A 142852-nucleotide genomic window follows, 5' to 3' on the forward strand; every position below is an offset into this window, starting at 1 on the left:
ATCCCCCGCAGCCGTTCAGAGATTTTCAAGTGTCCGTGCAACCTTTTCTTGCAATGCTTCAACTTATTCCACCGTAGCACAGCTGTTGTTGAACATACATAATGACTATCATACTTGGAAGTGTAGCTTTCAAAGACAGGATTTGTGTTTTGTTTCAGGCAAAACACTGAGTCACTGTGGTTGGCGATGATGACCTACATATGAGATGTAGGCATTTTCACAAGCGAAGGATCAAGGTGGAATAAAAAGAGCTTTAATGTACAATATACCACTTGTTATTTTCACAAACACTGTTGCTATGGCTGCAGGCAAATTCAATTGAAGGTAGCAACACCAATTAAAATAATGAAACTGAGAGAAATGACAATTTGCATGAATGATGAATGGTAGCAGCAAATTTGCTCTCTCTCATTGTGTGTGTGTGTGTATGTGTGTGTGTGTGTAGTTGAAGGAGAATGACGAAACTGTTGCTTTTCATTATTTTTGTAAAACAGTGCCAGTGTCAATAAACTAGAATATGATTTCAATTCAAATTTTAATTTGTGCACAGAATCATGAGTTTTCTTTAAAGTTTTTTACACAAAGCTTCATTTTTAACTTTCTCTTTCCAAAAACAATTAATGGCTTATCTCTTTTTTTTTGTTTGTTTGTTTTTGCTGTCTAGTCTGAATGACTTGTTGAAGAGAAATTTTGTGATATACTTTCCCATACGTGACAGACCATCATTCATTTGTGATAATTCATTCTATAGGGAGCAACGTTATTACATAACACTTGTATTGAGTTATCAAGTAACGAGAGTGAGGTGACTGTGAGGCTGTGGGTTACTTAGACACGCAGGTCTGTTGTGCTAAACACTTATGTTCACATGCTCACAGTGGGATGTGAGGTTTTGCATGGACCAATTCAAATTTTGACCTGACGATGTCACTGGATCCGAAAAGTATGTCTGGTTCAAGAATGTCTACAGTTTTTTCACACAAACAACGTCCAGCTCTCACTTTCTTTAGATGAGATTCTGAATAAAAAATCTTTGATGATTGATTAAAAGATGAATTCCACTTTGTTAACATTCAGTGAATTCTTGGTACTTCCTTTATTTTAATCTTAAGCTGCTAAGCTACATTGCATGTCACGCTGATCACGGGCTGTGCCATTAATAGCATCATTGCTACGTTTCTACAGTATCTGCGTCGCATGAACACAGAGTTCTTTTGAATTTGTGCTTCGCAGAAAAGAGAAGGCTGTTTACTCTGAAGTCACTGAAGTCGTTGACCTTTTGACCTTTAACAATGAGTTGGATTGAGCCACTTAAACCTTCCTGTGTGATCGGAGACAAAGATGAATGAAAAGACAAAATATTGGGTGCAAACACCCACTGACACATGTTCCCAAACACTCTATTATAAACCAATATACACACAAATGTAAATGTGTCCTGTGATACAGTTATGAATTTTGTTTAGTTGAGTTGTGTGGTGAATTTGCAGTTGCACATGAATAAACCATCCATCCATTATCCTGGTGCTGAAACCAGCAGTTATTCGGCAGGTCACCAGTCTATCACAGGGCTGATACATAGACAGACAACCATTCACACTTACATCCACACCCATGGCGATTTAGAGTCACCAGTTAACCTAACTGCATGTCTTTGGATGGTGGTAGGAAGTCGGAGTGATGCTCCACACCGGAAGGCAGACGGCCGATTCAGAATGAATCAGCACACAGATACATGCTCTTACACTCAAGCAAAATTAGGAGGAGGTTAATTTAGGATTTTTATTTTCTCTATGCAAATCATTTTCTGGGAACAAGATATTTTTGTCAAAACAAGTCAAGCACAAATATTCTGCCGAGCGATTGAGATAAACATCTGAGCGTGAGCACGGAGGCAGAGTGGAAGTCAATCACCGTAAAATCGCTCCGTTTCCTCTTACATGCCTGTTTAGACAACATGACCTCCTGCATTACATCATGTTGCTGCATCAATAAAACGCGAGAAATGCGAAGAGGAAACAGTTCCAGTGGATGTTCTGTGTTATTGTTTTGCCGTGGCTCTGAACTTTTCACAATCCTGCAAAAATATACACAGTCAGTTATGGGTGGGTGTATAAGTCTACACCATTGTTTCCATGCTTAGAAACATGTTTCCATATTGATGAATCACAACATTTCTGTCTCTCTCTCTCACACACACACACATACACACACTTGTTTAGATAATCCTTTGGGCCAACTGTGTGAATAAGGGAGATTTCTGTTGTGTTCGTCTGCAGTTTTACACAATGAAGCAATGGCTCTATCTCATTCAGGATTACAGCTCATAAATCGGGCCTCTCCAGGAATGTTGTTTTAGCTTCGCTGCATTTATTTCCCCCAGTTTTCAGGGCACCTGGCATTATTCTTTGTGTTGTAAGGGCTTTAAGATTCCAGGGTCCTGAACTTTGTACCCGATGGTGTTTTTTTGTAACTTGAGTGAGTTATGTGATTAGGAAATTTTTAACACATCCTAATGTTGCCCTGATTATAAACCACCCAGGACAAGATTGGACACTCATGCTGAAAATTTGGACGAGGAAAGTTGTTAAAAGTCATGTTCTTGTAACTCGTGGTACAGACAGATGAGAGACAATTACCTGAAAGATCTTAGTATGCAAGTAAATGAACAAAATAGTTATATCATGAGCCATAAATTAAACTTTGTCTGTATAATATCTGTCAGGATGCTTTACAGATGCACACATAATGCAAATATCACGAGTTTCCATGAAGAACAACATCAGTACACGCCAGATTTGGATAAACTTGCTTCTTGACATGACATGGCTTCATTTGCTCTCTCCTGACAGACAGAGTGGACCTGTCTTGTTGACCATTTACAGGCTTCGGTGTTCATTGCACTACATGCACTTAAAATATTCTGTCTGAGGAAGCGTGTCAAACGTTTGAGTGGGCTTTTCTTTTCTTTATCTCTGTAATTTAATGTCCACATTGAACCAATAATGTAAATGGTCTTCTTTGTCTCATCTCAACATCTAAAACAACCCCATTAAACTGATAAATGTTGCTTTTCAGTGCATCATCGCCGCCAGTACAAAGACAAGGGGGGAAAAAGGAGGGGATTTTTGTCTGTTGCCAGGGTAATACTGAATCTGTCTTTATCTATGAAGGCAATTAGAGAAGATGGGCTCCTACACATCAGATATCATTCCAGTATGATGCCATGATCACCTGCAGTGGCTTACTCACCTGTTGATACGGTATTAGCCAGATTTTTTTTTTTGTTAGTCTCACTCCAGCACCAAAAGGTTAAAAGTAAAAAATGATTACTCTGGTGGTTTTACAAACCTCTCTGAGATCAGCCAGCTCTACCTGTCAGTTAATGTACACATTTGTTATGTAACTGTGATCTCATATGAACCGATGCTATAAAAATAAATCGCTACGTGTCAAAATATTCGTGTGTTTTATGTTCATGTGTTGCAACAGTCCTATAAGGCTCCTTTCTCTCTGTTCGACTAAACATATAGGCAGTCTGAATATTGCAACACATTTGTTGGACTACACCTACAGTATATAACTCACACACAGTGTTATATAATTTTACAATTTATGAATCTTGCGAAATAAATGAACAAATGTATGAATTCCACAGTTGGCTAACTCTGAAGGAATTCATAAATAAGGTATAGTGAGAAATTTCAGGACGAACATGTATCTCTGGTGTATAAAAATACACTAGTCTTTAATTTTGACCTTGTTCTGTGAATCATGAATATTTGGCATCTAACAGGCAGCTTGTGTGGACTAAAAGGGACAGAGCTACACCTTAAAATGAGCAAACGTGACAGTAATTTCACTTTATTTAACACTTACTTTTATTAGCAGTCAGACACAGGGGAATAAATAGCCCTGGTCAACACAAACAAGTCAATGTGTGTTTCTGTGGAAAAGGAGCGCAATAAACCTGAAACCGTGCACATGGTTCACATGATTATTTCAGTTTCAACCAGATGAAATTGCCCTGAACTGAGCCCTTGTACCCCTTTCTCTGGGGAAGCCCTTTTTTTAGCAAGTGATGAGTGATGTTTGGTCAGTGTGTTTGTTAATCGCGCACCCTCAAACCCAAGAGTGCTTTGCTGAAGGCTCGAGGTCTCCCATGCTGGACCGCTGAAAATGACCACTGGCCTCGACGCCGGGGCCCCAAAATATAGACAACACAACACATACCTTGTTACTGTGGTGGCATACTGAAAGTGGACTCAGCATGTTGTGCTGTGACGTGCCGCAGCACAGCCTGGTAGTCTTCGCCCTCAGACCAGAGTAAATAAGCACGAGCAGCTACACAAACACATTGGCTGGGCCAGGGAAAGCCCACGCACAACCCGCTACTAAAGGAGAGCGTCTAAGTATAGAGGGCTTGTTGGAGCCGATGTTGCAACATTGCTTTTAGAGGGAGTTGTTTCCAGGTTTATTTAGAAATGAGTAAGTACTGTCTAGCAAATAAATCTTGAATTTAAAGACCAGTGCTGTCTGCAATATAAAATCAAATCACATGTACTCTTATTATTGTAATTCTACACTGTATACTTTATTTTTTACCGATAATATACATGTTTCAGCACTATGATCTTCCAAAAAACTACTTCTGAGTAGTTTTATAAACAAGCAGTTTATTACCTCCTTGTAAAATGTGTATTTGAATCAAGTCATAATCATTTCCTTTGACATTTTATCTGTTCTATCCACCAGTTATGAAATTCAGAAAGAATCAACTTGTTCATTTTATAACTTTGTACCAACACGTATGTTGAGTTGTTTTCCATCTCCTCCTTCTTATCGTTGCATTAAACTGTTTTTGTCAGGCAGACCTTGTGAGCTGGGCACCCAGACATTATGCAACTCGGCAATTCAATGATTAGTCAGTCATGTCAGGAGAATAATATGGGAACGCTATTTCAAACTCACTGTTTACCCATATTATAATTAAATAAACTATGGCTGGGTGTATTCCCTTTCTCATACAGATAAACAGTTTTGTAAGAGCAATAAAACATCAGTAAATTAGGACGGACAGAATGGGAAGATAACCTGCTGGTTGGTTATGAAGATGAAGTAGAGAAGTAAGACTTTCATTCTTAGACTGTCTGTTGAAATACCATTGAGCACCACACTAAACCAAACCAAAAATGGAACCAGAGAATGTGCAGTATAAAATTTTTTTAGATAGAAACCCACAGTTTTACTTGATTTAATAAAAAAGAACAACAAAATAAATAAAAAGAAGAATAAAAATGATCAGATAATCATTAAAACAGTACAGTAAGAGTAAAATAGCATAAGAATGTTTTTAATTTTTACTTAGCGGATATTTACGCCTTAAGTAGACAGAATAGAGTTGACGGGAAATGAAAGGAGAGATACAACAAACGTCCCAGCTGAATGACTGCAGGCGAATTTCAAAGAAGGATTACAGGGACTTTAACCCTAAAGCCTCCAAAATGCCAAGACATCCCATTGTGAAAAATGGTTAAATCCAGAACTAATCTAAACAGACTAAAGCTAAACCGACATGAAAACATTCAATTTTTGTCCGAAATAATTAAAAAAGGACAATTTCCTCACCATGACATCACTCAAACATAGGACATGGTGACTAATTTCTTTGTATTTATATCATGTGTTGATCATGTGTTGATCTTATGATAAACTGTCCTGCAGATGAGCACAACCCTTTGATTGCCTGGTGCAATAGCCTGTAGTCATCGGTTCGTAGCTAATGAGTCACTATCAGGGTATAAAGTCATTATTGCAGTGTGGAGAAAAACCAGGTAAACAAGTTACTTTCGTATCTAAAATTGCTGAAGTAAATGTGGTTTACTGTTTAAAAGTATTTCCTCTTATCCACTGATTTTGGTGATGGTCACAAGTCAAAAATCATTTAGACCTTTGTGAGTCAGTCACCTTGATGTTACATGAAAGCTGGTCAGGTCACGTATGAGTCATTATGATTACATGAAATAAGGTGTGAACTGTGAAATCATCTGGGCAGTGCGATACAGTGGCTTTACAATCACATGATAAGTTTGTTTCACTGGACCCATAAAGAGCAGCACAGTCATCTTTCCTTAATCTTCCAAAGGTGGACATGAGGTGAAATTTTAAATAAAGAAATTCAGTTAAAGGGAGTGTGCTGTTTATACAGCTTCTGGAGCAAGTCAGACTAGATCTGTAGATATATACCAAGGAACTGGAGATCACAGCTGTTTCTCAAGAACAAATGTGCTTTCCAGAAGCATATTTTTGATAGTTATGTCATTCAGATTGGCATCTTAGTGATAAAACATACACAGGAGCGACACTTCAACTTGAGAGAAATGTAGTTAGAAATGTTACAAATTTCCAAAATAAAGGCAAGTTCTATTGTAATTGATGATTGAATACTTGTGCTTTACCCTTAGGGGTCACCATAGTCAGGGGCCACATGTATCAAGCATTTCCTGCTTCCTGGACATGACTGGATATGCACACTGGCCATGAGCCAGATGCTAAAGTGATGTATTGGAAATTCTCCCTAAGTTTCTAGCTGGTTTGAGATGACAAGTGTTTGCTGAACCACTGTTCACGTTGCAATATTACTGGTTGGAAATTACACTGGCAGGTTAAATCGAGAATTTAATTAGCTCAGTGATCAAATGTTCGTTTTCGTGTTGTTCAAACTGTCTTCACACTAAAAGTGCTGAATGTGCAGGTGCTTTATTTGACTTGACTTACAGCGTGTATGTAAACCTTTTAGAATTTTGCGGGTTTCTGCATTAATTTGCCTTATAACGTTATCCTAAGTCAAGTGTATTCGCAAATATAATGTGCTTAGTGAGAACAACCTTAGAAATCTCACAGTGTTAGTGGGACAAGGACAATGACTGAAAACACCAAGGCAAGTCCACAAGAGAATGGCTTCAGAAAAAGAAAATCAACCTTTTGTCCAAGTCAGAGCCCAGACCTCAACCCAGCAGAGGTGCTAGGAAGCGACTTTGAGAGAGCCACACACACGAGACTTTCATAAGCTATAACAGTGCTAAGGCAGTTTTTCCAGGAAGAATGGGTTAAAATTCTTCCTGAACAATGTGCAGATCTGATCCACAGGTACAGGACGTGCCTGGTTGAGTTTATTACTGCCGGGAGGGTTCACATACTTTTTCCACTAGCACTATGAGTTTTTTTTAGTTGTTCTCTAAAAAGACATGAATTTTTTGTGTTATGATTTCAGGAGTATTATATTTGTTAAAACTCTTGACTTAGATGATGATCAGATCACATTTTATGACAAATTAATGCAAAAAACCATGACATTGCTTTTTCTTGCCACTATATGTTGTAAAGTACAACTTTTCAACTTGAAAAAAAAAGAAAACTAAACATAATGTACAAACGTGATTTCAAGTCAGAGTTTAGTAAGGGCTGATTAATGCTTCCTGTGGAAAGTGGCATAAAACCCTGCATTTATGTAACCACAATTCACTTGTTGCATACTTCCAGATTTTTGTAACTTAGTGTTGCACTAGTGTTGTTGGTAATTGGCTCATGACTTCACATTGTAAAGTCTATGTGTGACCAGGTGGGGAGGCTACAGGTGATCTTACCACCTAGGTCTACACAAATAAGCTTGACATAAGACAGAGGCATGGCTTCCTATATACCACATAGGAGTGGGTGTGCACTACCAGGTTAGCAATTGTGACATCTTTAAGTGAGAATTGTTCCACTAATGATTGACCGATTCTGAATGCAAATGTCATGCAGTCTGTCAAGAAAGTGATCCAAAAGCATCAGTTGAGTTTCATCACTTCTATTATTTTACTATGATTAATTTCACAGACAACCTGTACCTAGAACCTATTCATAACAAATGCATTCATGACTGTCATTCTCTTTATACCGCCGTGAAGGCTGCGTCTCAATAAGATACAAGTTCTGAGGTTTCCCGTAGATGAATGATTCATTCAAAAACAACTCCTTCATGAGTCACTTAATTTGAGTCGCTGCTGGTTCTGACTCCACTTGTAGCCTGTTGCATGAACGTTTCTGCCTTTAATCCATGACAGAAACTGAATTTTGCAACAAAGGGCAGTTAAAAATAGTTATGCCTCCAAAAATCTACGGCAGTTTCTGTCAACCAAATTTAAAAGAGCCATATTTTTCATATCATGACTAGTAAAGGTAGATGTGGAGAATTTCTTTTTTACTTTGATCAATTTTCCAATATTTAATTGTATTTACATTTCATTATGTTGAGTTATTGTAAACTGAAAAAAAAAACTTTCACAACTGTGATTGTGCGACCTTCTGATTTTATTTTTACCTTAATAGAAATTATTACAATTTAAAGGCAAGTAAGAAACTAAGAGTAATTAATATTGGGAAGGGCGCCTTTGATTTACTTGCAGGGGCTTGATCACCCTCTACATGCACCTCATGGCAGCAGAAAATATGTTTGTATGTTAAATACTATTTGTGAGATAATTTGGATATGCACCAACCCACTTTATAGGTGTTTTCTGTACTACAGTACCACTGGGACAGTGGTAATGTAGTTAGAATTTAAAACATGTATAATTAATTTATTTTTCATGTCAACTCTTTATTTATTTACTTATATTATACTTCACGTATTTATTTTTCTCTCTAACGTATTCCTTCGTTGGTTTCGTTTTAATATACAAGTTCCGCAAATAAAAATAAATTTTAAAATTATTGAGAGTGTAAACAGCTTCACAGAGTCCATAAACTTTAATGAAAATAAAAAAAAAAGTTTTATTTATTTATTGGCGATAGCAGAAACTAGTTTGACCTCCATACCCAGCATGCACTTCGCTCTTGCCATCTTGTAGAGTGGTTGAAGAGCGGCAGCAGGAGCTAGCTGCCCGTTAGCTTCCTGCCGCTGTGGTAAAGTGGTTGTCTGTCAGCTAGCTGCTAGCAGCAGCTGCCAGGACTGAGCTGTCCACACGTCGAGAGCTATACCTTCACCCACTTTTGAGATTTTTTCGCTGGATTATATTTTCTGTTTGAAACCCCCATGGACTTGTTTCCATTAGGATGTCTCACATGCTGAGAAAACTAGCTAACATCTGCTAACGTAGCTAGTCGGCGAGAGATTCAGACTCTGCTGAGAGGGGAGATTGGGTTGAGGAACACGGGCCCACCTCAGACTAAAGTGCCGGTGGCAGCTGCTGAACAAGAACTTTGACAAGGGCCTGTTTGAAACTCCGCTGCCGGGACATAAAGAAGGCCGACCGGGTGTTGGAGAGGTCGGAGGAGGAGCGCAGTAGTCACCCGTGTGCTGTTTCTGTGGGTCTGGCCTCAGTTGTGACACTTTTCACCGATAAGAGAGAGGAAGAGGAACGGTATGGAAATGTCCTGTGACGGTACGCGTCTGTGTCACATCCCTCAGCTGTGAATTACTTCGCAAGACACTAGTCCAACCCTTGCTTTCATCTGGGAGCAGACAGACTTGACGCAGGCAGTCAACATGTCGAAAATGCCCTCTAAGAAGAAAAGTTGTTTCCAGATCACGAGTGTAACGCAGGCTCAGGTGGCGGCCAGCAGCATCACCGACGACACCGAGAGCCTGGATGATCCGGACGAGTCCCGGACAGAGGACGTGTCGTCGGAAATCTTTGACGGTTCTCGAGCCGACCAGGGGGTGTGTGACAGGAGTTCGTCCGAGGAAACCCTAAACAACGTAGGCGAGCCGCAGGAGAGCCACCCGCCTGCCACGGGTCCTGTCAATGGGGGGCTATCGTATAAAGGTATAGGCACTGCTCATGTCTCCCCACATAGTTTAGGAGGAAGTGTGCCTGTGCCAGCTACAGCTCAACCCTTTGTTCCAACCTCAGTCATCAGTACGGTCTCTGCTGCCACTGTCTCTCCCAGTGTGGGCCACACAGCTCCTGCTAGCACTAGCTGCAGCTCCCGTTTCAGGGTCATTAAACTTGACCATGGGACTGGAGAGCCCTTCAGACGGGGCAGGTGGACATGCAACGAGTTCTATGACAAAGATTCAGATTCAAGTGTAAATCGGACTGTGGATAGCATAAAGCCAACTGTGAACCTTGATCACAGTATAGACCGGGACAGTGGGCTAGGGGCCACTAGTAACTCTGTGGTCACTAGCAGTGCTTTTTCTGCTCATGTTTTGGAGAACCCCACGGATAGCAGCTTCTCTTTGGGTCATCCTGCACACCCCCATCCAGATTCTCTGCAGCCCGGTTACAGCTTGGCTCCTCAGATAGGGAGCGGAGCAAGTGCCTTCCAGCCCACAGGGTATGCATCTACAGTGTCACAGCAACCACAACAGGTTGTGCCACCTGTTGCTCCCCAGACCTTCCTCTCTAACAGCCTCAATGGTGTGCACCACGGTGCCATACAGCAGAAGTCTCACATTATGCCTCCTGCATCACAGCCCCAGCAGTTTGCCTACTCTACTCATAACGCTGGCCTTCCAGCTGGCCAGCCGGACTTTTGTCAACAGCACTTTGGCTCAAGCACTCAGAACCTTCCCATGACGTCCCTCCCTGTGGGGCCTGCAGCCAGCCAGGTACCCTCGCCTATAATCACCCCTGCTGGTCCAGGGCTGGGTGCTGATGCAGCATCAGCAGGAGGCCTCCTGCTACAAGTGGGCAATACACCAGGTATGGTGGTTCCTATCCTTCCAGGAAGTGGCCAACAGCAGCCTGTCAGCCAGCCTCAGCCTTCAGGAGGGTTAGGCATTGCCCCTGCACCTTCCGTCACCACCACTTCGCACAGTGGTATCCCGAATGTGCCTGCCTCAGTGCCCAGTATCACCAACAACCCTCCAGGTGTGCCAGGTCAGGCACCTGGCACAGGAGGACTTGTCCAGCCCCAAGGAGCCCATGGAGGAATGACAGGCCTTCCCTCTGGCTTCAGCAACCAAGCAGAAGATAGTAGGCAGAAGTCTGATGCCCTACCTCAGCTCAGCGCCGGTGTGGTGCCACGGAAAGATAGTGTAAAGCCTTTCTTTGGCGAAGGACTCAACCTGCCCACCCCTGCAGTTAACACCCTGCTTGACATCCAAATTAGTGTGGATATGGATGAGGACAGGTAAGAGGATATAGTGGGGGGGAAAAAAGGCTTATCAGAAATGATTCAACTTTTATCAATATTTAATGCTTCTTTTTGGCTGTTGCCAGTCAGTAATGAGATTTTTCTGGGAAAAATATTACCTCCCTCTTTGAGGACCTTTAACATTTTTACTGTGAGCATTCAGATCTTTTTTTTTTTGCTACTGCCAAAAGTAAGTGAGCAATGAATAGAAGGGTTTGGTTTTACTTAAGGATCAATAGAACAAACCACTCAAATTTCTTAGTACTGTTTTTAACTGTAAAATTGTAGATTAGGAGGAAGGAGGGATTAGGGGAGCAGTGAGCCAGTGGGAATTGACAGGAGGAATTTTCTGTCTTTGTCATTAATAGGCTACCCACAAAATGCTGGATAGTAACTTGCCTTTTTAGACCCACAGCCGCCTCCTTCATGCCTTCATTCAACCATACAGACTGTTTGGTTTTAGGGGGCGTCAGCAAGCATTTGGATAAGTTACAACACACACAGTAGCTGTGTTTTGTAGCTGAGAAGGGGATAATTCCCCAAACGTAGGCGTAGGATGGATGGTTTTTATTCTCCTGTCTGTGAGAGAGGTTTTGCAAACTAGCCTCTGGCTCCCAACTTTAAACCTTGTAAATACCAATTCTTTATGTGGCCATGGTTCTCTTATAATGTACACACCGTAGCTATTTTTAGGGTCTGCTGGATGGCCCTTACAGAGCTTCAGCCAAAGTGTTGCCACTCTTTACCTTTCTAAGCAAGCAGAGGAGAGTTGGTTGTCTGAGCCAAGAATGACCTAGATGGGAGCTGAAGCACACACACACACACACACACACACACACACACACACACACACACACACACAGTCTGTCCTGTATTTATTTTCAGTGTTTATCATTGTACTGTGTTCTGTTCTTCAGTGATTATTATGAATGGTGCAGCCAAAGGAGGTGTGTATTTTTAGGAGCTGAATCCTGATTTTTATTACTTTGTCAACTAATCATTGTTTATCAAGAGATTTCATCCCAGTAGCCACACATGGGTTGATACTTTGCAGAGGTCAGAACCCTTAAATGTTGCCCATTATTTTATCAAAGGAACAGCCGATATCGGTTTCCAATTCATTTTTGTGTGCATTTGTGAGAAAGAGTGACATCAGTGGCTGTCTGTGTATCTATGGTGATGCTGGCAGCAGGACAGGATGTGTCAGAGAGGTGGAGAGGACAGACAGGCACATACACACACCTACATCACATACACACACCTACATCACATACACACACCCGTGGCTATGATATCAGGCATGTAAGCCTCTGTGTCTGTGACATAGTCTGAATCAGCAGGACAATGTCTGCCTTCTGCTCTAGCCCTTGTTAAACCTGTCCATGGTGACACATCAGCTTAACCCTGTGTTGACTCGTTGCAGGTATGTGAGAGGTTTAAGCTCCTTCTTCTTGTATTCTGATCACTTATGCTTTACAGTGTGGTTGCTGCTGCCTTTTCACTTCAAGTGTTTCTTAAAATGCAAACTAGCACAAACCTTGATTAAGAGAGAATAAGTAATATGTCTTGTAATCTCATTAAATCATTTTATATTGTTAATACTAATGTGAAGCACAAAGGGAAATTTACAGTCAGATAGTCATTTTTAACTATAATCAGTTGTAATTTAAAGGCCTGTAACATTTTTATATTTTATTTAGTTTTTTTATCGCTGAGAGGAACAAGTATTCATACCACACACCCCAATAAAACGTCACACAGATTTTCAAACTTTCCCCTTGTATCAGAGGTGCATTGTTCTGTGCCTAGTTGAGGTTGTTTCATTGTTTGGTTCTGTTTTGAATTAGAGTGCATCACAAAAGTGGAACAAAGCTTTGTGGGGGTGGAGTTGTTAGATGAGAATGATTTCCCCTCAGCTTGGAATGGTTAGTGTCTCCTCTCAGCGCGCCGCATCACGGCCAAATAAAGTGATGAAGCTGCCCCTGGGACAAATTGGTTTCCTTCAATAGCTGCATTTAGTCTTTAACTCAGTTACTTCTCCCAGGACAGACCACCCATCCCTCTGTTGTACTGTCTCAATTAGGAATGTTAATTATTAATCATTGATTACATTTTCTCAAGCAGAAGAACAGTGGTGGCTTTATTATACAGTATGAGAAATACAGTCTGCAATTCTGTTTGCTATTCACTGTTCTATTTTTTAAAGAAGTGTAAATAATGAACAACTCTGAACCAAAGAATAGTTGATTGCTGATCAGTGTACATCCCAAATGCCTAGCCATTTCATTTTGATTTTGATTGATCAGTAATTCTGCCATTTTGATATCAGCACAAATAACACTGAGCACCATCTCCAAACTGCAGTCCAGTCGTGAGGTCGGGCATCGCTTAAGAAGTGAAAGCCCTGTGTAATAAGGGTGGATGTTGGTGGATTGTTGCAGTGAGGTACAATAGATAATCATTTACCTGAGTTAATTTGTGTGGTGGTAAGAATAACCCTTTTGCACCAAACCTTTCACTAGACACTCTCGCCTTCATTTAACGCTTCCCCTGCTGGTTTCTCCTGCGTACGCAACACCTCCTCTTTTTTTTCAGTAACTAAGTCTTACTGGTAACTGAATCCTGTCCTGGGCTAAAAATATTAGTCTGCTCCAGAAGAAGCCTCCAAAATGACATGACACATTTTAATATTATAATATTTTATAGTAATATTTATTTAATATAATATATTTGAATAATTTATAATACAGTTTTGGGCTATGGACGTGTGGAATGAGCAGGTAGTAGGAGATGTACATGCTCGAATGAAGGTTATCGTTCTCAGTGGGTGTATGAACCTGACATCATCTAGTCGCAGGCATGGCTTTATAAACTGTCATTTGTTTCTGCCGGATGAAAAGACTGCCACTCATATTAGCAAACAAGTCGATGAACTTGGACCAACAAAAGGAAAGTAAACCAGAAGCCAAATTCACAAACCTCCACGACTTGTCTGATAGCCAATATATGATGTAAATGTGGCATTGTGGAAACTCAAATATGCACAAGATTGATGTCTCCTCACACATATTGAATGTCACATAAAGTTGTTATCTGATTGTGAGATTTATGAAAGGTCAACTGCAGAGCGAGAGTGAGTTTGGCTCCGTGGAAATTGTGAGTTGTCCACCTCTAGCTGAGGTGAATTTTTCACTCTGCATTTGTGAAAACACCGGTCCAGATCATGGAAATATTTGCTGCTGTTGGTTGTTTAAAAGCCAGTTATTACATATCAGTATGTTATAGCTGGACTGACTTGCACTTGAGTAGGAGCTAAGCAGGCCTCTCAGTGGTGATTATAACTCTTCTCAGCTGACTGTGTTGTCACAACAGTATTGTTTGTTTTAGTCAGTCAAGCAATAGTGGATGGCTTTTTTGTGTATATTGTTCTAAGTAATTCTTGTTTTCTGTGACATATCTACATTCTCAATAGAGCAGGGACACATTGACCTAATATATAGGCTGATAATAAGAATATCTACACATATACACCTGTCAAAGGCTAAATTGAACATTTGACGCCTATTAAGCTAATCATATATTTTATATTTTAGTATTTAAATGTTTACATGCCTCTTATAATAAATGTGTATGTATCATCTTCTTCTTATTTGAACTTATTCTGCACACGGAGAAGAGTTATGACGCTAAAGGGAGAGCAAATAGTCCGCTACTAACATGACGATTAACAGAGAAGTATTTATTTATTAATTTTTTGCATTTGTTACACACATGGTTCGGGGACATTAAAAATCATACTCTACATGTTTGCATGCTCAGTACTTGGACCGCAGCACCTCCATGTAATGCCTTGGCAGTTTGACAGCTTAACACAAAGAGGTAGGGAGTGAGGACAGCATGGGGTGTGTGGGGAGTGTGTATGAGTTGGGGGTGGTAGTTTGGTTACTGCAGTGCCTGGAAACAAGGCGGCAGCTTATTTTCCACAGATAGCTGACCTGTCTGAACTTCCAGGGGACACATTCCAGGAACCTTGAATGACCATGATTGTCAGACTCTCTGGGCTGCAGCCTGAGCAGACGAGTCCACACCAGCTCTGTTTTTGGGGATGGACAACTGGCCTGCCTCCTGTCTGTTTCCCTCTAATGTGTCTGCTCTGCCTCTTGTTTTTTTGTGTATCCCTAATTGACCTGTTAATACACTCCCCATCTCTGCTTCTCAACTGCTGATGCATTATTTAGTTTCACATTCACTTTATTGTATTTTCTGGTTTAATTAACCAAGGGAACTGTGCTGTCATCAGAAGTCTCAGTTTATACATCTCTCGTCTTTGCTTTTAAATGGGGGTGGAAGTTTGGACGTTGAGCAATAATCAAAATTTAATAGTATAATAACTGACCAGTGTTGGCTTTTAATGATGTCCCCTGGAGCTGCTCTCACAGTGCTCATTAATGGGTTCATCTAATTTGGTCCTGTTTCCAAAGATAATAATCCTTTCATACACAGAGACAGAGAACAAATAATCTCCTTTTGCAATGATACAGTGAATGTAGTTTGATTTTTAAGACATTGCGAGTTACATTTTTCCCTTTTTATAAAAAGCAAAAGATCTAAGAAGGCCAGCGGTGTGAGGCAAAGTGGTTGAATATGTTAGCATAACAGGACCCACCCTGTTATCTCAGCAAGATGTGGTCAGGGGATCACTTCCAATTAGAGTGGACTTGCCAAAGCAAGTAAACAACCACGCTCCTGGCGGCCTATCATAACTAACTCATTTTGTGCTGGAAACACGGCCATTCAATCGGCCGCAGACTATGTTGCAGGCTGTTCCAGGAATGAGGACAGTGTGTGCAAATTGTTGGTGTTTGTTGTCTTTTCCAAAATGGTGTCTTTCCAGTGGTCCCGCTATATTAAATATGCCTCGACTCATGTTGAAGAGCTCTGTGTCCCAGGAGAAAACCTGTTGAAAGATCCTTTTCACCAGCTTTTACTCAAAATAATAGGATATGTGGAGCTAAAGATTTTTGTCATGTTCCAGTATATGTGTCAACTTTGGCTGGAGATATTAAGTTTGCAGTTAGAGCCTGTGCGATATTGTATCATCCATGATATATTGTGAGAATTTTCTTGATGATAAGAATTCATAATTTTGTCAGTATCATGAAATTGACAACATAGATTTGTAATAATCTTTTACTGTTGTCATCTTGTCACTTGCTAACAAAAATATTGTAAAATATTGTGATATAGTTTTAAGCCTGGGTTGCCCGCTCCTATTTGTAGTTAATTCATTGCTGTTGAGGACAGAAATATGCAAATTTGTGTTCCGTCTGTGTTTTCATCTTGACTTTTCCTACAGTGATGAATAACCGACTCAGCTACAATTCGATTGATGCAGTCAATTATTAGACTGATGGAATATTTTTTTGAATTGTTTGGTTTGGGCTGTAGGGTCAGAAGAACAAGCAATCTGAACTTGTCAAGGTAATTGTAAAAGGCAAAACATCAGATTAATCACCACTTCAAAACCCATATTAATAAGATTTTATTTCTTAACTTCACCCAATAGAAGCACCTGTAGCCTGCAGCTCTGTAGCTTCCCTAACTAGCTCACTCTGGCTGCTTGTTGAGACACTGACTTATAGTTACTGCTGTTTCTGAAATTGCAGAATGGTGCACACCATGGAGTATGAGCTGTTAAAGGACTCAAGGTAATTTTGTGCCCAGTGACACTTTCAGCATAAGGAAGTAAAAACTCATTCACTGACTGATTGGTCCAAACTGAGTTCAAACTTACTGTCAGTGTTATTTTAAAGTGTGTTTCTACGTATCTTCTTGATAGCTTTAGAGATTCCTTTTAAGTCATCTCACGTATTTCGAATTTACTCATCTTTCACCCTGTTGCTTTACAGGAAAGTCAGATATTCTGGCACAAAATTAGGGAAGTGAGAAAAAGACAAAATCAAAATCTATTTATAAAACTTTATCTTTTTAAATGTCAGATGCTACAGATTCTGGACACATTAGGAAGGACAGGCCATATATCAGTTTATCGTTTTTGTTGCCTCTTTCTACAACTTATTCTAAAAACTCTAATGATAAGATGTAATAAATTGTGTGCAGAGATGAAAAGATACTGCTCAGTAAGTAAAACTAAATAGGGAAGGGGAAGAAGAAAGTAGAAAAAGAAAGTACATGTAAGTTACTAATGCAGTAGTTAGGTGATTCAGCAGTTCTGGGACAACGTGTTTCTCTATATTAAGGCTTTTTAAAGCTCAGATCAAAGCTTAGTCTTCAGACCCTATTAATGTGTGTAGGACCATCTATAACAAGTTGGCAGAGTGACAACACTAAACTTTACCTCTAATCTGCAAGTTGTTGCTATGAAAATGTCGAGCTGTGTGATGCAGTTAGTCTCCCAGAGGGGAAGGTAAGGGTTGAACGACGGGTTTCAGTGCCTAGGGCTCCCCGCAGTTTAAGATGTCTGAATAGTGAGTAATGAGGATGTGTGGAAAGCATGGCAGGCAGCTGCATTTGAGTCATCCATCCTCTCTCTGTGCGCTTGCCTGCTTTCAATGGGTGTCGTCGACTGATCTGGATGACTGGTGCCTGTTCTTTATTCCTGTGTATGTTGTTGTTGTTGTTGTTGTTGTTGTTGTTGTTGTTGTTTTGTGAAAGTGTGGGTTTGGGTGAGAGGATTGACGAGAGGCTCAAAGTTGAAGTAAGAGCAAATTTGAGATTTTAAGGGGTGCTTATGTTTCCCTTCCTCTCTTTGTCCACACAGTGAGTCAAATCACTGCTAGGCTGAAATGGATGTGTTGAGGCTGATTTGGTCTGGCCTTTGTGGCAAAGATTTAAATCAATTCAGTCATATTTAATTTTACTTTTTGTGCACATATATGCTCATATGATTTTTATATAATCAAATAAATACCACAATACTGTTGAAACAGTGAATTTATAATAAATTTGTTACTAGTATCGTGTATCTTCTTGTAGATTTATATTCTTACAAAAAGAGTCCTTCTTGTCAGGTTGTGTCGATTCAACAATGGGTAAACTCTTGAGTGAAAGTTCTCAGCTGCAAGCCCAACCTGCTGTAAAGGCCAATTAAGGTCCTTTCTGTTCTCTAAGTTAATATTCAGTCGTACAAAGAAGAAAGCTTTCTTCCTCTCTTCAGCTGAGAAGAGCACAGGTTTTGTAAGAACCTCAGTTTCCTGCTATGCTTTGATGTTTGCTTTTTATATTCTGTCAAATGCTTCCTCTGTCATCTTCTTCCTCTTCTTCTTCTCAAGTCGGCTTTGTCTCAAGTGTCTCCTCCCGTCAGCATTGAACCACTTTCTACCTCACACCTCCTCCGATGTCTTACAATGAGCAGGCTTTTGCAAGGAAGCGGACGTGAGTCATTGTGGCTGAGTTGACTGATAGCGTTTTATTCACTCATTTGAAGCACCGGTGTAGAACAGATGACACTTTGGCTAATCACAGAATCAGGTTTGATTTGTCATAAGTTTCCAAACGTGCCCTCAGTTTAACCGAGTGAGACCATCCAGATGATATAATTTATCTCCAAGCTTGCAACATGTAACTTTCTGTAATTACGTGATTATGTATAAGTGTTTGTAAATACTGCTCTTTATAAGAATTTGCAGTTTAATTGAACTTGCTGCACTTTGCTGCTGTGAATCAGACAGCACTTTAATTTTAAGAGTAAGACAAAAGACAAAACTCAAATGAAGCTCTTTAACTGGTTGCCTTCACATCGTGAGTCTTTTTTTAGACTTATAAGAAACAGTTAACCAACATGAGCTATGCTGACCTTCTGGTCAGCACAGTGTGGTGACGCGTTCATGCTGAATTTTCACACTGTACTGTCTCCCTGTTCTTCATCTGTGTCAGCCTCGAAATTTAACATTAAGCTCTTTACCCGTCTTCTTATCTATCTTGCAGCTGAGAAAAGTAACATGTTACTGGAACTGGTCTACTTGTTGTTTGATCCATGATTATAGGTTCTTACCAAAAGCATGTGTTCTGAATGTGTAGCAGCCATCTTTTTTATTTCTACATTTAGTGCAGTTGTTTTTTTTTCTTCTGCTGCCTTTGCCACCCCTAGAACGAGGTCAGCCCAAAAACTCCATAGCAGACAATGGAAAATATTCTGCCACCACTTCCTGTGCTGTCAATGAGTTAACCTCAGCTGATGAATAGCAGCTGAAACCAGGAAGGGCAGTGCATTGACATTTTATCACAGAACCAGGATTGCAACAAACATGTTTGACAGTGGCACAATCCCACAATTTTCATGGGTGTGAGAGGCCTCCAGAGACACTAAAATATAGGTTTTATTTGTTTGGATGGCCCTCTGTAGTCAGCTGTAATTAGTTTTACCCACCACTATCTGCATGTAGTTAACTACACCCAACCAAAACTGCTTTTAAACAAGCTGATCTTTAGTGCCACCAGTGGCCAAAAACTGCACGGTAACACTTAAACAGCCTGTCACTCTCCCACTCTTTTAATAAATGGTTCTGCTTTTGCTACTGTGCTTTTTTTAGCAAATTTGGCATTTATAGTATTGGATTTTTGCATTTGCTCAAGTAAACCCTTGCATATAATATATATATATTTTTTTTCACATTTTAGTTTTGCACATTAAGTGAAAGATAAAACTACATTGTCTATGACAAAAAAACATGTAATTTAACCTTTACTCAAACATAAGATGACATTTTTGTATTTATAACAGATGTTCTATAATATATTCTTAGATTGCAATGAATGGAATGATTATTTTCTTATTTTTTAAGACCTCTAAAAGATACCGTGACACTTTAAGTCTGAGGTGTACAAGCTCTTCTGCACGACAACATAAGTGTCATGCTATCCCTGCTTTCGTTCACAATGTTGGTCTCCAACAGTGTATTGACTGCTGTGGACAACTCATACAGGCTGTTTTAGAAGAAGAAAACAACTACCTTTCTGTATTAAAACTTGAGTTTTGGTATGTAAACTGTATGTTGTTCCAAGCTTTTACACTTACATTGGTCCTCTTTCTATCAGTGTATGTTGGTGGGAGGTGGAGAGGAAAGCTGTTGGGTTTCTGTGGGAGTTCTCTCCAATCAGTGAGTCAATCTCGAATAAGAGTTTCGAAAATCAAGAGTCATACACCGGGCCCATACGGCACCCCGTGCTGGATACAATAACATAATTGAGATATGTAGGGCATTTTGCCCCCCCCTACAGTAAGCATGAATCAGCCCTTAAACTTCAGGTTCATGGGAAATCTTTAGATCGAGGAAAGTTTAACTTGGGGCAGTCCATGTAATGCCACAAGACACACCCAGTGTATGGTATGTACAAGGAGGTGGTTGTGATTTGTCACAGGAATCTGCTGGTGCTTCGTCTGCATGGAGATATGAATGTTTGAGCATCCAGCAGTACAACAGTTAGAAGGTCCTCTGATCAAAGCCAGAGTTTGAAGATGAACAGTTGCAGTGATAGTTATATGGTTCCTTTAGGGCCGTGTATAATAACTGGAAGAGTGAATGGCACTATGTGCATAAAAATCATAATAAACCCATGGCTGTTTCACTCTGGGTTTACTAACAAGTGTCATACTGTTTATTTTATTTTGCTATGGAATCTGCTAAGTTATAAGTTTGTTAAAACTGAATGTTAGCTGGGATCAAGACAGCAGGGATTTTAAACACTGGAAATAACAGAACGGTACATTTTTCTGACTAGCTTTACTGTCCAGATCTACATGTTCTGCATAGCTCTTCAGTCATACCATGTGCCTGCTTGACCCCAGGAAAACTCGCTGGATAGTGTCAGGCCAGTGTTGTTACAAAGCAGCTGACAAGCCTGTACAGACACAGACCTAACAACCAGTATGGCAGAGTTCACTGGGCCAGTGTCGTGCTTCTGAAACCACTTCTACACTTTATTTAAAAGGGTCCGTCAATGAATGAATTAGCTTTGCTAAGTGTAATTGAGCAGATAGGGTGGCTCTGTAGGTTAAGGCTGATGCTGTCAGCTGCCACCCAGCTCAGTGAGCCGCCCCACATCCTGAATTATACTGACTCATCAGTGCTCATGTTAACAATTATGTGTAACCAGAAATTATCACCCTCTGCTTAGGAGAATGCTTATATTAGTGTGACATACTTTCACTCATCTTTCTCTGGCTTTACATTTTGACTTTAACATCCATAAAGCTTGAGCTCTGATGTTATCAAATTTTTGTTAGTTCACAAACTTCTGAAGCCCTCCTACCTGTCCTACGTGCTTTAGCTTCCTATATGAGAATGGGCGAGGTTGTGTTTTGTGTTTTTAGTGGTGGTTAGCTGCACAGCTGGGACTTTGCCTTATGACTGCAGGCTTGGGCCCATGCAGAGGTTCACATCCCTGTTTTCCACTGAGCCTTTTCCTGTCTCTCCCACGGCATCTCCTAATCACTGCATTATGAGAGGAACAACTTCAACTGCAGGGTCATGTCTCATCCCACAGGCCAGTTTATTCAGCCTCCCTCTGAATCAGGAATCAGAAAACTCAGCAAATTGAACTTGCGTGATATGAATAGGAAGTGAGTTTTGTGTACATGACGTGATGATTATGTAAGACGTACAGTGTACTGGCACATCTGGAGGTGCATAAGATTTCCTCAATTCTGTGTGCATGCCGGAACATCTGAAGGCTTGTTGCAGGATAATAAACTTCAGAAAAACAGTTGCCATGACTCAACTTTAAGACTTAAACGCTACTGTTTGCTTTTGTGTTTTTCTGTGTGACAGAATAGTGCTCATGTCTGTTCTCCCTTTGTCTTTTAGTTATTTTAAGGAGAGAAGATGGAACTTTTGTGCGTTAGCTTAAAGCAGCAGTGTTCCTCAAATGACCTGCGGGAGCATGTGTTCATTCAGGCCCATGTAGCAGCCTTTACTCAGGCAGCTTAAGGATTGAAAGGGGTTTACAGGCAAAATCTCACTAGAGACTCTATCCTTCACCTTGTATGTTGTCTCATGATTGTTAACCTGTCAGAGCACAGGGATGTTTATGGGCTTTCTTGTTTTTATAAGGGCCTGTTCCACAACACGGAGTTGGAACATTATCAAACCCTTAAGCTTACATCACGGTAGTAATATTACATGTAATAGATGGTATTTTAGTGTTTGAATAACTACTTTTGTTCTTCGAACACTATTATCACTTATCAAGTTATGTAATATCTTAAATCTTGGATACTGCAGCACATAGCCCTGAGTTAACAGGTGCTCTAACAATGATAAAGGGTTACAACACAAAGTACTTTTTTTATTGACAGAGGTTCTGGCTGCTAAATCCCTTGTCAAGCACATGTCATGAGAGCAGGGAATGGCCTCTCTGATCTGACAGTGTGTGTCACTTAGCTTCAGGCAGCTCACCCAATGTGAGACCCACTTTTAGACTCTTTTTGCAGGATGTTTACTCAGATTGTAACGTACCATAGCACACTGTTTGACAGTGCTTTAATCCAAATTATCTCACAGTACAATGACATTTATGATCTGTGTCATTAATGTCATAAACAAATACCTTTTCTAAGCAGTGTTTGTGCTCATTTTGTCTTACAAAACATCTGTCCAGCATGTATTTAAAATAAAAAAGAAGATAAAAAAAATTTTTATCTGTGGTTTAATAGGTTTACTATGATAAACGTAATGTTTATTTAACTGGCTCAACACAACCAGCTGGCTGCTCAATTATGGAGAAATCATAATCAGGATTATTTTGTTCAACATTGGGATCATGCTTATTTAACACGATTAGTTGCTGGCAGCATTCTGCTTTTAAATTTTTTTTTAAATAACTAAAAATATATTTAAAAAAATCACTTCCCTTCTGCTCAAGAGCTTCAGGATCTAATGCAAACCATAAATGGTGACATGCGTGAGAAAAACATGTGACTTCTTTAAAATTCAGTAAAGTATTTTAAACATGAGTGGACATGCTAACATACCTTTATTCACCAACACCACAACAAACACAGCAAGGCTAGTAGACCAGCTCTGTGATGGCTGTGGAAAGTTAATTTAAATGACATCTCTGCACCTCATTGTGTGACAGGTGCATTAGAAAGAAGAGTTTAGTTGTTACTGTAAAAGGCAAAGGATGTGATTGAATATTTTAACCTCTTACCTCAGGCTGCATTATGCACTGGAATTATTGATATGACCCTATGGTTTCATCATCAGTCCTGTGTGTTTAACTAAAAATGTTAACATTTCTACATCCATCCTATGTTTCTTTCTGCAGGAGATGGGGTAGGTGGAGTGGGGTTATTCTTTCTTGTCTTCCTTCATTTCTAATTACTCACTCAACTCCTCTTTACATACAGTACATCTGCCTGTCTCTGCTTTGACTGATGAACTCATCATACATACATATCTCCCCCTGTCCCTATAAAAAAAGGTATTTTGGCTTGTTTAGAGAGCCAAGCTCACAGCTGCTTTGTTGGAGTATGTTGTTTGTTAGCTCTTTAAACTTGCAGTGTCTAAATACCTCACCACTGCATGAGGAAACTCGACAGTTTGAGCTGCTGTTCAGTGGGGTGTGGCAGAAATAAATCTGTCATGGGCTCAGATATGGAATCTCTGTCATAAATCACTCACGACAGTCAACCAGTACAGTAGTGGATGGTTAACCTCACTTTTCTAGTTGCGTAAATGAATTCTTTTCTACTGCCTGCTTTTGTTTTTCTGCCCCCCGGGGTGTTGTATATTGTGAAACTGTCCAGTTTACAGTTTTGTAGGCCCATTTTCTTTTATTGCCTGACAAACCTCCTCTACAAAGTTTTACATTTAGAGTGCAGACAACAGGGTGACTGACATGAACACAAACCATCCAGCAGAAGCATTCACTTCGGTGAAGAATCGGCATATACTGTAACTGTCCAGCTGTTAACTTGCCCTGTTAACATCCCTGACGGGATGGCTGTTGCCCCCACCCCCAGACACACCAGCAAGATCAGATGGAATCGAGATGATCCAGATTGTCTTTTGCCTTGTTCTTGCTGAACTCTGTCAGAGCATATTTGCATAAAGTTGAGCTTTTTTCAGCTTTTGTCTGTCATGTTACTGGGGTTCTTTTGTCTCTGTCTTGCTCAGCAGGTTGAGGTTGTTAGAGTCACTATGCCTGGTTTCTATTGACAATGAATGGTAGCTCATTGGGCCAGGTATTTGTCTCTGTAAATACCCCTTTAGGTTTTCTGACCTGTTTTTTACTGGTATATCCAGGATTGGGATTTGAAGTTTATATTATAAATTAAATATTTGATGTCACTAATAATTGTGGTCACTGTGTCAGGGAAAGTACCTGTCTAAAGGTCACTCTCTACTCAACTCTACTACAAATACATCTGGCCAATTATAAAAGTCATTGTTCTTGTCACATCTTTCATGAAAACTGTTTACAGAAACATTATGTTATGGTTGATATTAAATGTTTCAAATTTAAATAGGAGTAAAACTTGGAAAAATGGATCCATAATAAATTAGGTCTTGCCATGTCGTGCAATTTCTGAATAAGGCACTCTGGGATGTATCATCATTTCCTCTGACCCTGTCAGTGTGGTTCAGGTTCTTCCTCTATTCTTTCATTAACTCCTCTCTCTCTCCCTCTCTTAGAATATACAATATGTTCTCTTCCTTTTCTCATGTTTCTCCTGTCTCTGTTTCCTCCTCCATTAAAATGCAGGAACCCATCTACTGCTTTCTACCAGGCTTTCCGGCCTAGCAGATTACAGGGGTCAAAGCCGCTCAACGATAGGTATGGACTTTGGGCTGTGTTTGTGTGTGCATGTATGGCCTGGACTGGCTGGCTAAACCGGACTGTGCACCACTTATAACCCAGCGCACCTTACAAAAACTGTCAATTTTAACTTGTCATTTAGGCGTTAAAGTATAACATGGGTGAGGCCTTGTCATCAGTTTTATGAACAGTCTTGTTTTCTCATCAGTCTCATTTTGTTTTGTATTCAAGTATCTGTTTGAAAGTTAAAATAAGATGCCATCAACTATATTAATATTAGATTGACCTGGGTAGAAGCATAACAAAAATCTTACCTAATAAAAATTTTTATTACTATTAAAATGATTTAAATAGTAAGCAAATAAAATAGAAGCTAGGATATAATGCCGGGAGGGTAGTAACATCTTTATTGTTGCATTCAAAAATTTGAATGAATCATTATTCCACTGCTCTGGCAGACCTTTTATTTTTATAAAAGAAAAATGGCGTTAGGAGTCTAACTTCAAAATTGAAAATACCTTGCCAAGCTGTGCATTTCAGGCGCTGCAAGTGTGGAGTGCATGGAAAAAGCATGGCACTGCAGGAAGTGCCTGTGTGCTTCTTGTGACACTGTGATTTGGCAGGGTTTCAGGGCCTAGCAACTCTTAGAATCTCTATGTTCTGTCAGTCACAAGGATCCAGTGCTCTTCTTACTGTAGTTTTATCACTACAAACAGGCACACGTTGTGTTATGTTATGTAATATTCCCATCATTAGTATTTATAAAACACATTGTTTTAGTAAAAACAGAAGTCTTTGCAAATTATTATAATAAATAAATAATTATTCCATTATTATTAAGTTTAAAAATTCTTGCACATACTCTTTAGGTGCAGTTTCAGCTCCAGATTATCTAGCCTAAGTATCTGTAAGTTTCATTTTGGCAATCTTTCTTCAGGTCTCTTTATTCCGTGTTGGTGTTTGTTGTTTTGTTGGTTAGTTGTTAATTGGTTTAGGTCTGGGCTTCGGCCGAACAAGCTAGAAACTTCTCTTGAAACTGCTCTTGTATTGTCCTGACTGTATGCCTTGGGCTGTTGTCATGATAAATGTGAACAGTTAAACCAGTGTCAGGCATTGTTAATCATACACATATTTGCAAATCTGATTAGTCTGCTAAGATGCACCCCCATATCATGACGCTGCCCCCACCATCTCTACTAGAAAAACTTGACCTGATAGATTGACAGTCTTCTTTGTTGAGGAACTTATGTAGATCTGATCAAAACCCTTCTTTCCCAGTCACAGAATTTGGCAGGATGAACAACTCTACAAGGAGTTGGTTTTATAACCTTGACCTCTCCTAGGCAGCGCTGGAAATTTCCTCGTTCGTTGTATTTATTTTACTGGATTTCATTTTTACATACAGAGTGAACTGATAGCTTTATAAACAAAATTCTGTGCTACCTGGCAATTTTTGTTCTTCAAACAAATTTTACAGCGCAGTAAGGTGTACAAAAAGAGGAGCTGTGTAAATACTTTTCGAAGTGACCGTATTTGTTGTCGGGAGTGTGTTTATGACACAGAATGGACTGCACAGTTTGGGAGGAATGCTTCGTTAGGTGTTTTCATAATCTAATAGAACATCAAAACATGTGAGTACCTGTCAGTTAGCGTCATTGGTATAGGAATATGAATGCGTGGTGGTTTTGACTTTGAAATTAAATATGTCCGTGGTTTCCATTAGTCACGGCCACTTTCTGTTCCCATGTACTGTCTTATTGAGGCTGTTTCACACTGTGTCGTAATTATTTAATTGCCTACCAACATACTCTCAGTAAACAAAGGTGGCAGTGCGATTTTCATTCAAGTCCTTTATGTTGAATGTCTGGTTAGATCATCATTTCCGAAATATCTGAGCAAAGAGCTCCAAGGCAAGAGCTACCAGTTTGGTGTTCTTTAAAAAATGTAAATCAATTGGATTTGGATTTTTTCAGAATCTGCCGAATGTGAGGACAGTGGGACAGTTTATGCTGTTTACCTTCACTCAGATGCCTTATTTTACAACAGTATTATTGATTAACAAATGCCTTTTTGGCCCAAGGTTGATCCTGGGACAAAACTGGTCTCTCAAAAGTAACTAAACGCTACTCTAAGGGAAGGATTTAATGCTAATGCACTTTTTATTTGTTGCATTGTTACTGTGGTTTATGTTGATGCACACAATGGAGTTTATTATTAACAATTGTTATTGGTGTGTTGAAATGAAAGGAATGAGTTATATTGAGCATTCATTAAAATTAATTGTTGTATAGTTAGTGACATTTGTTACAAATTGTTGAACTATAAGACTCCAGAGTTTCTGTAATTTGCCGACCATTAGATGTACCAAAGCTCAAATGGCCATTTTCTTTAATGTAAGCTGCTCCAGAAGAGATGGGGATGTTTATATTAAACAACAGTAGCAGTTGAGCATGTGTCATTGCGGTGGGCAATAGATTCAGCACTTCTGTTTGTTCCTTATCCAGCTCTTTGCCTCTAGGATATACAGTATTACAGTACAGCTTTATTCAAAACCTTTCAACTAACTGCAGGTAAACCCTAGGGAGCCGCCTCATTCATTTTCTTTTGTCCTGAGCCAGCTGTCTTGCAAGGTTGGGCTTGTTGGAAGTAAACTGGATTGCTCACAAACAGTTGGAGGGCATAAAGGAGCATTCCTGAAAGTGATTGCTGTGTGAAAAATGTAAAACTTGAGCTGGGCAGCGTGCCCCTACATCACTTGAGCTTGTTGCATAACTAGCCATGATATTTTGTGAAGTTTCTACTACACTGTGGTCATCAAAACATGCTTGCATGTCTAACTTTGTAATGCCACATTTGATGAAACTCTATGGGCTTACATAGGGATAGAAATGAGACCTTGTGAAACAATGGTCTAAATGAATTTCAAAACAAGGGGCTGTATGTTATCTTTTGTAAACAAGTGACAAGACTGCATGAGCAGTCCAAGTTTGTGGATGTGTAGAGGGTATAGATAAAAAATATTATACCACAAGGCACTCAAATGTGTAACTTTTGAGTGCCACACACTTTAAGTTTTCTACTTTGAGTTTGTACTCAAATGTTCACAGAGCAATTTGTTTCTCTTTTTCTTTCTGTAACTTTGCCTTGGATGAAATTTGATACTATTACAATTTTTTGGTACACATTCAGAATTCATTCAAGGTTAACAAAATGTTTTTGCAAACCTTTTTTTGGCCTCATACACAGAACACTTTGTCTTTCAACTCCAGCAAGAGATAAATTTATTTTAGCCTAACTCAATTACAGGTTACACTCATGAGCATTACCCAGCATTACTAAACATTTCAGGATAGTGATGGGTCGATCTGCTGACTTGACTCTTTGTGATGCCGAGATTTCCCCAAATAAAGCAGCAGCAGTACTTTTATTACCCTCAATCCACAATGGTAAACTTCATGATTATGAACAATAAAAAAAAAAAGATTTATATTCAAACTGACCACACCTGATTAGTGGCCCCACACTCAGCCTGTGAGAGTTATTTGATCCAGACTAGGTATTTGGCCACTGTTTATGACATAGAAACAAACATTTCATTATTGGAGAGAGGAGGAAAGTCTAACGTGGGAAAGTTGCAGTTTCACTCTTAATGTTCCGATAGGTAGGAACTGTGCATTAAAACCACCTTTTCTGTTTTGTTTGGGATTTTTAGAAATCTTTTTTCTCATTCCCCAATGAAATTCTGCATCTTTTAGTCGGCCCAAGTTTGACATCTGCTAAAACTTGGATTTTCACCAAATACTCATTTTTCCTGGCTTTGACTCAATTGGAGTCACCCTGCCTTCATACAAATAAAAAACCACACACACAAAAAACATTTTGTAATTGCTAACAGGCTGCAGGGAATGTACTCAAAGGTCCAATTCAATTTCAGGGTCTTTCTTAAAAGCACACGAGTATACAATTTTGAATGGATTACTTAGTAGTTGTACAGGAGACCCCCACTCCTCATTCCCCTCAGCCAAATCACTAACTGCTTTGATGGACATGACACAACTTAACTATGTGTAGGACAACAAGCATTTTTGTAATGCAGGGAGAGGTTGATGCATCATTGACTTTATAACCACCAAAGATTTTAACCACTTCTGGGACCTTAAGTATCAAACACTGTACGTTATGATGGCAACATTTACACCAACTTGATGTTTTATAACTTTGCTGACTTAATTATCCAGGAAAAGTCTGCTGAGCACACATTTACCCTTTTCAGCATTGTCTTCATCGCTCTCATATAAGGCATTCACACCTGTGAAATGTCTGATATAACCACAGTCTCCTGCTGTTACCATTAAACAGCCCCTCTGGACCAACAGAGGATCGAATGACATATATATGGTTTCCCGTACAGTAGTTGATGATGGAGAGTAGCAAATTATGCATTCTACCTCCAACTCACTTGGAGCTGCAGCTAGCAATTAGACTTGGTTAGGTGGTTGGTTATGGTTATGTCTGTAAAATGTTATTATATTGTCCCATAGTTTAATAATGTCTTTGTAGATGCAGAAAACCCAAAAATGTTAAGCTTATTACCAGTCAACCAGTTATTTAAATGTTTTCTGTGAGTTGACTAATTGTCGAAGCTCTAAACTCAATGTTCTCTTGTGGTGCAGAGATTCAAACAGTTGATCTTCTGGCCAAAAACCACACAAACAGTGAAGTAATGATTGAAGCTTAAACTTTGCAAGAGTGAAGCCACTGTGAAAAGCAATGACAGGTTAGGTCCACTGTTTCTGCAGCATACTGCTTAATGACATTAAGCTGACCCAAACCATGCACTTCAGAGAGGAAGCACAAATGAGGCTAAGTCCTTGATCTCATGATAAATGCTCTGCTCAATACAGAGGCTCGTTAACAAAGAGGTGCCAGGATTTCCCCATTAAAGTCTCAGGAGTAACACTATTACTTGTAACACATTCCAGTCAAGGGGTTTTATGCCATCACACACACAGATATACAGTGGTAGGCAGAATCTTGATCGCTTCTCCTGAATCTGCATTTCTGCTGTGTTGTACTGCATATAGAGTAATTTAAATTACTCCGACCGGACACTTGTTTTCTGTCATATCCAAAAAGCTAGTATTAAACAGCTCTGTGCTTCAGTGTCCATTTGAATAAAATAATTTCTCATAGGCTCTTGCCTGGCTGATTCTCCAACTCAAAGGATATTTGCACAAAGTTGAGCCTCTCAACTTTTCCCTGTAGCATAGCTGAGGGCTTTTTGAGTCTCAAGCTCTGAGGGAGGTGCGGGCCTGCAAAGCTGGGTGTCATTTACAGTGAATTGCAGCTGTCTCTGTCCTAGCATTTTGAATCCATACGTAAGAATGGCCCAGTAATCTATGTCTAGCCAAACAAGTGGCACAGGCCACTGATATTAAGGTATATGTTTGGTGTTGAATATCTGGTTTGTTGAACCATTTTGGCAGTGATTACCTAAGACTGCAGGGACCTCTGCCCTGGATCCCCTGCTGTGTTTGCACATGGCGTCTGATGGTTACCTTACAGTGTGGCTCTTTAACATCATTTATGTGTCTCAGCAACCATTAACAAACATCTGCCACCAGTTATTTTAGCCTCTGGACAGGCTAAAATACCGCAGTCTTTCATAATCCATTTAAATTAAGAGTAATGATTAAAGCTCATCTGCTCTTCATAATTCAGATCTTACTGCATCTCTTAATATATTAAACCCTTAAGGGCCTCGATTCGTTCTCATGCTCCCTGTTGTCCGGTTTAGCCACCGAAGATGTTTGCTAGATGTGTCAGTGTCCAAGTGGAGGACAAACATTTGCATTTCAAGCATGTTACACAAAATGAGGCGTTGTTTGTGCATGAGGGTGCGAGTGGGACAGTACCTTTGGTCTGTTTACAAGGAAGCTTGGTGACAGCCGACACACCTACTCATGACTCTGATTTAATTCTAGAAAAATAAAACCATGTCCAGACAAGAAGTCCCTGACGTCTGTTTTGTTTTGTTTGGTCTCCATTGTCTTGGGTCCTATGTAGACGGCACGTCGCTACAATATAGCATCTGAAAAATCCACCACATATAAACCTTTTGACAGCATTGTGTTGTTGTTGTTGTTGTTGTTAGAAGCTTTATATTGCAATAGGACCAGAAGCAGTTAGTCCAGATTTTTTGCTTTGTGGCTATTAGTGTTCAATATGCAAATTTTCAAACCCTTTATTGGGAATTTAAAGTATGCATCACCAGGTACCACCTTTTCTGTGTAACTTGTTTCTTCCTGGTAATATTTGGGTTTCAGGTTACTCATTTTGATTATGACTAACATGTTGGTCATCATACACCTGCTGTACTGGTGAAAAATGAAATCGTTACGGAGAAAAGTAATGCTGCAGAAAAGGATGTTTGCTTATTGTATAGTCTTTCAAAGCATGTAGATTTGTCTCTTATAGTATAAACAATTGACAATGTTACTGCCACATGAGCCTCAGTTTTCACAAAATAATCTTAGTAATTTCCATGTCACAATTAATGTTTTTCTTGGTCAAACTGCATATTATTTAATGTTTGTTTATGTCATCTGGAAAGTAAACGAGAGATTAGGTAATAATAAAAATATTAATCTGGAGCCCTGGAAATGTGTAAAAGGGAAACCATCAGACTGAATGTTTTTCTTTTAAAGGGCAGATTTCTGTGGAAAACTGATCTAATTTGTCTAACGAGACAGGCAAACATGAGAGGCGCACGTCCCCTGTAGAGAAAAATACTGGTCTCTTAGTTGAGCAGAGTGTTGAGGGGGCCGATTTGCTTGGTTGCTGGGTCATGCAGTAAGTGAAATAGAGAAGCTGCTTTCAGTACAGTCTTTAAAACATGTTGCTTTTCTGTGTTCATTTACAGCAGCTTGTTGACTCTGCAGAATAGGTTAGTGGTGATACTGAAAGTTTTGCCTCTGTTAAAAGGCATGAGAAAACGAGCGAATATTTAGAAGTCCCAGGAATACTACTGATAATATTCCTGTGACTTCTGAGTGATTTTGTCTCACGAGTTGTGAAAATGGAAGCTTCTAGTGGATTTCTGTTGTAACAATGAATTCATTGTCATCACTGGGGGGAAAGCATGACCAAACTTTTCTGGCCTGAAGCTGATTTGTAGGTTTTCTCCCTGAACCGGGCCCTTTGCTGACCTCCTCTGGTGCAGCAGCAGAACTGCATCTTTAACGCAGACAATGAGGGCAAAAAAAGAAAGGGGCAGCCGTGAGCGCACTCTCTTGTTACAGCCCCCACCCTACAGCTATATACAAGGGGGGGTTGTCACTGGAAAGCTGTGGTTTAATTTATTCAGCTGCCCCCCCCACCCACAGTGAGTGTTTGTATGCTTTGGGGTGGAGACGTGTGCCGATGCATCTGTGCCCTAATGAATTTCTGACGCTATAACACATCATGTGATTAACGCAGAGAGATGGGGAAGACCACACTTTGTCATCCACATGTGTCTCATATGATGCAGAGCTGCACATAAAGTCAGACTCAGTAGTTGATCTAATTTCTGATGAGTAACTGTGAGCAGGTTTGAGCTTGGTGTCAAACAGTTGGATTGCTGGTGGAGAAGCTCGCTGTAGCTGCTGTCAAGTCGTTGTTGTTACTAAACTGTTTTGACATATTCCTCGCTGAGGAACTTGACTTTGTTGATGTCCCAGCATGATGGTGACTCTGACACAGATGTCTGGGTTTGGAGGCGCTGGCCTTAAGTCCGGGGGTGTCCTGAGCTGGAATGTGCTGCCTTGTGGTCCTGCAGGCTTTGTTGGGGGTGGCGAGTGCATGTGTGCGCTGCTGCAGTCTGCAGGAAAGGCCAGTGTTGAGGTTAACACAGCAAGTGGTCCTTATATAAACCACCACATGTCTTTCTCCTTGAAGAAAATGTACAGTATGCTTTGTTTGCCTTGGATACCAAATGGCAACAAGTGAGTCTGAGCTTTTTTTGGTCTCCTTATCTCTTCTAACTCCTTCAGACCGGATGTCTCAGTCACTCAGGATAATTTGATCCAACCTGCATATCTCTTGTTTTTTGTTATTGATAAAAACACAATCCACTCTGATCGTGTGGACATTCCTCTCTTTTATTGTCCCCGATGTGTAAATGCACCGTGCAAAAGGAGGAATGTTATCTGCTGGTGTCGTTTGCCAGCCTTCCAGATGACACACTTCACTGCTGTCATTGCATCTGTCACGCTGTACATCACTTTCAACCTACAGATGCAGAACGATAATGAACCATCTTTAGAATTCAGAAAAATGTGGCATTTACAAATTCCTACATAGCCGCTCTTGTTTTGTTCTTTGCAACGCCCCAGGAAAGACGAGTGTAGAAATGTGGAAGACAGCGTTATGGATCTGATGACCTGCGAGGCACAAGAATTCAGTGTGATGTGCCACAGCGCTTCATTGGGTTATTAGTCTCAGTGTCAATAATAAAAACAGCATTCTTTGTTCGACTCTGGCCACTGTACAATCCATGCAACAATTAATCAGCTTTTCACACTTCTTTTAAATGTCATCGACTCAGATTTAATATTTTAGCTGAAGTTTCTTTTTCCCCAATGCTGTCGTCATAGAATAATCACATTGAAACAGCCGTGAACAGTCACCGTGTGGAGAAACTTGATTAAAAACACTTTTTATCTGTGAAACATGTGGCGGAGACAAACTTTGAAGCGGCTAAATAGTTGAAATAGTTGGAAAATAAGACTTTGCCAACTCAGGATCTTACACTTAATGGTAGAGGACATGAAAGGGGACATTAAGACCTCTTTGTCAGCACATGCAAAGCCACTGCCTCCTCTCTGACTGGCAGTATATTGTAACTGTAGCAGCGTCTTCTTCCCAGCAGCTAATGAATATTGAAGCAGAGGGAGGAGGGATGACTCTGAACTCCATCTCCTCCCCCTTTTTTTTTTCTCTTCACCATGTGACGAGCGGGGTTTTAAGACACGCTCGGATCCAACTCAAACAAACGAAGCATTCGCGTTTGGACGCACAGTGAAGTGGTGTATCGGGAAAACTTTGGAGACGCTTTAGAGAAACTCTGAACATGCGCTGCAAGATGAGCTACAGTCTGCCCTGCTCGCCGGGAACCTCACCGTCCTATTCAGGACGGATGATGCCTTACAGGTCGAGATGCGTCAGGTAATTGACTTCAATATACGGCACCGACTCTCTTTTAATGACGGATTAATTGGCTCTCACCTGTCGTGTGTGTGTGTGTTCTGATTTTCTTTGTATCGTCCTTCATATCTGCGCTTCTGCTTCTGTGTCCTTTAGGATCTTATTTTAATTTATGTATTTTTACCTGATCCCAATCTGGATGATCAAACTTTACTGAAAACTTGTGGCACCAACAGCTTCCACTCATGTGCTCCTTTATATAGATTTAAAGCATTTAGCTCTCAGTTATGTGCAGCTGCCTGTTTCATGTCATGTTGGATCTGCTCAGTGACCATTTGCTGTCGCTCTGCTCCGCAAGTATCTGGCCATCAGCTGTTTTGTAGGTCGCACTATTCTCCCTGGCTGTGGTACAGAAGCATATTTTTTTCCTCAGTGTGGCATGTGTTTCATGTGTGTTTGTAGTATGTTTACCCTGAGTTGACCATAACGCGGTCTACGTGCGCCCCAGCACGCACAAGTCAACGCATGGATGTAGCGCGGCTCCATATGGAGCGCCATGTGATGCTGGGACAGAGAGGTGATGCACACATCTCACCTTTTAATACAGTTTAAAGAACTGTTGTTACTGAACATTGTCTGCTGTATTTAAGGTTTATTTACTTTGCAGCAGTATTTCACTTCTCTAACATGTATGTATTTAACATGTGTCGACCCCAGAGAGCGTTTTCTCCATTTTAATGCCCTTCAATCCTGTTTTTCTCCCTCAATCGACTTTATATCATTTCAGATTTTTAAATCTAAACATTATTAGGGGCTGTCTGCACATTCTGTTCCCCCGTATGCCTCAGCACCGTGTCAGAGCGCCTTCTAGCGGCTTGAAAACGCATTGGTCCTCTTTTCTTGTTTGTTTTTTTGTTTGGTGTTTTTTTTTTTTTTTTTTTTTCCGCATCCACGTCCGAGCAGGGTGGTGATTGTGCAAGAGCGCGTTTCTGGAGAATAACGTTATCTGTTGAGAAGGATAAACACGATTTGTTTTTCATTCCCTGAGATTAAATCCCGAAAGCTGCCATCGTTTAGCTGTGTGCGGATCCACAGAGTAAGTTGACCACCGTGCTTTGTGTTTTGTGTCTCTGAGGCAGGAGGAGGGCGAACGACGAGATGTTGCGCTCCTCTAATGTCATTTCTTTTAACAGAATGGGGGCCACACATGAAACATTCGCCTCACAGGGAACAGCCATTTACCTGATACTGTTAACTGATCGCTGTCTGTGTGTTCACGGTGTGGCTCCGTGCATACAGTAGATACAAGCTGATAACGTCGGTATTTCAACAATCTCTGCTGTCTTTTGTTGACTCTGCTCTTTTTGCATCTTGGTTAAAGTGTTTTAAAATAACTTCAGATTGTATTGTACATTATTATTTAGAGTTGGACATCTGGTTGTGACTGAAGAAAGACATGGGACTTTATTTTGCAGCTCATTGTTGCTGCCACTCCCAACCTTATCACATAAGCAATTTAAATGGAGACCTCCTTCTTCTAGCACAGGTGGGACTGTTTGTTGAATGCTGCAACAATGTCCGTGTTTGATTTGGGTTGATTTTTAACATTCAGATATTTTTTTTTTTTTGGCTTAATGTAGTCGTTTCTGTGCAGCAAATGAAGTTGTAACAGAGTAAAAGGAGAAACTGGTGCTGATGTTTTTATTTATTTTAAAGGCCTGGTCACAGTGGAGTGTTTATCTTGAGACTCTTCCTACTATGATTTTCCTGTAATTCTCTAGTATTGCAGCTGCCATAGTCTGACTTTTGTGCAACATCTAATTTTTAATTACACGGCTTTCTGTTTCTGTAGGCTGTTGATCTGGTACACTTGATTTTGTGTGGGGGTTTTTTTGTTGTTGTTGTTTTGTATTGATCTGTATGTGTTTTTGGAAAAAGATTTAATCTCAAATCTTTTTTTATCCTGTTCTCTGGAGACAGGTTACATGGTAATCGGCACATCACAAAGTAACCCTGGGGTTATTTTTTACTTGAGAAATGCCAGAGAAATCTCTTAGATCATGTTTGGCACTTTGAGGATGAGACTTGGCAGCTAGTGAACGTGAAGGAATGTGATATTAGTCTGAAACATGTGGTAACTCTCTCTCTCTCTCTCTCTTTGTCTCTACAGTGCATCTGGTGCCAGCGTCGTCGCCATCGATAACAAAATTGAGCAGGCAATGGTGAGTTTTCAATATTTGTAATAGTTACAACAAATGAGGTTAGGGTTAGGTGACACACATTCCTCTCCTTTTCCCTATGCTAGTAATTTGCCTTGAGCAGGCCTCTGTGAGGGGAAAAAAAATAACATCAGAAATTCTGAAACTTGCCCACGCAGTTTGACAGGTCACGTCTTGAAAATGCAGTTGCCAAATCTCAACATCAGTGATGCCTCAGTTGTTAAGATAAAGCCTAAAATAGATCTCACAATACCAGTGTAAGCTCTGAGATGCCATTTGTCCTTTTTGTTTTTATTAACATTTAGTCTGGGTTTTTCTGAAAGTATTTATGGTAATTTTTTATCTTGAATGTGTGCCATTCTGTGTGCTAATTTTAGTCTTCTCTATCAGGACTTGGTGAAGAGCCATCTGATGTATGCTGTTCGCGAGGAGGTGGAGGTGTTGAAGGAGCAGATCAAGGAGCTGTATGAGAGAAACTCAGTATTGGAGCGTGAGAACGCTGTGCTGAAGTCACTTGCCAACTCGGAGCAGCTCAACCAGCTGTCCTCTCAGCTGAACCAGGGCAGCAGCACATCGCCGCCGCTGCTGCTACAGCAAAACCCGCTCGTCACTAACAGCACCTCTTTGAGTCACCACGAGGGGGGTCAGAACATCCCTCATCAGCCCAACATGAGCTCAGCGTGATCCCCCTTCCCCCTAAACACACGTTCAAACAAACACCTCCCACAGACAGGAGTGGTAGATCCTGTTAGAAAAGACAGCAACTACTACCGTCCCCTTAGCTCCATAAAGCAAAAGGCTCGGCTCTGCATTCAGTATGCTCCATTTGAGGAAACCAACCGTGACGTCTTTGTTTACCACCAAGAGCCATGCTTCAGTGTGTGCATGCTGCCGACACCGGGCCTTCACATCATTAAGACATTTACCACCCCTGGAAAAGTCTTATTCTGGGCCTGCGTATGGCTGCAGGAGGAGGGGCAGAGGTGCCAGTGCACATCATAAAACTGCATGTTGTTCTTGTGCAGGAGATGGGGTCAAAGAGCACAGAGAGCTTGATTTGTTGGGGCAACAAATGCTGGAAGAGGGTGGTGCAACCCTGTGAGGGGCTGTTGTGGTGACACGGGCCCTGTGAAACATCCAGCAAAGATTGTCCTCCCAACTAACCCCCCACCCCACATCACTCCAGGGCTGGAGGAGGCTAGAGAGCTGAGGGAGAAGTGGGGAAGAGGACTCGTCCTCCCCGAGCAGAGGAGGACGCCAGCGGGCGCCACGACTTGAGTGGAGTGGATCAAGAGCCTTGGCTTGTTATATGCTGCAACAAAAGCTTGTGTTGTTTTCTCAGAGCCACCATACTTTGACATGAATCATAATACTTTTTCATTAGTTCAGTTTTAGTATTTGCATTTATTTATTTCAGGGCTGCTATTTTCATAATGTAAATGAACAATGTAATGGAGATACCTATTAAAAAGAAAAAAAACTTCTCTTTGGTTTTTTGGTATTTTAGAATCTATCAGGTATTAAATTTGGTAGTCTCTTGCAACAAGTAGAGCTCAATAAGTAGGCAATAAGTTCCATAATTGAAAGATTTCTTCTCATGAAATAGTGCTAACACTAAAGCCAAGCTTACATTAGGTGAAATCAAGGTTGAATGTATATTTTGTAAAGTATTAAGAGAGAGGAGGGTTTGTACAGAGCACCTGTTAAGATATGAAATATGTGATGGGATGTTTTGAAAAAGAAGACTATTAACTTTTTGTAGACTCTTTGTCAAAAACAAACAAAAAAACATAGCAATGAATTTGGGGTTTTGGTTGGGGTATGAAAAGCTGTGAAAATTGTTCGACCTACTTTATAACCAAAGACGCAAAGCTGTGTAAGTCATTTTTTTTTCCACCCCCTATTTTTTTAAATGCACACTTATTTTTTTTTTTCTCCCTCCTTCCCTGTATTTTTGTTGCTGTTTTTGCATGTTCTGCATGATCTATAATCAAACCACTTTATTACCCCATGTTTTATCCGGCACTCTTATTTTTCTGTCAAGTCTGTGAATGAATTGCGAGAGGATTTGTGAAAGAGAAAGGGAACAATTGTCAGAGGGGTGGAGTACGTAGTTGAGAGTAAAAATAGAAAAAAAAGAATGGAAATGCTTTGGTGTCGGATGGAGGGAAGGGCCTTGTGCACTAATCAGAAAAGGAGCCTTTTTTTTTTGTGTTTTTTTTTTTTTTTTAATGCAGAGATAATGTTTTGTTACATTGTGGTTAATAAATTAATAAATGCAGCATTTAGATTTCAACTGTAGTATTTCAACACTTTGCTTACAAATTAGACAACGTCCGCAAAAGAGAACAATGGAAACTATTAAACATTTCTCACTCTAAAGCTGGAACCCAGTTGATCTCTGTATGAAGCATATAGTGGGATGTCACATCTGTGTTCACGTTATTTGTGCCTCCTGTGCCGTCGTCTGCCGTCTACAGGCGATCTAGTTTCTTTCTCTGTGGCTTACAACCAAACCAACATGCTTGGTAATTGTACAATCAGTCATCTTTCTACAGAATCGACCCTGTAAATTCCTTTTTTTTTTCCCGTTTGTTTGCAAATGGGCTTTTTTTTTTTGTTGTTTTCCTGTTTTTCTTTCATTTGAAGGAGACGCTGTGTACATGCCAAGTGTACTGTATGAAAGTGATCACTGAGCCTTGGAGAAAATATCTTAACAATGCCCTTGTAATGTGCTGTTCAAACTATTTTAGTTTTCAGTCAAGAATAAATTACAGTTTTATTAAAAGGATATTTTATGTGTTTTTATTCCTCTGGGCCTTTGTCTCAAGCTACTTTTACAGCATATATTATAAAGTGTCACTAAGAAAACCTACTGGTCACTTAACGCACGCACACACACACACACACAGTAACAAATACAAAAACAAGTTATCAATCTGCTTCAGTACACTTTTGCAGAGTGCAGATATTTTTATCCGTCATAATAGGAAAGGCACAGTTGTTAGTAATAACATTAAAGGTGTCTCTGGTCTGTTAGTGTTCCAGTAAACCATGACAGTGAGCTAACGTGCACAACGCTGTGGTGCTGATGCTTAGAAATGGAATTCAGTTCCCATTAAAATAACATTTGCAATAAGTTTAATTTTGGGACTTTTACTTTGAAAATATAGTCTGTCATCTTTACTAATTAAAATGTTCATAATGGCAATGAGATGAGAAAAATTCTATGGTAGTGTTATTTCATCTATTCGTTTTCAGGACTCTAGCCAATTCTGACATCACAATATCACAACCACAAGGAAATAAAATCCCCTTCACAGAATCTCAGCGCTAATCTGGGGCAGTTTATTTTTCCAACAGGGAAGTGAGTGCTTCCTGTGTGTTCAGGTGAGGGTTACATAAAGGAAAACATTTTCTTTCTGAAGAAAGAGGGAAAGACGACACCTGCACCTCTTGACTTATGTGTGACGTTATCCTTAGTCACTCATCACCTACCTGTCCTTCCAGACATAAATAAACATAAACATACCTTTGCAGAAAGGCGGTGACTTTGAAAGCAACTCTGGCACGTAACTCGACATCATCCCAAAACTAAAGTCCACAAACAGCTGATGTGATTTCACAACCGAAAGACCCCGACTTTAAATATAACTTTCATTTTCAGTGTTTAAGTAAATATTTGTACTTATTTCCTCTCTTTTCTTCTCTTTCATGAATCTATTCAATCTGTGGGAAATATCTTAGTCTTATGTGTAATTTAGAGTCACAAACGAGCAGTTTCTAAACCAACCTTCAAATAGTCAAATTACTTTATCTTTAGCTTTCTTTTACGGACCAGTTGTAATTTTTTGAGCATTGTTTATGAAACACTTTTCTACTGTTTGGTGCCTAAATCTTTGACACCGTGTCCCTCGTGTCTGTTGCTGTGTAATGTTCCTGTTCTTTCCTCTTTCCTGGTACAGACTGACTCAGTGCAGGGTTTTGTAAAGACTACGACACGTTTGTCACGCCAAACCCTGAACTGTTATGCTTTCTTTTCAGCTACAATAATAGGTGAACTTCACATATTCAAACCGGGTTTGGTCTGCAGGGTGCACTGGACTGCTGCTCTCTGTGTTCACAGGTGCCACCATGTGAATCCAGTTTCCCTGTTAGAGTTTTACAAAGTTAAATGTAATTTGATCAACACTCATTTAGGTCCAATGAAGGATGTACTTGCTCTTCTGGCTCATTTTCAGCTCAGAATCTGGACAGACTTCTGGATGACCTTATATATTGATTACATTTTTGCTTTTGTTTTTTTATCTAAAAAAATCTCTTTAAATACTTTTTCTCTCAGGTCAACTTTACACTCCCTTCTTGGCAATGTCGACACTCTGTGCTATCCAATGAGACTTCAGAAACTGTGACACTTGTTGACAGATGTTGTATGACTTGAATTCGTCCTGTAGGCCAAATAAAGGAGTTTATTTTCGTCCGCATGCATTTCTCTGTGTTACATTTGCTACCTGCTACTTGCTGCATGACTACTAAACCTTGACATTTTGCAGCATGTTTTTACATTTTTTGGCGAATGGGCACATTTAGTTTTTTTTAAATCAATATTCTGTCTGCTCCTTGAACGTACAACACAATAAAGGCAAACTACAAAAACAATGTTAGGCTCCAACTGGCACCCTGCTACAAACCTAAAAACTGGATTTGCTGGCTTTGCGTCACTGCGCAAGACCTTCCTGTCACCTACTTTCCACTCATCATATGTGTTCATGTTGCAGCATGTTGCAGCTCTGACTCACAGTGGCTCACACAAAGCTGTGGTACGAATGAGGAGTGTTTTTCACGTCACTGTGAGCAAATACAGTTCAGTCTATGCAAATCCGTGAATGAAGGAAGAAATTATTTCCCTTCCCTTTAACTTGACTGTCAACTTGTCTTGACTTGTCATGACTCGGGACACGTATTTTAATGTGTGTCAGAGGTCACGGCATATTGTGCTTTTGCAGATGTGTAAAGTAACTAAGAAGGTTTATTAAACTGCTGTAGTTTTTTTGGTGCTTTACTTGAGGTACTAGTACATTATTGCTACACTATGTTATACATTTTAAGGAGATTTGCTAACGTTATATAAATTAAAATCAATGTACAGACACCCCAGTACTTGTAGAAAAGTTATTTTACATTGTAATATTACTACTTTAAATAATCTGAATACGTCCTTCACCATTGGTATTTTGAGATTTGGATTAAAAGGATCATTTTTAATTTATGTGTTGGTACTCTGTTGGTAAATGTATCATGACTTGCTCCAGTCAAACTGAATTGAATTTAAACTTATTTCTACAGAACTAGCTGTACCTAATGGTTTTATTTGTTTGTTTATTTTTATCAGAGACTGTATTTTTGTAGGTAAGATTCCTAGATGCCTCTGTAATTTACATATTGCCAGAGAGTAAGGAAATGAGATCAGACTTCCCCTACAAATGTTTTGTCGTAATAAGTGTGCAGTCCTATTGTCTCAGCATCACCTAACACTACCAAAGAATCTCAAGTTTCATACTACAAGGGAAGGAAGTCTTATGTAAACCCAATGGAGGTTGGGAGGAACTGCCCATATGTGTGTGTGTGTGTTACGCAAGGACAGTTACTCACCACTCAGTCATCCACAGCCACACCTTCCACTTTAAGTGAGCCGGGATCTGGACTCTGCGGACTCTGCACTGCCATCAAGTGATAAAACTCATTCTTGGTACTTCCTGAACATTGAAATAAGTCACTCTGGGAGGCTGCACTGCCATCGTGTGGGTGTGAAGTTAACTTCCAAGGTGCAGCAGACAGTCAGGAGTTCTTTATGTCTTGGTAATGTCCCCAAATGAATTCAATTACGTTTCAGTGTAATATATTTAAATGATACCTCATGCAAGACTTGCAATAAAGTTTGATCAGTTTACATTGTTGAATTACTTAAGTAAAGGACCACAGTGCACACATGGATTATAAATTCAGGGGACAGTGTGAGTTGCAATCCCAATTTCTAGCAGCAGGTGGAGGCGTTGACAATAATTCATTAAGTGATAGTGGACATTTACAAAAGCGTAGTTTAAACCAAAAATAGTTTAAACCAAATCGCATTAACAGTAGTGTATGCACCCTAAAACACAAATAAAACATGCAGTCAAAAACAGAGCAGGGAAAATAATTGTGCTTTCTTTTTAAATTAGAAGAGGACAGCGGCTGATGTGGGGATCAGGGGGCCGAGCAGAGGACGACACCTCCGCCCACTAGCTGCTGATCATACATCATGCGGCCTCCACTGTTTTGGTTCACAGCTCGGACAGGCAGGGCAGAGATGGCGGACGACTGGAAGTCCGGGTAACTCTTTCATGCTACTGTGCTACTGCAAACTGTACGGAAGAAGACAGGAGGAGATATCGGGGAAGCTGGCATCTTTGTACGGAGCCCTCTTCCTCCGGGAAGACATGGAGATCACGGCGGAGGGAGAGGCGGAGGAGCGCAGGTGAGGGAAAGCCGGGGATGGGCTCATTAGCCAGATAGCTGCTTGGCTAAACTGACCGTGGTTACATAACCGGCGATATTGGAAACTGTGTTAATGAGAAATCAAACGATACATTATCCAAGACGACAAATGCTGACATCTGGAGTTGCAGCTCCTTCAATTTGAGACACTGACATGATGTCAGCAGTGGATAACTTAGGCTTGTATAACCTAGCTAGCTGCAGTGCTAGGCTAGGCTAGGCTAGGCTAGGTTAAGTTGATATGTCAAGGTTTCACTGCTTGGAGCAGGCAGCATTATATTTGACTTTAACTTAAAATATGCAAAATGTGACAACCAATGTTTGATGGACGTTTTGCAGCATTATATATCTAGCAATTGTCCTTATTACAAACAGTCATGAAATCGAGTAGCTATTTATTTACTGCTAGCTAGCTAATCATTAGCGAGGCTAAGTGCTAACAGCTAGCTAGCTGTCAATTCATGTTGACAGTTTCAACGTTGGCTGTCGCTGGTTGTGTGCAATTATTAAAAACGTTAATTAAAAGACTGCAACGCTAGCAAACAATAATTAGCGCATTACTTGATTATTTTGTAAACTTTATTTGAGAAGGGTTATGCTGCACAAGTTCACTTAGACTGGAGTTTTCGCACAGATTTCATGTCATTATAAGAGAAAACTAAGGGATGAGGGGAAATACCAGTTATCAGAGAAATGACAACAGTAGTAGAAGTATTCCTTCTTTAAGTAGTACTAATACAGCTGTGTAAAAGCACACACAACAGTCTTGCATTTGACTTTAGAGAAATACAATTTAGCATTAGCATTATCAACTACGTGTGTTAGTATTAGAAGTATTACAAGTAAAAGTCCAGGTTTTGCAGAAAAGCACTCCTTGTGAAGAATATGTAGTAATAAACAACAATAATACTGCAGTTTAAAGTCTTTTCCAACAAACGGTGTGAAGTTTAGGGGGTTAAGACAAGTGGCAAAAGTTAAATTGTGTTGAAAATATTAGTTCTTTTTGGAAGTAAATGTTGTTTAAACAGGTGTTTTGTTAAAAATGTCAGAGTTTTTACTTGCTGTTGGCTTTTAATGTTCTCCTCTCTGTCTGCTCCCTGCTCTGTATGTGGAGGAGCTCTGCTCCACCCGCAGCCCAACAGAGAGAGACCCAGAGGAGAAGCTGCAACATCCAAACTATTTTCTGATTTGCTAAACTACTTAGCTGGTCTCAAGTAGCTAAAAAATATCTCAGGGCCCTACAAATTGGGAACAAGGATCCGTGACCTCAGACTGACTCACTTCATCAAAAATATTTTTCACATTCCCGCACAAAGTTTTGCTCACATAGATGAGTGATATGCTCAAAATGCAGAGCCCTGTAAAGGTCAGATAGTTTGTCCGTCTCATGCTTTTCTTAGAAACACGCCTTCGTTTGTCTATCTGTAGTTGTGAGGATGCACGCCTGTTGTTGCGTAAATGCATTACACTATGTGGAGCATGTTCTCTGACATTCGTCCTTATACTATCTGTGCATGATGTGATTTGATTAGTTAGTTCGCCAGCTGAACTCGTGATGGTGCTGGTCAGCAGAGCTACTTTATTTAAAAAAAAAAGAAAAAGGACTTGTGTTCGTAAATGTGCTATTCATAGTATCCACTGTCTCATGGTTTTTCATAACATGGGTTTTCATAAATATGTAACTCGGATTTTAACTGACCTTTGGGAAGATCTGCAGTAGACAAAATTTTATTTTGTGAATTGTAGATCAGTTTGTTGATAAACAGCTGGTTATTGGAACTTGCCTGCCAAGTGCACTTTATTAACATATTTTAGGGCTCACTATTGCCTTACAATGCACACCAAATGATAGAGAACAAAGTTTGGCCAGTTAAATTATGCACCCAAGCGTTAGAGTTACTTTTATCCGACTAACAATTGTTTATGCTGCTGTTGCAGTTATGGGACCAGTTTTGAAAGCTTTCAGTTTGACTGCTGACTTAAGAAGAAAAAATGGGAAGTCTTGGATATATAACTTTATAGCTATGACCTGACATTTCTTGTAGCAACAGCTTTCCATAGATGTTTCCTAAAAATAAGATTTGACTTCCTGTATCTGCACATCTTTAGTGCACAACTTCTAGCTATGACAAGTCCATGTCAACCGTTATTTGTGGCCAGAACACCCAGTTGGTCACTGTGTTCTTAGTCATGTTACTGCAACTAAACTGCTGACTACTCAGTTTTTATTACTGGGAAAAACTGTAGTTGATGGGAGTAATTCATAGCACTGATAACAACACCACTTCTTTACCTCATTCCTCATTCTTAAACTTCCTGACTCTTTTCTTCCTGTTCTCCTTCCAGGAGGGAGCACTGGAAGCTTTTATCCAGTCTGAAGACCACAGTGGAGGGTCTTGTGTCCACCAACAACCCCAATGTGTGGTCACGCTATGGTGGCCTGGAGCGGCTCCACAAGGACATGAACAACATTCTTAGTCATGGGCTAAAGAATGAGCAGGTCAGGAGCTCTGAATGACACAGCTGTTGATTTTGTGGTTATTTGTTTTATGTGCAGTCTGTTAACAGACAAGATTATTAACTACAGTTCCTGCAGATTAGCAGGTCAAAGTTTTGCATTTGGGAAACTTTGACCTGGGAATTTGCGTGGCTGGCCAATAGAAATCACTCTGTCTTAATGCTCATGGATGTCACTGAGACATGCTGTGCACAATGACATGTTTAGTAGAAAAACACACTCAGACAGACTGCCATATTGGTCTACTATGTATTTATTGGTGGATGTAAATGTGTTGAATTAAAGTGGCTCTTACTGCACCCATGGAATCTTTGTCAGTGTCAGTGTCAGTGTCAATGACAATGTAAGAGTACGTTTCTGAAATACCTAGGCAATTGTATGTCAGGCTATTGTTACCTATTCTTGCTATTAGTTCACCTACCTCTAATTGATTGTTGTGTTTTTTGAAGTTAGCAACTGGGTCACTCTAATGGCTTATTTTGTATTGTAGGTGTACTACAAACAGAGAGACTACTGGCCGTATGTGTGGGGTGTCCGCTACATCTGCCCTCACCTTGCCTCACATGTTGAACAGGTATGGTCAGTGCCAGCCATAAGCATAGTGATATGTCCATATGTTTAGTCTGCACACAAATCTTCATTTTGACTCTTTGTTTCCTGAGATGGATGACTGAAAAACAGGGCTGCAATGCTTCTGTGTAGATGTAGTGTTTGCCAGAAATATTGTAATTGCATTGATACATTTTCAGTGCATTCAAATCACAACAAAAATCATATCCTTGCATTTGACGTAGTAAGGTCAGGTCTTTAGAGAATTATATAGAAAACCCATCAAACCCCCCTTGAGTAGCATTGGCAAAAGTGGCGATGGAAAAACTCCTTTGTAACAATAGGTAGCTAAAACACTAGTGTGAGTGTAGAAGCACAGTTACGGAAGATAAAGAAACAAGTTGATGGCAGGGGGGAAAGCTCAGCTCAGACTCAAAATAAAAGTCTTAAAGGTAGAGAGCGTGTCTGCCTACCAAAGCTTGAACTGGTTCCACAGGGCGGAAACTTGATAGCTGCCTCCCATTCTACACAGTCAGTCACTGTTTAGAAAAGTGTGTCAACAATTGGGGCATGATTAAGAACAGATTATTTTCAGATGGAGAGTTTGAACAGTGATAAATACAATTTCAGTATAAAGTATAATCAGAAATGTTACATCACTGATGTTGCTGCTAACCATAAAGGGAAGGTGAGCCACTTGTAATGCTGACTGTGATGAATAGTCAATTGTAGTTACGACATAAACATCTGGCCTTGGTTGTTCAGGTTTTTTCACAGTAGTTTTATCTGTTTCCTACTTATAAGTGATCTTCCTGCTTGCTTTGCTGGGACAACATAAACCTTTCAGGTTCCACATTTGTTCTAAAAGACAGATGGCATAATTTAGTTCAATATATTCACACACACACACACACACACACACACACACACACACTAATCCACATTTAACTGGAGCACTGTGTACTACTTAAGTTGTTAGATGATGGTGCAAAACAAAAAAGCTTCTGAGAGTCTGTAGAACATAAACAGTAGTTCTGGTGTTTGCCTGAAAATATACCTCCAGTGAGGTTACTACCCTTCCTGGATCACCCAGTCTCCTCTGTCAAGTGTTAACAGAAGTAGTTGGAATTTAATGACCTTCATTATGCCCTCCACTACTGACCAGCAGGGCTTACTGCTCCCCCCATGATGTAATCATCACGTGATTCATTGTTGATTCCTTGTTCTAACCGCTGTGAGGAGGCTGTTTGTTGTTGTTTCAGTTTGCACCATCAAACCTGTAACAAAGTCTGTGACTGCAGCTAACCACAGAGGCTAGTGTATTGTCTCACCATGGGCTAGCATTATTACATAAATTATACATACATTATTCATTATAATACCTCAGAATACTATTACATACACACAGGAAATACTGTCAATAAATACATGATATTAAATACTAGGAATAAACGGTTATAAGAAATGACTGGTTAATCTATTTCTTTCTCCTTGTGTCTGGTTTTAGTTTAGTCACCTGGAACCTGTACGGAGCCATGGGGTGCAAAGTGGTGGTGAAAGCTACAAGGCCGAGCGCTGGCTGCTTCATAGCTTACAAGTTCACATGCTGTCTGCTCAACTCCAACCTTTGCTCCGGCATATGGGACATACTCATAAATATTACAATGGTGAGTGGTCCAATTTAATACATATGAAAGAAAATGCTTTGAAGTGTGACCAACAATAAAAAGCAGCCTTTTGTCCATTCCTGTCTTGTAGCTCCTAAGGTAAACACCTGTACTCTATGAATGAAATTTGATTTGTCTTGACTTGTCAGTCCATGACCTGAACTAAAATTTTCTCTTCTCTTTTACTTTCTTTTCTTTGTTTCTTCTCTTACTTCCCGCTTGTTATCTCTTCCCCTTTTATATGTTTATATCTTCTTGACTCCTCCTCTCTTTTTCTCTCTTTGTCTCTGCTGTCTCTGTCTATCAGATGATGCCTTTCTGTTGAGCGAGCCCCATGTCATCGCCATGTTTCAGTGCCTAGAAGCTGTGGAGCAGAATAACCCTAAACTGCTGGCCCAAGTAGACACTCTTGGGGTGAGTATTTTTGAAGTGATTCAAATGTTGGATATGGGCTTCAGTAATGTCTGTGTAATTTATTTTTATCTTGTGTGTATATATATATATATTTTTGTTTGATGATGAGTTGTTAAACTACCTTGTAAGATAATTAATTGTATGATACACTCCATTTGAGAAAGGTTACTTTAAAGTTATGATATGATTTAAGGAGGAGAACTGGAACAAGGCTTTAAATTTTGTTTGTCCTGTCCTCTTTTTTCCCTTTGTAGCTGTCTCCTCTAAAGGGCCCTCCATGTTTGGGCCTTTTGAAGAGCCAGAGCCTGTGTGTGTTGCCAGGGGCCGGTGGGGGCTGGATGAAAGCTGACTCAGACTCCAGAGGAGAATCTTTAAACCGCAGGCTCACCACTTCAAACTACTCCCTGCGAGAAGCAGTCACCACCAGCCACAACTCTGGAAACACTAAGGGAGTTGGATCCCAAAACAGCAACAGCACAAGTGAGTAAGGCTGAAGGGTGATGACTGTACATTTAGAGTGGGGATGATGTGGGTTTGATTAATTTGAATCAGCTAAATGCTTTAAAGATCCATCCCTGCCCATTATAGTTTTCATAAGGCCAAAAAACTGTATACTGTATGCACTGCTAATAGGTGACCCGTCTTTTCAAGATAATAACTATAGCACCTAAGAAGCTGTGATTATTGCCATGTTGTTCTCTGGAACGTGTATTGTTCATCTGTATTTTTGTACATTAATAACAAAGGAAAGGTTTGAGATTAATGGTACGTTCACATGGGCCACATTTTAGATATGGAAAGTTTAAATGTGGAAGTGTGTTACTTTTTTTGCCACATGTAGGCTTGTGGTCAGATATTAAGCAAGATCATTCCGCAAAATTGAAAATGTGTGTGTGTGTGTGTGTGTGTGTGTGTGGAGTTCTATACAGTGACGTGGCCGAAGCCAGAGGACGGCCTGTGAATGCAGTACAGTTTGTATGTGAATAGACTGATTAACTTAAACATACAGAGACCTGATTGTTTGGGGATGAGGTCAGTTGTTGAAGAATGTGGTAAGACAGCCTCCAAAAAGTGTCTGTGCTCGCTAAAATGAGTAAAACAACTTTTTACAATAGTTGTACTTTTAGATTTTGTACCAGTTTTTTTTCTCTATGTTCTGTACCGCGTATGATGACCTCTGTATTTACACCTGTAACTCAGAAAAGGAAAAACTCCTATTAAAGGAAGTGATAGAGAAACAGGCTTATGACATTAATATGTTTTTTGTTCTGGAAAACATTTTTGTAAAAGCATGCGTCTCAACTCACCTTATCCTATCTACCTGTTGTGTTGCAGACACTACCTCTCCAGCCAGCAGCCTGGGAGATCCTTGGTTATGTGTGTCCAGGTCAGGGGAGAGCGAACGGGTTGTGACACCCCCTCCTGGGCCTGTTTCCGTCCCTTGCATCTCCCTCGAGTCCCCCACACCTGCCTCTCCTCAGCCAGAGGTCGGGGACTGCGATGGTGACTATGATGATGGTCCAGAGTACCTAGCTATTGGTAACCTGGGGCAACGCAGTCGTCGTGACTCTCGAAGCTCCACTCAGAGCAGTGAGCAGAGCAAAACCCAGGACCAATCTCTGCAAAGAAGCTCACTACTCCCGCCCCCACCAAGACGTTCGTCTTTTTCAGAGGGCCAGAGAGGGCTGGGCAGGGGGCCCCGAGGGCACACGCGCTCGTTTTCTGACACAGGGGTCAATCAGAAACTCAGGAATGGTAAGTAAACTTTCAGCTGTGTTTACGTTATTTATTGTTGGACTGCATCAGAAACTGAATTGAAATTCAAGTCTGGTTTACAATTGACTGCATTTTTATTTTTTTATAAATTCAAGGAATAGATAGAATAATAGATCAGGGACTTCTCTTAATTTTTTATCTTATTTTAGTATAATTTGTATAAAAACTAAAGTACTAAAGCTGCAAATTTCTATAAATTCAAACTGCAAATATGAATGATCTAGTCCATTTTCAATACTTTACTAATGTTTTAAACAGTTGTTGGTTTTATTCTTTCTGAAGGCATTGATGGATTCGTTACATGTTCTTAAATTAAACTATAAAATTGTAATTAAAATTGGCTGTTTTTTGGAAGTAGTTTGTTACTGGGTCTCAAATTTAAATATTTACTGCAATTAAATTCCTTCAGAGTGCACCTTCAGCTTCCTACAGGTGATAACAACACAAAGAATAAACAATGCCTTTGTGCAATGCATAGACTAAAGGTGAGATTAGGATGTGTTAATGCGTAGCTTTGTACGATGTGGTTAGGCCACATTCTTTCTCGGGAGGTAAACACTTCCTGTCTGAAGGTTTTAAACACTCCTCAGCTAACATCTCTTCTTTACTCACTGTTTCTTCTTCTTTGCTTGAGATAACTTTTCTCTTTTTGCTCTATCTTGTCTTTTTCCCTACAACTGTTTATGCGAAGGAGGGGGCCACCGAAAAATCACCATAATTATAGAAGATCCTGTAGCAGGTTGGCAGTGCAGTTTCACTGTACTCCATCTCTTGACCATTTCCACCCCAGTTTAATTTATCATGCATGGTGATAAACTCCGTCAGTGCCTCTCATTTGAAGTCTTCCCTTCAGCTCATAATATGTGCTTCTGGTCATTTCTTTTTTACTGCTTTGTTTTGGTTGTTTGCCTTTTATTCAGGTCCAACTGATGTGATCACTTTCATTGTTGCTGTGTTAATTTTTATTCATGCATAAACACATCCTGTTTTGTTTAAATTGATGTCCTGATGAAGCACTGCCCTTCTCACAGAGACCAGTGTAACAAGATAATGAATAAAAACAGGATTCTTGCAATCAAGATGCATCTCTTATTTATTAATGCACTATATATTTTATCATTTTATATCATATCTTTATCATTTTATGAAATTGTAAACTCTCAGCTGTCACATTTTTATTTCTGCATGAAAAAAAAGAACTTTACAATACAACGAAATACAGAATGCATGATCCTATACATTTTAGGAATTTGGTATTGATTTTTAGGGACTGACCCTTAATGTTTTTGTCTGTCAGAATCGGCAGGTGGTGATTGCTGCATGAAGGACTACAACCCTTTCTCTCATCAGTGCAGGGATTCCAGTACCCCCAGTTCCCTGTACACTGAGTCTTGTGAGTTTTCCGATGATATGTTTGCCCCAAATAAAATAAAATGTCTTTTTTAGTCACAGATTTATGCTCCTCGTACAGGAGGAAGCTGGATGAGTAAGCTGGCATAACACGTTCCTGGAAAAACTAGTTTTCAGTTCCTTCATGTTGTATGAATTTGTCAGCTGTCTCATAAATGTGACAAGCTGAGCAGGAAGGCTATGGAAAGGCCAGGTTAGGTGTGTTTGTGTGAACATAAACTGCTTTATTGGCCACAGTATTTATAGTGGGCTTCAGCTTATCTGTCTCTGTGCATTGCTGTGTTTATGGTTTCAGTGTTAAGATCTTCTGTATTTGGAGGCTTGGGGTGATTTTGTTTGTTTATATTAATTGCTCGTGACACTTTTTTTAAAGATAAATCAGGACACATTGAAATTCCAATAGTAGAAAAGTCTTATATATTCTTATGTTTTGGCTTGTGCATATTTTGGTTGTTTCAGATGTGTCCCAGTACAGCAGTGTGCAAGATGGGATGTTCAGGAAGCCGTCGGAGGGCCAGAGCCTCATCAGCTACCTGTCAGAGCAGGACTTTGGCAGTTGTGCTGATCTTGAAAAGGTCAGGGTTTGTTCTATATAGACCGTTTGTCTATACAGTGACTGAAACAATAAAGTCAGTGATTTCCCCTGTATGAGTTTTTTTCTCTTTGTGTTTTGTAGGAAAATGCGCATTTCAGCATTTCAGAGTCCCTTATTGCAGCCATTGAGCTTATGAAGTACAACCTGCAGCGCCAGGAGGAAGAGGGAGAGGAAGAAGGAGACAGCGACTGCGAGATCCAGCAGCTTAAGCAGAAGATTCGTCTGCGGAGGCAGCAGATCCGCCGCAGCCGCCTGCCGCCCTGTGCAACCTCCCAGCACAGTAAGGGAGTTTTAATAGTGTCATATTATTAGTCATCAATGCTTGTTGTGTCTTTAATGTGATTCTTGGCATTATTTTTGTAGGTTATTAACTGTTTTATGTTAATTTAAGAGCTTTTAGTTTTTTCTTTTTTTAAATTAGAGATGTAAAGTAGTAACATTCACATACAGATACAGTTTTCGACAATATTGTCATCTCACTTTTTTTAATATTTTCTTTTTTTACCTACAGTTTTTCACTCTACTGACAGTGGCGGCTCCAGGAGGAGCTCCCAGGACTCCTACCAGGGCCTGTCTGACTCTGGCTCAGCAGAGGAAGTCGAGGAGTGTGAACTACAAGGTAGAGAGAGGGAAAGAGGGGTCATCAGGAAAGATTATTACAAGGGGGGGAGGTGTCACCTGATTTTGTCAGTCTAGGTCCATGGCCGCACATTTTCTAAATATACATTTGGAATTCATCACTTGTGTGAATGAATTTATGTTCTTGTCATAACTCACAGCCTCATCACCATCATGACCTCATCACACTGTCATCATTATGCTCACAGAACATGTGACATGTCATGATTTACCAGTGACCATAAACATACCAGTCTGAATACAGAAGTCATAGATTGTTAGTTTGTAGCATTTAATTCAGCTTTTTGTAAAAGTGCCTTTGGTCACAGTGACAACTTTGATTCTCCTTGGCAAGTCTCTACAAGTTTTGCTCACTGAGGTGAACTGCCATATTCAGGTTTCTCCAAGTTCTAGGCTTGTCTCAACAAAAATGAAAACAAATGCATGAGCACAGTTTTGAATGCCACAGCGAATAACAGTTTATACTCTTGTACATGAGAGACTTCAGTTTTTGATTTCTAAAAACAAGTTTTCAATCTGTCATTATTTGTTAATGGGAGACAATAGCAATTGTATTAATTCAAATTTATTACTACAGCAATAAAGTTTGCTAAAGCTGAAAGGATTAAAATACTGTATACAGTCCTACAGAATATAAAGTGTGGGGTTAGCAAAGCTTCTGCTATAGTTTAGACATTTTGAAAACTCCTTTTTTTGTGTGTCAAGTAGTAAATACTGTTAGAGACTAATTGCTAACACACAGACATATGTGAACATTGTAATGAATTTAGACTATTAACATGAGCTGTGGGATTTTTTGCGTGCATGTTTGTGTTTTTGTGTGTGGATTGGATATATATGTGGTAACATGTTTTGCTGTGTTTGTATATAACTGCACTTCTCAGTACGGGAATATGTACAAAGTGCGTCCTGGAGCTGTATAACTGCATGACTTCAACATGCACGGTGTCATTGCAGCGTACTGTATTTGCGCCTGTGGTGAAGGCTGTGCTGAGTGTTAGTTTCTGTCTCTCAGATGGCTGTGAGGGTCAGTCCCTGCTGGCGGTGTCTCAGAACGGCCTCTCCCTGTCACTCGCCTCACTCTTCTCAGGTATCTGCAGGCTGGACGGACAGATGAGGCTCCACAGATGCATACAGAATGTTTACTGTGGTGGTGCTCTGCTAAGAGGAAGCTGATGGCTCTGTTCCAAACTGACAATTACAGTTCACACTGTAATGAGATGCACATCTCTTTTTTTATTTTAATTCATAAATCCCTGACCTGCCAACTTTTACTTTTAACTCGTACAACTATGCAGTGCGAACATACAGAAGTATCCTAATTGTAGTGTGAACAGAAATGATCGGTATGAGGCGAAATATTGTTCTCAGTTTGGAGTCGAGCCAGCTGCCTCCTCAACTCAGCTGAGTTGTTTGCTTGGCTGTTGGTGCTTGTTGCTCAGTGCTCCAGGGTTTTGGTGTTGTGAAAGGACAAATGTGCCTGAACATGTTAGAGTTTAGAGAGGCTCTAGGGAGGGAAGAATATAACAAGTGGCATTAGTGGCGACTATAACTACAGGGTATATTCACTTATTTGTTCATCTATTCATTCACCCCATTATTCATTATCTGACTCCAACATGTCTGCAGTAAGAATGAGATATTGCTGTTACATACACTGTTCTGCTTTGGCTTTTCTTTTAAAGTTTGCAGTTTCTCCTCGAGACACCTGGATTGTTTTTTGTGAGAACTTAATAGACCATCAATGTGATAATTCTATCAAGGGCACATAGGCTGTAGCATCTGATTTACATCATTGCATCTAATCAGAGGTGGTTAGCATTTTATATATAGTAATACTAAATTATTGGTCAGAATGTTGCAGTGTAATTTTCTCTTTATAGGGCTGCTTAAGTGCGTGAAATGACCTAAAGATGTCTTAGTCTAGCTGGAAATCCTCAAATCATGTTAAAATTCATTCTGTTAACCATACTAATTTACAACAAACTTAATCAAATAATTAGTCAACCTAATCATTGTCAGAAATAATTATTTACAGTGTGTGAAAAGGTATATGTAGATAAAAAAAAAAATATAGTTTTCCAAAAAACAATGTGACAATTTAACTGCTTTGATGTTACACTATAATGTATAAAATCTACGTCTTGTGTCATCTTCTGAGAGATTCTAGTTACATCATAACAATGTGACATTACCAATGGAGATCTTAGGTAAAAAAATATATTGATTCCCGATTTAATCAGTACTCCCTTAACCCTTCTTTAGAGGACTGGCAGTAGTATTTGTGGCAAGTTTTATTTATTTATTAAGCAAACCTTTAAATGTCAGGCTGTATACAGATCATGTCCATCACAATTTGGGTTAGAAAGTAAATACTGTAGATTAAATAATTGGTGTCACCTAATGCCAGTGATGAAACTTTAATCCCTATGTCCCGTCTGCTCATTTGTGCTTTTTCTGCCACTGATTGTCATTCATTAGAAAATGTCCTGTTCCTGTAGAGAAATATCACTTATTGGCAATGAGTGTCTTTGTGCTCAGATGATCTTCACATACTTTTTAGACAATCGGATAAGCTGCATATCTTTTGTCTAACTACAACTACTTAGTTTAAATTACTCCTGCACACAAACCCAAAGCCAGTAGTTGATTTCTGCTACCGACTAACTTGCTCATAGGACTCTTTGCTGGTCTGTAACCACTTCTACTGTAGCTAGAAGGACTCTGAATTTATCCAGTTGAACCTCTGATAGAAATAAGCTGTCCTCTGCAAGAGCTCATGCAAGTGGTCTCCTCTTCTGCTGAACTTTACAGCTTCATTTCTTTACTCGCTGTACATGCTGTTTGTCGAGCATTGTCTTTGGCCTTCCTGCATGCTACATGTACCTGCCAAATTATATAATTTATAAACATGCTTAAATTTAAGTAGAGATGTGACTTATGGGTTTCCAGGGAATTTTGCTCATGTGTTTTTCAAGTGAAGTTGGCGATTCACATTCGTCTTACTTTTGTTTCACTGGTCACATCTCTCTTAAATAATAGATGCTGCTTAGCTGTAGGAAATAGAGCCATTTAGCTTGTGGTGAGATTTTAACACCAGCCAACTACAGGTTCATTATTTTCTTTAAATATCTGTTAAAACAAAATCATCCACCATGTGAGAACTCCTCACTCTAACAAATTATACCATTTGGATTTTATTGCACTGAACTATTGATGATCTTTTAGTTGCCATGGCTGGTGGATAAAAAGGTTTCTTGTCCTTGTGCCTGTCTCTACTCTTTATTGTTCATATCTGTTATTTTAATATTGTTATGTGTTACAGATGCAGACATAAAACGCAGTGTGAGCACAAGCAGCAGGTCATTTCTTAGCTCAGAGTCCATGTAAGTAAAAGACACTTCATGCTTTCTATTTCAGAATCTTAAAAAGGTTTATACTTTTTAATTTTGGTGATAAATATTTTAAAAATCTGTTGCCTTCTTGTGTGTTTCAGCACTCCATCATTCCTCCAGTCTAACTCTGCTGAGTCAGTAGCCATGGGTTTACTCAGGCAGTTTGAGGGCATGCAGCTTCCTGCCGCCTCTGAGCTCGACTGGCTGGTCCCAGAACACGACGCTCCGCAGAAGGTGAAAATCTTGCTTACATAACAGATAATACTTATAAATAGTAGAAACCAGTTCCCACACCGGGCCCTCTAAATGCAATAATTAATATAGGTAAAAAGCTTGACTTCAGTATGTAGCACTTGTAGTCGCTGTGCTTCATGTGCACTTATCTCACTCTTTCTTCTTTCTCAGCTGCTGCCCTTCCCTGACTCTCTCCCTATCTCACCGGATGACGGGGAACATGCTGACATCTACAAGTTGAGGATTCGGGTCCGAGGCAACCTGGAGTGGGCACCACCCCGACCTCAGATTATCTTCAACATTCATCCTGCCCCCAAGTGAGTCCATCCAGTCCTTTTACTTCTCACTTCATGTCCTTTTATTTTTCAGCAAGAACACAGCACAGTAAAAACTCTGAAAGAATAAATTTTTCCATGTGAGCTGCTCCCAGTAGTTATTTTTGTTTGTGACTTTGTCAGTTTATCAACTGTTTGTGTTCAAAAATTGTCCTTGTTCTTTGTCATACAACATCTACATTATGATGCATATGCATTTTCTTTTTGTATCAGGAGGAAGATTGTTGTGGCCAAACAGAACTACCGCTGCGCTGGTTGTGGCACCCGCATTGATCCAGGTATTGTATTCAATTTAGTTTCACATACAGACGGTGCAACTGTTACTTCTTGTTCTCAAACACAGTCTTACACTGCTGCCTCTCCCCTCTTCAGATTATATTAAGCGACTGCGTTACTGTGAGTACCTTGGCCGGTACTTCTGCCAGTGTTGCCATGAGAATGCACAGGCAGTGGTTCCTGGCCGAGTGCTGAGGAAATGGGATTTTAGCAAGTACTATGTCAGCAACTTTGCCCGGGACCTGCTGAGCAAGATTGCTGGAGACCCACTTTTCAACCCTAATGACATCAACAGTGGCCTGTACAAGAAGATCAAAGCTTTGGAGGCTGTCAGGGTGAGCACAAGAGCTGTTGTTAATTATTATTTTTAATCATCCATGAATCCACGAAAGCAGTGACATGACACTGTGAAGCTAACCAGTTTCTGTTGTTTAGGTTTTGAGAGTGCAGCTGTTTCACATGAAAAATCTCTTTAAGACCTGTCGCTTTTCTAAAGAGTAAGACGTCTTTCTTTTTGCATTAATGAGGTTCACAGAAAATTTGAATAAAAAAAAAAATGCCATTAACTGTAATGAAGAACATGACCAGTGTGTGTGTGTGTGTGTCCCACAGGGTGCTGGATCAGTTCGACAGCCTGCCAGGTCACCTGACCGAGGACCTTCACCTCTTTTCCCTCAATGACCTCACCGCTGTACGCAGCGGGGAACTGGCCACCCGAATGAAAGAGCTGCTTAAACTTGGTGCCATGCACGTAGCTGGCTGTGTGGTAAAATAACATCTGCCTGTTTCGGGCCTTTTCTTGTGGCATGGAGAGTTTTGCTACAGATATTAAAATGTTTTACTAATAATCCACCTGGAATTAATCCACTTTTTTGTTTTCACCTTTGTGTTGATCTTCCTCAGCTGTGCCAGGCGAAGGGCTTTGTGTGCGAGTTTTGTGGCAACGACAAAGACATCATCTTCCCATTCCAGCTGAACAAGTGCCAGCGCTGTGAAGGTGAGCCCTCTCTGCTGGTGGCAGGTGTAAGTGGCTCACGAGCCCCCTCACCTCGCCTGTCTGTTCTACTTAACTGGAGAGACTGGAAAGTTCGTAGGCTGGCAAGGACCCTCTCCCAAGAAAGAAGAGAAGGGGAGGGAGGGGAGGAGGATTTAGAGCTAGATGTGGATGAGGAAAAGAACAGTGGAGAGCAAGAGGAGAGGAGAATAATAAAAGAGGAGTTAAGGGAAACGGCAAAAGATAGAAAGGAAAGAGGGAGAATATTCCAAACTTTCACTGTTGGAAAACTTGTAAAAGTTTTCTTAAAGAGTAAAGTCAACAAGGAAGAACAAGAGAGGACTGAGTCAAAGCAGAGAGGAAATGATCAGGGGGAGGTGGATAGCAAACAGAGTGGAAGGAGTAAGGAAAGGGGTGACAGGCATGCAAACAAGGAAAAAGTCAACTTATTAAAAGTTCTTCAGATAGACAGACTAAAGAAGAGCATCTCAAAAGGAAACGAGTCAGACAGTGACAGTGAAATATGTAGCAGCATAGAAAGTCTAAATGAAGTGGGACAAGAGAGGAATGGACTTTGGAAAGTATCAGGGTTTTCAAGTCTAGCAAAGGGGTTCACTGAAAAAGAGAAGGAGAGTGAGGGGAAAGCTGGGTGGGAGACTGGGGAGAGTCATGAAAAGCGAGACAAAGGCAAAATAGAGGAAGCTGAAACAGTAAAAACTGAATTTGGTGCAGAGAAATTTACAGTTTTGAAATTGCGCAAGCCTCAGAATCTGTTGACAGCTTTCTCAAGTGGTAACATCAAGAGAGAGGAGGAGGATAAAATGAGGGAAAGTGATGGAAAAAAGGTGGATGCTGATCAAGATCAACACAAACCAGCCTCATTAAAACAGTTTAACTGGAGAGGGATTAAAACGCGCAAAGCCAGGAGGGGGACCAGAGGCAGGAAAGTGAGGGAGGGGACAGAAGGTGGAGAGAGAGATGATGTAAATGACAAAGATGATTGCACTGAGGAAGAGAAGCAGTGACACAGCAAGTCAGAAATAGAGCACACGTTCAGAAGCTGCACCGAGCTCAACTTACCAAGAGTTAGGAGAGAGGTTCTCACACCTGTGAGCTGCTCCAAAGGTTGACCGTAACAACCTCAGAGTGATGCTAAAGCTAATTAACATGTTGCAGTTAATGTATTTAATCTATGCAAACAACAAATTGTGAAATTGGTTTATGTGCCAAACTATTATTGGATGGATGATGTTCTCTTGTTCTTATTTATATATTGAAGACATGAGAGAGAAAAAAGAGTAAAGAAGAATTTTTCCAAATTACCAAAATGTCAAACTCTCCATTAAAACTCTCTTAAACTCTCTCATTAAGCATTTTAAACATCAAACTGAACTCTAATTGTCCTACTTCTGCACCTCTACCCTACCTTCACACAACCCTTCAGCTGTTTGGGTGTTCGAGATGTTTCTCACTCTTTCTTTTATTCTTCTTTTCCGGTCTCTTTGGCTCTGAATTGCTGGCACTCTGGTGTTGTTGGTGTTTCTTGGTTTTGGTTCTGACATTTGCACAGTTGCACGGCTGGAAGCTATTTGAGCTGCTATTTGTTGGTGGATCTTTTGGATTAGATTCTGATGGTGTTAGTGTTAGATTGGTGGGTTTGTTTCCTGTCTTTGGTCCTCAGCTCTAGACTGCACCAAGAGCTGGATTGCTGCTAAAAGTTTTTTATACCTAACTGATAAATACGTGGTCATCTGAGTTTGCACTTTTTGTCTGCTACACGTGTTCCCCTTTAACTTGTGGAGGTTTTAATTCCCAGCAAACACTGTTTGAGTGGACCTTGCTCATCAGTTTATGGTTCTCTGGTTGTTTATCTGTGATAACAGCAGATATATTTCATCTGTTTGAAGACTGTCCAGCTTAGAGGCAAAGTTGTTACTGTCTTAGTTGTGGTCAAACTCCCTCATCTGTGATTATTGTAAGGATACTTTTTTTTTATTTTGATGCTTAACTTTGTGTGTTTACTGTGTAATTTATACTTTTTAGTTGTTTTTTAATTTAAGCTGCATTTTTATGTGAATATGAAATAAACAAATATTTTTGAATGTGAGTTGCCTGTGTTTTCATAACAACGCTTCAATATATATATATATATATTCTTTTATTGGAAGGCAAACGCGTTTCAGACAGGGATTACAGTAGTCACTACATGTTGAAGGAGATTGGGGGTGGGGATTGAATTGAAGTGTGTTGGCTGCTTTTGGAGAAGTGTGATGTGTTTGAACTGGTTTAGGTGTGGTGTGCGTTTCCCAGGATATCAGCTTTCGTTCCTGTGTCTTCTTGCCTTCTCCCTTGCTGCCTTCGATCTCTGTGCCTTTTATACTCCTCTCCTCAGCCTTCTTCACTCATGTCTGTTTGGGATTGGCTGCTCTGTTGGGACACCACATCTCATTGGCAGCAACTGGCTGAACTAGTTAATGTTTGCAAACGCTGCTGTATTGTTTGGTCTAGCAGATGGGAGCTGCCCTCTACGAATATTGTCTTTGTACCTCGTAAAATTGACTCATTGTTGCTGTAAATGCCTCAAACTTTGACATCACTCACTCCTGTTTTTGTGATGTTTTGCCCTTTGCAGAATGTCACGCGTGTTACCATCGCAGCTGCTTCCGCACAGGTAAAGACTGTCCTCGATGTCAGCGGCTGGCCGAGCGGAGGGAGAGGATGGCGCGCAAAAACATGGAAGAACAAGAAGATGAGGGAGGTGGACCATAGTGTCGGTAACAGGGGAAACTCAGAGGAGGAGGAGAAGAGCACAAGCGACCATGATTGTAGTGACTGACCACCTTTCTTTCTGTTTCCAGTCCTCTCACACCTGGGTGACGATATTTGCTGTAAACAGTTGTTCTGATGTCAGATGTGCAGGTTTTATCACATCCGTTGAGTCCGTAGAGGTATCAGCAGGAACATGGCTATTATTGAGCTTCAGATATTTTTTTAAAGTTCTGTTTAAAAATAACCACCATATGAATGGTTTTGTGTACAAAAAGTGTGAATGACCGAACCTGCACTTTTACTGTACACAGATAATTGATGCCAGGTTTGTTGCAGTTTGATGTATGAAAAAGCCTGAGGTTCGATAATGTTCACCTTGTTTTTCTGGTAAAATTAATATATTTAACATTTAGATTTAGGTATATCAGAAAAACTAATATTTGCTCAGATTTGCACTATTGTACCAGGTTTGCTATTCCTCCCTCCTTACATTTGCAGTGGCTGTGAAGCTAGTACATGTTTTTATTACTGGCTTAGAAGCAGTTGTTTTTGACCAAACATGGCAGGATTTGATTTTTTTCTTTTTTTTAATGCCAAGTAAAAGTTTAGACCTATTAATGATTTGAGTGACTTTCAGTATTTGAGTAATCCTGCCTTTTGCTGTTGATTTTTTGTTTTAATTTGGACACACTGAAGATGTGTAATTAATCCTTTCTTAGCCCCACTCATTACTGACATTTTTAAGCTATTTTAGCCACAGTTATGTGCCTCTGTCCTAATGAACTTAGACTGGCAGAGCTAGTGGAGTTACATTGGCAAGTTGAATTTATGAAAGGGGGTTTCAGAATCATTGTTGCAAATATTTTAATTGAAACTTCAAATGCTATTTTTTTGTGCTGCTTTGTGTGTGTGTGTGTGTGTGTGTGTGTGTGTGTGTGTGTGTGTGTGTGTGTGTGTGTGTGTGTGTGTGTGTGTGTGTGTGTGTGTGTGTGTACTAGAAAGATCTTTATGAATATGAGTGCTTGTGCGTGCGTATGCGTTGACACCTGTCTACCTGCTGTACACGTAGCCATGCACAAAAGTTTTGCACCAGCCTAATCAGCACTTACCTGTTTTTAACATAGTTAATTGCACTGATGCTGTTTGTTTTTGCTGGAACAGCGAGTTGTCACTGTTAGTGTGTGAGTGTGTGTGTGTGTGTGTGTGGAGTTACGAGATATTTAATGTAGAACATCAATATTTCTATGATGCAGCTCCTGCCACCTGGGTTACACTACATCGTGATGGGTTTCTGATGCTCTGATACTTTTTAAAATGAAGCAAAGTCATTATCAAAATGCATTTATCATCTGTTAGACTGAAACCAATCAACTTTTAGCAGGTTTCCTCCTCAAGCAAATCTTACTAATGTCCCCTTAAAGCAATAGTATGACTTTTAGAGGAGCTGGATATGTTGCTGTGGCCTGAATCACTTTAGTTTAGTTCAGAATTCAGACCAGCGAAATGAGGAAACAGCCAGTCTGTCTCTGTGAGATTATCAGAACCTCTAATCGTTATACCTTGTTTGTTTTATGTGTTTAAAAACTAAAATATATCTCAATTTGCCATTTTACACAAGATCATGTGATGGATTATTGTTTTACAGCCCAAACCATCTTCTACTTGTGATTCCCCGTTGAAAGTTATTGATTTACTTTTCAAATGAATTTGGAGCAGTTGAACAATTAATATTATCTTCTAGGTTGATTTTATTTGAAGGATTTATAGAAAACCAAAGACGTGAAGAATGAATCTTAAATTCCATAAGAGCAAGAAAATAGCAAAGGTTCAGGAACCACTTTTCTAGTACGACTACTTTGTTTTGATTACTTTACTTTTTACTGCTTGGAGCTTAGCTTTGTCTTAGAATAAAAAAGTTAAAACAGTAAATTAGATATTCCATAGTTAATGATGAAAATAAATAATTATCCTATTGATCCAATTGACACTGACCTCTTTTGCTCTCAGCCCCTGTATGAAGTGCCCGCTCGACTCCACTGAGAAACCTCATCTTAGCAGATTTTTTGTTCTTGGACTGCCTTTATCATGGAGATGTGGAGGTTTAAAGTGCACTACAGATTTAAGTGTATTATAAAAATGCTAATTATTGTTATTATGATCATTATTATGATTGAGATTAATTTGCCTCTGTGTAATTATGTTGATAATAAAAGACTGGCTCGACTGTTTACAAGAGTCATTGTTTGTGTGTTGATAGAACCGTTGGGACAGTAGCACAGCTAACCCTGTAAGTTATTTTATTAATCAGTAATCTGCTTCTATGCTGTAAATTAATCTTGGTGGAAGAAGAGCTCACAAAGTTCTATTTATTTTAATATGAATGAAAAATTAGCAGAATTGAAATATATATTTTTTTCTAATCCATTCAACAGTTTTTATGTACATTCTGTTATAAAAATATTAGGATTAAAACATACTTTAGATTATTACATATAAACAGGAAAAGGTAATTTCAACAATGAATGTTATTGGATTATACATAAGCTTGACTTTAATGTTGCAGAGACTCTTGAAGTTCCACATTCCTCTTTATCCCAGCTCAGCCCCTCTATATTCCATTGCTACATCACACAGAACAAGACGGGTAAAGTCTAGTAGCTGTTGTTTAGTGTGTATAAGTGTAAAGCAGCAGAAAATGGAAATATAGTGCAAGGACCTTAAAACTGGACTTATATACTGTACTTGAGTAAACATTTTTTTTCTCAGGACATTTGTAATGTAGAAGTTTCACTGTACCTATATACTACAGAATAATCTACATACACATGGCACCACCTGCTGGATAAAATGTGACAGTTTCACTTGGACGTCAACCTCATATTTTTAAAAACGGCATGCAGAACAGAATCTGAGTTTTCCATCTATGTACGAACACCAAGCAGTAAATGTACTGCAGTCTGTGGAACATGTTGCAGTAAAACAAACTGCAGTATGCTGCTGGGTCAAGATCATAAACACACACAGAGTAGGACTTGTTGTTTAACACCTCCAGTTACCACTCACACTGTTTTTTTTTTGTTTGTTTGTCCTCACTTTCACCTATGGGACCTACAGTCTGTTCTGTTCTGAGGTGCTGCTGAACCGTGGTGAAGATATAATTAATGAATGGTTAATGTCACATTATTGAATTGAAGCTGAAACTTTACTTTGTTTCGTTATTTATGGGTCTACCTGTACATGAACTGTAATGAATTATACATGCGAACATTCAGTCTCATCACACGATCATATGATTTTAGTGATGGAGAGGGAATATTTGAACCCACTAGTGAATCATGTTACATTAAAGTTGCTGTAGACCCAGATACATATGATGGTGACGAAGCTGACGGTGATAAAGACGATGTACAAGCCGAATAGCAGGCGGTCGATGACCACCCCTATCATTTGCCATTCCTCTGAAGTGTTGTTTCCCAGAAAGTGTTTGTCCATCTGAAGACGGATGGCCAAAAGATCTCTGCTCAGCTTCTTCAACTCCTCCAGAGCCAGGTCTCTGTCTGTGTATTTTATGTTAGGTCCAGTGTTGGACAGACTCTGAAGCTCTCCCACTGGGACGCTGGAATTCAATGTTGGATCTGTCAATGAAGTAAATCGTTCTTTATAATACATAATTCATGTTCATACTGGCATTTAAAAGATGCTTTTAATGTACATTTCAATAAAGTGATGGAGGACACATCCTGGTTTTGGGCAAACACTCTTTTCATATAGTATATTTGAACATCAAACTTTGCTGATAAAAGGTAAATTTAATTAAATGCAACATCACAGTGATAAATGTTTCCAATTGTCTAATACATACAATATTTACCACATTTACAAATATACCTCCAGTAGATCGGTTGAAGAAGACTGTGACCCGGTTGGTCTTTTTCTTCGGAGGGATGCAAACAACAACCGCTAGATACTGCAGCACGAGAACGCTGAGCCAACGAGGCACCGGACTGTACTGGCTGGAGCTGATCTGGATATTAGTGATAAACACCGTCTCCAGCAGACTGGCCACCATCAGAGCGAGACTGATGGAGAAGAAAATGTCTGCAGGATTTGGAAATGATGTTTACATCAAAACTCGAACAACCTGTTCCTACATTCTGTTACAGTATGGAATCCTGGACGTTTGTGGGTTGTGTCTTTTATGGGCTACTGTGAGAGGCAGGTTGTAACCAGGATGCTAAGATCTAAGTAAACACATATGCAGACATACAGAGTGAAGACACTTTAACACAAAGTGCAGAAATCAGGAGAAAGGGGTTTTGAAGTACCTTGTTAAGTGTGAGCATTAATGTTGACTGGTTCTGATTAAAACTGCTAGAGGTGCGTTCTGTCACTCCAACGTAATGGTGATGAATGAAATCCAGTTTGTCAAACTAAGCAGCTCTTAATAAGTAATCCCAGGTGTCACTCACTGATGAGAGGCGTCGTCTCCCCGGTGACGGGCAGCAGGTCGTTCATGATGAGCAGGAAGACCGTGTAGCCCAGAATGAGGGTCATCTTGAAGGAGGACCGGTCCACGCTTTGAGGAGGCAGCAGAAAGCTGAACAGGTCCAGCGTGATGAGGAAACAGCTGGGGAGCAGGAGGTTCACCACATAGAGGAGCGGCCTACGTCTCAGGATGATCTTAAGAATAAAAAAAAAAGATGCAGGCTTCTTCAGACTTTGGAGAATGATCTCCTTCTGCTTTATGTTTCTTTAATGTTATCCTACATAAGCTGATGTGTTCAGTTCTGTTTAAAAAATCTTACAAAGTATTTGATTTCAGAGTAGCTTCCGACATCTAGCACCAGGGTGGAATGAGCTATTGTGATGTTTGTGAGCTCCCACTCCCCATTGGTCTGAAGCACATGTCTGGACTGTTGCAGGGTCTCTTCAGCGGTGATGTCTGGAAATACGCTTATATCCGAAGCTAGAATGACATTGAACAGCACAGCGTTGTAATGACGTGACAGACACTTAAAATGACGCGTTAGAGGTTTGACAAACATTGAAATGACGTTGTTGACGTGTTCTCAAGTGACTTTTCTCCAAGTAAATTATTTGTACTCGTCTGATTCAGATCAAATAAACCCTGATTGAGTTTTTAAAGCACAGTCAAGTCATCTGTGTAAACATATAGATATATACACATCCATCCATACACACTGGAACATTTTAACACTATATATCTATTTGTATGTATTGTTTAGTTTTCTAAAACTATAAAAAGTCATGTTAGCAGTTGGCAGACTTACCAAAGTGTAGATATGATCCAAAGGTCAGAGAGCAGTTTTGGATATCGAAGGGGAACGTGTAGATCACCAGTCGACAGGAGCTGACCACTCTCACCGGCTTATCGTCATAAACGAGACCTGTGTTATACAAGTAGACGTAGGGAGCTTGGGGAGATTTATCCTCCTCCATGCTGGAAAAGATAGAAATAAATAGAAATATATAGAAATACACATATATAATATGTCTGGTTTTAAGAGTCATAGTTTTTAACAGCTTACCAAGCATTCATGTTACTGGTTTCTTTTCTCTGTTGTACAAGGTTTAATGTCTGTTTCCAATTTGGACACTAATTTGAAAAGCTCACAAACATCTCTTTATCCTTTTAACTTACAACTCAGCGATCTCGATGTCTGGGACCCAAATATTTCCGCGCAGGACAGAGACTCTTGAAGTTCCACATTCCTCTTTATCCCAGCTCAGCCCCTCTATATTCCATTGCTACATCACACAGAACAAGACGGGTTTGATAGCGCTAAAGATGTGAATGTTATCACAAAGACAGACCTCTACAAATGAACTGGAGAAATGCTTGAGTACAATCTAAATAATGGGTTTATTGGTGGTAACGTCAAAGCTTTGAAAACTTACAAGAACTTGCCATAAGACAGTTGTCAAGATTTGTGACTTTTCATCCTACAATTAAAACACATTTTAATTTAATCAAACGCTGTCACATAGATTATTTATCGATTTAAATCAATTAAAAACATGCATGCATGCAGACTCACCACTCCTAAAATCCCCACCAAAGTGATACTGACGGATATGTTAACTGGATGAGAAAAGGTTTTTACGGGACGGATCTGATTCTTGGTGAACAATGAATCATTAAGTGCATCAAACAACGCTTCAGGAGTTGGGCTGGTGCAGTTCAACGCTGCAACAACGTTACCTGGATTTTAAAGCAGAAAGTAAAAACAAAAATCACGAGTTGGAAACATGGACAGTAAAAATTTTTTTTATCTTACCAAGAAGCAGCGTGAAACTGATGAAAATGAGCTCAGTGGACCTTTCCTCTGTCATTTTCTGTCTCAGTTTAGCCTTTGTCGTGTTAGGTGCCTCTGTGTCCTTTAGGACGAGAGGTTCTCGATCAGTAGAACCAGTTTTTAGTGTTAACAAGTGTCATTGTGTCAACAAGTTGTATTGGTGACAGCTGACGTGAAGGCAAACACAGTAGCGTGCATGTCAGTAGTTTGATGCTTTATCTCTTTCATTAATGACAGTGATGCCGGATGTACAAATTCATTTTTAGACTGAGCTAAATCATTTTGTTCACAGCCCCTACACAATATCAGATTAAATTGGGTCAAGCTTGCAGACTTTACAGAAGCTAAAGATACTGCAACCAAAAGTCTACGGTCATGCTAGTGGCTTGTTGGGACTGGACTTTCACGTCTAGTAGTTTATTAAACTAAAGTCTAAAATCTGCATTCAAACGTGCGTTACAAAGATGATGCTTACATACTGATATTTACTCATCACTGTTACTATTATCTATACAATGTTGTTGCCTTTAGATATTTGACATAGAACATTCAGGTTGAATTATAGAAATCCAAGAATCAAACCTTGAGTAACACCACACAGATATATGATCACCAATGGCAACAGCATAGCTCCTGAATTTGATTGTCCTAATGTGCTTTCTTGATACCTTTTTCAATATAAAAAAGCACTTTCAGGGTTTTAAAAAGTACAGTAGAGGATTTAAAATGCTTTATTGTTATTTCTATCATTCATAATGTTGAATATTGTTGCATTGTTACTCATCTAATTGTTTTTACACTAAGTCATTTTGACACTTTAGTTTTTATTTTCACACAGTAAGATACAAACTCATTAAACTGAAGTGATTGGGACCTAAATCACAAACAGATAATAAAATATGGGAAAATGATTGATTGATAATGATTATTTTAATGATGAGGTACATTATAGTGCTACAATAACCCAAAACCATTATGTTGCATTTACTTACTGGTCCACAACAACAGATAAATGTTGGCTAACACTTAAACCTTGATATCCACTGGATTAAAAATTTATTGTCCCCAGCCCTCATCCACCCCCTGTCCATTAGGACAGACTGATCCAAATGCACCACATGATGATAATAACCAGAGCGTAGCAGGAGATAAGCAGCAGATAGATGCGGAAGAGCAGGTAGTCGAGGACATATCCCACGTGGCACCACTGCTCCTGCAACTTATTCTCCTTCTGCAGGGAAGTAAGGTGTGAGCGAAGGTCACCCAGGTATTGGCAAATCTGTTGCAATTCAGGTGGAGCAGCTTGAACTGTCGGAGGAACAGCAATAGGAGGGATCACAATTACTCGGAATAGCAAATTAAAATGATGCATTCTCTGGAATCAGGTAACCTGTTGCACCGGTTTGGGTGTTTAAAGATAACTTACCTGCAGATAAATTATATTATAGCAAACACATAGAAATTAAAATTTAATGCACCACACAAACTATTTCTTGCATGTCGATTAGTTGTTGCTTGCCAATGTTAACAGTGACTAACAGTGCTAATGATTATTTGCTGTTTGCTTGCCTCCACTGTTGGACGGGTGCTGGGTGGGAGTTTGGTCGGCCTGTTGGCTGATACACGAGCCTGAGCTGCCGTTTGAGCTCTCGGGTTTTTCTGTCTGTGCTTTAGATGGCGTCTGGAGGCCCTCTGGCCAGCGATAGCAGATCAGGTTGGCTATGTGTTTGAGGACCACCACCCTCACCCAGCTTGGAATCTCTTGATATTTCATGGAGCTGTGGTGGAGGACGTTGGTGATGACGACCGTCTCCAGCAGACTGATGACCATGAGGGCCAGACACACAGAGAAATAAATACCTGCATGGAAGTTGAGAGATAGAAGTAAACACATTTAAAAAAGTCATATGTTAGACATTCAAGAAGTGGACAGAGATGTTACCTATGATAGGTGTCCCGTTTGCTGTGCTAGGCAGCAGGTCGTTCATGATGAGCAGAAAGACAGTGTAGCCCAGGATGAGGGTCATCTTGAAGGAGGCGCGGTCAACGCTGTGGGGGGGCAGGTAGAAGGACAGGATGTCGATTAGCATGAGGAAGGAGCTGGGGATGAGCAGGTTGACCACATAGAGCACTGGACGCCGTTTTATTACCACCTGGAGAAGAGGAGAGACAAAAAGTTTATATTCATTTTACTTTCTTATTCCTCATTTTAAGAAAAGTGATTGTTATTGCTGATGTTTTAATTTTGGATGTATAACTTGGTTGCCCTAACCCAGAACGTGATGATGTCCCACTCGTCGACGCCAAACTGGAGGATGGATGCATCTCCCAGTATGTCCACCAGTTCCCACTCTCCACTGGCTTCCAGGTAACGCTTTGAGTTCAGAGACATCTCCTTGAAGGTCAGAGCCGGACTGACCCTCACATCTTTTACTGTGAAAGAGAGAAACACAGTGAGGGACAGGGAAAAGCTGACAGTTCTGTAGTGCAATCAAAGCCACCTAGTCAAGAATTTAGCTGATTCATTTTATAAAGCTTAATAAATACCCTGAATTTTTTGTTTGTATTTACATTTATTTCATACTAATTATGCTGAAATAACTCAAGCTGCATTTTCTGACCCACAATAGAGGCAACTTTAGTGTACGTAGGTTGTGTTTTTTGATGTTTAGCCTATCACTAGATGTTCGTCTGGCGATGTGCTCATGTGAGCCCGTGTGTAAATATTTTCCTCACTGGTGTGCATGTAAGAGCCAAAAGTGAATGTGCAGTTCTGCACGTCGAAAGGAAAGCTGAATATCTCCAGGTTGCAGGCAGAGACGAGCCGCAGCATTCTGTCCCAGCGGATGCTGCCCGTGTGGTTGACGTAGACATAAGGGCACGCCTGGGAAACATCGTCATCCACACTGGAAGGGTTGGAGATGAAGGAATCAGGATGAAGACAAAGAAATAAACAGAATCATCATGGCAGATAAACTAATTAAGATGTTATTTAAAGGAGACAAATAGAAGAGAATGTAGGTAAAATAACTTTAGCAATTTCTGCATTCAAACAAGGAAAAAGCTGCAGAACTTACAACTCATACACAATGATGTCTGGAGACCAGAGCTGCCTCACAGGGAGAGAAATCTTAGTGACGCCGTGACACTCATCAGGGTCCCAAACGAGGAACTCGTGATTCCAGTACTGCAGTGAATTCATCAGAAACAATGCACTTGAACTCAGCACATCTGAGACCATGCTGTTTTATACTGTTCGTGTCTTTCCATGCTACTCACCAGTCTTAGCCACAGAAAAGTAGTGAGTATCTGGGTCTTCTCATTCTAAATACGGTAAACGACATTAAGTCAAACTATTTTGTAACAATGCACATGATAATCAGTAATCTGAACTGCAGTAGTGAATTTTAGCATGATAGAATAAGTAAATTGACAATTTAATTACAGCAAACATGAGGTGATCTTCGTTAAAATTGTGTATGTTAGCTACATTACATAACACATGTTCGTATTCTGTTTTTAATCTGTATTTAAGTGTTGTTGGTTTTCTTCTTAGATAAGTAATTAATCTCACCACTCCGAGGACAGCGTACAGAGTGAAGGAGATGTTTGCTATGGTGGGATTGCTGAGGTTCACTGCTGGTCTGAAGGGCTGCAGGTCGAACACAGCCTGGATGGACTCATGGCTTGGACCACTCTCACCTTCTTTACAAATCAGTTTACTGTAACACAGGGACACTGACGAGAAAGTGGTCGTGGGTATTAAAATAAGTGTCATTTTAATCTTCCAAATCCTCAATGTTGAAGCAGAAGATGAGCTTTGAACAATCATTGTTTATCCTAACTGGACCCAAATAACCACCTCGAATGGGTAATACAGTGATATAAATGTTGCGATATTGCTATAATAAGAGCTAATTTAAAGTTGCCAGGAAAAACACAAAAAATAAATAGAATATTATCAATATTTCCTAACACCCTAATTTCAATGAAATGGAAAATAACCCACATTCATATAAAACAATAGAGCAGTTAACAAAAGGAGGTTATTACCTGATGTAAAGAGTAAACCTGAGATGAAAGTGAGGCTCCTCTGAGTCGGACTCATGCTGGATATCTCTGAACCAGATGCCAAACCAAGAAAAGAGAGCTCCTACTGGCAGTGCACACGCTCACTGTTGATTTTTTTTCACTAACATTAATCCTCTGGAGATTTACCCTAATTGTATATGTACATTTAGTTGCTTCATTAACTATTGAAATTGTACCGTACACATTGTTTCTTTCCATACAAAACTTTGAAGAAAATGTTTTTCTAAACAGCAGAATAAGTTTCTGTAAGTTTCTGTAATAAGTTCCTCGTTAATTGTTATAACTCAGTACAGTTAAACACTTGAAATTGTGTGTGTGGGCAGGTGGATCATGAACACAAACACACACACACACACACACACACACACACACAGAAAAACACAGGACTTGTTGTTCTACACCTTCGATAACCAGTCAGCCATTTTATTTTTTAACACCTCCGCCTGTGGTAACATCAAGGCCTGTTTTAGAAACTTGTGATGAAGTCTCAGAATAATATCAAAGACAAAGTACATGGGAAAGGTGCTAATTAATAAAATAAATACAACCAAAAGTCTGAGTTTTTAAGGGGAATGTAATGAGATATAAATAGACAAAACACAAGATAGGTTTCATAGAAGTATGGAACCTTGTTTTTATTCAATTTCAGGCACATGGTTACTCTATTACATAATAAATGTTGAACCAAATTACTGTTTGCTGCATGTTTTCTCTTGAAATTCAAAGTTTCATTTAGTAAGATCACATATTTGAGAGTGAAATATCTCTCAATAAAAAAAATGTAGATAAAAAAACAATAAAGAATAATCATCGTCCCCGTGGTTGTGGAACTTCTTTACATGTTTAGTTGTAACTCCAGTGGTGCACTGAAGCTAAAGTATATCAAAGTTATGTTGCAAGAGAAGAGTTAACAGGAAGAACAAGGAACAAGACTGTAATACACATCATCAAGAACAGGTAAATTAATAAATAAAACTTAGAGACGAGTAGATAAAGGAGGACGGTTATATGTCTAATATGAAAATTCATGTCAACGAAATCCTCCAGTATATGAAATAACATCTTCAGGGTGTGTTTATTGACTGCACCCAGAAAATGATGATGGTAATGAAGCTGAATAACAGGAAGAGGGTGTAGAGACAGAACAGCAAGCGGTCTATGACCAAACCCACCTGGACCCACTCGTCTGAGCCCTGGCTTTTGCTCAGCTGCTGCTCCACCTGAAGGCGGATGGCCTGGAGGTCTCTGCCCAGGCACCTCAGCTCCTCCAGGGCCTCGTCCTCATTCAGAGGTCCCTTCTGCTTTGACGTCTCACCGTCCCCCGACACTAAAGAGGAGAGTTTCACTTCTGTTGCAAAGGGGACAGAGAGGAGGGGATGGCAGCTCTGACTCTTTAGCTTGACCTCTGCAGCTCATGTTGCTGTTTCACTCACCCTACTGTACCTTGTGCGTCAGGATTTTGAATCACTGTGTCTTCTTGATCTTTGGGCTTTGGAGGAAGCAGTACCAGTCGGCCTAGGACGTGAAGAACTAGCACCCTAATCCACGAAGGAACTGGAGAGTCGTGCGGGGAGCCACACATCAGGTTAGCAATGAGGATAGTCTCCAGTAGACTGGCCAACATTAAAGCCAGACACAGGGTCAGGAACACATCTGGGATAGTAACAAATGTTTATTTTAAATAGCTGCTTCAAAAAGAATTTTAATTTAAAGGAACACGATTAAATTGATCAAATGAAAGTTGTGATTATTCATTTCTGGCCACTTGGGGGCAGAAAAAGATTTTGTCAACTGACTTATGAGAGGTATGGTGTTTCCAGTGATGGGCAGCAGGTTGTTCATGATGAGCAGGAAGACAGTGTAGCCCAGGATGAGGGTCATCTTGAACATGGATCGGTCCACACTCTTGATAGGCAGCATGAAACTTAACAGGTCCACTGTGATGAGAAGGCAGCTGGGGATCAGGAGGTTCACTACATACATTACGGGGTGACGCCTCAGTGAGATCTGTGGGGACATGAAACATATTGCAGCTGGTCAACCCATATGGTTTTTGCACTGTGACATATTATTGCTCTACTGCAATTTATGCCACTTATATATGGTGGTGATTAGTCGTACTTACAAAGAAGCGAATCAGCTGGAACGTTTCACCATCACTAGCTTCTAGCTGATATGTCTTCAGCGTGATTCCTCTTAGATCCCACTCACCCATAGTTGTCATTTCTGCTAGAGAATGTTTTAATATGTTTTCTGCAGATGTAAAATTTGTAATCTCTATAGCACTTTCTGAAAGGAAGACACAAAACAGTCAAAGCTTTTGTGAAATTTAACGTGGCCACGTGCACTGTTCAATAAGGAAAATTAACACTGAAACAACATCAAAAAGTTGAAAAATCTATTTCAATACTTACTGCGGTACAAGTAGGAGTTAAAGCTTAAAACACAGTTTTGTGTGTCAAATGGAAAAGTGTAGATATCAAGCCTACAGGAGCTGACCACTTTAACGGGCTGTGCATCAAGAATGGTGCCATCAGAATAAATATAGACGTACGGAACAAATGGAGCAGAGTTTTTTTCCATACTGGAAGAAAAGTAAAGACATAAAACCCAGTAGGTAACCGGTGAACCAGTAGGCCAGTACATTTTATGAGGGCATTAAATGAAGTCAAGCCAGGGATGTTCATCAAGTCAGGCTGCAGTAAAATCTACAATTTAGCGAATTGTACTTACAATTCATTGATGACCACGTCTGGCACCCAGACCAGTTTTCTTGGAACTGTAATCCATTTCGAACCACACTGAACTGGGTCCCATGTAATGAATTCATTTTTCCACGTCTGCAACACAAATCATACAGATGCAACAAGTACGTACGTCCAGCTCCACTGACTGTAAACCTACAGCTTTTAGATGACGTCATACATCAAACTGTTTATCACAATGGTGGCGTTTCCATTTTAAAATCACTTAAAAGCAGCAAAACTACTTTATGACTCTCTTTTCCTGAGCCTGGAGAGAGGTAATCAGTTGTATTATTGACAAGAAACTAACTGGTATCCAGCCAGAAAATGAAATACTTACAAGTACTTGACTTGTGAATCACTTTGGATGAAAGTATAAACATTCTGTAACGTACTTACTATAATTTGCCAGATAAAAGTTGTCAGGATTTGGGCCTTTTCATCCTGAAAAAGACCCCAACATTTGGTTGGATGCATTCGGTACAAGCATTTATTTTTTAGGAAAAGTTGCAGGAGTCAAAAGTAAATAAATAAAAAGAAAGACCGATTTAGGTCGAGTGAAAGTTTCATGCAGAATCAGAACAGTTTATTTCAAAGTTGATGTAAATATATTAAACTTTTAACACTACACAACACACGTTGGTGAAGAATCTCAGTCGTCCAAGTTATCTGGAAGTTGATTCATGGCAGCTGGACTTCTTTTTGTTAAGTTGAAACGTTTCGCTACTCATCTAAGTAGCTTCTTTAGTCTGAAGATAGTTGGTTAGGGACCAAGAATTTATGCTGCGGGTTTGGTTTTACTCCACCTCTGTAATGTAAGAGTCACACCTCTGCCCAACCCCTCTTAACACCTAAAATTGGTCATTGAGTGTGTCCAACCTGGTTCACACCTACACCAGGTTGGACACACTTAATGACTATTACATTCTTCACATCCTCCCCATCCTTTGTTTCATCTAACGAGCCTATTAGGGCCTATTAAGGCTCGTTAGACCTCTAGGCCTTCAAGTTGCCCTGACTCAACTTCCAGACTACACAACACAGTTGATGATGATGATCAGTTGGTTGATATTGAAAGGTTTTTAGGTTAATATAATGTCTCTTACCACTCCTAAAATGCCATACAGGGTGAAGCTAATGCTGACAGAGGTTGGAGTTGACACGTTAATAACAGGTCGAATGGGATTCAGATCGAAGACCGGCTGAAGAGCCTTCAGCAGAGAGGTGGAGTGAGGTTGAGTGCAATTCAGCATGACAGAATTGCACGGCGCTACAGAAAAAAAAGGGGCATACAAACAAGACAAACATGTAGTGAGTGTGTGAATAAAGAGTTTGAAACTACATTAACACTCTGTTTTCTGCAGTTTAAAGCTTCTCTTGTGGTGTTTTAGTACCGATGACCCCAAACTTTAACTTCACAGCCCTTAAAAACCTGCAACATGTTACAGAAGGACAGCTTAGACTATCAGCACACACACGCACACAAAGTCACAGCAGCTGCATAGTACTCACCGTGCATGAGCAAACAGACGAAGATGAACAGTGGCACAGAGGGCTTGACTTTCAGTGGGCCGCACTAAAAACATTAGCATATTAACATAGGATCAAAAGCAGTTGTTAGTTTGAGTGATGAGCTGATTCTGAGGACGGTCCTGTGAATCTGTCTTCACGGATTTTAGTCGACAACTACAAAATACATAAGTGCACTTTAAAAAAAGTGTGTGTTGAGCTAAACCCATGAGTCCAAATGAATGTAGTATACAGATATTTTACACAGTAATACACTTTAAGCTGTGCGGCAAAGAACTCTGATACCAACCACGTTAAAAGTTTTTCTGTCCCTGCTAATCTCTGCAGCTATATTTCAGACTCTTGTGATTGCATCTTCAACTACAGCACATGACCATGCAAAATACCTATTTATTATTTGTTTTCTAAGGATGATTAAGCAAATGTTTTTGAAAACAGATATTTAGTGACTCACACTATTTCACAATGTATTTGGTTCTATTTCCTTACTGCACAACATGAACACGTGTAATAATCGAAGCTTTCATTAAAAGTAATGAAAAAAACAATTAGAACAAGATCATTATGTTTGAAATAAATATCAATCAAGAATTTTTCCAAGTGATTTTATTATTATTTTATTATACAATGGCACAGTACAACACAACAGACTAAGTTGTTAATTGTTGTAATTTTGCGTCCAATAATGAGCACATTACCATTTGTTACTATAAACAGCAGTACAATAACTGTAGTAGAAGTAATATCTATAGCATAAATGTATTTGCTTAAAGAGAATAATGTTACAAATAGCAGTACTATGTTGTATCTGTCAAAGATTATTGAAAATTTGTGCTACTTAAATTGAGTAAAAGTGGAAATTCTACGTATTGTATGAGTTCACCCAGATAATGATGATGGTAATAAAGCTGACTGATAAGAACAGGATGTAGAGGGCGAACAGCAGGCGGTCTATGATGAAACCCACCTGGATCCACTCCTCTGAATTCTTTCCACTGAGCTGCTGCTCCACCTGGAGGCGGATGGCCTGGAGGTCCTTGCCCAGGTTCCTCAGTTCCTCCACGGCCTTTGTGTCCATTGTGGCTGGCCCCCTCTCCTCTGGAGGTTGTTCATTAGCTCTTCTCTTCACCATCACAGCACTGGCTTTGTTGTCTATTTTTCAAATTAAATCAATTAATTGTTTTGAAGACAAAAATCTTTCAAGAGAATTTTATTGTGTGTATTTCAATAAACAAAATACCTAAGTCTTTATTCTTCTGAGGCAGGAAAACAAGAGGGCCTAGAATTTGCAGAACGAGCACTTGGATCCAGTGAGGGACGGGAGAGAAGTTGTCAGAGCCACATAACAGGTTGGTGACGACGATAGTCTCCAGTAGACTGGCAACCATCAAAACCAGGCAGAGAGAGAAGAACACATCTGGAACAGAGTGGGAGTAGTGAGTCCGCCAATATCAACAAAGGTTTACACAGTGAAATGTTAATTGGTATTTTCTGGACATTCAATAGATAGTAGTAGTAGTAGTAGTAGTAATAGTAGTATTAGTAGTTTCTAGTCTTCATACTGAACACAGCAGTTTGAATAAAATTAAGCTCAAAAGTAGAAAAGAAAAGTTGTGCCGACTTATGAGAGGTATGGTGTTCCCAGTGATGGGCAGCAGGTCGTTCATGATGAGCATGAAGACAGTGTAGCCCAGGATGAGGGTCATCTTGAAGGCAGCTCGGTCCACAGTCTGGGGGGGCAGCAGGAAACTGAAAAGATCCACCGTGATGAGGAAGCAGCTGGGGAGCAGGAGATTCACCACATACATCGTGGACCTGCGCTTCACCGTGATCTGCAGAAGAGAAAAAAAACAAACAAACACTTTATCAGGTGTTATCATGCACATTTAAAAAGCGTCTTCATTTAAATTAAGCTTTGTAGCTCATTTACGAATGAAACTAACATACATGTTATGTTGAAGTCTGAGCTTTTAAAGTTTAATGCTGAGAAATTTTGCTTCCTATTAACTTAACACTTTTCTTTACTGTAGCCACTGTTGGAGAATAGATGAAGATGAAGATTTGAATGGAGCTAATATTTTTAATATGATATGACATATAAATGACTTTTTACTCAAATACATACTCGCACAATCTGAGCCTGGAAGTCAGTTAACTATGACTATGGTGTTAACTATAACGTTTCAAAGACTTCGACGTACATGAAATACAAGCATGTCACTGTAATCAGTTTCATTAACGCCTGGGTTGGGTTGATCTTTTTCTGCAGTGATGTCTAACAGCTCCCACTCTCCCATAGTAGTCATCACTGCTTTCGAATATTCTGTGATGTTTTCTGTGGGTTTCCCCAGGAAAATCTTTATGTCTGCCGCTGCGGAGAGTAAAAATACACAAATTGTTATCTTATTATTAAAAAAAATAGACAGCTAAATTCCAACGGTAACATATTGTTTCCCATTGTCTTACCCGAGTGGAGATAAGAGTTAAAACCCAGATTACACCTCTGTATGTCAAAGGGGAAGGTGTAGATATCAAGGTTACAGGAGCTGACGACTTTGACCGGTAGAGCATCGTGTATTCTTCCATTATTATACACAAACACATACGGCACATCTGGGGCTGTGTTTTCATCCATACTGCAAAAAGAGAGAATAGCAGCTTTAACAAAAACGAGAATTACTGTGCTGCTTCAGATTTGTGGACATGTATTAAACTTCAAGACAAAGCTGAGTTGAAGAAATCTGTATAGTTAAATGTTTTGGATACATGTCAAACAACAAAAATATAAAAAATAACCTCACAATTCATTAATTACGACATCAGGCACCCAAAACTTCTCTCTGGGTAGAGCTATCTTGTTAGTGCCACACTGTGCTGGGTCCCAACTGACAAATTCGTTCATCCACCACTAAAATAACAGAACAAGAATACCTTAAGTATCATTTGCAAACACAAATCTGCACATAATTATCCCCAAACATCAGTAGGTGAGATGTGAACATGAATGATCATGATACTGACATAATCCAGCCAAATGTAAGTGAGCAAGAGTTGAGCCTTTTCATCCTGGAAGACAAAAGCAGCTACGTTAAGGAGAAAAACTTGTTATCATTTAGCAATATTGAAATATGATTTTCAATTCTACGTTCATCAACTCCTCCTGGTTTACCAACTAATTCAGGGCTAAACTTACCACTCCCAGTATCCCGTACAAGGTGAAAAATGTGCTGACGTTGGTGCAGGTTGTCATTCTCTTGACAGGTCGTATGGCGCTCAAGTTGAAGACTGAATTCAGAGCGTCCAGCAGAGCCGGTTGGTTTGGCTGAGAGCAGTTCTGGTGCATGCCACTGCATGGAGCTGATGAGAGGAGTCAAAGATTATAAGTCTATACTTTGACTTATTTGTCAGTAGATTAAATTAAACTAAACAGCCCCATCTCCAGTACATGAATTACCATATTACAAATATCTTATACAAAAATGTACTCTATACTTTCACATGCGCTGATGTTTCTGAGCAAAGAACAACATCAGACACTTATACTGTAATTTTCTTACCTGACATGAGAACAAACATAATCAGACTGACAAATGTAAAGAGACGCTGGAAGGAAAACGGATAAAAACAGGTTTAAGTCATTTAAAATTCTATACAAATAACACTTCCTAACATTCAGAATAGCACCAGAAGAAGCCAGTTTACCTTCAGTGCACAATTCTTGGATGCCATGATGATCTTTTAAAAGTTGCCTGTAGAGCACAAAGTTTTCTAGGTAATATTTGCTTTTAGTCGTCTACCACATGAATAGAAGGATTATCTAAGTAGACAGCTGAATTTAACCACTGCCAGACAGCAAAGGCCTACCTGCTACTCATCTAGGAAACAAACTCCTGTAAAACGAAATTCTGCCGCTGTGGCCCAGATATTCATAGGGCCACCGTAAGCCAAGCGTCATGTGAACACACGCCTGGCAAATGATGTGGAAAATGTAAAACTCTGCAAGGTAGCTACTTTCCCTGTAGGTGGTTTCATACAAAACAAGGATGGACCACAGCAAATGTTGGGTACCTCAGTTTGTGACCTGCAGAAGGTGAAGAGCGACCACGGCAGCATCACTGCTGGTTGCATGCAAATGAACGGTGGAAACAGGACTCCGCTGCTGTCACCCTACACCTCCTGCCAGCCAGATCTCTTTTTTTCTAATTATTGTTAAATTTGCTTGATTTCTAATTAAAATATGCATATGTTAGCTGTTAGTAAGGACTGCTTACTTTGTTGAAACTTTTAGGTCGAGTGTTCACAGTAAAAGTTTTACTGTTGGTCAAGAATAGAAAATACTGAGGTCAGTCGTGACCTTTACAATATATTCAAGTCAGAGACTTTTTAGTTCCAATAATAAATCTGTTTCAGTGTCATCAAGTTTATATGTGACTAATGTTAAAATAGTTTTAATATAAAATTGGGTTTTGTTTCCCTCTTGAGAATTTTGAAGTATAAGGACATTCTTACTCTTTTGTCTACTATCTTTGAAAGGATTTCTTCAAGACTAATCCTGTTTTATTAATTTAGTCCATTTTGGCACCTGATTGTTGTTCTATGACAGACTGTGAACCTGTTCTTTATCCTCTTATTTGGTGCCATATTTACTCATTAATAAAAAATACATGAGAACAATCTACTGTAAGTGAAAAAAAAAAAAATCACAAATACACTCGCTTGTGCTTTGTTTATCATATATATATATTTAATATGACTTTTTAATGCTTTGGAACAAACAATTAAATATCTGACAACCAAAATAAAGATTAGATGTCCATGAAAGAAATTATTATTCAATTATTATTATTCAACGACATGTTTATGTCTAATTTGCTAAAATTAGACATAAACATCAAGAATAAATAAAGTTCAGTTTAAGACAAGTGCCTTCAAATGATTAAAAGTTTGACTAAAAACCAACATTGGCCGAATTACGAGTACAGATGCCTTTAATGCAGGCCTCACAATGAGAAGGCTCATGGGGACTTTTGACATCAACGGTTCTGAAACGTCTTTGATTTGTCCCTAACTTTTCATTGTAGCATTTTATTCTTATCTTCTCCACCAGTTTCTCCAGGAGGATGTCAATGTTCTCTGTGGTGACGCTGGGCCTCTCCATTGGAGCTGCGGTGCACCTCTTGCAGTTCTGACGGAAAAGCCTGACCTTGACAGTGCCCTGTCCATAATTCAGGAGCATGTGGAAGACAACCATCACCCGGTTGGAAGGCCAGCTTCTTCTGCACATGGAGCATTTGAAGCTTTGAAATGACAGAGGGCATGAATTTCTAAATTACAACAATACATTTAGAGAGATTAAACCTATTTATAAGATCTCCGATGCACCTGTAAGCGTAAGTTTAAAAGTCTGAACTGACCCTTGGAAGCAGTGAATAAAGACATTATGTGATAGATATTTCTTAATAAGAGCTTTAAACATTGTGTCCATTGATTTACCCCTGTTATTGACTATCTGGCTACATAATGTTGGGAGTTAGTGTTACTTATCCCAAAATAACAGTAACAAAGTTATCACACTAGTCAAATTAACAAACATTACTAAGACAAAATACATTAATTACAGTGATTACAACAAATCCAGCACACTGACCTTGCACAGGTCTTCCTGATGTACTCTTTCCATCCCTGGTTTGGGGACTCAGGCTCAATATTTTCATCAAACTCCAGACGCCAGGAGTCTCCTTGTCCAAGGTAACTTGTTTTATTCTGGAACATTTGTGTCCACTCGCTTTGTGCCATCCTGCCTGAGCCAGTGGTGCTGGTGACTGAAGACCAGACAAACCCAGACAGCTGATCTTTTGTAAGAAATGACTCACCATAGACGGTGGCTCCACCAATGCAGAGTTTGAGGAAAATGAAACTTAAACTTGACTTCCTTAACTTTCAGGTGTTGTTTAGTACCACCGACAGGACGCTGAATAAAGTGCTTGTTTTGCAAGAGTAGTGTTAAGCAGATAAAATCTTTGGTCACGACATTTGCTTATTTAGATTTAGAAATGCAAATTTGTGCATGTTTGTGCAGTTGGGGTACCCTGATGATTGTAAACTTAATATTACCTTAGCTTTTTATTTACTGCAGTGGCAGTGAACTGCCAGACAGCAGTAAACTGCCACTTTCACCCAAAGCTAATGTGTGAAATATCTGAAAGCATCTGGCTGGACCTATGTAAGTTTCATTTCACTGTAAAGAACAGCACCCACTGAGGCAGGACTGCAAATAAAATGACACAACAGTGCCACCTGCTGGGGTCAAACATTTGATCCACAGTGATGTAATTGTTGATCATGAGATGTGTTTTGTTTTCCAGGAAATAAAAAGCATACACCAATCTTTATATTTTGTTCAAACAGATGGGAACGACTTTGCAGGAAATGGCATTTTCATTTTATTTTACTCCTACTGATGTACTGTCATCATCCTTTCCATTTAGTAGCTTTGACAGTAGATCCGTGGAAATGCCTGCCTCCTCTTCCTGAGCATGCTTCATGTGAAGGTTAAGTCCCACTCTCAAGTGATTCGTGCTTACCAGACTTAATTGATTCCATTCATGCTGCAGTAACTATCATGTCAGTCAAGTCATGTCTTTTACTTGCCAGATTCACAGAGATAATACACAAAAGTATACAACAAAGGTAAGTTGGGAGGAAAATAGACCAGATGAAAGTGGGAGGCAACATTTACATTACATTTAGCTATTTGGCAGGCAACGTACTGTAAACCGTACAAAAAAAAGTGCACATTTTAATGCAATTTCTAGGCAATTTTACCAGAGGAGGAACTAGAAGAGTGAAAACTTAGCATTTAACATCAGCTTATACTAAACAAACAATAATAATACACATATGTATGTAAAACTTTGAGTTGAATATGTACAGTTTCAGTTTAGAAAATTGAAACTGTACATAATGGACAAATGATGCAGTTTGGGCAAATTTAGAAGATGATAAAGGTCTCAGCATCCCCGCTCCTGTCAAAGCTGGAAACTGATCAAAAAGTGAAGCCAAGAGAAAAAAATACTCTGATTTGACTGCAGTTGAAGAGGCTTTGAAAGCATCATGTTAAAAGGTCTCTGTGAATTGCAGATACCAATGGAGGTAGAAGTAAAAGGGAAGGATCAAAAGGAAGATGATGCCACATTTTAGGACACAATCATAAAAAGCTTTCCTTATCTGAAACAGAACAAATGTGAATACCTATATGAAGTGTGCACTTTCAATCCCCTCAGGCATAGTTTGAGATATTTGATGTAGATTTAATTTGTATGTGAGACTGGCATATTGATATTTAAATTGATATTTAAGAACCACATTATTAACTTCTAGCATAGTTCAAAACAGAACTGAAAATGGAAGGCTAAGGCTATTTTAGGTTTATTATTAGTCTTGAAGTGGTAATTTGAAGTAAACCATAAAAAAAACAGTAATATAATTTACTGTTTAGATCGTTTAACAGTAGCGACTCTTATTTTGAAACAGGAAATTGTAAGAAGCCGTCCCTATGGTAACGGGTACAACGCTGCAAAGATTAGCTTGTTAGCAACGATCCTGTCTTCATGTCTTCTGTCTTGTTGTTGATATATTGTTGACATGTAATGGAGGGGTCAGATACCTACCTGATACGACCTAATCATCAGCACAAGTGAGTCGAACGAAGTGCTTAAATATAATTTTAGTTAAGTAAAGCTAGCGAGTTCATTGCTAACAGTTAGATTGCAGCTAGCCGCTATTTACATGTGGTCAGAATTGATGATAAATAAATCTTTCCTAAGGTTTTCTAAGATTGACTCGATTTGCATCCGTCTAATTAACGTGTTATGGTTCTTAAACGACAATATTTGTATTTAGTACCATTAAACTTTGTGGTTAGCTAAGACGTTTGTCCGTTAGCTAACTAACTAGACATTAGCTGCCTGTGAGGACAGTGAGTGGAGAAGTGTGAGTTATGCTTCAGTCATCGACCCAGTTTTCCTAAACTAACTAGCTGTATGTGGTTACCTTTACTCGATACTCAGGTGATTCAGTATTGTGAGAAGCTGATGATGTTTGGATACGTTGACCAGTAGACACTGAGGTTAATTGCCTGTCTTGTTGCTCCCTGTTACTTCTTACAGGTTTAAACCAGCCATTGTGAAGGAGCATATTCGTGAAATAGTGAGGGAGAGACTGTCTGGAGTGCAGTACGACCCAGAGGAAGTCCCAAACCTGTCCCGTTCACTGGCAGACTCCATTAAGGACAAAGTGAAGAGTGAGTGATGCTTTCTGCTCATTGTGCAGTCTGGCTGCTTTGTGTTGTCCCTAAACAGTGTTTGCACAGTTACTGATATGCAGTTAATTTCTCTTCCTCAATAGATGCAGGATTTGACCGCTATAAGCTTGTCGTGCAGGTGGTCATTGGAGAGCAACGAGGGCAAGGAGTCAAGTGAGTGCTTATTTGGTACTGGTAAACAAAAAGAATCTGTATGTCTACAATATGTGATATTCATTAGGTTTGGATGCTACTTTGTCTGGGTAAAGCAGATAAAAGTTGTTACACAATTGAATACTGTTGAATATGTTAGGGAACAGATTAAGAGGCTGCAAGAGAAGTTCTTAGTATGAAAATAGCATTATTCAACCAATGTTTCAGTAGGAGTAGACCACTACATTACATTGGTATAGGTGGAACAGTACAAAAACACAAACAACAAAAAACAAGAAAACAACACTAGAGTTAAAGCTTTCATTGCAATTTTTATAGCAATAATATTTCTTTAAAACTGTTCCCTTTTCAATCACATTACATTACATTGGGTTTTTCAGACAATAGTTCTGTTTGGTTCTTCAAAGAGTAACCTTTATGTCTCTCTTTGCTCTGTCTCCTCTTGCCTCTTTGCCAGGATGTCTTCCAGGTGTTTGTGGGATGCTGACACAGACAACTATGCAGAAGATGTTTTCATGAATGTAGGTGTTTTTTGTTGTGTTCACTCAGATGTGAAGAGAGAAAAAAACATTTTTAAATAAGCTGTGTTTTTCCCTCCATAGGACCGCTTGTTTTGTGTGGTGGCTGTTTTTGGAAGTTATTACTACTGAGGAAGAGAGGATGGATAACAGAGGATTCTTCCAGATGATTTGAGGTGAAAATCCAGATCAACATTTTGGGTCCATGTTGCATTGCCCTGAAGTGTATATGTAACACTGTACATTCTGGTATAGGTGACTTGGAACTGTAGGATTTCACCACAATTTCCTGAGTTAGCCAAATGATTATTAAAGACTGATGCCTCTGTTGTGGCTAGTTATTGATCTAGTATCACGTCCAACCTCAAAACATTGCAATCTAGATTTCTTAAAACAAGTACTCATATGACTTGAAAAGTTTGATGATAGGGTGAACATGGGACTTCTCACCATACTTATGAGACTTGGGTTTTACGTTAAGGCGGCAGACTTTCTTCCCCATCAGTGAATTCATTTTACCACATTTTCTTTGATTTAACAAGGTGAAAGACTTACATGTATATGACATATGTATAAGTTGTTTTGATCACAAGTATTCTAGGCATTACAAACAGCTGCAGCAGTAGCAGACTGCTAAGACTCAACTAAACCAACTGAATATGATGCAGCCTGGAGCATATTTATCCTGCATTTTTGTTTTGACATAGCACAACAACTACAGTAGAGGTCAGTATTTGTCTCTGATTATCAGCATTATGACAAATAATTACTATAGCTAATTTTACAATGAAACAGGAAGAGGAATTGTCTTTTATATAAAATGCATGTGATAAATCTTAAATAAAGATATGTTTACTTAATGTTTAATTAGTACTGACTTTGATAACAAATACAAATGACACAGCCACACAAGAGAGTAATACATAAAGCTTTTTTTCCAACCCACACACGATTTATTGGTTTGGATTATATCACTAATTTTAGGCTTATTTCTGTGGTCACCTAGCAACATTAGATCTTTCTCATATATATTTATATTTCACATGATGTGTGGACTTGTGCCTGGAATGAAAATAAGTACAGGTCTGTCAGACAAACCTGCAAAAGAGAATCCTTTTTTTTATTTCTCTGAAATATTAAATTGTAGTTAAAGATATTACAGTAGAACTTGTTGAAATGGTAGTTTGGGAAAATTGCAGCACTTCTTATTTTTTATATGTAGTGCTATTTATTTAAAATACAATTTTTTACCATTGTATTCTTGTTGGTAAAGAATGTTACAAATATTTTTTATTATAAAAAAAAATAAATAAAATGAAATGACTACATTTAGACTCTACAGCTTTCTGGTCACTGTTTATGTTCAGATATAAATCTATTGGCAGCCCTGAGATAACATACAGTATCATCTCAGCACGAAATGGAGTGAATGATCTTCCCAAAGTATTTTTCCTCAGGAGTTGGTGGACCACACCAACGGCAAAATGAGGAAATACTGCTGGATGTGCTACTGCCATTATTAGTCTACTGGTCATGATGAAAGAAGCAGCCCAAGACTTCCAGAAAATTTTCTTATTGGCTTCCTTGTTTTCCCCAGCCTGACGTTTACCTGTTTCTACTCTCATCCTTTTTATGTTCATATCTATATATATAGATGGTCAGATGACCATGGTGAAAAAATACACTATTAGTTATCTGTGCATTTTCCTAGATAACCAGGCAAGTAGATTCATGATAACACTCGCAAGTATTGCCCACAATAATCACAATATGATTTTTCACCAAGTTATGCAGTGCTATAACAAAGCATAAAGCTGTCCTTGAACTTCAGCAGTGTTTTCATAAATTTTCCCCTTAACTACAGTATTTGCAACTATTGCCAGCTACTGTATCTGCCTACGCAGATAACAGTGTCCAACAGTGAAAAGCTTGCCAACTTTTCTTCCCTATAATTTGTTGTGGAACTTGAGACATCAGTCTTCAATTTGACAGGAGGTCATTTTCAGATATTTTTGTGCTTTGGTAATTACTCTTGGGCCTCCTCCATTAATTTCAGCAAACCAGCCTCCAACAGGAAAACTAGATGCTTTCCAGACTCTATATAAAGACTAATGAGACAGAAGTGAGCAGTTGAAGTGATCAAGCTTAGCTGAATCAATTAGTCAAATGACTCATACTCTGATTACATATACATGCCAAAGTCTGTGTTGCTCTGTTTCTAGCTGCAAAGCACAGCTGAGTTGTGAATGAACTTCAATAATTTGGGAAAATCACAAATATGTTTTAGCCATGGTAGGTCCTTCGTAGATATCAAAATATTTTTGTGACAGTTTGTAATAATAATTAGTGATAGTCTATCATAATATTTCTTCTTATTATAAACTTCTGCAAAGCCTCATTCCTAATATTTTCTCAAATGATTCATAACACCTGTCCAGATTATTTCAGATTCATAATAACTGTGATGTGCTGGTAATAAAATTTCATTTCATTTGGAAACATGATACGCCCTTTTTTGTGCATCGTTTCCAACTCCGGTACTATAAACTAAATAAGGGTGACACCACGCAGCTGACATGGGATTATACTTATACGGTTCATTTAATTTTTCTTACTAAGTCATTCACGCTACCTTCCAGCAGATGACACAAAACAGACATCTGATAAATCTAAGCAGACATCAAATAAATACATTACCTTCAATAAATGCCTTGATATATATTTTAGATGCACCAAATATGAAAAAGGATGTTTATAAGTTCCCATTTCTGAGTTAGCAATAATTTTAGCAATAATCAAATTTAGCTGTTTTTGTTAGTTAGAATTTTGAAGCTTTATTCTGCCAAATTTGTGTCCCCTTGCAAATCATGATGTTATAGACTGGATTTGGGGACATTTGCTGCTCACAACCATTTCTCTGCACCTCACATCGTAAAAAAACTTTAGATATAATAGCCAGATGGAATTATAGAGTGCACTTCCTCCTTAATATTGCCTTTTGTTTTATGTGGACACTCTCAGAATAGAGTATCTCATCTCATCTCAAGACTGATAATTCAAATTCAACTCAGGCATCCTTACACTAAAATGTACCTGTTAATCATTACACTCATATTCCCCTGATTCCCAATCAGACCTTTCACCCCATATATCTACAGTAAAACTCACTGTAAGATGTTGGTGGAAATGTATTTCCATTCTAATTTGAGTATATTTACAGGTTAGCTTTTCTCACCATTTATGTAACAGCGTGCTGTTTACGTCGCTCATCTTCAGTGCAGTTGTTCAGTGCTTGTTCTGTTAAGTGTAGTGATTAAGAAGGTCTATTGATTTCTTTCCTCTAAACTCTTGTGTCCTGAGCGTTAATTGCTTTTCCAGCTCAAAGCCAACAGATGTACTTAAATACCTGCCCTTCTGACTGGAGTCAGCATCAGAAGAGTGGGCTATTCACCTACAATCTAAATGTGAAGTTGAATGACACTAAAGAGAATATTCACTTCAGTCCACCAAACTGAATTAATGTAATTGATGAGCTGCTTAAAATGAAGTCATGGTGATTTCATGGGTTTGGTTTATGCACATTTTTGCTTTTATCACTTCAATACCATGCACTTCTGTACCAGAGTGTCACATTACTCTCACATGAGCCTGTTGGGTGCCTTACTGGTGATTCCTTTTATCATCATATAAAGGGACCATTGCTTGTCCCTTCCTACTCTTTTATGTCAAGGAGTTGTTAAGATTCATAGACAGGCATGGGCAATGAAAATTGCTCTTTGGGTCAGCTTCACAGTTTCCTGCTATTTGAGTTTTCATATGAGTTTTCATCACACTGCTTATTTCTTACTTGATTTGTTTGGAGCTTTGGCTCAATATTAAGAATGACTTAATACTGTAAAACTAATAAAGCCTTCAGTTGTCTGTTCATGATTCATCAATGGATCACTGGTGTTATGCCTGCCAGTAATAATTTTTATTATTGCTTATACAGTATTTACAAAATATAGTCAGTGAAACACAGAAAATCTTTTCTTTCTACTTTTGTCAGATAAACGAAGGTTCAAGGTTCAAAGTTATTTTTTAATTCATCCCCTTATTGCAGTGGATTTAATTAAATAAATCAATGAGGAATGCAATAAATTAAAAAATATATTAATCATCCTAGTTGGTTAATGCATAAGGAACTAAACATTAATGAGAAATATCTCATCTTTGTCCTTTTGCTAATGCTACCAAGTTCAGTTTTTCTACATTTATTCTGTTGTGTTAATTGTTCCATCTGCTAAAATAATTATTAATTTAACAGATGGTTTTTAAGTGAGTTATTTGTTTGAGCCTGTCTTTGACAAGGGGGGTGGTGTTAGTGTGTGTGTGTGTGTGTGTGTGTGTGTGTGTGTGTGTGTGTGTGTGTGTGTGTGTGTGTGTGAGTGTGTGTGTGTGTGTGTTGGGTTCTATGGATTTGCTCTGGACATTTTGACATTGCACAGACTGTGGCGAGACACAGAATGTGTCACTTTAGCACACACAATTTTTGAGGCTTGTTACTGAGATTATTATTCTTCCCGTGTAACTTAAGTTAAGCTTTTGTTTGTTCTTTTCCAGATGGGTCCAAGTGTGTCTGCATTCACAATGTACTGTGGGACTGTTGACAGTTGTGCCTGTGCATTCGCAGGGCCTTAGATTCCACCATCTTCCATCTTCACCTTCCCCTCTGGAGAGCTCTGGTTATGAGGTGGTCACTGGCTGTTATTGGAGTATTTCAGTAGAACTTAACATTGCTTCTCCATTTAGCAATATCTATGTAACAGCTCTGAAGGTTGACAACATATCTTACTACATCTGGCTTTGATGTTAATTTAAAAAAATAGTATTCAGGAGAGAATGTTGTTATTTAAAGTTGATCTTTATGTATATGTTTGAGAATAACTACACATGTAATCACTATAAAAAATAACCTGTTATCACCACAGCTTTAAGAAGTTATGTATTAACATGGCTCAACATGATAAGGAATTGACTGAACAAGTACGAAACAAGACTGTGAGACTTGATAAAGATCAGAGATGGTGCAGAAGCATCAGTACCTCATTGAACGTAAGACAAATCTGAGTCACAACATGGGTTAAGAGACGAGCCAGTACATAGCATTGAAAAAACAGATGAGTAAGTGCTCCTGTCTTGGACTATCCATGAAAATGAGTCTTTTACTGATTGTCTTTGATTGACTGTATATTGACTTTAATAAGCTGTCTTTTTGTCTAGTACACAGATGGCTCAATGATGCGGGAGACGTGTTACTGAGATGAGTCTGTGCATTTAACTTAATGTTGAAGCTGTGAGCTGTGACAGTCAGATAATATGTCTCTGTGCAATGTGAGTACAAGAAAAGTGACAACTACATGTTTTCTTTGATCAAGATCTATATACTAAGTAGCTTCTTTGTGTCAACCTCACACTGCTCTGTGATTTCAGAATTTTGATTCGAGCGGAAACATGTCATTTAGCCAAAAGCTACAATTTGAAGCCTTGACAAGCTTTTAAAGGCAATCATAACGCACTGCAGCTTCTAGTAAAGTACCCTCATTGAGCTCACTGGAGACAATAAGGTGCTCGTAGTGTCTCTCAGATGTAGATTTGTGCCATACATGTAGTACTGTTTGTTTTGCAGGCTTGTGAATGATGTCATGGAAAAGAATGCGCAATATAAAGTGAAATATCAGATGTTAAGATACCAGTTGCCAAAGATGAACATTACTTGTAGGACTGAAGATAAAAAAGTAAAATCAAGACAAGGCACATGTGGATGTGCAGCACATCTTATGTGGGTAGACCAGGTTCTTGAAGCTGCCTCCTCCTTACTGAGTATTACTGCATATAGCCATGCAGGTTTATGCTCCTTGGCAACCTGCTGGGTGCTCAAATGTAGTTTTGCCCTTGGACATGACATGAAACGTAATTGGAGTGATACATCAAGTCACTAATGTAATCAGTATATATACAGTTACTATTCCCTGTTTAAGTGTAAGGGAAAAAAGCGAGATTCCTTTGACACTTTCTATATGTTTTTTTTTGTTTTCTTTTTTGTGAAATATTTGAAATTGTAACCATTTTTGTAGACATCTGAAATATGATAATGGTCCAGAATGATTTTGTTGAGCATAAACCAAAAAAAGCTACACGATAAAGAGAATGCATTAATTTATTAAGCTCATTTATCAACAGCACATTTATAACTTTGACAGTTGTGAATCCCTCACGGTGCACAAGTAAACCTCCCTGGGTGAATGAACACTTTTACTCTTTAATATTGTGAAGGAGGTTTGTATTTACATTACAGGAGTACCTTGTCTCCAATCATACATACTGCTAATGATGTTAATAATGCCTTTGGTCTGCCAGAGCACTAAAGGTGCACCCATTTTGTTTTGCAAGGAACGTTGTCAGCTCTGAGAGGTTGAATAGTTATTAAATGCTTTATAAAGAAATTCACATCATCCAAATAAGGAGCATTTTAGATTAATCTCTGCGAATACATGCTGCAAGTGAGAGACAGCTTTGGTGGACTCCTGACCCTTCTGCATAAATAGCTTTGAATATTAAAGCCAGGTATAGGGAATGTGTCCAATTACAGTATATTTTCTTGTTACAAAAATAACAGTTGGCATAAAGTAAAATACTAACCTTTTAAAACCCTATTTCTATAGCTTCTGCTATCCTGCTGTTCCTGTTTTTCTCACTAACTTAATAACAGGGATTTGGGGATGTTGAATTACCGAAAGCTAAGCTAATGTGACAGAATATGAAAATGTGTTAAACCATCACGTTTTGTCCTGTTGTTGTTTTGATACAGATTGACTTGTTTGTTCTGACTCTGTGTTCTGCAAGTTATTTAATTCAAGATACCTGACCAGGGCAGTACAGACTGCTTTTCAATGTGCTGTAAAACATCACTCTGAAATCAGTTTGGTGACCTTTTTACTGTGGTGCACCATTAGACTGTTAATGTCATGAATTTCCAATACTTTTAAAGATCAGTATTTGGTTTCATGGTTGATTCCATTACCTTTCCTCCTGAGCAAGCCTGACATGAAACATAATAACAGCTTCTGTACTTGGAAAGCTCTTTTACCACTATGGTGTTTATTTCATCCATCACGTCATCATCACCTATTGGACGAAAAGCTTGTGACCTTTAGACTTCTGGTTGTCTTGTGTGTGAATATTGCTTGATCTAAATTTAGAAACTTGATAGTGGAAAACTTGTAAAATGGGTAAATGGGTTTTGTGGTTTCAGCTTATCTTTTAGCGTCAGTTCTGCCACTTGTGCCTTTTGACACTTCAGATAATCACTGAAAGCATTTGAAAGCATTATTCAAAACTCAGGCATATACTATGGTAAAAATTATCATTTTTTATTATCATGCAAGTCAACAAATTGCTACTGAAAAACAGGACAGATTGTTTTTTTTTTTCATAACAGTGACCAAGATTGTAACATTAACAATTCAACCCGAAAACATCAATGGCAGCAAAAAGTTAATCACACTCAAAAACCAAAAATTACCTAAACAAACAAAAAGAACTGCAAGCATTACACAGGGCTCAACTTCTCTTACCTGAACAGTCATTTTTTAATAAGCGAATCCTAACTTTACTAATATCATGTTATTACTCTATGTACAGTGTGATTTACATGACAGGCCATTTAAACAATAGGATGTTCACGCTTTATACAGTTATCTATTTTTTGCTTCTTTATGCTCCAGTTTATGCTTAAGGATTTTTTAAGCTCCTACCTTATTGTTTTGGATCCTGTCAGAATTTTCTACATATTCTCACTTTGAATAATATATAATATACAGTATAACAGTTTTCAGACTCTGTGATGAACTTTGGGTTCACTGATCCGTTTGGTTCATCTCACTTTGTCAAAAGCCAGTTGTAAACTGTATAGTCATCATTTTAATAAACTGCATTTTAAGTACTTACAAAAAAAACTTGAATTTTGTATTAGGCTTTGTACAATGAACAGTTGTATGAATGTTGCAGTGGACGTTTTAGCGTACATTCATGCAGGGTTTGGAGGGAGTCGATGACTTCCAAGCTGCAGGCAAATAAATGCAAGCAGCAGAGAAAGAGAGATGCTGTTTTGCTGTTATCCCAAAGGTGCTGTTTAGTGACAAATTCAACTTACTTGAAAATCTTGCTGATGTTTTGCCCCTTTTTCGAAAAGCTTCATCAGTTCTGAATGCTACTTCTGTGGCTCGTCTGTGGGTTGTTAGTGTGTTATTGAGTGTCAACGACTTAACAACTCCACACACTTTATATACTTGAATATTTGCAGCTGTTTGGCTCTTGTGAGTTTAAGGACAGTGACAGAAGTTAATGACAGTGAAAAGATAAAACACAGTTCAGTTTACAACTGGTGAACTGCAGTTGTTCGCTGCTAGCCAGTCTAGATCCCAATAATTATGTGTGTAACCCTACAAATGCTATTTCCTATCCCCTCCTGCTTTTCCCCATCTCATCCTATCCACAAGTGAAGTTTTTTAACAGGAAAAACTTTCATCTTTCAACTTCACTTCTCCATCTTCTGCCTCTGCTTCAACAACAACAGTTACATTGCTGAGCGGCGCATCACTCAGGGTGCTGCGGAGCGTCACCCGAGTGACACTGAGCGAGTACTTCCTGGGAGTGATGTGATGTGGCCGATGGCACATGACCTCTTTGAACATTTCTCTAAAGCGTGTGGACATGAGGTTGTACAGGATTGGGTTGACTGCTGAGCTGAGGTAGAAAAACACTCCGGAGATGATGTGCACATACTTAAAGATTTTCATGTGGTTGTCAGTCCAATCATTGATGAAGCTCCACATTAGGCGGTCAGTGTGAAATGGAGCCCAGCAGATTCCGAAGACCACCACCAAGACAACTAGATGAACAGTAAGAGAGAGAAAACAATCACACAGAGCGCAGAGAGGATTTTAATAGCAGTACATTGATGTTGCCAACATCTCTCCAGTAAATTGCTCCCGTAGGGCTAATGTGTCAGTGTTGCAGAAAATCTTTGATGTGGTTATGTACATCAGTTTAAAATACATTTTTCAGTAAACAATTGGAAATGCTTGTTCAAGTACACACAGTCCAACGCATGTCCACCTCTCTTTGTGGCTTGAAAGTAAATCATGCATCTTACAGACCAACAATTCTTTCTCTCAGTATTTCAGAATGGATTATTGTGGCCAACATGACTGTGTGAAACCAACTTTGTGGCTATAGGTGAAATAATCACCTAATAGATTATCAGTGACACAGAAATAGGACTTATAATTCTTCCTTCTTTTTTTCCAATGGAGGCAGGCAGCACAATGAAAAGAGAGTGAGTTTTTCTTTACTTGTCTTACTTGTGAATATGCATGATGAGTATTGTTCTTCTCGGAAACACATTTCCTCCAATGACCTGACACAAGGTTCCTCATTTTTTAGAAGGTGCAGCTGTTTCTGGCACTGTCATTAAAAGTAGTTAATGACCTTTCTTAACTGTTAAGATTGGAACATACCTTTCATGACCTTTAGGTTTTCAGACCTTCCACCATCTCAACGGAAATCGCCCAGTAGTCTGACCTTTTTAAAGGTTTAAACTTGATTTTAAAGATATGGTATGTTGCTTTTTTGAAATTTTATTTTTAACCAAAATAAGTTCCAAGACTTAATGAGGACAGGTGCTGTCAGAGGTTTCTGTAATCCAGACCCATTGGAGTGTGCTGCCAGCATTGCCTAGATATTTGCTCCAAAAAGTTTATGAGCAACACTCAATTTCTTTCTGACTAGTATAGTTTTGGAGCATGTAGGAGTGTAACAGAGCACAGAAGAGGGGAGGGGGGGGCGCTTGGTAGAGCACAGTCGACTGATTGGAGTCCCATGCAAATATTTGATCTGAGAGAATATAAATGTAATTTCAGTAGTAAAACTTTGTAATTAATAGGGCTGGGCCTAAACATCCATACCTTCATTTGTAACATATGTATTTGTTTTTTTTTTATATTTTTCACTAAATGTGAGATAGAGTATCTGTGAGATAACTGTAACCGCACTATTACAATATAGAAATACGTAGTATATTTCTTAGTTTCACAGCCTGGAAACACTTTAAACCACAACGAGACAAAAGCTGAGTGCAAATAAGCCTTTAGAAATTGGCCGTCCACAGTGGCATGGCACAGAGCAATACACTATTGACTCAAAAGTCCATTCTGACCCACTTATGTGGAAGCAAGACAACGAGAGCTCCCCTGAACACTGTATTTGTGTACTGGTGTTATCTGATCACTTAAGCCACTTTTTTTTCAAAGGCTGCAACAGAGCGAGACCAAAGGTTCACATTAACCAGAAACTGTTGACCAACTTGTTTTCCCTGACCACACCAGGAACAATGTACAGGGTAAGTTTAAGACTAAATTAATTTGCTTGCAAGTGCAGATATGGCGTTTGTGCATGAGGAACTTTAAATCCCTAATGAACAATACAAATATATACAAACATTGACTTTTTCCTTGACAAAGGATTTTTTTGCAGTGGGACAGTCTCCTTAATTGCATTCACTGTATACTATGTCCCCAGCAACAGGTGAGAGTGGCCAAACTTGTGACAGATACAATTATGTTTTTGTATTAGGAGAATTTGATCCATTTTTAACATCCAGAAAAGCTTTATGATAGATTAAAACGAATTATAAGGAGGGTTTGTTACTCACACAGCATTTTGGTAACCTGCTGGCGGCGAGCTTTCTGCTGCTGTGTTCGGATGTTACACGAACTGTCCGGTGCAAAGCCTGATTTCGCTCCCAGTGCCTGATGAATCTTCTCCCGCTTCAGCTGCAGCCCAATTAGCATGTAGAGAACGCTGATGGTGAGCATGGGCAGAATGAAAAATAACAAAGTGGTCACCTGAATGGTCAGGTTGTACATCCAACGTGGTTTTACCAGTGTACACATTGCAGAGTCTGGGATCTTCACATTTATGTTCCCACCTGAAGGACCTGTGGAGCGGCTGTAAAGCATGGCGATCCCATGTAAACTTGTGTTGGGTACAGCACACAAGATGGAAACACCCCACACTGTGAGGATGACCCGCTTGGCGTGGGTACGTGTCACAACGTACTTTGCTCGCAGTGGGTGCACCACAGCAATGTAGCGCTCCACACTGAGCGCTGTCACGTTGAGGATGGACGCCAAGCAGACCGTCTCGAATAGGAACGTTTTAAAGTAGCAGCCTCCCTCCCCTAGAAGGAAGGGGTAGTTCTGCCACAGCTCGTACAGCTCCAGGGGCATGCCGAGCAGCAGCACCAGCAGGTCTGACACTGCCAAGCTGAACAGGTAGTAGTTTGTCGGTGTCCACATCACTTTGTTTCGTGCAATGACTGTACATGTCAGCACGTTCCCCACTACGCCAACTACGAAGATGATTAAGTAGATGTGGCAGATGAGGAGGAACACAGATGAACGACGAGGCCCAAGGTATTTCTCCAAGTAATGTTGCTCCGTCAAACATGCATCATCCAGATCGATGTGACTGCCATTCATGCTAGACGTCTGATTATTACAGTTTTCCCCTGGAGGACAAAGCAGCCCAAAGTTTTCAGGGAGCAGATCAAAAGAGCAGTTGTAAGAAGACATGCTGCTGAAGCAGTCAGGTCTGATGTCTGGGGAAAAAGGAGATGCAACATTTGTCAGTTTTAAAAACCATTTCAGAGCAAATGTTTTGAACAGACTCAACTCGTCTGACCTGTAATGACATAACAACACTAATCTGAATTATAGTTGAACAGGCATGAAAGTTTTCTGATCACTGCAAATATGCATGTGCCATCAACAAATGAGGACGGAACTGTTTCCCATCTCGAAATTCATCTCTTTCCATCATGTTTACTCTGAACTTACAATTAAATTAACTATGACTGCTGTTTCTGTCAGTGAGTTATGAATGCACTACTGACAATAAACAGAAGACAGAATGATTAAATGAGCTAGAATTGCCATCTGTTTCCTGCCCTTGTGGTAAAGCTCAACATATTCAGTGAACTATAAAATTTCAATTAGTTTAGAATTTTCTACACTTATTAGCAAAACAACACAAAATATTTTTTTCTTACCAGTAAAACAAATAAAACTGAGACTGATGATACAATTAATTACAATCAGTTACAATAAATAAATGCAAATGTGTATCAGGCATTTTTTTAATGCGAGTAATGGATAATAAAAATACATAGTGTTATCCAATAATCTACAAAAAATACATAATATCATTGGCACATCCTATTCGTGGGACAGTTTTATTGACAGAGACGCACTAAAGTGCTGTGAATATGCAGAGAAAGACTTTTATGGCACTCTTTGTGAAGAGCACTCATAATATTTCCCTTGACTTTGGGTCTTTGAAGCTCTTTGAGGCAGTGCAGGGACAGTGGCGACCCCATTCCTTCTGTGACTCACTTCATAATGAATGGCACTGTGGGTGTTCCGAGTTAGTTTCCCAGTGGGAAGATTGGTTCTATTAACTGTACTGTACAGTATGTACTTGCAGTTCTGAGTCTTTAACTTTGATGGTAGGTGTAACAGTATATGCCAAAATCTTAAAGAACCAAATTCTACACACACTAGACTAGGAAGCCCCAAAACCCACTACTGCAAATTGATCAACCTTGTGAGTGATACGACATGTCCATCTGTTTTTTTCTGAAGCAGAAGATCTTAACTAAGCTCATGTCTAAATGCGGAATAGGAGGCTTCAGCCAGCAGTGTTTTAGCCCAGTGTAGCTTAAAGACTTTCAATAGGGTAGCAGATAATCTGGATCTGCCCAAAGGTAAGAAAATATACCTACAAATGCCTCATAAGATTTGAAATTAACATTTTGTTTGTTAAATCCATACTAAAAAAGGTGTTACCAAAGTAACCTGATAAAAACTTTTAGAGAAACCAGACTTCTCTACTATGAAGATTTGTTTTTGCCATGCATTAAATTGTTTTTCTGCAGACGCAAAGTCGAGTGGCTGTATGAAAGGATGGTTATTTTCAATATTTTTGTTATTGTCAACAAATTCCATACAGACACTAAAATCAGCAGTGAATTGCACCTGGTTATTGTTATGGTCTGTAAATTCAAAACCTGATATAGCTTATTTATCTGTGCCACAGAGCTCTGTTACAAACATATCGGTGAGCCACACTGCTGCACTGGGGATGTTTCCTCCTCACTAAAAATGTGGTAGATGTATTTTTTCCAAAAAAGATTTCCAAAGGCTAAGAAAAAAACTTTTTTTTTTACAGATCCTGAAGTCTTTTACATTGAAGAATTAACTGCCCATGTGCATGACCTCTGCTTAGTGTACACTGTTTCTTACACTATACACATAACACTAGTTTAGGGTCATAGTTCTCGTGCAAAATTGCCTTTGGGGCTACTTTTTCATCATCATAGCCATTTTTAAAGAAATAATAAAAGTCACCCAGTTGTAGCAAGTCTAAATATTAGGCAAATACAAGCTCAGTGTTTTTGCTGGATTTGGTTTTCACTACACATGGTGCTGAGCATTAAGGCCAAACAACTCCACCTCATCTGTCCATAGCATAAGTGCTCCACAGAACGCCACAGGAGATCCTTTCTGCCAGTGGCCATAAAACTGTACAACTCCTCCCCCTTCTGCAAGGAGAGGGGGAATAATCCTAATCATTATTTATGTCATATGTATGTTATCACTTCACATTGTACTACATTCCACCTCAGGCTAAATTACCTATTTTGTTCATCTTTAGATCTGTTTTGTGTTGGTGTGGATCTTTTTAGGTTGTGTTTCTTGTTATTTCTTTTGAACTGAGAGCACCAATAACAGGGAAAAACAATTTCCCTCTGGGATAAATAATATTTTTTCAATCTGAAATCTCAGTTTAGCATGCTCAGTGAGACATCGACGCTCTGAGATGGAGCACTTGAGTTTTTTGTATTTCTCTGAACATTGCCAGTCTGAACTTGGGGTGAATGTGCTGGGACATCTATTCCTTGGAAGAATGGCAATTCTCTAGATGCTTTCCATTTGTGAAAATCTTTCTCTCTGTAGAATACTGAATTCTTATAGAATTGTTTGTAAATGGTTTTTACAACCCTTTCCAGATTGGCGTGCAGCAATTGCCTTTCTAAGACCATTGTGTACACCTGAATGCCCCAGACCTGCAAACTGCCCAAATATGTGCTTTTGTATAGGACTACACCCCTGCTGATGATCAAATAATCAGGGACTGATGATCAGCAACACCTGGCTGCAACTTACCCTCTTAAATCTTACAGAAGCAGTAAATGGTTGCCTAGTAATGCCCTTTTTTCATTTTGGCTTCATTTTTTGACAAATAAATAATAATATTCCAGTTCAACTCAGTAACTCTGGATAATTTTTGTTTTAATATTAATATACTAGATATATACTTAAATTGATCCTAACTGTGCTATCAAGTGTTGGGTTACAAACATTTATCAGTTCTTTATTATCTAAAAGTCACATACAAGGTCAAAGTATTGCCCTCACAATGAGCCTCTGTCTTTAAAAAAGAGATTTAAAAAGAAAGATGTGAAGCTAATAAACTGGATTGACTGCTAGCCACAGGTGAAAATGGTTAGATGGTACATTTTACTTTATTGATCACCACAAAGAAATTCACTTTCTGCCTTTCAGTGTAATGATTTCAGACCAGGGAGCAGCTACAGAGCGTACATGCAGAGCAAAGCCTCTGCTTTTTAAATACCTATGTTTAGCAAATGTGTTGTTCTTTTACTAATGAAAACATAAAAAAATCAATCAGTCTCACTTGCTGTGCATGGGATAAAATGCAGGACATTCACATTGGTTCTGTTTTTACAGTCAGCCCAGTCAGACCACCGGGTAACTAGAAAACCTAACATCAGTAGCAGCCTTCAGTCCAATACAAAAATACAAACATGTCGTCTACAGTGGCAAACACTCCTTATGTCCGAATTTAAGAAAACATCAGCCACCTGCCAAACTGTCACAGTTCTTGTCTCAATAGTGCAGCAATCTCTAGTTATTCTCTTTGTGTTGTCATAAACAATCCAAATCATCTAACTCTAACCCTGCCTTAAGAGAAGTCAGCCAACCAATATAACAACAAGCATTTTGGTTCATCACTTAAAGCACAGATGATGAACACTGATAAACTGGGTTATTCAATGGAGACAACCATCAGGATCATTTATATGTTTGAGCTAATGAATGATGAAGTGATTTCTCTGAGAAACTCTAAAGACATGTTAGAGTTATTTATTCCTGAACTCTTAATATCTTTTTTGTTTTCCAAATAATATCGATCTTCTTACCTTTAACGTGTTTCCTTGTTGTTATTCCCTGGTAGACATACAGATTACTGTGTGGAGTGTGAACAATGAGCTGCTTTCTCAGTCCACTCTCCTCTCGATCTGTCGCACTGACTTCTCAAGCCTCATACATGATCACACACATGCATACATTACTCTCTCTCTCTCTCTCTCTCTCTCCCCTCTCTCTCTCTCTGTCTTTCAGTCAGCCAGATCTTATAGTGTAATTATTATAATATTAGGTAGTAGTGAAGTGCTGTCTCGTCATATAGTATACATTATTTTTCACAGATGTGTTTTTTTAAAGCTTCATGTGAGAGTTTTGTTTGTTGACTGTGGAAGAAAGAAGTGTTGACTCCGAGAATGTAAGAATCAACTGGTTATTAGTGGTTATACTTGTCCATCTCATCTACATGAGACTGGCTCATCTATCTTCTCCCTAAAAGGTTCCTGCCTAGTAGGGATTTTACTGTGCCATCATCTGCAGCTCTTTCATCTCATATTAAAAAAATGGATCCTGTCAAACTGGTGACCACAGAAGTTACAGGAGATGGACCAACAGTATGTAAGTAAGTTCCAGAGTACTGAATCTTGCTGCAAGTAGTGCAAGATCTACACAGACCTGAGTTGCATAAGGAGAAGTCCTGGCCCTGCAGTAAGCTCTCCAGATTGACTGTGCCACCTAATTACCCACATAAACTCCCAAAAATGACGAAAAGGTTACTGTTCAGGGTTTTAAAACATTACCATCTATTTCTCCATCTTCTGTACTTGCAGGCTGTAACCTCAGTGATTTAGAAATGATGTATTGTGCATTACTACAGGAAAGAGTGTCCATTGATAGATCTTTGTCAAACAAACATACACAGCAAAAGTGTCCTGTAAAGCGCCTGGAAAATGGAGAAAATATTTTAAAGTGCAATTTAAGGTGCCCTTTCAGGAGAGGAAACACGATGGAGTGCCCGACCTGAAATAAAGTGCTCTTATGGGTTTCAGGGGAAGAAAACTTGATAGTGCCCAGCGAACCTAGGTGACTGACTGACCTAGTGAAAAATGGAAAGATGCCATCTATGCTACCCCAAGTCCAACAAAGAATTATACATATAAAATATATATTTAAAAAAGATAAATAGAAAAACATGTTTTAGTGGATTTTACACAACCTTTTATAGTGTAGTGTAGTATTGTAGTTAACATTAAACCTTCAGCTAACTGGGTTTAGTGGTTTGTCCCATGGGCCATAAAGAGGAAGCACAGTTGCAACACGTGGGCAGCTCTTTGTGTGACATGCTGGCTGGTGATACACAACTGGCTAATTAAGCTCCATCAAGTGAAGAGGGAAGAGGACCATTCCCAAATCCCCAGCCCCTGGTTGCGTGGACTGAACAGTGTCATCCAGCACTGAAGATCAGTTTGTTTAACTCTGCTGTCTTTCTACATAAATTGACTGTTACTTCTTAATTGATTGTATTTCTCTGGAGAGGGAAGCGGCAGAGTCTGGCACAGGGCTGCAGTCACAGTAATTAGTGCTAACGTCAGTTTATTGTTTCTCCGGTGAGTCTGAAACTTTTTTCCCTTTCTGACCATGCACACCAGCAGTGTACCTTGAAAAAAAAAACATTGTCCATAATAGTCCTAGAGTCCTCAGTGACTTTGTCATTTCGAACCCAGCTTGTGTTCAGTGCATTTAGTTATTTAATTAACCTACCTGAATAAACAACCCCTCATACATGTATAAGCAGTTTTTGATTTAAGGTAACAGTTATAAATGTGATTGTTTTGATTTGGAATTAGATGAGTAATAATTATATAATTATAATTATTTTCTCTTTGGATAGCCCATAGATACATACTGTTAACAGATGCATTCATATACAGGTCACATGTCTGTCACATCAAAAAACAAAAGAAGCTAATGTCTCGGTTGGTGGTTGCAGCACAGTAAGGTTTTATTTTTGTCTAATGAAAAGCTACAACACATTCAATCTGATCTTTGTATGACTCATGACTGTAACATTCATGTTTGTTTTGCTTCTAATGAAGTAATGCTTTTAATTTAGTTTAATCAACATTTTATCACATGTGCCTGAACAACGTTCAGTTGCTGCAGCCAGATAATGAAGTGATTGTGTACCTTCACTTTTAAAACCTCATCTATGGCATTATGCTCTGCAAATACGTTTTGTCTTCATCCATTCTTCCTGTTATGTCAGTGATAAAGCCTGTATCAGTGTCGTCAGAGTATTTTGTTGATATTCAGCTGTTTTCTGACTGTTTTTATTCAGTCCCTGGTTTGTTCTGTGCTTTATTATTGTGCTGTTTATGTAGAAACTAGTGAACAGTTTTTTGTAGGTTACTGTATTCGACTATGTAAAGTTCTTATTTTTCCTCTTTTTATCCCCTTCTTATATTTTGTATTGTCACTTAATTCGATGTCCAGTCTAGGTCCAAAAGCCAGAGTGAGGCCGTTATGTGTCCAGAGTTACAATTATATTTCCTTGCAAGTATCTGTTAGCTGTCATTTTCTAACCAAACCCTCTGTTTCAGTGTGATCTCGTTCATCTTTCACCTTATTAAAAGGCCTTTGTGATTCCTCATTCATTCTATTTTCAGAGTCTCTAAAGACAGCTAAGTGTTCTGGAAGCAGTAATAGCTACAATTAATAATCATTTTTTATATATATTATAAAAAAGAAAGAAAAACGATTCCAGTTTGTGTCTTGAAAACACAGAAGCCTAAGTCAAGATGACATAATGGGAGAGCGTTCAGCTTATTAAACCTGTATGAGACAGACATTTTTGGTAAATATGTTCCACTGCCAACAGATGCTAATTGCCTTTGCAGTGAGCAATTTGACATGCATGAATAATTGTTGCTACCTGCCATTTTTAATGAACTCACATTCTTCATTTGAGGTGTAGCAGAGGCAGCTGATCAGTATGAATTATTTAAGAAGCACAAAGATATCACATGGCATTAGTGTTTTTCATGAATGATATACATCTGGTGTGCAGATGTCGACCCACACTTATGCATGTGAATAAGTTTTCACATAGACCTTTTCCCCCTCTTACACATTCTGTGCATACAGGAAATCATGTCGTTCTGTAGTTGTGAAGACATTCATTGATATAATGAATTATCTAGCCCCTCGCCGCTACTGTACCTCAACGGTGACAAATAAACCCTGCAAAACAACATGTCTTATTGAATAATGATGACGTTAATATATTAGGTTATATTTTTATTGGTACTGCACTGTCCACTATATCTGGAGGGAAAAAACTGCCTTGAATAAAGCCTCCAGTTGAGCTTTTATCTAGCTCAAACAGGAATATTAAATCATTGATGCAAATGTCATTGTCAGAACAAAGTGGCTCATTTAAATGTCCAGCTAATACTGCTGCTGTCTGCTAATCACTGACTAGCAGGTATTTCAAGTAGGTCTGTGTATGCTTGCAGCTTTGTTTCTTTTTTCAAATAGGACCACTGCTGTTAAATAAAACTTTACTCTATCGAATACAACACCTACCAAAACTTTGGCAAACAGTAAATATTCCTCACACTGAGAACATTCAAACTTCCAGACTAAAGGCACTCATAGTGCAGCACTAAGAAGTTGGCCTGCTGAGCTTGATTGTCAGATTTCTTGTTGTGGGCCCTGTGGTGTCAGTGTTAGCTGTATTATGGCATTGACAGCATGATTGCTTGTCATTTGAGTCCATTATTTCAGACAATGATTTCACATATTGGCTTGCTGAGGTGTTTGAGGTTGCAAGGCCAGCCTCAATGCAGCAGCTCATGTGTCTGTCAAGTGTTTTTAATGGCGCATGGTCAGTTCCCAGAAATAATGACATCCCTTAAATATAACTAGAATGACTGGTCTAAATGGTCTGCACTTACAGTGCTTTGCGTTCACCTGTCCAGGTATTTTGTGTTATTGCTTTACCCACTCTTGACACATTTTATGACAAATTAATGCATCAAATTCCAAAGGGTTCACATACTTTTTCATGCCACTGCATATAACGACATTAACAAACATTACCTGTAATAATGTATCTACATAACATGTTTACATCACTAATCACTCTGCTACAGACTTGCTGTACTTAAATGACAGATGACAGGTCTAATGAACTCATAAGCTTTTTTTAAGAGCAATATATTAGATTTACAAGGTTGGTAATTGTTTTGACTGATCACAATTAGAGCCAATAAAAAACAGACACATGCAACCACATGTAGTAAATGTGGTAAGTTGATTCCATATGTTGTTTTATTGTCTGGAATTTGATTCATGGCAAAGAGACGTCTATCTTGTTATGTTGAGTTCTGGATGGTGCTGTAGTTTATTTGCATGTGTTCTTGCAGTTTCCTTACATACAGCATCTGTCATTAGGTAGTGCTTAGAAAGGTGCTTATTAATCTATCATTCATCCACTGTAAAGTGGTTCCTAATAGAGTAGACTGTTATAGTAGCATGGGTCATTTTCTCCTTGATTTTACCTTCAGGAAGTGAAATGCATGCTCAGTTGATTTTAGGTACAGTGACATTTTATGCTTCAAGAAATTGCTGCTCTGCACCAATATTTGTATGTTGAAAACTGATATTGGTGATTACTGCACGAGCTAAAGGCGATATCATAAATATGAGCAGCATAGCAGATGGAGGCTACAAACCCAATGCATTTTAATTTGTACCTGTTTACTCTTTTCCCCCCAATGAATCAGTGATGTTCCCTTCCCTGAAAACATCATACATTATAATCAGCTGCAGTAATAGATATGTGTGGGGGCAGCGTGAGAAAAACGTTTGACATTATCTCAAACTTTTTCCATGAGCCGTTAGGTGATGGGTAGGTAGAGTGCATTTGATTTTTAACTGTTTTAAGAGAGCATCAAAAACAGCTGCCTGAAAATAAGCTTAATGAGACTAGTGAGACTGACACTAACGCTTCCTTCAGATAAAAGGCGCATCTTAAGTCTCTTATAAGCATTGTGTCTTAGTCCTTTTTCACTAAAGATGCATGGAGGGATGCAAGGAATAGAGCTGAGGAAAAAGGAAACAAGGACATTACTCATTAGATTATAGATCAGATAGATTATATAGACTTGTATCTAAACTGTGTTTCATTGCTACTCTTGTATTACATTAAAACTTCTTTATGGTTGACATCAGTAACCGTTGCAGAAAATGTCAAGTAAAGACAGGTTTTTCTCGGGATAAGGTGGTGCCGTTTTGCCAGGACCACCTGTGGTGTTGGTTCCCACAGTGTTAAATTCACTTCACCTGTCAGTGATACAGGCTGCATTTTCTCACACAGCGAAAGTCTGTGTGAATGCAACCTAAAGGTGTGTTCACACCTACAGACACAGTGTAAAGTAGCTGTCAGTAACTGGGCTGTGATGAATCTGTGGTCCTAGCTTGCACTTCATGAAACAATATTTGCTTCTTTGTGGGAACGTGGTCTGGAACACAGACTTAAGATTTGTGATTTGGTAGCAGCCTTATTTCCAGCTTGTACGATGCAATACGTTGGCAGTTTGAATGTGTGGTGTTGTTATAACAGAAAGTTCAACCCCATACGTTTGTGGCTAAATTTAACTGACTGATGAGTCGAACTGAATCGTCTGTGCTGCTTTACACATACAGGGAATTGGCTTGACATTTCTGTTACTCAGTACCTTCCACGGATTATGTCCTAACCTTCCCCAGAATGTGCATTTCTCTCACAACAGTCTGAGTGCTTTGTACAAAAACCTTCTATGTCACAGCTAGATGGTTGTTCACAGCAAAGATCAGTGTTTGCAAATGGCAACCCACTAACCAACGGACAAAGTCACAGCTTGGACTAACTTACAGTGCCACAGTTGGGTTCATAATCAGTGCATGACTAATAATGTGAAATGCAACATCTAAGATGCCTTTCTGTCTCCCATTTCGAACAAAGCAGTTACTTCTGTAGTTTGTTGAATGATTGTTTGCTTTATTTTAAGCAGCTACCTGGATCCAACAGAGCTGTAGCTGGACCTCCTTATCGCCCCTTCACCTGCTGATTTCAAACAGTCCTTTTATCATGTTTGCTATTGTTTTTGCTTATTTCTTTTGCTCTCCAACGTGAATAAACTGGTAAGTCAAATCTAACTGAGAACGTAAAAAGGGCCTCTCTCCAGTGCGTCTTGTTGACAAGACCCCGCAGATATTTTATAATACATTGCAGTCCATCTTTGCCCCATTGACTAGTAACTAAAACGTGTCCAGCTTGTTTAAGCCCATGGAACAGTAATAATCACTGAATCTTCACTGTAACAACAAAAGGAAATTAAGTGGCCCAATAAATAAATTCTGCTCTAGCTTCTAACTATTTCTCAGGATGGGAAAAAGAAAATGTTCAATGTGAACCTTTAGAGATTATTTGTCCTCTGAGACCGCTAATGATGAGTGTCATCTGAATGCATGCCTCAATGATCCGATCTTTTGTATGAAGAAGTAACAAATGTGCTTAAATTTGAACTCCATTTAACATTTCATAACCCCTGACAAGTAAAGTGTCAGATCTTGCAGCTACGGGCTGAAAATTCAAATTTCCATTAATAATGTGGAAAGATTTTTTTTAATTTCTCAGTAGAAACCAAAAATGCTTCAGGGTATCGAATCCATTCAAATAAGGAAACAAGCATGTGTGAATAGTATAAGTAAAGTGTAAGATTCCCCTATAAAGTCACTTTACTATGAGTGTTTCCAAGATTCAAAAGGAAATGACTACAGGTTCTGTTTTGTATTCTCTCACATGCATCTTATTGTTGTTGCTTTTCATTACATCTGCTGCTCTTGCAGACCCTGCTCCTCCCTCTGTCTCTGCAGATGCAGCTGTCTTTATGCCTCCCACATAATCTGCTGTCAGTTGTCTCATACTTTGTGATTATTGCAATGTTTACATGGAAATATCACAGATTTTCAATGTGGTCTCAGACTTTGCGACAACACTCTACATACATATTACATATTAACTACACGACACATTTCCCACTTCATAAAAAAATATTTTAAATGAATGTGTTGTGGTTTGTATAAACATCGTATATACTAAGGCTCAACATATCAAAAACTGCTGATGGTCAGAAGGTAAAATTAAGTTTAAGACTGTAAATAACTGTTGATTTCTGACATCTTGCAGCTAGATTTTTATTGTCTTGGTTAAGGTTGACCTTCTTCAAGATGTGCTTTAATATTATTATTATTATTTGAACATAAAAATGAAACAATATAAAAAAAATTATTTTGCTTTATTTTTACTTAAAAATATTTTTTACTTAAATGTTACATTTAAAATTAAATGTTTTTGGTTCACTTTGTGTTTATTATCATACATGATAATAAACACTATGCATGCAGAATTAATGATTTAAATTATTTTAATTAAAATAATCATTTAATGTAGATGATAAATCAGAGCACATAACATTTTCTTTTAAAGTGCCTCATAAATGAAGAAGGTGATCTTGAAAATGGTGCTCAAGCTCAACCGAGCGCCGAGCCTTGACCATGAGGTGTTGATATAACATGGTTGTCGCATCATCCACCAGTGCTTATGTTCTGTTTTGTATTCTATCACTTGCCTCTGTTGTTGTTGCTTTTCATTACATCTCCTTTTGCTGCAGACTCTGCCTCTTCCACTTTGCCTGCAGTTATATGTGTGTACCCTGTTAGTACATATATACCAGTCCTGTAGTAATCAGTCAGATTTTCTTTTCAGACCTTTTACCTGTACATGTTTTTGTCTGCCTGCTATTCACCTGATTCTTAGCTGGGCAGCGACTACAGTAATTTTCCTTCAGAGAATAAACATGTTGCTCCCTCTGGTGTCTATCAACAGCTACTGATGACTGATAAATGTGTATATACAGACAAAACTCGAGAATCCATCAGTACTGCATGTGGCATAAAATACCACTGCCTTATAGAGGGTTATGGGTTACCTATCAATAAATACCCCAGTGTTCATAAAACACCACTTTGTGATAGCTGGACTGTCTATTAAATATGGACAGTATGCCATTTAAAGTCTGTGTTTGAATAAAAAACATCCAGAAATAGCTGTTAATGCTGCATCACTCAAAGGTCAGCTGAAATGGGAATCTGACGACAACCTTTACTCTCATGACTACTAAATCCCAGGCTCCATCTGCACAGACAGTCAGCATGAAGGAACTGTGAGAGAAAAGGGAATATATTTGAAATCTGCTCAGCATTCATGACAACAACACGCTCCCAAACAGACGTACACTCCTGTGCATACACTGAAAAGCTTCCCAACCCCCTTACAAGATGCACACACACGAAACAGTACATATTGTTTACAATACTTAGAATATATAGAATTCACAAAATATGCTGTTAACACATGAACAGTCATGTTCACGTCAGTGCACTCAGGAGCTGCTGAGACCCAACCGTTACCAACCAAAGCTGTAAAAATGTGAAAGCCCTTATAACACGAAGAACAAATGTCACTTCCAAGTTATTAGTAACTTAGTAACTTGTAAGGAAACTCATTTATTCAATCTCAGTTACAGTACACTTTGCAGATTCTGTGATTTGTGAGTCACTGTCCAGTGGTCCAAAGGTCAGGAAATAGTTTCCACAGTCAAGTTCTATGGACTGTGTCGGAAACAAATTCCACTAATGAGAATAGTAGGCGTAGTGATCTTTGGATGTAGACTGTCAAGATCAACAACAACTTGTTCTGGTAAGAGATATTGTTGTAGATTTCCTTAAATTTATTTTTTGATACTTGATAACAAACTAAAGAACCTTCACTGTATTGGTCAGTACAGTGGAACTTAAATTTATTAGGAAAAATTATTTTGTTGTTAAAAAATAAGAAAACAAGGCTGTGGCGTACCTTCAGTAGAGGTCCTTCAGCAAGACCCCCTCACGCTTACCTCTTTATTGCCTACCCTTTTAAGTTGTTTTGGATAAAAATTACTAAATGCAAATTTACAGGTTTCCAGAATCCCTGATGTCACTGATGTAATGAAAATCTGTTTTTTATTAAACTGCTGCTTTATTTAGTAACAATGTCCAAGAAGCACTCCAAACCAAACTTCAGCCAAGCTCAGGCATCTGAGATGGTGAAGAGGCTTTTTGAGCTCATGCCATCTGTACTTTGCTCGCTGCCCAGCTATGATGACCAGAACTTCTATGTTGCATCTCCTGAGGGCAGCGAGTACGTCTTGAAGATCACAAACACAGAAGACAGTAAGAACCCTGAACTGATTGAGGTGCAGACTTATGCCATGTCGTTCCTGCAACAGAATGGACTTCCTACCCAAACAGTCCTGCCCACTACCTCAGGGCAGCTCATTAGTCTGGAAGAAATAGGTATGCAATCAGTAAGACAGTTCATAATGGAGTTATAATATAATTTAATGCATTAGAGATTAGTCCATTGCTCACTGTGCTGTGACTGCTTTTTTAAATAAGATATGGTACTGAAATGTTGATATGAAAAATACAGTCAAGTCTCTAAAGCCACAAAATGTACAGTATATATCAGTAAAACTAATTCAGTTTTCTCCTTTGGCAGATTGTGGCTATGGCTCTCAGAAGTACCTGGTGCGGCTGTTGACTTATCTGCCTGGAACCACTATTTCTAAGGTTCCTTTAACACAACAGTTACTTTATGAAACCGGAAAGACAGCAGCCAGGATGGACAAAATCCTAGAAAAGGTCAAATACTTACACCACTGTGAAATATGTAAAATACTTACTTTGTTATGTAATACCATCAAATATATTTAAAACATTTTAAGTACTGGAAGTGATACTAAAAGAAGTGACAAATGCTAATATGTACAGTACCAGTGATGATATTGTTTTTACATCAATGCTACTAAAGTATCAACTGTGTTTCTATTATTTTAGAATTCATATAATTTATTAAATAAATGATTACAGTATTTTTCACTGCTCATCGACTAATAAGACCATAATTATAGAGCAGATTTCTTAGTCAGGATCTTGCAAATTATATTCTGCTTGCTAATTCACAGTATTGTTTGTTTGTTTTTCAGTTGGAACATCCTCATCTTAGTTTGTTGCAGAGGGAGAAGTACATCTGGAGTCTGTCAAATGTTACCCTTCTGGAGGAGTACATCAATGTATTAGATGGAGATCCTCTTCAGGAGGTTGTGAAGTCTGTCATTCACCAGTACAAAACCTGTGTGATCCCCAAACGCTCCAGTTTCCGCAAGTGTGAGTGCTATATATACTCCGTATCTCTTACTTATGACCTTCGACTTTTGCCACCAACCTCCATTTTGGTTACTGCTTGTCCTTTCAGTCCTAATCAGTGACTCCTGCCCAAACTGTTGAGAACAGTCTAGAAATTCCAGCTAATGCTGCCGCTAATTGTAATACTACTTGTTTCTCCATGAAATGGAGCTTGCTAATATCAGTGTGATTCTGCCTAGTTGACTAAAAGTCAAATAAGATGTTGATATATACCTACATGAGTAGTATTACATAAACAGTAACATTTGATTGGTTTCCTTTCTAAGGCGTTAACCATGGAGACTTCAATGACCTCAACGTGCTTGTTCAACCTTGTCAGAGTGAGGGCTACAAGATCTCTGGAATCCTTGACTTTGGGGGCATGAACAGTGGCTACTACATCCATGAACTCGCCATCACTATCGTGTACATGATGACAGAGCACCCTAGACCAGTTGAGGTGGGTGGACCTGTCCTCGCTGGCTGGGAAAGTGTCCTCCCCCTCAACGAGGTGGAGAAAGATTGTCTCTATGTGCTGGTGCTGTCTCGTTTCTGCCAATCATTCGTTTTGGCTCGTTACAGTGTGAAGTTGCATCCTGAAAATGAAGAGTATCTGATGATTTCATGCAAGAAGGGAGTTCACATTCTTCATCAATTCTGGGAGCTCGGAAAAGAGCATGTGGAGAAAGTGTGGTTTCAGGATGCTGCTCAGCTCAGTGACCAAAAGTAGGAAATATGTAGCCATAGTGGCCATTTGTAGCCATTTGCAAATAATTCAGACATGTTACAGTACAAATACTGCATTTTATCTGAATTAGAGATGGTAAGAATAATGCAATCTATATGCACAAGACAGTGCTCATACTGAATGATACAGTAACAGTGGCTCATGTAGTGTTAATGTTAATGTGTATGTAAAAAAGGAAAGTAATGCTGCATAGTGAGAAATTCAGGAAAACATATCAAAAGTTGTTTGCATGATTTCATTGCGACCAATCCAAAGGACTGTGGCATTGCAGGGCCTCCACTGTGTGTTTATATTTGTCTATGAATCTCAGGGTAAGGTGCTTGATTCCTGGCTCCTCCTTTGCTATATGCCAATGAATAAAATGTTTTTGAGTATTTGCAGGTGCACTTGTAAGTTGCTTTGAAAAATGACTAAGTGTAAATGTAAAATGTAAGGCACGGTCTGAAAATTAAAACCATTAAACCAAGACTGCCCTTCATCCAATTATGTTTGTTGGTTTCTCTTTTGGCATTTTTTTTTCCAGCACACCTGTAGAGGGTTGTCATTCGTTCAGTTCCCCGGTGTTTCTAAAACACTACTTTGTGGTAGCATGTGTGTGTATTCTCAAATTTGCCTTTACTGTGTCTGAAGGCCTGACATTTAATAAAAACATCCAGAAATAACTATGTCAATACTGCAATCCATCATAGTCAGTTGAAAGGGGAATTTAAATGCCAGTGTAGTGTGCACAAATTTAATGTGCACTTGAGGCGTAAAAATGCAGCAGGTAAGAACTGAAGATAATACCTGTAATAGGCTACCTCCATAAGCAGCTGCAAGACATGCAGACATACAGTGACAAAAGAATAAAGCAGCAAAGTTAGTGATAAGCTTTTAACAACTGTCTGTCTGGTAAGACCAAAGCTGTGAAAAGCTGCAGGCAGTATAGATTGTTCAATGCTTAGTGACATGTTCATCCTCACCAAAGAGATTTAAATACAGTAGCATCCTGGTTGTGTTCAGTTATGTCCTGATTTTTAAGTTTGTAATTCTTAATTGTAAGAACAAATTAAACTTCACAGGACTTTAGACCTGTTGTCCAGAACAGTCATCAACTTGACTGCTTTATGTTGAAAATTCCTAATGGAAGTTAATTTTTAATGTGATTCTTCCCCGACAAGGCTGTTATAAATCTATATATAACATATAAAACAAAAATACATGTTTACGTTGTGGTCACATGTTTCACTGTCTCAGCTTCCGGCTCTCTTAGCGTGGAAAATAGTGACCGGAAGTTGCTTTACCTTAAAAATACTTTACTTGACATTGGTACGATTAAAAAAAAAAAAAAAAACACACACACACACACACACACACGCACATTGTGAACACGCAGTTCTACTTCAATTTGGAAGATGGAGTCACCCTATAATGTACAATAATGCTATACTTATCACTTAAAATCTCAATACTTCAGCTTTACACGGTACTACCATCAGTTGTATTTTGAAAAATCGAACCGGAAGTGTAGTTCTAGCTGCCCCGTGGCTTCAGAGGCTCTGGACGCTGCACACAGCTACTTAGAAACTCTCCCCCGGTGTTTTTAATACAGTAACAGGTAGGTCTGTGGACTTTTATTACAATCATCATTATTATTATATGTTATTCGCCCCCTCACCTCAGCTTTCCGTTATTTCGTGCTGAATTAGTCCTAGGAGCTTATGTCATTTTCAAGTTATACTGACCACGAGGAAGTCGCACCGCAGGAAAGCCGTCCTTTATTTAAAACGATTTATAAAGTCACAGTTTACATCTTTAATACCAGACAGAGACGCTGTCTGCGCTGGGAGTGTCGAGCTTTTCTGTGGGACTTGTGAAATGAGGTCTGGAAGTGGACTCGGATCATATCAGTCAAGTCTTCAGAGTAAATGACTAATAAAAGACGCTGCAGTCAGTGGACGTGGTGACAGCGACTTTCCTGGAAAGTTCCTGGAAAGTTCCTGGATGTTGTTGTTGAAAATGTTCCTGCTCCACAAACATAATGACCTCCATTGCATTGTTGCAAATTTCCAGGCTTATTCTCATTTTGACTGTGTCTACAATGTTCATAAACCACTAGGTTTGTATTTGTTTCTTGATCATTTGAATGAAGCCGCCCTTTAAACGAATGACAGTATTAAAACTGTGCACTGTGTAACAGTCATAATACAATAAAACTAATTCCATCTACGCACATCTATTCCCAAATAAAAAAGAAAGGGAGAATGAAGAGGCATCAGCTTCTGCATTTGTTTATTAATGTGAGAAGGTGTATGAATCCAGTGGAAAATGCATAAAAGGAGATGTTGTTTTATAAATCACTGCATTAAACGACTGTTTTTAGTCACAACATGTTGTTTACGTTTAGCATTAATGGCAGAGAAGCACTCCAAGCCCAACTTCAGCCAGTCTCAGGTGTCTGACATGGTGAAGAGGCTCTTCGGGTTAACTCCATCGGAAATTCGCTCGCTGCCCAGCTATGATGACCAGAACTTCTATATGGCGCCGATCGAGGGCGGCGAGTACGTCGTGAAGATCATGAACTCAGAGGACAGTAAGAACCCAGCTCTGATTGAGGTGCAGACTTATGCCATGTCCTTCCTGCACCAGAATGGACTTCCTGCCCAAACCGCCCTGCCCACTACATCAGGACAGCTCATAAGTCTGGAAGAATTAGGTATGAAACCAGTCACACAGTTCAGACCTGAGTAATATTGCCTTTTAAGTTGATTGAAAAGATGAAGTAGATCACGTATTTTCAGAAAATTGGATCCATATAGACTACAGCACCTTCCACAGCTATGTTTCTGCATCAAGGTATAGTTAAAAACATTAAATGTTGACTGCTTTTCTGTTGCATTTTCCCTGGTTACGTGAATTTATCCATAGCATGCAATTTGCCTTACAAAATAAACTGTTATATGGGAATCACCTTAGAAGGAGGTTCAGTCCAGGATGTTTTAACACAGTGAAAGCTGCTAGGTATGCATTAACAGGGTAGGGCAGGTTAATAATACACCTATCTAACCTTTAATTTCATGACTTATCACATGCTTTAAATTAGTTTTGAATACATTTTGAATCCAACTTCGAATATAACTTTGAAGTTAAGGGCCTTTACCCATTGTTTTTGTACCATCTGATAGATTGCACATGCATTTAATGTATATGCAACTAAGCAATTACTTGACTGCATAAAGATTAAATACTGAAATAAAACAATCATCCTAATGTCAAATGATTGAATGATACCACATTGTACTGTAACTGTTGCCTCTGTAATGAGAAAACAATTAATTGGCATGAAGACTGCCTGTAAAAACACTGGCCTTGCACAATCACACCAATTCAAGTTTTATGTTGTCACTCATGGATGTAGTTTGTTTGCACTTGAATTTCATGTTATAAGGGAAAAATAACCCTTAGAGCAAATATCAGCCACACTGTAAGTAACTCAGACTTTTACTTGAGTAAACGCTTCTTCCGAGCCATATCTGAAGTAAAGCATTATACTATTATATTCCTAATTGTTAATTAGTGTGTTTGTCTGCAGCATGGGGTTTAGACCAACATTGCTTCTGTTTGGTTTGCTACTCCACCAACACAACACAACACAACACAAAAACAACACAACGCAGCGTACTTCAAGAGACGTAATAGTAAGGGAAGTGGTAACAATACTAACTCTGTTTTCACCTTCGGCAGACTGTGGCTATGGCTCTCAGAAGTACCTGGTACGGCTGTTGACTTATCTGCCTGGAACCACTATTTCTAAGGTTCCTTTAACGCCACAGTTACTTTATGAAACCGGAAAGACAGCAGCCAGGATGGACAAAATACTAGAAAAGGTAAAATAATTTACTAATCATATCATTATACTATACTTTAATGTAACATATGTTTATATTATTATTTAATAGATCCCTTTTGCTGTTCATTTATAAAAATAGCAATAACACAAAAGTTCTTAACTGATATAAATGTGTTGCTTTCTCTTTTCTTTTTGTTTATTTTTCAGTTGGAACATCCTCATCTTAGTTTGTTGCAGAGGGAGAAGTTCATCTGGAGTCTGTCAAATGTTACCCTTCTGGAGGAGTACATCAATGTATTAGATGGAGATCCTCTTCAGGAGGTTGTGAAGTCTGTCATTCACCAGTACAAAACCTGTGTGATCCCCAAACGCTCCAGTTTCCGCAAGTGTGAGTATTATATCTATTGTATCTCTTGACCTCCCACTTTTAGTGTCACTCTCCATTTGTTAGCAGCAAATGTATGTTTAGAGTCTTTATCAGTGGTTTTCAGACTGACTTCTGTAACAGCTGGTAGTTTGCAAGGTGTGCACAGCTGTAGGCACAGGTCTAAACAACCAGCTCTTTTGGCATTTGTCCCTGTGAAGTGGAGAGCTGATAGATCTGCAACTAACATTCAGAATCAGCACAGGATACATGAGGTCGCTGTGACAATAATGTAAATGTGTCGTTAAAAGCAAGTATATCCACATCTTAACTGCCAAACTACCTCGGTTTCTGCAGAGAACAGACTCTCTGCTGTATCAGTCGCAGATTCAGAGTTTGCTAGAATTCAACTAAATTTGTAAACAAAAAACATGTTTTTGTTTACGTTTTCAGAAATTCATCATGCATTCATCATTAGCATAACTTAAAATCAAAGTCAATTGAATTATACGTGTTTTTGATGTTGAACTATCCTGTTTGAACTTGGTGTTCTGACCAGGTCTCCTTTAAAAGAAGTTGCTATGGCCAAGTGAACCCTATCTGGTGAAATAGTGGCTAGAGAGATATGTCACTATATATTGGTTCCCAAGCAGTAACATTTGATTGATTTCTTTTCTAAGGCGTTAACCATGGCGACTTCAATGACCTCAATGTGCTTGTTCAACCTTGTGACAGTGAGGGCTACAAGATCTCTGGAATTCTTGACTTTGGGGACATGAACAGTGGCTACTACATCCATGAACTCGCCATCACTATCATGTACATGATGACAGAGCACCCTAGACCCATTGAGGTGGGTGGACCTGTCCTCGCAGGCTGGGAAAGTGTCCTCCCCCTTAACGAAATGGAGAAAGATTGTCTCTATGTGCTGGTGCTGTCTCGTTTCTGCCAATCATTAGTTTTGGCTCGTTACAGTGTGAAGTTGCATCCTGAAAATACAGAGTATCTAATGATTTCATCTAGAAAGGGAGTTCACATTCTTCAACAACTCTGGGAGCTCGGAAAAGAGCATGTGGAGAAAGTGTGGTTTCAGGATGCTGCTCAGTTCAGTGACAGAAATCATGTGCTGTTAAAGTAAATGTAGCTATGAAACTGAACTGCAGAGTAAGGATAAAAAAACAATCACTGCCTGAAATTAAAACGTGACTCATCACTCTTCAAATTCCCTTGACCTCTCTGTGTAAATGTATGCACTGTTTAATAACAACCAAAACATTTCAATGTCATGGACTCTACTTCTAGCTATTAATGTACTGTAGTGCCTTGCATTTTTGCCTAAAAATGAAAAGCAGAGTGACAGTTCAGTGCAAGTAATGGCACAAAAATGATGATTAATAGGTGTCTGCAATTTATGCTTACACCTTACTGGTAGCAGTGAATGAGCAGATAAAGGAGAGATTTCAGGTACAGTGACTGTGTCTGTATCTGTACATGCTACGCATGTATGCATACTACAGTACTATCTGCCATCAAATGTATATTTTATTATGTTTATTTTTTACATATGTGAACGTTAAGTACTGTACATTAATCATATCAGTGTAACCTTGTGATTTTATTTAGGATGTTAATTACATTTCTGAATCAAAGCAGTTGAAAGGTGAGCACTAGTTTTAACAAAGTAATTATTGACAGGTTTATCAGTATTCTGTGTTTCAGGATTTAATTCCTTGTAGCAGGACCAGAGAGGAAGACGGTGAACACAATCTGAGGAGTGTTTGTCGAGTAGATGCCTCACATCACATTTTATAGCTTAATGGCATTCAGCTCAAGGACACGTGAACTACTATGCATCTTGACAAATAAAGAATGCCATTTGGCCATTTCCTCTAAACTGTAGAATAACATTATACACCAGACTAGGCTTTAATCATCTGGAGAAAAAGGTTTTATGACTGAGACACAGGAATGTTTTGAATATATTCCAAAACTTGAATTAAATGAAAGTCACTCATAGTGAGAAAACCTTCTTTCTTACATTTAGTGTCCATTATTCAAATTTAAGATTTAAGATTATAGCATTGTTGTCCATGTTGTCTTTATTTCTTGTGTTGATATTTTATGACTACTGTCAGTAAGTCAGTTCAATTTACTGTTATACATGTGTACAACAACATGTGTAGTTCTTAAACAACTCTCCTGTCTCCTGTATATCCTGAGTTCACTCCGGAGTCACATTTTATCTTTATCTGTTGTATAGTAAATCATTGATTTGCACAGACAATGTAAAACAAGTCAGTACAGTTGCATCTCACTTTATGTCTAAACTCACTGTAGTAACCAGGAAAACGGAGTGTGAGTGGACATCCAGTTACAGTACATGCACAAAAATACACATTGATTAGTTTGAAAGCCTTTCTAACTAATGCTGCTGATGTCAGATGCTCCATAACTATTTAATTACTATAGCTTCTGTACTTTTCAAGGTTTAAGTTTTAGCCTATTGCAAATGTTCTCACACATTTAAATTCATATTATAAAATATAAAGACAGCATTAGGGACTGGCTACCTGTCCAGGGTGTACCCGTCCTCTCTCTCAATGACAGCTGGGATAGGCTACAGCATTCCTTCATAGTACAAGCATTTAATAAAATGGAGGGATCGATGGACACCATTAGCTGGTAGCTGTTTTCCAAACAGTTATTAGAAAAAAAATGCAAGTTTAAGTAGTAGTTAGTTAGTTTAAGTTCAGTTATAATAATAAAACAATCTCACTAATATTCAGTGATAATAGTAACAACATTAGTTAATAAGCAGTCCAACAGGGTTTTAATGATGAAAAGCTACAAATATACTAGAGAAACTTTCCTGAAGTTATGACATACTGTTTTTATTTAGCATTGAGGTCAGAGGAGAAAATAAAACTGAACTTAAAACCAGTTTAGGTCTCTGAGATGCTGAAGAGGGTCTTCAGAATGACTCCATCAGAAATTCACTTGCCTCCCAGCTTCTGTGACCAGAAATGTGTCATCCATCAAGAGTGGCGAGTATGTCCTGAGGACTGTAAACTCACTATGTCTTTCCTGCACCAGAATGGACATCTAGAGTCCACAGGATATGAAGAATTCACAACACTAGAAGTAGTTAAACATTAAATGAGTGGTTTGGGTTGACGCTTTGGATAAAAGCGTCTGATAAATGATTAAATGTAAATGTATTATATCAGTTCTCCAACCTTTGGACCTCCAGTTTTACCACATGCTTTTGAATGAAGTTTTAATACCACTTACAATAAAAAAAAAAAGATATCAAATGGGTCAGATATACCTCAATGGGTTTTGCTGGAATGCTAACACGGCACTTACTTATAGCTCTTACAGACCATTTATCAAAAGCAAAGCCAATATTCATTTATGTCAGTGTGTGTGATATGAGTATGTGTGTGGTTTGTTTAAACTTGTGTGGTAGGGTGGCAGACTTGCAGAATGATTTGCTGCAAAACTATTACCCACAACATTAGTGTTCCATAAGAAAGACCACAACATAGGCTACAGATAATATTTTACGAGGGTCAGGGGAAATGGCGGTAATTATTCTTTAGAAATTAATCCTTTTTGGGGTTTGGCAGATTGTGGCTTTGGGTGTCAGATGTACCTGGTGTGGCTGTTGACTTATCTGCCTGGAATCACAATTTCCAAAGTCCTTTTAACACCACAGTTACTCTGAAACTGGCAAGACAGCAGCCAGAATGTAAGTATAATAGTTACACCACTGTGAAAGATGCAAGATTTACTTAGTTTTATAAAACCATCAGACATGTTTAAAAATGCCCAAACTGTTGTAACTGGAAGACAAGACCCAAATATTGTTTTATAAAAATGTCAAAATCAATTTTCTCCCACTTATCCAGAATTAGGTGGTGGTGATACTGAGCTAACCAGGGCAATCTGGACATCCCTTTCCCCAGCAATGTTTTTTAGCTCCTCCTCTGGGATCCTGAGGTTTTTTCTAGACCAGATGGGCAGTATAATCTCTTCAGTGTGTTCTGCCTCTACCAAAAGGTTTTTTAAAAGTTGGATGTGCTTTGAAAAACTCCACAGAGAAGTGGGCGGGAGGTATGCTGATTTAAATGCCTGAACCACCTCAACCGGCACCTTTTGATACAGAGGAGCAGCATCTAGTCTTAGGTCCCTCTGCATTTCTAAAACTAAACTAAAAATGGTAAAACTTCCTTGAAGTGTAAAGGAAGATGCAGAAGAGCAATTTTTAAAATATTGAAAGTGAGGGCTTTGAGCGTGCAGAGTTTGGCAGCTCATTCCACCGTCGTGGGATCACTGATCACCCCTGGGGTGCATGAGAAGCTCTTATGGCCGTGATATGATAAAGATCTCATGAACTGTTTGAGGCTCACTCAGACATTCTCAGTTCACCTTCACTACACTTTTACCTCGCCAGTTGATCCAGTTCTTCACCAGTCGACAGTTCTGCTCCTCTCTTTACCCGAGTGTCTGAAATACTTACAGGCCTGACAATACTTTCACAATTGATCTGAGGCCTAAGGTACCAAGCACACTTACAATATGAATTACCATATTCTCAAACAGGGGTTTTTGCTCTGCACTTTCCACATCTCCGTATGTTTTTTTCAAACATACGGAGACATCATCATCATCGTTGCAAAGGAACAAGTTCATATGGAGTCTGTCAAATGTTACCCTTCTGGAGGCGTACAGCGATGTATTAGATGGAGATCTCCTTCAGGAGGTTGTTAAGTCTGTCATTCATCCAAAACCATACAAAAATCTGTGATCCCCAAATGCTCCAGTTTTCTCAAGTCAAAGGCTTTTCTCGAAACCTTTGACTTGCTTTTCACATTTTTATTATTGTCATTGAGCTCAAAGGGGTTCTCTAAGCATAGCTGGAGGTTTGTGACACCAGTCGTTAAATGAATGCTGGCCTTGTTCAAAGGCTTCTTATTGGTAGCTAGTTTACAGTCATTATAGTCAGAAAATGTTTGTTCTCTCTTCAACCAATAAGTGATTAAAAATAATTAATAATAATGAATAATTGATGCAAAGAACAACTCATTGTTATGCTGTTGATGTAGTTTTATAAAACTGTGCCCTTGAACAAAGAGGCACAACTTCAGCACATTCAGCTCAAGTTTGTATAATGTGTTGAAAGCCTTGGGAATAAAATGGTTTGAAAATAGGGTTTGATTTCTTTAGAAGTCAGAAAAGGCTGATGATTGTTTGTATAAATGGCATTTTGTTATTTCTTTTCTAAGGCATCAAGCATGGTGACTTCATTGAGCTCAAGGTGCATGTGCAACCTTGTGAGAGTGACAGTTTGACACTTTGGGGATGTGAACAGTGGTTACTACATCCATGAACTCGCCATCACTATTATGTACTTGATGACAGAGCACCCTAGACCCATTGAGGTGGGTGGACCTGTCCTTGCAGGCTGGGAAAGTGTCCTCCCCCTTAACGAAATGGAGAAAGATTGTCTCTATGTGCTGGTGCTGGTTTGGTTCTGCCAGTCATTGGTCTCAGTCACTAGACAATGCGGAGTATCTGATGGTTTCCTCTAAGAAGGGAGTCCACATTTTTTGTGAGCTCTGGGAGTCTGGAAAAAAACATGGAGAGTAAGAAATGTTTAGATAATTAGTTTACATATGTTGGATGGGGATCAAAATCAAAAACTCATAACTCATCATGAAGAGTAATTTAAGCAACTATAACTAAAGTTAGAAATGATTTACTAAAAACCAAACTGCCTTGATTCATTCATTACATTTGCATAGATACATTTTGGCAAGGTCAGTGTCTTTCTCCTTTACCATTCCCTGATCTGTGAAATGCTGCCCTCGTGTGGATCTTCACGAGCTCCTACTGTACATCCAGTTGAGACAGTATTGCCTGCATTGAAAATGAAAATTTAATTGTTTAACTTTTTATGGATCCTTTTATGTTCATCAGCGTTCACTATGAGCCTCAGGTAATATAACTACTGTAGATATAAAATACCTTATGGCTAAAAGCATATGTGCTTTCATTATTTTGTATATTAATTCTGTCCAACAGCAACATAAGAGACTGATAGAGGTCGAAGTTTTCTCTGGGTGGATGTAGTATGTAGAGTGCTGGCTTAAAGACAACAAAGCAGCCTATACAATATCTATACAATAGACAATAACTGCATGGTTAAAAAGAAAAACCTATTTCCAGCTGGAGATCGTTGCTGCGCGTCTTACTCGTTCTCTTCTCCCTTGTTTCCTTTCCTCTAGACACCCTCAAAGGCACAAAATGTCCAAAAACAAATCTTAAATCAGGATTTGTCTAACAATACACTGTTGAGTTACAGTAGGAAGCAACATACTGTCTGTGTAGCTGCCAAAAAACATGAACCACAGCTCTGTAACACACAGTCTCTTAACTGCCTCATACACACTGTGCACTGTGTTTTACAAAGTGAGACCAGAACAATCCAGCACATTGATTTGTACACCTGTAAAATTGAACTCTAAAACAATTGTTACAGCAGGTAACGGCTTCTAGTTCGAAGACTGCTTCCAGTCCCAGAGCTCACTTATGTGCACACTCAGCTTTGGTTTGAAACTCTTTACCATTTTAAAATTTGAACTAGTTACTAACTTTCTGAAATGGCACCATTTATAAAGGATTTACTAATTACACTTATTTGCTATAGTAATTCCTTATGATTACTTACAACTACTTATTGGTTTTCAGCAGTTATAGTTGTTACAGACCAGAATGATTATGCTTTCGTGCCAGCGAGAGCCAGGGCTGGACACAGTGTGTTTTCGGGTTGTCCGTCAGCTTTGAAGGAATTTCTTCAAATTTAGCACAAATTGCCACTTTGGGTTTAAGGATGAACTGATCTCCTGATCAGGTCACTATGACATCATGTATGTCTCATACTCGCTAATGCTATATCTCAGAAACTCTAGGAAGGAAAATAACCCTAACCCTGACACAAACATCCACCTAAACTCATTTATAAACCTATGAGAACATGAGTCTCGACAGACAAGCCTGTAATCTGCAAAGTCAATGGTTGGCAGAGTCATACAACTGCAGTGTATTCATTTAGTTTTATTACTGTATCAACTTATTAACCTTTTCAACAACAGACTTGGTGTTTACTATTTCAGGGACCTTTTTGTTAATACTTTCCCATCATCCTGATGTTGATGTCAGCTAAACGTGTGCCGCGTTGATGGACTATTAAAATGGAATACATAGTATTTGGACTTCAATCAGATCTCTTCTGTTCTTCTTCAGCACATTGTGCAAGAGAGAGCTGAGTGAGAAGTTGTGAGTGAGATATTCCAATGCAGGTTTTCTTCATGTCTTATTTGCGTTAAGTGTTTTAAGTGTGAATGTAAATTACATTATTATTCTTCCCACAGTCAGCAAGAAACAGGCCGTCTCGCCAGAAGTGTGCTAAATTCAACACTAGATGGAGACATCATCCCACTTATTCCACGTCCTCCACATGGTTCTTTTGTGAATCAGTGTTTCCGACTCACATCCCGGTTTATAAACCTTTGAGTGCTTAATTCAAAAAAATTAAACGTTTTTGATGTAGAAAGATCTCGATCTCTTAAATAATTATGATGATACAGTGTTTTCGGAAAAGCTTTGACAAAGTATATATCTGAGTTTAATAGCAACCTCATGATTTGCAGTAAAATGTACTGTGGGGGAAAATCATCAAACCAGCAGAAATCTTTTTCTACACTGTATCAAAAGGAGCTGTTGCAAACACCCCAGCTGGAGCCTCATGTTATCACGTCCAGCACCACACACACACACACACACACACACACACACCTCTGCTACCTTTCTGCATTTCAGCCTCCCACTTCAAAGGCACCATCTGCCCTCTGCCCCCGCTGCAGCTCGTGATATGTACCTGCAGTCATGCAGAAAAAGTCACAGTGTGCATCTGTGAATGTCTGCCTGTGATCACGTTTGTTCTCCGTCTGTTTCACTGTAGTTCACTGGCAAAGGGGGCATACTGTATAGCTGAGCCGTTGCAGTGGATCCTTTAAAAGCCACATTCCCTCCTCTGTTTCTTGGTCTCTCTCTTCTACCTTTTCTCATTTTGTCTTTGTAATACTTTAAATCCATGTTCCACAAATTATGGCTGAAATAGAAATGGCAACACTCAAAGGACTTGGCTTAATACACCAACCCCACTTATCAGTGCCATTAATCCTCTTGGCATTTCAAAACAGAGCGCTGGGTCTACACTGCACCTTTTTTAAAATACAGCAGAGAAATTTAATTTCTACTCCAAAGACGACCAATCTTCAGGCTTTTAAAGTCACAATTTAGTGTTTCAAAAAATATGCTGCACCCATAGTCGAGCCTCCTGAATGACTACTATTGTGTACATGTTAATATTCTCATTTTATACAAAAGACAACAAGGTGCAAAATAGAGCAATAATGAAATAATAATGAATAATAAACAATAATGAAAGAACACTGAAAGCTGTTTCGTTAACTAAGAGTTGGAAACACCAATTACACATTGTTTGTTGACTTTTCTACACATGCTGTATTTCCTGAATGCCACAAAAGTTACAGTCTTCAGCAATGAGAGAACCACATTTTTAACAGGATACTGTGTGTGTATTTTGCTGTATTTTTGGACAGTGGCTCTGCCTCAGATCATTGATTGTCCCTGAGAGACCGAGTCACACTCTAAGAAGACTAATAATACTGGCTTTGAATACAGAAGCGTGATTAATTTGACCAATGAACTTTAGAAACCACCATTTAGTGGCCACATAAGGCTCTTCCTCGCATCAAAGGCTCACTGTTCAACCTGAGAATGATAAATACAGTAAACAATAACCCTGCAGCTTGGTCTTGTGTGTCTTTGGTTTATTGAAAACAGCTTTTAGTCTCCGTCTTTTTTAATAGGCCTGCTAGGACTTCGCTGGGTCCAAGCCGACCTGTTAGATCTAATTCAATTCATGGATCCCTGACAGACTCTCTGTAATCTATATTAGCTTTACGCCCCAGTATAAACTGGCCAAGATACAAAGCTAATCTCTTTCCCTGTTAACAAAGATGCTTCTCCTCGGTTGGCAGTTACAAAAATGTGTGTCCATCACTTAATCATGTAACTTTGAGGCTGCAAGTACAGAACATTTATTGAATTAATGTACCCACTAACATGCCATTATCTAACACAAGACAACCTTATATAAATGATATTCTTTCTCTCCTCGAAGTTAAGAAATGCACTTTTTTATTTATTGGTGTCATTTGTATTCCAAAGAAAGCATACTTCAAGGATGAAGTCCCCTCTAAAGTGTGACAACGTTCTAACAGAAGCATAATAACAATAAGTGGCATCCAGCCACTAAAATCATGCAAAAACAAAAGCGATGCTGAGAGTAAAGCTCAAGAGGAGACCGAGGTCTCAATTAGTAAGCTGTTACAGAAAGCTGTGTGTTTGCTCAGTGGCTTCTCCAGCCTTATCAGTTGTTTTCAGAGCGTCTGGCTTTTGCAGACAGACGCTGGCCTCAGTCTTGTATTATGAACTGTCCCCCCTGTCAGAAACAAATCTCTCAATGGGAGAGCATAAGAAAGCCGTCAACAGGAATTCATTAAACTTTCGCACATTATCACATGTTGCACGTTTCAGTGGACGTTTCCACACTGGCTGTAACAAGGCCACGGCGGACGACATGCACAGAACAGGTGGGACGCGCAGCAGTGCCTCAGAGCCCCCAGCATTAGGGAGGCGCTTACAGTGGGGTGGCTAATCGATTGGACAGACTGGATTTTCTGAGCTGACTGAGTCACAGGGTGACTGCGGCGGCAGAGGAGGAACCCTGTGTGTTGGGGGAGGAGAAGGAGGAGGAGAGGGAAGGTGTCTGCTTTCACTGAGAAATTGATTACCTGAACTATCAAAACAAGGTAGATTTGAAGCTCCGTCTTCAACAAGTGACTGCACCTTACTGCAATACAGGTTATTGCACCTTAAGGTTGTACACATACGAATAATCATCTAGCTAATTAACATAGTAACCTGGTGATGCTGTCATTTGGACCTGCAAAGAATTCGAACAACGGCATTTGCTCGAGTGAAGTTTCTGTTTTTATCGGCCAAATTTCCATGCACATGAAATAATCGTCAAAAACAGGTACAAGCTTTTAATACTCTTGAACTATGATCACAGCAGCGGGCTGATAGAGTGGAGCCTCTTGTCTCAAATCACAGAACTGTGCACACGCACGAAGGCTGAATAATCAGGCTTTTCAATGACATCAGCTGATGAGTATTTATACAACAGTATTATACAATACAGCGATTCTATTGTACGTACAAAAGTATTTGTTTAATTTTTGCAATTTCATGTTGAATGGGTAGAAAGAATTCATAAGAAAGCTTTTCAGCTGAAACTGAAGTTATAGATTTAGGTACTTTTCTCAACTTTTTCTGTCCTGTGAATACTTGGTGGTGATCTGATCCACTCATACAGCAAATGCACATATAGCTGAACTCAGACTACAAAAAAGTACACAATGTCTGACATATCATTTATAACAACCCTATGTAACCTAAATATACTGGACACATACTGTAACTCTCCAGTTGTCAATTCTGTATGCCATCAGAAATATACAGTAATACCTCCTGTAGCACTGCATGACTTCTGGTACTCCTAAACTAAATATATATATATATATTTTTTTCTTTTCTTTTTTATATATATAACTGTGATCGCGCACAAGAGCCACATAGGGCCAATATACATTCTGCCGTCCATTTCATGCTAGTTTTCAAATTGACAATTGGTGGATGAAGTGTGCAAGGACATATAGCAATGTGCCAACAAAGGCAGTGAAGTAACCCGGAAAACATTTATGCATGATTGGAATAAAAAAAAAAAAAGGCTTTGGAAATGTTTTATGAAGACAGAAATGCACACAACATTGGTGACAAACACTGCATCTACTGTAAATTTACCATTTGTTTGTTTACCATTAAACCCCACAGGATATCCCACTCAGCAATAACACTATTTATCAGTCATCACATAATGTCACTCCTTCCCTCATCTGCTGTCAGCTACTCATTTCCTACTTATTTGGTAACATGATGAGTGGCACTAAGGACTGAGTGGAAGCAAGCTGTGCTAAAAAAAAAAAAAAAAGTATCCTGTGAGATACCGCTTATATTCCCCTTCAAGCACACGTCACTTTTTCGCTCTGTCTAACACTGACATCATGCCCAGCTCAAGTTGAGAGGCACATACATTCAGCTCAGAGTGTCCAGGTCAATGACCCAAAACACAGTCCATCCAAAACGAGAAAGAAAATGTGAGACTGGAGGAAACGCATGTCTGCCACAAACAAGGGCAAAAGCAGGGCAGGAGAGAGAGACAGGAAAAGTGGGAGAGTGAGAAACGAATGCTCCACGGTGCACCCTCCAGTCTTAGCAGTTTTAGCCTACGTAGGAGGAGACAGGCCTCTTCATCTTTGTGCTTATATTGAAATTCTCTGGCAGAGCGAGATGAGCAGTCCGTGCATTTGCAGAGTTGCTCTGCAGGTCAGAGAAAGTTGATTTACACAATGCTGTTTTTATAGAGCAAAGTGGTGAGTACGTGAAGTTGTGTTTCACAGCCACTGTGCTAAAAGGTGTCTAGTTTGGTAATGTAACCTTTCCACAGAGGTGGAAGAAGCACTCCTATCCTTACTTAGGTAAAAGTCCTGGATTCCAGATTTAGCTTAAGTTAAAGTAAATGAAGTATATAAGTATTATCACCAAAATGCACTCAAAGAGGCAAATGTAAATGTATTTAGTGTGAGAAATGGCTCCATTTGATTTGTTAGACTGTTACACTGTATGTTTAAGTGAATTGTTTATAAGGATGTATTAACATAAAACCGTCTTTCAGTTTATTGGTTGCCGTGGAGCTGCTTTCCATCACTTTGTAAAGTGTTGGGCATGACAGTCTAAAACAAATCAACATGTTTCGGAGGTTAATCAGGAGGGTTTGCGTATGAAATCATGACCTGCAAAGTAGCCAGCAGAGAGCTGCATAAAATTCAGATTCATTTTGTTTACGTACCTGTGAGCTGGGAGATACTCGAACTTTTAAGTGTATGCTGGAGAGTGTGTGTGAGCCTTCGGGCTAACACAGTAACTGTAATGAGAAAATTGAGCGACTTTGTTGGTGTTTGCTGCTCTGATTCATTTACTGAGTGACTTAACTCGGGCTCTATGGCGTGCTGTGTTGTAACAGCTGTCTCCGTGTCACCACAGAAAGCAAGTTTTATTTTTCCTCCACCTCCGACCATTCCGCTGTCTTATTAAACACATTGCTCTGCATCTGGTTTGTGTCATGAGGTAAGCCGTCAGAATAAAAACACCACAAAGTAACTGTATTAAAGAATTTACGGGAACAAAAAAAATCAGAGGGGAGAACCTAGCTCTTAATCCAATCATTCTTTCTACAGTCCAACTTATTTGATGTGTTTACAATACAATTAATCAGAGGATCACCTTGCTGAGGTTAGAACTGCATAATGAGGGAGAATGCAAACAAACTTTGTGATTCAGCGGACTCAAAATTAACTGCAACATGTGTTGTGGGTCATTTATTGGAACAGATTGCACAAGTCAGGCACAGTTCATCACGTTCAGCATTGTGTGTGTGTTTGTCGGTACAGTATGGGGCGATGTGGGTGGGTCAGCATGTGTAGTATGGTTGTGTGCGTGTGAATACTCCCTGTCAGTGTAGGTGGTTCGGTTCAGCATGCACAGTATGATGGATTGAGTGTGTTTGTGTGTGTAACTCCTCTGCATGAGCGCACGGCGGACGGTTAGAGATACAAACAAACAGACTGTCATTCTGGACGGCAGCCCACAGGCGTCACTGGGAGATTTGGTGCAGAGAAGCTGGAATTAGGAATCATTATGTGAAGATAGAGGAACAGCAACACTAATCCAAAAAGTTCTTCTAGGAGAGAGAGAGAGCGAGAGAGAGAGAGCGAGCGAGGGGAAACAAAACTAGAATGTCATCCCTTTTTTAATCCCGCAGCTGAAAGGGTGTTTATCTCTCTCGCTTTTGACAAATGACATCCATTAAAGGAAAAGTCGAGAAACTAAGAGAAGAGCTGGAGGGGAAGAAGCTATTTTACTGAAACAATAAAGTCATGTAGAATTGTGCAGCGTGGTAGGAGTAGTTAAGCCAACTGAGAGCTTCGGCCAGCGCTCACTAATATTTTGTCTCTGTCGCGGGGCCCTCTGTTTTTAGATAAAATGCGCTTTTAATTCAACATGTAATTTGCAGTAATTCTCCAAAAACCTCCTCACTCTTTGAGGAGAGAAATTGAGGTGACGCGGGGTGGATTTTTGTTTCCCAGCTGTTGGCAAGATTGAGGAAACAGAATTAAGGCGCTTTTCATTTTTGCTGTTGTTGTTCATTAGTTTTTCAACACGCATAATTGAGGACATAATATTTGGATTCTTTTTTAGTATTAATTTAGGGATCTAAAGGAAGTTCCACCCATGGCATGTGTTTCTGATAAGAGTCTTGATGTGATTCTGCGAGGTTTGGCTGTGTGTGTGTGTGTGTGTGTGAGAGAGAGAGAGTGAGTGACCGTGGACACATATGTGTACATGTGTTTACAGATATATAGCCCGAGAGTAAATGGCGCATGGACAGATATGGAAAAGACTCATCACCAGTGGGGAAGAGATGGCAAGAGATCAGGCGGAAAAGCAGTAAGTGAGTAGAAGGTGTGGACATCTCAGCTGTGAATCACAGAAAGCACCGAGGGGGTCAGCATGACTCCTGATGACCCTTCACACCCATCTACACGATGTTAAAATCCTCTAAGGTGCAATGTTGGCCTCCTTCACGTTTCTACTCAGCCAACATCAGAAAACATGGAGACCCATGAGGTTCCTAGTTTTGGCTCCACGGCACCTTCTGAACCTTCTGAACTACAAATGATGTCCATCACAGCCGGTGATTTCATGTTGTATTGGTGTTTTGAGAGGTTTCTCTTACAAAGTGAAAACACATGGAGTCAGATCGTGTAAACTAGACAAAAATAGAAGAAAATATTAAGAAAACAATGAGAAATAAAATCAATTTGTTGTAGAAGAAAATGCCCTATTTCCCCGACCAAACTCCACAGTTAACTGAAATAACTTTTATTATAGTGTTTTGTTGCCCCTTTATAATTTCTCCTTCCGTTTAGAACAATGTTTATTACTTCTGTCTTCTGACGGTTTCTTGTTTATTAATAAAAGTTGTAACTAGATCCAATCTTCCAACCAAATGTATTTCGTAAGCTTGTCTTAGTCGAGATAAATGAAAGAAATCTTCATTTTGCTGGATAGAAACAATTGACTGCATCAGATAATAATAAAAACTCCATCTGGCAATTTGACATTGAAAATACATAATAAACAGTCTTGAACGTTTTGGCTCTGTTTGTGTGGTGGTTATGCATAAAATATGGCCCATCCAGCAATGCCAAAGCGTTTCTCTGAACAGTGTTTGACACAGGTCTGCGGCTTTTGCACCAACTATAACAAAAAGATGCTCTACTCAGCATCCACTGATAGACAGAGGAGAAGAGAACAGTGGGGTAAGAGGTCATGGGCATTATTTGGCTCCATGCTGCAGCCTCACACAAAGACTGTGTAAACTGGCTTTGCTTGGAGAAGGACACAAAGACTGGAACAGAGCAGAACTTTCTATGGTTACATCTGTTTTTATGTGCTTTAATGTTTTAACACTTTACCCACAGTTCACATAGGCCACAGTGTTTCTCATACTGTATGTGTGCAATGTTAATCTGTTTATTATGCTACATCTGGATGATCTAAGACTTTAAAACCTCCCCACTTGTCTGCACTCACCTCTCCCTGTTAATTTCTATCAAAAATATTACTGCTAGAGATAATGCAACATTAAAACGCTGAACATTAATGGATGTTGTCACTCCATTTATATTTTGTCGTCCTTGCGTATCATCATTTAAAAGTCTACTAACTTTGCTATTGGCTATTTGCTATTATTTGCAACGTACTCGTGGACAACTGTCACTGGTTTACTATTGAACTGAAAGCGCTTGCTGCCATTAGAGATAAGAAAGAACAAATTTCACTTTGATTACACAGTATGTGTTAAGAGTAGAGTGTTACAAATATTCTCTGATTTCTCAGTTGTTGTGGCCAAAAGCAACAGACTTTGAGTGAATTGCTAAGGTTGCTTGGAGGTAGGCTGTGATGTATGTTTACTGAGCAAAATAGAAAATATGAGTGCAGACAGTTTGACATCTGGAACTGAACTAAATGATCTAATTGTCAAATTCCAGATCCATATGTGAAGTGAAACTGAATATTTTCAGCATTTCTTTGGCAAATAAACAGGTTCGATTTTTGGGATCCCTTAAAGGATACCCTGATTGTGTGATAAGATGAGGAAAAATAAAATCCTGTGTAGGATGAACAAATACTTTATGTTGTTTGGCTTATGGATTCTGAATGAATTGTGGGAAGAACTGTGAAGGAGCAGAATGTTAATAGCTTACAATTGTGCCTGTAAAAGGTATTTTGGATTTCACAAACACATGAAGTTTCTTTTTCTTTGCTGGGAAATCATTAACTGGTCCATGCTCTAATGATGGATTCTGAGGCACCTTGTACTGCTGATGAAATAAGCCGAGGTAATGCTTTGAGTCTGTCCAGTGATGTAACCCTGCTCCACTCTGAGTGGCTCTCCTTGATTTTCTTTGCTGACACTAAAGATTCTCTTTGCTGTGCTAATGACCTTTTCCCACTAATAAGGCACTGTGGGGATGACCCTCAGCCATAAGTTTGATCCTTCAGTTTCTTTCTCATGTGGTTCAAATTACAGAGAAAACAACAAGGTGGATTGTTCTTAAGCTCAAAGGAAGTGATGCCACTACGCCTGCAGTCATGTCCTGGACGAGTGCGGCTGAGGATGTGACCTCACGACAAGTGCTGTGCTGACCTGTAGTAGCTCAAAATTAGGAAAACAGTTTGTCAGAGTGTGCAGTAGTCGTACAATCTGACAGCTTGTGATTTCTATTGGGCACCAAACCCCCCCCCCCCCCCCCAGAGACACAGAGCTCAGTTTTTTTTGTTCATGACAAAAACGTGAAAGGTGAGAACAGAGCGTTTCACGTTTGATCCACTAAATTTTGAGACTTTTCTTTTGCAAATAGATGAAAACGCATAATTTAATAAAGGCACTGGCTTTATTCAATGCAATATGCAAAGTAAACAATTAGTAACAACGCCACTGAAGTTCACTTTGTCAAACTCAGCAAGCACAGTGTGTGCAGATCATAGCAGAATTCATTTCCAGCAGCTAAACAAGTCACTCATCAGCAGCACTTAACAAAACGAACAGTATCTCCGACATCTAGACCACAATTTGACAGGCCAGGCAGAGACTCCGACTTCTGTTAATTTTCTCAGCGATGTAGTGCCACTGATGAAAAGCAAAATAGATTTTCTTTCTACCATCGCCATGTGAGCCAAATTCCAGTAATCAACTTTACAAAGCTAGAAAAAACTTTTAGGAGAAAACTAACGACCGAACTAACAATAAGTGAACAATCTGATGAAGTCAGTGCACCGCTGTAATTGAGATTGTAGAAGTGATCAATCGTCTCATCTTTGCATTTCGGAAAGCCTCTCATCCCAAATAACCACATATGAAGGCTATTTTTCTCTACCTTGGATATTCTTACCAGTGGCAGACATAGGAGACCTTTAAGTTTATAGTAACAGTAATAAAAGGGCAGTTAAAGTTGGTTAGTCACCAGAAATTGAGCCTCCATAATGTGCACTCATTTCAAACCTAATCTTGCTTTTCTCTCTGTGCCATAGAACTCTATTGTTGTCTGACAATACATGAAAATCCATTAGTTAAACACACCGCTGCAGTAGGTGACACTAAATTCTTTGAAAAGCAGCTTCAAACAAACATCATTTCTGACAGCATCTGAAGTATACAGCTGCATGCACTCTTGCAAAAATAGAAAGTTTCAGCACAGTACACATAACAACGTCAGGAGAAGCTAGTGGCATAAACAAAACGCAGATCACACACACGCTGTTGACTCTTGCTTATTTCAGATACTAAAAAAAAAAAACATACGTACGGCCGTTTGGAACCTTTCTGACAAAAGCTTGAATTTATTATAATATTTTTCTAGGACGTTCTCGGTGAATCCACCAAATGCATTTGAGGTTAATGGGTTCACTGAGACAAGAGAATGTTTTAGATTCAATGTTCTGTATCAGTGCACAACAATTTGGTTTCCTAATTATTTCTTCAAAGTTTTTATCATTTAACCAGGGAAACTACGTTGCCTCCAGCAAAGACTGCTGAGGGTGCATGTGTGTCTGTGTGTGTGTGTGTGTGTGTGTGTGCACATGAGCAAAGTAAAACGGGCTTTAGCGTGTGATGCTGTGTAATGTGTTCCTGTAAGCGTAGACTGTTTATATGACCTAGTTTCACTTTTTGGTTATTCGATTCGGCTCTGCTCACTACTTCCACCGTTTGATTTCGAACCAAAATCAACACAAGATAATAGGAGCTGTTCCCCCCGCCACTCGCGAATGACTCAGGCGCCTTGTTCACATCTCGACTGTGACAGTTTATTGCAACGGCCTAATATTCTAATTAACTGTCAGGAAGATACACCGAAGAGCCCACTGGATTAATAACCGGACGGCACGGTGGAAACCAAACCGGTGCCATTAACAATAAATTCCGGCAGCGGATGCACAATATTTAAACAAACCACAAGCACAAACCTCCCACAGCTTTCAACATTCAACACATAGTATCCCTTGCTTTAGCATGTTTTCTCTATAAAGTCCAACTTTTATGGATAAAGTGTTACAGGAAAACCACACACAATCTCTGCTGGTTCCAAAGTCTGTTTTCTTGCTTGCATGATTAGCTCGTGAATTGCAGTCTTCATTCTAAATTTCTTTTTTTTCATGTATTTTCATGCAAGTTTTTTTCTTCTTCTTCAAATTATGGTTTATTTTTGGCACATTATTAAACAAATATCGCAGTGTTCATTGACTGCATTGTCTCCTGTCTCCATTCCCTCACTGCCTGCACTAAGCCAATCTAAGCAAATAACTTAGTGTGCCCGCAAAGATGAGTTCGGAGGGGGAAATTTCTCTTGGTAAGCCACATGAGTTTTTAAAAGCTTGGAGACATCATTTAACTGCTCGGAGATGGGGTCAGTCTCCCCAGTGTCCTCCTCATGTGGCTATGAAGAGCCAATCAGACTGTCATTACTCTGCTGACAGCATGTGTTTGTTGTTCTGCAAGCTGCTGCAGGGCATTCTCCTTGACTCCTCTTCATGTGTTTTAGATCAGCAAGTAAAATACAGTTGCTGACTTAATATTTAAGACTTGGACAAATTTCGAGTTGATTGTTAAGATTGTTGAACACAGGAAAAATACTTTTTATTTTCTGTTTTTCATTCAAGAAAACAATATGCACTATTTGTTTGATTCAGTTCATACAGTACAAAGTACATCCAGATTTCTCTGCTTATAAATTTCACAATAATACTTTTACCATCTGCAAGTTTAAAAGTCATCCAGCTGGCACGAGTATATATTCATTCATCAACAATTTGCATATGATTTAATAATTTTAATACTCTATCCCTCTTTCTTTGGCAGCTCCAACATTTTAGCTAAAAGGTCTTACTGAGTAAACACCCATAGGAAAAGAGAAACCTCCGAGTAACAAGAGAAAGGATTTTATTTGTCTTATAAAATGTCTTGAGGACATGGGCGATGAAACCATTAAACGGTTACGGGAGATGTAACCCTGCTGACACTGATGGTATTGGAGATAAGTGGGCAGGGAGCACACCAGGGACGGACAAAGTGAAACTCAACCCACCCCTTGAAAGCCCCACTGTTCGCCCTACCATCTGCAAATCAGAGAAATGCAGTCACTGAAATTCCACTTAGGCTCCAAATCTACTTTTCTTTCTCTCCCTCTCTCTTCTTGGTCTCTTTTCCCTCAGTCAATCAGGATGGGGTCTAAGTCTCCCCACAATGGCCGTCACCAGCACCACTCACTCTTCATGCTACCATTTCCAACCCCATTCTCCCAGTGACTAATTAGTGTTATGGTTAGTTAGCATTTTTGGCAGGCCAGGGGTTTCCCTGTGACATTATGTCTAAAGCACTTGTCAAAACAGCGGTTGGTGGAGGCGTGCTGGCCTGCTGGCTGGGGAGGATGGGCGGTGGCGGGGGTAGGGATGGAGGGAGCCAGGGAAATGCGGGTGGGCGAGAGAAGGGGAGAGAGCCTGGCGTCTCAGGCAAGACTCTGACAGCTCCACTCTCCAGGCTCTCTGCCCACAAACAGCACCGGGAATCAGGGAGGCAGGCAGCAGCCGAGCTTGGCTGGAGCTAACTGCAGAGAGCAAACCTGTGCTCCCTGCCCAGAAACTCTCCTTTCCCCTACTTGCAAGTCAAATCATACAGTGGATGTTCATGTATTACAGCCTGCAGGCTCAGCTGCTGTTGTCATCTGACCATAAGAGAGGAGGACAGTATTCCCGTGCACCGCTCTCTTCTCTTCTTACTTTCATTTGACCTCCTGTCATGTTCCCTTTGTCTCCTTTATTGATTCTCCTCCATGTCCTACTTACTTTTTTCTGTTCTCTTTCCTTCATTTGTTTTTTTACTTACTCTCCTTCTCCAAAATAGTTATGTACTTCTTCCCTAGCACACTCCTCCTCTGTCCTTCTCCCTTTCACCCTCTATATCAGATTAGACTGTTTTTTCAAGTGTCTCTTGTTTGAATGGAGTCATACCCCCTGTCTGCTGCCCATTTACTTCTGATCTTAACTGATCCCCCACCGATAAGCTGTTACTCATTTCAAAAGGGAACCCCTTGTGTTGTATGGCTTGTTATGAGAGTCCATGGTGGACTCTAGATTGGAGACAGCAGCTGTACGGTTACGCACACCCTCAGTCAGACAGTTAGGAGTTCAAATGAAGCATAAATGTAACATTTGGACTCAAACACTTAAACTAATACAAATCAAGTTGTGGTTGCACACTAGGCTTAGAAATTGGAGCGGCTGAGAGACCAAATGGCCTTAAATGAAAGTTTATTGAAACACTTACTTACACTTACAAACAGTGATGATTTATGGGTTGGAAACATCATTCAGACTCTCAAAAGAATTGTGCCCTAATTAATCAATCAATCAATATTTAACAACTTTATTGTCCTCAAGGGGCAGTTATTTGTGTAGCAGTTCAGTACCACAGAAAAAACAAGATTAGCATAAAGTACATCAAAAGAAATGCCCCTACTTTCAACAGAAAATTACTATACTAGATAAGTTTTATTTGTATCAAAAGCAAGACTTAATATCAACCTTATCAATATTTTAGGTATCAATGCACCCACCCCTAGCGAGAGGGAAGTTTTTAAGTCAGAATAAATTGAGTGTTGCCTGAAGCAGCCAAAACTGCACTACTATGAAGCCAAATAAAACTGATAGCACAATACATAAATAAACAAGTTAGTCCGTAAAATGAATCCATAGTTCGTCCCAATAGTTCATCTGCCTCATCAACATCACTTTTGTGCCCTTGAGCAAGGCACTTGACCTTAACTTCTCCAGTGGAGCTGCTTAGTGGCATCAGGTCAGACTGTGTTTGCATTGGGCAGCTTCCAGGTGTGAGTGTGTAACTATGCGAATGTGATTAGGGCATTCCCGAAAAACAGAGGTAGCCTTTCAGTGAATCTTCCCCAGACAAGTGTTAAAGGTTACAAAAGAAAACAAAATAGAAAACACAGTGGAAGTTGTGTTAAAGTTGAAGTCAGTAGCAAATGATGTACATTAATAAACACTTCATTATATTGTGTAATATAAACCATTTTTTGAAGACTTAGTAGGGAGGACAGTAGGTACAACAGTAAGTTGCTACTATCTAACAGTAAGTAAATGTTTTAAAAGATCAGTTTATTCCCAACACTGGACTAACAAGCAGCTTCAGTGTGGTGTCACTGTGAGAGTGGCTTTATAGCTCCATGCTATGATATCACTACAGCCTCAATCCTCTGCCAACACTTGACTGCCCAAAATCCAACTCCTTATACCCCCATCCTGCTCCCCTTCTCCTGAGTCCAGTATTTATTTGAAAAGTACAGTCTACTCTTGTTGATTTATGGCTTTTTAAAAGCAGGGTTTATGGTATTGCTGCCAGTTAAAGGCTCCCAGGGATGCAGTTTTTTTTCTTTGGCTGGAAGTTAACTTTCTCTCAGACAAGATCTTTCCACACAGTACAGTGCACTCACAAGGTCATTTTCTCAGACCAATGTACAATACCTGTACACTGCAGAACACTTATTTTGTTTTCCATCCAGCACAGAAAGCAGAGTTTAGTACAAAGCTAAATGGCCTTTGGAGTTCTTGTCTATGGATGGTGGTGGTGATGTGGAACACAAATTCCTCAAATGGAGGGAGTAGGGCCATATTAGAAGACAGGTTGCATATAGAGATTTTGCAACCTAATCTAAACTATCCAAGATAATCCTTATAATTTGCACAATTCATGTAAATCAACTGCAATAATTCCCAAACTACAACACAAATTGTTCTAGCTGGAGAGTCTGTTACAGGATTCAATTTTCAATTCATCTCAATTTTATTTTTATAGCACCAAATCACAATAGAAGTCATCTCAAGTCACTTTGCTGTGTTTAAAGTTAAGATCTTACAAAATATAACTGTATACAGAATACTCAAACCCAACCCAACAACCTTACTTGAGCAAGCACTAAGCACAGTGGAGAGGAAAAAATCCCTTTAGAGAAAGAAACCTTCAGCAGAACCCGACTCAGGCTGAGTGGAAAGAGGAGAAAGGAAAGAACAGCAGGCAACAAAAAACAACAACAACAAGCAGGAAAATCACTGGGCAGGTCACTAGGGACAGTAACTGGACTCTGGAGATATGCAGCTCCTGAACTAGGAGGTTTATGGCCTCCCATACTACATTTGGAAACTCTAGGAACCACAAGTAGACCTGCACTCTAAGAACCAAGTGTTCTGCTTGGAAAATATAGAACTATGAGGTCTTTAAGATATGATGGAGCTTGACTATTAAGTGCTTTATATGTGAGGAGAAGTGTTTTAAACTCTACTCTGGATTTTACAAGGAGACAATGGAGAGAAGCTAACTTAGGAGAAATATGATCTCTCTTGCTAAGTCCAGTCAGAACTCTGTCTGCAGCATTTTGGATTAACTAGAGACTTTTAAAGGAGTTATTGGAACATCTTATTAATAATGAATTACAATAGTCTAGTCCGGAAGTAACAAATGCATGGACTAGATTTTCAGCATCATTTTGAGAAAGGATGCTCATAATTTTATCAATATTCCTCAGATGGACGAAGGCATTTCTAGAGATTTATTTTATGTATAATGTAAATTAGATATCCTGGTCAAATATAATTCAGACATTTCTCAGAGTATTACTTGGGGCCAATGTTATGTAATCTAGGGTAAGAATATGATTAAACATCATGTCTCTGAGATTTTTAGGACGAAACAAATTAACCTCTGTCTTATCTGAATTTAGGAGAAAGAAATTGGAGGACATTCAATGTGGTGTTCCTTTAAAAACAATGACATGTTCCATGTTCTGTTTAATAAAATGTTGTGATCTATAGAGTCAAATGCAGCACTAAGATCTAACAAGGCAAGTGTAGAGAGAAGTCTAAGAGAAGATTGTTAGTGACCCCTACCCATGCCGTTTCTATACTGTGATGTACTCTAAATCCTAACTGAAAATCTTCATATAGGTTATTCCTGCGCAGGTGGTCACATAATTGCTTTTAAAACTACTTTTTTAAGGATTTTAAAGATAAAGGGCAGATTGGATCTTCTTCTCTTTCGGCTTTTCCCATCAGGGGTAGCCACAGCGAATCATCCTTCTCCACCTAACTCTATCATGGGCATCTTCTACCCTAACACTAGCCAACCTCATGTCCTCTGTTAAGACATCCATATATCTCCTCTTTGGTCGTCCTCTTGCCCTCCTGCCTGGCAGCTCCATCTCCAACATCCTTCTACCAATATACTCACTATCCCTCCTCTGAACATGTCCGAACCATCTCAGTCTGGCCTCTCTGACTTTGTCGCTAACACAGGCAACGTGAGCCGTCCCTCTGATGTACTTGTTCCTTATTCTGTCTAACCTGGTCACTCCTAAGGAGAACCTCAACATCTTCATCTCTGCTACCTCCATCTCAGCCTCTTGTCTCTGTCTCACTGCTACCGTCTCTAACCCATAGAGCAGAGCTGGTCTCACCACTGTCTTGTACACCTTTCCTTTGAGTTTGGCTGACACTCTTTTGTCACACAACACTCCTGACACTTTCCTCCACCCGCTCCAACCTGCCTGCACTCGCCTCTTCACCTCTTTTCCACACTCTCCATCACACTGAACTGTTGACCCCAAGTCAAGGGCAGATTGGATATTGGTCTATAATTGACTAAAAGCCATAAGTCCAGAGTGGGCTTTTTGAGTAGAGGTTTGACTACAGCAATCTTAAAAGCCTGTGGTATGTAGCCTGTTAGTAAAGATAGATTGATCTGATTTAATATGGACATTCTGATTAAAGGTAAAATCTCTACATACAAGTACAAGTGAGGCCTAACAAATGAATCTAGAGTTCTTGTACATGCGAGATCATCCATGCCAGTTGCAGTGAGGATCTGATCAATGTTTTCTCTCTTAGTTATAATTTTATTAGTAAAGAAATTCATGAACTCATTACCACTGAGAGTTAAGAGAATACTAGGCTCAACAGAGCAATGACTCTTTGTCAGCCTGGCTACAAGAGAAGCCTGGGGTTGTTCTTATATGCCTCTGTTATTGAGGAATAATATGTGATGCTAGCTTTAAGGAGGGCTTTGTTTTATATATTGTTAAACTGTTTTTCCAGGCTAGGCAAGATTGAATCCATCCATAGTGCAGAGGCTTTTAGAAAGCTCAGCAGGGCAGAGGAGCTCATCAATAATGCAGCAGAGAGGAGCTGATGGCTGGATATGGTGGAGAAGAGCACCTGCCCGCAGGGTTTGCAGGCCTGGTCAGGCCCTGTACCTCGAGTGATAGGCTGGTGCCCTCGGGGCAGCGGGCCACTGACACCAACATCGTCTGAGGAAGCCTAGTGAGAAGCCCTGCTGTTTGGATTTGCCCTGCCAGATTTGTGTGTATGTGTTTCTACGTGTGTGTGTGTGTTTCTCTGTATGTTTGTTTTTGTGTGCGCAGGAGCATGCCACTAAAAGAACCAGCACCCATTAGCACCTCTGATTATTATCGCTGCAGTTTAATGCTTAGCAGCAGGCTGAGATGTAGATAAATAAACACAAAGACACACTGTTCAGTACATATGCAGTATGCACATGGACAAGTGACGCATTCTTGAAAAGCTTGGCCAGTAGCCAGCCATTTCTTTGGCTGGTGGAGTTTGCAAGACTACCTGCCAATTTTAACCACCGTGTGCATAATGTCACACACCAAACTATTTATCATGATGTCTAATCCTGTACGTCTTTTAATTTCAAAGCATGTTTCCTTTAATATAGCAGCCTAACATACCTCTGGATATTTTTAACTACTTCCTGGTTTGAAATGCATGTAAACCTTAAATAGTTTGAAAGTGTCACAGTGGCTAATAATCATAATAATCATAATAATCATAAGCTTTGATTTTCCCTGTACTCATTGTGTTGCTTATTAACAAGACATCTCCACAAACAGAAACACAATTTACCCCTGAAGTTTCCAAAAGGAAAACCCTAATTCCTCTAATACCAGAACCATGTATGGTTATCTGACTGAGGTTCCCTGCTCAGCATGATTGCTGCTAGCTGTAATTATGAGCAGCAATAACCGGGAGCCACAAGATGGTCATGCGACAGCAACGTGGTTTGGAACTGTGCACATCGAGAGAAGCTTTGCCTGGGAATTGCTGGGAGTATGGCTGGACGTTTGAGTGGCAGACTTTTACTCCCACGTTTCTCTGTCTCTGACACCACGGTTAGAGTAAGGAATAGTGGGATTTGATTTAAACCTACAGGTGGCTACAGTGCGGCAGCTGTGAAACACATTATTGCAGAGGTGATCGTGCTTCTAGACCCCCATCTTTGTCCCCTCTTCCCACCAGGCCGAATGACATTTATAGGGTCCTGTGCAGTAGTCTGTGACCATGAAAACCGTTGTTGCTCTTCAAGATATCCCACCCACCCTGCTCTATAACATGTCAGACTGAAGAGAATGAAGGAATGGAAAGTCTGAAGGGCAGTGCTGAATAGTGGTGCTATGTTCTCCAAATAAAAATATGTAAATCAACACTACAAGCATGTTTCTATTTCTCTTGTATTTTTGTATGTATGGTATGATGTATTCTATTTCATTTAGTTCAAAACATATGTAGATGCCCTCAATACTTTTTATATATTCCCATTATTAAGATCAAAACAAAATAACACACACTACAATATTTGATTTTCTTGCAAAAAATGCTAAAGTTGTAGAACAGAGATAGTGAACACGACACATTCAGAGACTGTACTCTCTGTACATTGACTCACTTAAAGAAATATCAACCACAAACAATGTGACTGCTTTAATGTCCCAAAAATGGATGGTAAATTCATGAAACCCCTAAATATTATAAAGTTAAAGGGCAGTACTTAATAATTCTCTCAAAACCAGCGAGCATAAAGACTCATATATTCTGAGAAAAAGACATCACTTCCTTTTACTGCGTGCTTTTCACTGAATGTGTTGACATAAAGTGGCCCAATCCCCACATCATCAGTTTCTTGTGAACTAAGAATATTTTTGAAATGATCTGTACAGGGGATGAATTTATTGGAGTTGTTAAACTTCTTTGAGTTAGAAGGAATCTTTTATAACCCTGCTACTAAATTAAATGACTTAATGAGACGGGTGTTTTTAAACCGAGAAAACACACACTTCAAAGAGCATACGTAATGGTGAGCCAGCACAGGGTGCTTGTAATATTTCCCTTTTCCTTGTAAAACTGGGCAGATAACAAGTTGATATGGAATCAAAGAGTGTTGCAGTACTGGTCGGGGAGAAAGTGGAGGAAATGTGTGGGGAAATGAGAGTTGTGGAATGTCTGGCAAAGTGTGCGACTGGTTGGCTGGCTGCTGGTTGACTGGCTCTCCAAATGTGGCTTTCAAGGATATTTATACATACAAGTCCTAAAAACACGCCCAAGAAACCACTGTCACTTAGCTCCTCACCCCATCAACATGGCTCTAGTTGACGCTTGGCTGCATGGCAGAAAAACATATCCCTATATTCTTTAGTATCCCACCTTAAATTCCCATTATGACACACACACATATACATTAACATACGCATAAGTACCCGCTCTCCTCACTCAACTCTTCACATTCACACACGGGACTGATAAACCCCAAAGTGCTCCTTTATAGTTTGCAGATATTTATTTTACACTGTTTATAGTCCTGTATGTCAAAATCATCAGGGAAAGTGTGCTCCAACATGTTGACTTAAGGAAACATTTACATAGACCGGTCTCTTTCCTCTAGCTTCTTTGTCTCTCCATTTCCATTCCTAACTAGAACCACATTGACCCTGACTCTGAACGCAGCACACTGAGAGCAGATCTGCATGTACAAATGACCCGAATAGGTGCATAAAGAGCTGGTCTGAAGCCAAACTAATAACTGTACAATATTAACAGGTCACAGAAAGCCATGTTTTTACATGTAGTGGGCTGAAGTCAAATAAACTGATGGTTTGCCATAACTTCTGCCTGGTGTTCTGAATAATTGCCTTGTCAGAATTACTCGGTGAAGTATATTCATTCAGTCACTGATGAAGCTATAAAACTTGAGGTTTCTTCCCCCGTTGTGTGCATGTTGTAAGTTCACTTCAATTAACTGAATGTTTCTGGTTAATCTAATAGATCAAAAATGCAAATTGCATTTCTGCTCTAATGCAAATACAGTATACACATTTCCCACAGCAATCATCCACCACTGTTCTGTGCTAGTGGGAACAGTGTAATGTTTGAAAAGTGATAGTAGATAGTAGTTTTATTCTTCCCCCATGGAACCAAGAGACCATAACACACCTGAGGCCTGGACTGAACAGATAATTGATACCACAGATTTAACCATTAAGTCACCAGTTGATTAGCTTTCAAAACCATTTCCTCTACATTATGCTAGATGAAGAATGATGAAGATGAAGACACATTTTCAAAATGATTGCGAAAATTGCATATACATTATATAATGTACATTTATTATAGTATTCAGAGAGATATTTTAAGATATATTTAAGTATAGTTCTAGTCATTACAAGCCTAATAACACAGGAGCACATTGAATTCGTTTCACGTACAAGACAAACAGAAGCTTGATTTTCAAATTAAAAAGCTAATTACAATGCAGCATATGTAGCAGCATTATTATCATCATAGTACTTTAAAACACAACATATTAGCTCCTAAGATGTTTTCCCTGCATCGCTACCTCACTCTTACTCACTTACTCGACTCTATTGTTCGGATTCCTGTTTACTGTTTGTCAGTGTCAAATTTGAACCTCCGTGGGAAGAGATCAAATCTCTAATTATTGTAATTAGCAGTTGGAAATAAAAGGCATTAATTCATCTTTTTTTATTCCTCAGTCAACTTAAAACAACCGTGCAGACACAGAATTTAATTCACTTTCTGCAGAGGTGCTTTACTAGAGAACACCAGATTTAAACTAAGTAGATTTGACTCTTAATCTTATCTTTATCAGATTACAAGAAGTGAATCAGGTGTTGAGGATGTCCTTAGTCTCACACTGGCAGACTTCATTCTAGACCTGTGGCCGTTCTGTTACAAGTTAAGCTGCTGCAACAATTTTATTTAAATTGCATTGTGTAGTCAGCTACAGCAATGCTTCCTTTTTCTTGGAAGTCAAATGTTGGACAGTATAGCTGTAAGATAAGTACATGTTTATGTGCAGTACATACAGCACAAGT

At 39.3% G+C, this 142852-nt stretch overlaps 9 protein-coding genes and 1 pseudogene across 13 annotated transcripts; 6 read left to right on the forward strand and 4 right to left on the reverse strand.

The window, feature by feature from the left end:
• Positions 1-8897: 8897 nt before the first annotated feature.
• On the forward strand, positions 8898-39107 carry tsc22d2 (TSC22 domain family 2). Its single transcript, XM_026345100.2, has 3 exons — positions 8898-11124; positions 36266-36317; positions 36705-39107. The coding sequence occupies exons 1-3, from the start codon at positions 9533-9535 to the stop codon at positions 36996-36998; spliced, it is 1938 nt and encodes a 645-aa protein (XP_026200885.1). The 5' UTR covers positions 8898-9532; the 3' UTR covers positions 36999-39107.
• Positions 39108-42593: 3486 nt separating this feature from the next.
• Positions 42594-62650, forward strand: rubcn (rubicon autophagy regulator). 2 transcript variants are annotated; one of them, XM_026345116.1, is made up of 21 exons: positions 42594-42831; positions 45198-45351; positions 45860-45943; positions 47426-47585; positions 47893-47999; positions 48254-48479; positions 49335-49754; positions 51073-51168; positions 51645-51760; positions 51862-52060; positions 52292-52399; positions 53435-53509; positions 55745-55805; positions 55916-56048; positions 56220-56365; positions 56597-56661; positions 56756-56994; positions 57095-57156; positions 57272-57425; positions 57563-57656; positions 60286-62650. In XM_026345116.1, the coding sequence occupies exons 1-21, from the start codon at positions 42698-42700 to the stop codon at positions 60420-60422; spliced, it is 2970 nt and encodes a 989-aa protein (XP_026200901.1). In that variant the 5' UTR covers positions 42594-42697; the 3' UTR covers positions 60423-62650. The 2 variants fall into 2 exon arrangements, with proteins under 2 accessions (XP_026200901.1, XP_026200902.1); XM_026345117.1 differs by lacking the exon at positions 53435-53509.
• A 322-nt stretch (positions 62651-62972) lies between these two features.
• LOC113152462 lies at positions 62973-70809 on the reverse strand. The gene is made up of 17 exons (XM_026345723.1): positions 70314-70809; positions 70019-70063; positions 69817-69926; positions 69476-69645; positions 69012-69172; positions 68682-68892; positions 68309-68599; positions 67872-68047; positions 66722-66821; positions 66482-66645; positions 66342-66386; positions 66085-66191; positions 65714-65883; positions 65228-65388; positions 64892-65102; positions 64311-64520; positions 62973-64057 (listed from the first exon to the last, which is right to left on the reverse strand). Exons 1-17 carry the CDS (start codon positions 70569-70571, stop codon positions 63756-63758), a joined length of 2892 nt encoding a protein of 963 aa, XP_026201508.1. The 5' UTR covers positions 70572-70809; the 3' UTR covers positions 62973-63755.
• A 714-nt stretch (positions 70810-71523) lies between these two features.
• Positions 71524-79680, reverse strand: LOC113152913 (5-hydroxytryptamine receptor 3A-like). The gene is made up of 19 exons (XM_026346435.1): positions 78808-79680; positions 78663-78708; positions 78299-78462; positions 78127-78171; positions 77907-78013; positions 77572-77741; positions 77307-77476; positions 76727-76937; positions 76346-76522; positions 76073-76257; positions 75088-75151; positions 74682-74845; positions 73975-74019; positions 73565-73671; positions 73246-73415; positions 72957-73120; positions 72628-72838; positions 72275-72484; positions 71524-72179 (listed from the first exon to the last, which is right to left on the reverse strand). The coding sequence occupies exons 1-19, from the start codon at positions 78832-78834 to the stop codon at positions 71896-71898; spliced, it is 2721 nt and encodes a 906-aa protein (XP_026202220.1). The 5' UTR covers positions 78835-79680; the 3' UTR covers positions 71524-71895.
• Positions 79681-79827: 147 nt separating this feature from the next.
• Positions 79828-81236, reverse strand: si:ch211-276k2.2 (receptor-transporting protein 2). Of its 2 annotated transcripts, XM_026346433.1 has the most exons (3): positions 81220-81236; positions 80753-80927; positions 79828-80402 (listed from the first exon to the last, which is right to left on the reverse strand). In XM_026346433.1, the coding sequence occupies exons 2-3, from the start codon at positions 80899-80901 to the stop codon at positions 80054-80056; spliced, it is 498 nt and encodes a 165-aa protein (XP_026202218.1). In that variant the 5' UTR covers positions 80902-80927; positions 81220-81236; the 3' UTR covers positions 79828-80053. The 2 variants fall into 2 exon arrangements, with proteins under 2 accessions (XP_026202218.1, XP_026202219.1); XM_026346434.1 differs by lacking the exon at positions 81220-81236 and having other exon boundaries at positions 79828-80381; positions 80753-81061.
• Positions 81237-82499: 1263 nt separating this feature from the next.
• tctex1d2 (Tctex1 domain containing 2) lies at positions 82500-88800 on the forward strand. Of its 3 annotated transcripts, none has more exons than XM_026344806.1 (6): positions 82500-82801; positions 83274-83407; positions 83512-83581; positions 84039-84102; positions 84184-84275; positions 88702-88800. In XM_026344806.1, the coding sequence occupies exons 1-5, from the start codon at positions 82755-82757 to the stop codon at positions 84229-84231; spliced, it is 363 nt and encodes a 120-aa protein (XP_026200591.1). In that variant the 5' UTR covers positions 82500-82754; the 3' UTR covers positions 84232-84275; positions 88702-88800. The 3 variants fall into 3 exon arrangements, with proteins under 3 accessions (XP_026200591.1, XP_026200590.1, XP_026200589.1); XM_026344805.1 differs by lacking the exon at positions 88702-88800 and adding an exon at positions 84355-84425; XM_026344804.1 differs by lacking the exon at positions 88702-88800 and having other exon boundaries at positions 84184-84425.
• Positions 88801-92648: 3848 nt separating this feature from the next.
• nmur1a (neuromedin U receptor 1a) lies at positions 92649-95789 on the reverse strand. Its single transcript, XM_026346085.1, has 2 exons — positions 94853-95789; positions 92649-93031 (listed from the first exon to the last, which is right to left on the reverse strand). Exons 1-2 carry the CDS (start codon positions 95772-95774, stop codon positions 92649-92651), a joined length of 1305 nt encoding a protein of 434 aa, XP_026201870.1. The 5' UTR covers positions 95775-95789.
• Positions 95790-108084: 12295 nt separating this feature from the next.
• LOC113152686 (hydroxylysine kinase-like) lies at positions 108085-110819 on the forward strand. Its single transcript, XM_026346077.2, has 5 exons — positions 108085-108234; positions 108561-108869; positions 109075-109217; positions 109562-109742; positions 110048-110819. The coding sequence occupies exons 1-5, from the start codon at positions 108171-108173 to the stop codon at positions 110488-110490; spliced, it is 1140 nt and encodes a 379-aa protein (XP_026201862.1). The 5' UTR covers positions 108085-108170; the 3' UTR covers positions 110491-110819.
• Positions 110820-111997: 1178 nt separating this feature from the next.
• LOC113151974 (hydroxylysine kinase-like) lies at positions 111998-116722 on the forward strand. Its single transcript, XM_026344853.1, has 5 exons — positions 111998-112105; positions 112895-113203; positions 114232-114374; positions 114545-114725; positions 115382-116722. Exons 2-5 carry the CDS (start codon positions 112900-112902, stop codon positions 115837-115839), a joined length of 1086 nt encoding a protein of 361 aa, XP_026200638.1. The 5' UTR covers positions 111998-112105; positions 112895-112899; the 3' UTR covers positions 115840-116722.
• A 1560-nt stretch (positions 116723-118282) lies between these two features.
• Positions 118283-120353, forward strand: LOC113152463 (annotated as a pseudogene).
• Positions 120354-142852: the final 22499 nt, after the last annotated feature.

The sequence above is a fragment of the Anabas testudineus genome, chromosome 4 (genome assembly GCF_900324465.2).
Source record: "Anabas testudineus chromosome 4, fAnaTes1.2, whole genome shotgun sequence".
In the NCBI taxonomy this organism is placed as follows: Eukaryota; Metazoa; Chordata; class Actinopteri; order Anabantiformes; family Anabantidae; genus Anabas; species Anabas testudineus.

Coding starts and splice junctions, on each gene's coding strand:
- tsc22d2 (XM_026345100.2), top strand. CDS start 9,533: ATGTCGAAAATGCCCTCTAAGAAGAAAAGTTGTTTCCAGATCACGAGT. Junction 11,125..36,265: donor GTGGATATGGATGAGGACAG/GTAAGAGGATAT, acceptor TTGTCTCTACAG/TGCATCTGGTGCCAGCGTCG. Junction 36,318..36,704: donor ACAAAATTGAGCAGGCAATG/GTGAGTTTTCAA, acceptor CTTCTCTATCAG/GACTTGGTGAAGAGCCATCT.
- rubcn (XM_026345116.1), top strand. CDS start 42,698: ATGCTACTGTGCTACTGCAAACTGTACGGAAGAAGACAGGAGGAGATA. Junction 56,995..57,094: donor AAGCTTTGGAGGCTGTCAGG/GTGAGCACAAGA, acceptor TCTGTTGTTTAG/GTTTTGAGAGTGCAGCTGTT. Junction 57,657..60,285: donor CAAGTGCCAGCGCTGTGAAG/GTGAGCCCTCTC, acceptor TGCCCTTTGCAG/AATGTCACGCGTGTTACCAT.
- LOC113152462 (XM_026345723.1), bottom strand. CDS start 70,571: ATGATTGTTCAAAGCTCATCTTCTGCTTCAACATTGAGGATTTGGAAG. Junction 69,173..69,475: donor TGGCTCTTACATGCACACCA/GTGAGGAAAATA, acceptor TCTCTTTCACAG/TAAAAGATGTGAGGGTCAGT. Junction 66,822..67,871: donor TTATCTCCTGCTACGCTCTG/GTTATTATCATC, acceptor CTCGTCCTAAAG/GACACAGAGGCACCTAACAC.
- LOC113152913 (XM_026346435.1), bottom strand. CDS start 78,834: ATGGCATCCAAGAATTGTGCACTGAAG. Junction 76,938..77,306: donor GTGACATGCTTGTATTTCAT/GTACGTCGAAGT, acceptor TCTCTTCTGCAG/ATCACGGTGAAGCGCAGGTC. Junction 74,846..75,087: donor CGTCTGTTTGCTCATGCACG/GTGAGTACTATG, acceptor TTTTTTCTGTAG/CGCCGTGCAATTCTGTCATG.
- si:ch211-276k2.2 (XM_026346433.1), bottom strand. CDS start 80,901: ATGGCACAAAGCGAGTGGACACAAATGTTCCAGAATAAAACAAGTTAC. Junction 80,403..80,752: donor ATCAGGAAGACCTGTGCAAG/GTCAGTGTGCTG, acceptor GTCATTTCAAAG/CTTCAAATGCTCCATGTGCA.
- tctex1d2 (XM_026344806.1), top strand. CDS start 82,755: ATGGAGGGGTCAGATACCTACCTGATACGACCTAATCATCAGCACAA. Junction 83,408..83,511: donor CATTAAGGACAAAGTGAAGA/GTGAGTGATGCT, acceptor CTTCCTCAATAG/ATGCAGGATTTGACCGCTAT. Junction 83,582..84,038: donor CAACGAGGGCAAGGAGTCAA/GTGAGTGCTTAT, acceptor CCTCTTTGCCAG/GATGTCTTCCAGGTGTTTGT.
- nmur1a (XM_026346085.1), bottom strand. CDS start 95,774: ATGTCTTCTTACAACTGCTCTTTTGATCTGCTCCCTGAAAACTTTGGG. Junction 93,032..94,852: donor GCAGGTTACCAAAATGCTGT/GTGAGTAACAAA, acceptor CTGTTCATCTAG/TTGTCTTGGTGGTGGTCTTC.
- LOC113152686 (XM_026346077.2), top strand. CDS start 108,171: ATGAGAATAGTAGGCGTAGTGATCTTTGGATGTAGACTGTCAAGATCA. Junction 109,218..109,561: donor TGGACAAAATCCTAGAAAAG/GTCAAATACTTA, acceptor TTTGTTTTTCAG/TTGGAACATCCTCATCTTAG. Junction 109,743..110,047: donor ACGCTCCAGTTTCCGCAAGT/GTGAGTGCTATA, acceptor TTCCTTTCTAAG/GCGTTAACCATGGAGACTTC.
- LOC113151974 (XM_026344853.1), top strand. CDS start 112,900: ATGGCAGAGAAGCACTCCAAGCCCAACTTCAGCCAGTCTCAGGTGTCT. Junction 114,375..114,544: donor TGGACAAAATACTAGAAAAG/GTAAAATAATTT, acceptor TTTATTTTTCAG/TTGGAACATCCTCATCTTAG. Junction 114,726..115,381: donor ACGCTCCAGTTTCCGCAAGT/GTGAGTATTATA, acceptor TTCTTTTCTAAG/GCGTTAACCATGGCGACTTC.